This window comes from Polypterus senegalus, chromosome 8 (genome assembly GCF_016835505.1).
Source record: "Polypterus senegalus isolate Bchr_013 chromosome 8, ASM1683550v1, whole genome shotgun sequence".
Taxonomy (NCBI): domain Eukaryota; kingdom Metazoa; phylum Chordata; class Cladistia; order Polypteriformes; family Polypteridae; genus Polypterus; species Polypterus senegalus.
In genome coordinates this window covers 175,903,313-176,047,319 of record NC_053161.1, presented here as the reverse complement: position 1 = coordinate 176,047,319, position 144,007 = coordinate 175,903,313, and the positions used below count along the sequence as shown (strand labels likewise).

The following is a 144,007-nucleotide window of genomic DNA, read 5'->3' as shown; positions in this document are numbered from 1 at the left end:
CACTCTTGCTGAAAACCTATCTGTCACAAATTACTCCTGGCACTCTTATCCACCCATTCCACCCTGCCTGCACTCTCTTCTTCACCTCTCTTCCACAATCCCCATTACTCTGTACTGTTGATCCCAAGTATTTAAACTCATCCACTTTCACCAACTTACTCCTTGCATCCTCACCATTTCACTGACCTCCCTCACATTTACACACATGTATTCTGTCTTGTTCCTACTGATCTTCATTCCTTTCCTCTCTAGAGCAAAGCTCCACCTCTCCAGGGTCTCCTTGACCTGCTCCCTAATATCGTTACAGATCACAATGTCATCCGCAAACATCATAGTCCATAGGAACTCCTGTCTAATCTCATCTGTCAAAAATGTCCATCACCATTGCAAAAAAGAAAGGGCTTAGAGTCGATCCCTAATGTAATCCCATCTCCACGTTGAATGCATCCATCGCTCCTACCGCAGACCACACCACAGTCACACTTCCCTCGTACATATCCTGTAGAACTCTTACATACTTCTCTGCCACTCCTGACTTCCTCAAACAATACCACAGCTCCTCTCGAGGCACCCTGTCATATGTTTTCTCCAGGTCCACAAACACACAATGCAACTCCTTCTGGCCTTCTCTATACTTCTCCATCAACATCCTCAGAGCAAACATTGCATCTGTGGTGCTCTTTCTTGGCATGAAACCATCCTGCTGCTCACTAATTATCACCTTACTTCTTAACCTAGCTTCCACTACTCTTTCCCATAACTTCATGCTGTGGCTCATCAATTTTATTCCCCTGTAGTTACTGCAGTCCTGCACATCCCTCTTATTCTTAAATATCAACATCAGTACACTTCTTCTCCAGTCCTCAGGCATCCTGATTTTCCAAGATTCTATTAAACAATCTGATTAAAAACTCCACTGCCATCTCTCCTAAACACCTCCATGCTTCCACAGGTATGTCATCTGGACCAACAGCCTTTCCATTTTTCATCCTCTTCATAGCTGTCCTTACTTCCTCCTTGCTAATCTGTTGCACTTCCTGATTCATTATCTCCACATCATCCAACCTATTCTCTCTATCTCGTTCTCTTTATTCATCAGCCTCTCAAAGTACTCTTTCCATCTGCTTAACACACTCTCCTCACTTGTGAGTACGTTTCCATCTTTATTCTTTATCACCCTAACCTGCTGCACATCTTTCCCAGCTCGGTCCCTCTGTCTAGCCCACTGGTTCTTTTCTCCCATCTTAGTGACCCACCTCTCATACAACTCATCATATACCTTTTCTTTAGCCTGCGCCTTATCTCCTTGTACTCTTGTCTACTTTCTGTGTCTCTCTGACTATCCCACTTCTTCTTTGCCATCCTCTTCCTCTGTATACTCTCCTGTATTTCCTCATTCCACCACCAGGTTTCCCTTTTCCTCCTTCCTCTTTCCAGATGTCACACCAAGCACCCTTCTTGCTGTCACCTTTACTACATCTGCTGTAGTTTCCCAGCTGTCTGGTAACTCTTCACTGCCTCCCAGTGCCTGTCTCACCTCCTCCCTAAACTCAACCTTGCAGTCTTCCTTTTTCAACTTCCACCATTTGATCCTTGGCTCTGTCCTCACTCTCTTCCTACATAAACCTGTGCACATCAATAGTTACCAGATGGAACAGGGCGAGACTCCTCGACTGCCAGAAACGTGAAAGCTGATGTAAAAGACTTGACCCAAATATCAGGAAACACCAAACCAGGTATGTTGTGTAACTAAACAGCAATTGGACTTGTCTTCCTAGAAAGATCTGGCCTTGTTTAAACCTTTTTAGTGTTAACCTGGCAAAAATGAACCAAAAACAGTGATTTTTTTTTTCCACAAGAAAAAATTCTATTAACATTTAACTGAAACATGTAAGTTCCAAAACATCAACATAAATACAGTAGGAAAGGTCTGCCAAGTGTCCACTGTCCTGATGCAGATTTAATGGATTTCCTTAATGTGGCACATTTTGAGACCGTCACCAACGCACAGCCCAATGCTGCAAAATTGAAAATGTATGTGTGTTTATTTGAACACTTTTTATAAATATTTTTCAGTTTCTTCGATATGACAGGGTGGAATGTCAGTGCCTGAACTGCCAGTGTGTTATTGCTGGCCACCAAAGCACAAGGCTTAGTGACATATGCATTACCCCATATATGAGCAATGACAGTTGCTGCATTTAGAATGGTGCTTAGGAGGGTGACATCTTGCTTGTCCTTGCAATTTATGACAATTATTTTGCTTTTTTTGGTCACACAGCTACTATCACACCATGGTGAAGCTTCCTGCAACCTAATTCACAAGGCATATCATGGCAGTTCGGTCCTACAGTGCTGTGTCATGTATCACTTTCACAATCCTTGTCAACGTCTGATGAGCAATTCACATCGTCATCACTATTGTATGATTCAAGCAATGGTTCAGTTTCAGTTTGTTCTAAAACTGTCTTTATGGCATTTTGTTTGCCTTTTTTGCTGTTGAAGGCTCCACCCCACTTATGAATATTGATGAGTTACCATAAAGTGGGAGAAACCATAGAAATATTTGTGTTTTTTTTGGCAGCCTGATATCATTTTATCCACTAGATGGCAGTAGAATACCATCCCTTAACACTATAAAGCGGGGTTCCTCAATCCCAGTCCTGGAGGGGCCGCAGTGGCTGCAGGTTTTTGTTCTAACCCGGTTGCTTAATTAGAAGGCAATTGTTGCCAATAATTTCATTTCATGGCTTGTTAGTGCTTTAACGCTGCTATGTCAGGTCAGTCTCATATTTCTAAGTACAGCATCCAAATGATTTGAAGGCTAAAATGGAGGAGTAATTCTCAGGCATTCACTTTTTTCTCTTCACTTTCCTTCCAAGTATTTAATTTAAACCCATGATAAATACACAGAGGTGTAAATGGTAACAAGCAAAATGTAGAAATGCTGGTCTCCAACCCATATAACAAAGCTTGATTACATAATAAAAACATACATTTGATGCAAGTCTGTAACATCCTGTGTAAATTTATGGTGCTTGTAAAAGATGTTACTTTTCCTCGTGCACAGACATTCACATCAACATGTCATTTGAACAATTTTTTAAAAATTTTTTTATAAAGTTTTATTCCTAGATTCTTGAACAAAACTGAATTTGACCGATATTTATTCAGTTTTATTATTGGATTCCTGAATAAAAAAATAATTCAAACAACATGTTGATGTGAATATCCATGTGCAAGGAAAAGTAACATCCACCGTAGACACTGCAGTGTCTGTTTGCTCAACAAGATGCCAAGAAGAAACGATTGAGTTGTGATTGTGTATCTGCTTTTATCCCTTTTAACACTTACTTTTACAAATACCATAAGTTTACACCAGCTGGTACAAACTCAAATCAAATGTATGTTTTTATTATAGTAATAATAATAGTAGCAGCTCATTACTCAAAACAATAAATATGAGGAGGACCTGGGTTTGAACCCACAACCTCTTGATTATAAGACCGCAATTCTTACCTCTGCACCAGCCACGTGGATGTGTCTAAACTCATATCAATTGATAGCTGGGCTTCAGTTTTTACACATAGACAGCAACATGTAAATTGAACATGTAAAGTGAAAGGCACACTTGTCTTGTTATACTCTTTGTGAAGTGTTTATTTGATATTTAAACTTCAGCCTTCATGTCAACATTTTGTCATTATTACTACCGTAACATGCCAAAAGTTTCTGGTTTAGTTAGGTGTTCAGCATTTCTTGCCTTACATTTCCTGTCATCCTAGATTTACACAGATAATTGTAGAGAGAGAACACAAATGAAATGTATGTATTCCAAATAATAATATATTACTTACCCGGTACAATTTTAGGTACATCACACCCATAGACTTTGTGTCTAACTTGAGTTCAACTGCGTCAGTTGGGGATGAGATAGCAGGCTGCCTGCTGCTTGTACTGATTGATGCATTTGCAAAACAAAGATGCTGATGACGAGGCACAAGGATATTTAAGGTGGCCGGGCATTACGAATATTTTCGTAGGCTTCTGGGATTCTTGTGTTAAGGAGGAGTACTTCTTTTCAAGAGGCTGTTGCCATCTCTTTTATGTTCTTCCAACTATCTATGTGCTGTTTAGTGTCGCCTCGCACACCACATCCTGCAAGGCCTGAGACTTGTAGTTTGGGTTATTCTGTACTTATTCAACTTCTGTGGGCAGTTGCACTGAGACAGCACCTTCATTGTACTTTCAGACAACCAGCCAATTTTTTTCTTTTTAATTTCTGAAATATAAATCTACATTATCTATACTATAATAAAAGGCAAAGCCCTCACTCACCCACTCATCACTAACTCTCCAACTTCCCGTGTAGGTAGAAGGCTGAAATTTGGCAGGCTCGTTCCTTACAGCTTACTTACAAAAGTTGGGCAGGTTTCATTTCGAAATTCTACGCATAACAGTCATAACTGGAACCTACTAATGTACATATATAAGGCAATAGCCTGCAGCTCGGTTGCTGTATGAGGCGGAGTTGCGTCCCTCATCGTCACACCTCCCATGTTATTGAGTGCCTGCCCATATAAGGCCATCAGTCAGCAGCAATCCAATAGACACGCTGCCTCTAAATATTTGCGGGTGAATGGCTGTGCTTATGCAAATGAAGATGAGATGGTCAGGGATAGACTAATGTTTGGCACAAAGTCAACGAAAGTGCGAGAAAAACGTTTAAGTGCCAGGTCTTAGCTAACTTTAAATAAAGCCGTGGACATTGCAAGATCGCACAAGATAGCACAAGCACAGTTGAGATCCTCTGATGCATGTACTCCGAGCAGCTCACGTGAACTGACTGTGAACGCAGTACGCAGAGAACAAGCAAGACCTCCAAAGAGCACCATGACTTTTGATCACATCGAACATGTCTGCAAAAAGTGGTGTTTCCTGTCCTGCAAAAATACTATAAAAGTCGAGCAGCCGGTGCGCGCGTGCGTAGCTGTGCCAGTCTTTGAGTCGCTGACTGCGCTTCTGCCTTAAGTGAAAGTAAGCACTTTTAATTTTTTCTTCCTTCCCCTGAGCTATAGCCCAGATAACTGCAAACACAGGATCCCTTTTCTAGACCGCGGCAAACTAATATTAAGGCGCTTCGCACTTTCTTTTGCATGTATACGATTATGAGGCCGCGGAAGACATGCACAGGAGTGGAGGACCGACCGTGCAATCCCGGCCGGTTAATGGCAGGGCCATCTTTCCAGTCTACACGAGACCCGCTGCGACGCTCCCCAACAGGCGCTCATATCGTCAGCGAAGACGTCTCTCTACACTATATAAAAGAAAAAGGCAAGTTTCCTTTCTTTACACCTTTTTTCCTTTTATCCCAAACCAAAGCCTTTCTCTCTTAACACTGCAGAGGACACAAAACTAATTTTCTTTAAATGCCGGTAAGGCACATTACCACAGGCACAAATTTGAACGTTCACATAGAAAATGTAATTTCTATACCACAGCCGTCGTGTAGCGCCTTTCAAAAGGGATCAACTACCGAGAGATGATCCATATACATTTTAGCTGCTGTTAGTTACTTACCTGTTGTGTTACACAGTCTTTAAAATGTAGTTTACCCGCAACCACTCCAGTAGTGCTCAGTGTACCTGTACTTCTTAAAACGTTAATGTTTTACTGTTTAATAACTTATAGACTACATTTTATTTTTTCCCTTGCAATCAATGAGCGAAGCCAATTTATAATCAGCTATATATATATATATATATATATATATATATATATATATATACACACAGTATATATACAGTGAACCCTTGTTTATCACGGTTAATCTGTTTCAGACTCTACAGTGATAAATGAATTTTTGCGAAGTAGGATTCTTTATTTATAAATCGAATATTTTCACAGTTAGAGTATAGAAAACCTGTTTACGACCTTCTAAATACGTTTTTTAACATTATTAGAGCCCTCTAGACATGAAATAACACCCTTTAGTCACCATTACACTCATATTACCCAATATATTAGACAAAATAAGAGAAAATAAGACATATTAGACGTTACAAATATCATATTACTAGGCGCACTCGTCTTTTAAGGCGACCGACTTTTATCCTCAATTTGTGTTTGCCCCATGTGTACATCAGGCATGTAAGTGTAGGGAATGAGAACATCAAAGTGCCCATTCATAACATCTACCGAAAACCTACGTTTTTTTTTATCCCCTCAAGTGCCTGTCCAAAGTCGTACAATGTCAGCCCGAATCTGTACCACTAAAGACGGAGTTTCATGTACTAAATAAGCTATAGATGAGAATAAGCAAGCACCATCTCCCCTGATATTTACTACGCGGTGAGGCATTTGTACTCTATCAACATTAATTATTTCCAGAGACATAATTTTGTCTATTTTTCCAGCGCATCGCGCACAAAAGCAAGGGAACGAGGAGAGCACCAGAACTCTGCTCACATCGCGTCACTTCATACCTCAAGCCGCAAGTAGTAAGTCTGTGATAAGCGGAATACCGCTACGATTTGCACTCACAGGACGGAAGGACAATCCCGACCGCTTTTATATAGTAGATTATTGTACTGTACATTTAATTGCACACAACCACTAACCTATGAAGGCACGACCTCAGTAGGAGAGTCTCCAGAGGTGGTGCAGTATCTTCAGCAGGTGCGTTGTTGTCTTCTTCTGCTGAAGGAGTACTAGGAGTAGGCAGTGGGTGTCCGGGTGCGCGGCTGAAGAACATCTTGATAGGCAGTTGCTGGCGCTGACTTTTCATATGCATGAGGAGGCTTTTGTAGGGTATTGCCATCTTTGATCATATCCAAGAGTTTCACCTTCTCCTGGATAGTAAGCATCTTCCTCCGGCACTTAGTTTTATTGTCAGAAGGCTTAGAAAAAGCAGCACGTTTAGGAGCCATTGTAGGGCTTAGATAAAAGTTCTCAGAAAGCACATGCGTAGTGACGTAAGCGTGTATGAGAAAAAAAAATTGTGATAGAGTGAAGCCGCGAAAGTCGAAGCGTGATATAGCGAGGGATCACTATATATATACAAACCGGATTCCAAAAGAGTTGGGACACTGAATGCAATGATGTGGAGATGGCAAATGTCAATATTTTATTTGTAATAGAACGTAGATGACAGATCAAACGTTTAATCCGAGTAAATGTATCATTTCAAAGGAAAAATATGTTGATTCAAAATTTCACGGTGTCAACAAATCCCAAAAAAGTTGGGACAAGTAGCAATAAGAGGCTGGAAAAAGTAAATTTGAGCATATCGAAGAGCTGGAAGACCAATAAACACTAATTAGGTCAATTGGCAACATGATTGGGTATAAAAAGAGCTTCTCAGAGTGGCAGTGTCTCTCAGAAGCCAAGATGGGTAGAGGATCACCAATTCCCACAATGTTGCACAGAAAGATAGTGGAGCAATATCAGAAAGGTGTTACCCAGCGAAAAATTGCAAAGACTTTGCATCTATCATCATCAACTGTGCATAACATCATCCGAAGATTCAGAGAATCTGGAACAATCTCTGTGCGTAAGGGTCAAGGCCGTAAAACCATACTGGATGCCCGTGATCTCCGGGCCCTTAAACGACACTGCACCACAAACAGGAATGCTACTGTAAAGGAAATCACAGAATGGGCTCAGGAATACTTCCAGAAACCATTGTCAGTGAACACAATCCACCGTGCCATCCGCCGTTGCCAGCTGAAACTCTACAGTGCAAAGAAGAAGCCATTTCTAAGCAAGATCCACAAGCTCAGGCGTTGTCACTGGGCCAGGGATCATTTAAAATGGAGTGTGGCAAAATGGAAGACTGTTCTGTGGTCAGACGAGTCACGATTGGAAGTTCTTTTGGAAATCTGGGACGCCATGTCATCCGGACCAAAGAGGACAAGGACAACCCAAGTTGTTATCAACGCTCAGTTCAGAAGCCTGCATCTCTGATGGTATGGGGTTGCATGAGTGCGTGTGGCATGGGCAGCTTGCATGTCTGGAAAGGCACCATCAATGCAGAAAAATATATTCAGGTTCTAGAACAACATATGCTCCCATCCAGACGTCATCTCTTTCAGGGAAGACCCTGCATTTTTCAACAAGATAATGCCAGACCACATTCTGCATCAATCACAACATCATGGCTGCGTAGGAGAAGGATCCGGTACTGAAATGGCCAGTCTGCAGTCCAGATCTTTCACCTATAGAGAACATTTGGCGCATCATAAAGAGGAAGGTGCGACAAAGAAGGCCCAAGACGATTGAACAGTTAGAGGCCTGTATTAGACAAGAATGGGAGAGCATTCCTATTTCTAAACTTGAGAAACTGGTCTCCTCGGTCCCCAGACGTCTGTTGAGTGTTGTAAGAAGAAGGGGAGATGCCACACAGTGGTGAAAATGGCCTTGTCCCAACTTTTTGGGATTTGTTGACACCATGAAATTCTGAATCAACATATTTTTCCCTTAAAATGATACATTTTCTCAGTTTAAACTTTTGTTCCGTGATTTATGTTCTATTCTGAATAAAATATTAGAAGTTGGCACCTCCACATCATTGCATTCAGTTTTTATTCACGATTTGTATAGTGTCCCAACTTTTTGGAATCCGTTTTATATATATATATATATATATATATATATATATATATATATATATATATATATATATATATATATATATATATATATATATATATATATATATATATATATACATACTCTAATAAAAGGCACAGCCCTCACTGACTGACTCATCACTAATTCTCCAACTTCTCGTGTAGGTATAAGGCTGAAATTTGGCAGGCTCATTCCTTACAGCTTACTTACAAAAGTTAGGCAGGTTTCATTTCGAAATTCTACGCGTAACGGTCATAACTGGAACGTGCTTTCGTCCATATAGTGTATACGGCCATAGCCTGCAGCTCGGTCGCTGTGTGAGGCGGAGTTGTGTCTCACATCATCACACCTCCCACGTAATTGAGTGCCTGCCCCATATAAGGTAAATATTCGCAGGTGAAGGACCTAAAAAAATATCTGAATCACAAACTGATATTAATTATATATTGTTCATGAATACTTATTAAATAATTCCAAATAATCTGTCTGCTTCCTTTCATAGCTTTTCAGCCTATCATTTGTTGCCAGGCAGAGAGGCTTTCACAATCCGTTCTGCAGGCCCTCTAACACAGAATAAATGTCGATTAAACTGTTGCTTCAACCAGTCAGGTTTTGAGTTGGTGTCAGTAGGGCCCTCTAGCAGGAGTACGGTAACGTCACCGTATTCAGACCCATTGATTGGATAGAAGCCGATATGACGAACTCTACGAGGCCACTGAACGCACCGCAGGCGCTGCGAGCGCAAGATCCTCGCGTGCACTAAGGCCAACTCCATGGCAGGATTCTGGATAATATTATTTGCCAGACACAGACCAGATTTCAAGACCACAAAAAACTGATGTTTGTCACGCTCTTCCACCCCCAGAAGTTTTGGAAGACAAGAAAAATTTCCCGCATGCAGCCTTCTCCAGTTTAACACAGAGCCACGCAGCGGTTTTTGATCTGTCTCGGCTAAAAACAGAACTGACTGTAATGTATGCCATGGATGATTTTGCAGGAAAATCTCCCACTGATCTTGACTTCCTTTATCAGAAAAATCTGAATGAGAGCATGGGGCAGCTGTTCACATTGGTATATTTGGCGGTGAGTATTCCCGTGTCCACTGCTTCTGTCAAGCGGACATTTTCAGCCCTAAAGCGAATTTAAACTTATGCCAGAAATACGACAGGGAAGGTTCGATTTTCAGCGTTAGCTTCGATGGTGATAGAAAGGGAATTTTTGATGGAACTGAAGCACACGGATAATCCGTACGACAGAGTAATTGAACTGTTTATGAGGAAAGAGAGGAGGATGGATTTTGTTTACAAATAATCGAATTTTTGGTGAGTAAAATGTTGCGATTTTCCTAAATAATATTGCAAGTTTATGAGTTATTATTGATGTTTTTTATGTGTGTCGCGGCTGTAGCTGCAGTAGAAAGGAACTTGTTCACCCCTGGTTTGTCTATTCAATAAAGGCATTTATTGTGGCTACAGGAGTTATCTATCTGCGATGCAGTGGCTCTTTATACTGTATTTCTGCATATTAAGATGGTTTTTATAACCATAAATTAGTTTTTGAGGGGCGGGTTGATTCAGACGGAGCACTACTGAAGGCCTAGGTGTGAAATGAACGGTCCGCCACTGCACCAGATGATACGTAAATTTGATGAACATTACAACCCGAAAATAAACGAAACTGTAGAGAGATTCAGATTATACTTCTTCCAGTGCGTCTCTCTAAGTCCTTCATGCGGGAACATTATCATAAGGCTTAACAATCCTATTGTTACACCTTCTACATGCACCCAACTTTCCTTATTACGAAGTCTTCCTTGCTTTACCGCTGGCTGCTTCTTTCCATTCACCTTCCTAGCTCTTTATTTAAACACTTTTCCTTCTCCCTTCGTTCAAAATACGCGCCTCCTTGCCTTTTTACAGTCAGCTCCCGTTACATCACACCATGGTACGTTTAGCACAAGTTAATACCGGGAATGCCTGCTAAACATCTTACATTCACGAGTAGCGATTTGCGTGGTGAACACTTCAATGAATGAAACCTGTGATCTTTACAACGGTTGACAAACACGGAATGTAACTTCATAACAACACGTCCTCCAAATACGAACCTGATTGAAAGAAATAATCATAATCAAATCCTTGATGACAGCAACACTCATAACAGTCACAAAACAATTACATTAACAATCATCTTACGTTATTTTTAAAATGTTTCCTTTTCTTTTTCATAACTTCTTTAACACACTACTTCTCCTTCTCCGCTGCAAAGCGCGGGTATTTTGCTAGTATAAATATATAAGAAAATTAGCAAAATCATGCACTGTGATGTTTTCACGCTACACCCATGTTCTTCAGAACCATACGTCATATAGTATACGAGGTCTGTCTGGAAGAAGTCCAGCCATTGTTAACATAATGAAAATGGCTTGCGTAGCATCGAGAGCTGTCCAGCTGCAGACAGTTTTAGGCCTCAGACAGATCCAAGCACTTCAGACACTATGAGGTCCATAAATCGACGCCCCCTTCTGGAGCCCCTCCCCTGTTTCGCTGGTGAACTGACACCCCTGGGGCCTCATGTATAACGCCGTGCGTAGAACTCGCACTATAACATGGCGTAAGCACAAAAGCCGAAATGTGCGTACGCACAGAAAAATCCAGATGCAGGAATCTGTGCGTACTCCAACTTCCACGTTCTTCCGCTACATAAATCCCGATCAGCGTGAAAACTAACGCTCGTGAATGCGCATTATGTAACGCCCCAAATCCTCCCAGAATTACGCCTATTTGAATATGCAAATCAATATAAATCACCCTTAAGCGCAGCCTTCTGTGAAAAGACAATGGGAAAAGCACGGGGGGAAATATAAGAATTTCAGCGAATACCAAGTGGAGGCAAAGGAAAAACATACTATTTGTTCAAATAAACCGTGGTATAATCAACAAAAGGAAGTTGATCGAGTGACATAGCGTGTTGGAGAAACTTGAAAGCTCACATTCACAAAATCGCACAGTGCGGAAATAAAAAGAAGTCACATATCAAAGTTGCCGTGAAAAGAAGAGTTGTAAGCCCACTGTCTGAGTGTCACATGAAAGTTTATTAGGGTACAGAGAAAAAAGGCACACGGTAGGGAAAAAGCACGAAATGTCAACTTCAATCTCGAATTTTCCACTTTAATCACGTAGTTTATTTTGTCATTTAGTAGAACATTATAAACTTCATCTTAAAATCGTTTAATTAACCAGTTTCTCAAAATTACATCGTAATTAAAGTAGCACGTTAAATGCTTTGTTTTGTATTTGATCTTCTACTCGTATGTGCTCTATGTGTGTGAATCACTACTTGCTTCTTAAACTGGCTCTCTTCCTCCAACTGGACACAGAGTCCATTACATTTGTGATATTACAGCTCTCTGAATAACTAAAATACTGAGATGTATACGTGATGTCATTTTCATGATGATAGGAGCTAAAGCACATTATTAAACATGTGTTTCATGAGCCTCGTGCTCATGACAAGCATTTATCTTTTGTCGAAATTTGTCGCTGCGTTTTTAGCTGTGTTGTTATTTTCTCTTTCTGTTTTATATTCAATATATATTGGCGTGGCCGCCCAAAGAGTCCTTGCTTTTCTTTCCCCAAGTAACCGATCGCCACACAATCAGCTCTGTAATAGACGTTAAGCCATCTGTAAGCTTAGCGCCGATTCTTCAAAACATTGAAATATCTTCGTAGTACATGTTTAATTATTCTCTCCTTCACGACACTCCCAGTGAAGAATATAGATTATTTAAATGAAGTTAAAGTTTTATGTGTATAATTTAACAAACATATTTTGCTGCATTTCACCTTAAAATGATATCGTCATCATATGTAAATACGCTTTATAAAGTGGCCCAGGTTGTGAGATATTATAACTGTAGTGCAAGTTTACAGTGAGGTGATTGTACTTATAAGTACAAACAGTTCTACAAGGAGCAATTGATTGAATGCGTTTAAAGTTCTTGGGATTAAACTGTTTCTGAACCGCGAGGTCCGTACAGGAAAGGCTTTAAAACATTTTGCAGTGGCTGAGACAGCGTGTCCTTAAAGCTGTATAGCGATAATTCTCTTTCCGATCAGCTGCTGCTGTGATTCACACTCAGATACAGTGATATAAATACTCCGAGTGGTGCAGTGAGAGTAATATGGAAAAAGATGATCCGCTGTGGCAACTCCTAACGGGAGGAGCTGAAAGAAGAAGAAGTGAGAGTAACAACGCTAAAGCAGTTATGGTATTTGGAATACTATGGCTGTTCCCTGGACCATTATATTGTTACGAGTTAATTACAATCAGATGCATTACACTAATAAACAATATGCGGTTAGTTTCTGTGTATTTATAAAGCCGCGACATGAAAATAATGAGTAATCACACAAGAACAGTACCATTGCTTTGACGCTGGGTGCCGCCAGTTTGCAAAACCGAGCGGAGAACTTGCGTACGACAAGGCATGAGGTACCGTGGAAAAGTGCGTGGCTTTACGCCAAGTGTAGGTTTCATACATCGCGATTTGAACGTGGAAAAGTTCTTACGCAACATTTCTGTGCGTACGCACCGTTTATACATGAGGCCCCTGATGATTTCAATTCCCTTTAGTTCCTGCACTCAAATGTGTATTCAGCATTTATTAAACTTATAAACTATTGAGGTCTTTCAGTTCTGCATCCAAAGCAGCTGTTTTGGTGCCATATATTAGAAACAAATTGAACACAAATTTTGCATTTTCTAGTATATGTTCTATATCTGCGTTTGCCATGTCTCATTCATGAGACTGCACATTTTAACACATTAGTTATATGCTGCACTCAATGGAGTAGTGGCTCTGTGGCTACACTGATAATCAGAAGGCTGACCACATAGAAAAATGGGAGATGCTAAGGAAGAAGAATAAAATTATATGTTGCACTCCGCTACAATTAACAATAGATATTCTTATACACTGAATCAAATAAATCCTATAATTTATGTAAACAGTCAAAATATGTAATACTACTCGCCGGACGTTTAGAAGCTCTTTAGAGTATTGTCTGTGTTATATCATCAGTACTCTATTATTACTGGTGTACAAAATTTGAATATTTATATTAATGATGCATTAATTGTGGTGGAGTTTATGCTCCAGAGGAATGACACACTCGCCCTCAGAAGCACGAAGAGGTATAAAGTAGTCGTTTGAGTCGCCCAGCTAAGACCTTCTCTGTTAGCCAAACGGCTTTGCGTACCCATTAGGGATGCCTCGTGACCTCGCAGCAAGTACGAAGAGACATTTATTACATTAGCAAGACAGTTTATCCCAGTGAAGGTTTTTTTTTTTTAATCTATAATTTTATTTTTGCACACATGTTCAGTTTGTCACCATTACTAAAATAGTACATTTAGCACGAAAGAGTTCCACAAACAATGGAAAGTGGGTGGAGTTAAAAGAGATGCAGGTGACAGGGCCTCAGAATGTCTCAGGTCGCTGAATCTGCCCAAGGCCTAAATCTGTCCTGACTGCCCCTGGACTCTAGGCACAAGCAGCCACGGTCCTCACTACCTGACCCCCAATGTTAGCTGCCTCCAAGCGGCGCCAGCCAGACCGCTCTGGATCAGTTGTCCTCCTGTGTTCCTTCTCACACCCCTAGTGTACCTTGGATCCCCGTGTCAAGACTCCCTCTTGATTGCACCCACTCCTCACCAATTAGTCAATAGGGAATATCCAACCCTAAAGCGCGATCCTTCGCTCCATCGCGGAGACATCCACCGTGATGCCTTTACGCACCCTGGCTGGCTGGCACATCGTGCTTCTCCTCCCAATGCTGTTCTCCTTGTGGGCTGGTTGTCGGGCTCTCTCACGTATTGCGTGTTTTTTCCCTTCTCTTCTGTCCCATGCAGGCTCCTCTTATACTAGTGCTCCACACGGGACACAGTTGCGAACGCGCTGTGCCCTCCGAGGAATTAAAGAGGCCCCTGCATGTCGCGCTCACTTTCACGTGACTTCACAATCAGGCAGGCACCCCAGCCGTCCTCTGAGCGAAGCGCACACATGCGCGCACCCGATTACAGCCTGCATGCATGCGATCATTTATTTAAAATCAGCACAGTGCCACCGACCACTTATCACAGACTTCAGCAAGTAGATAATCTTTCATACGCATAGACGACAAACTCCAAGAGCGTTGCCTGTGTTGGAATATACCCATGGGCTGATGGCGAGCGAACCTGCCTCAAATTGTGCAAGTTGTGCTACCAAAACAGCTCTGATCCTTCAAGGCATGGACTCCAAAAGACTTCTGAAGGTGTCTTGCTGGGTGCCAAGACATTAAAGGTAGCAGATCAGTTATGTCCTGTAAGCTGCAAGATGGGGCCTCAATGGATCGGAATTGTTTTTTCAGCACATCCCACAAATACTTGATGGAATTGGGATCTGGGGAATTTGAAGGCCAAGACAACACCTTAAACTCTCTGTCAGGTTCTTTAACCCACTCCTGAAAATGTTTTACAGTGGGCAGGCAGGCGGTGCCCTAACCCGTGCGGCTGGGCTTTTCTTCTCTTTTATGATCTTCGCCCTAGATGATAGTCTAATTTGCCTAAAAGGTGGAGCTGGCCCTGGTGACGGGGCCGATTATCCTGCTGAAAGAGGACACGGCCATCAGGGAATGATGAACTCCCTGTTTATGACAAGAAGACCGGCTTTTATCAAAGGTCATCCATCACCAGACGGGGGTCTCGCACTCCTCGCTCTCTCTAGGTACACAATAATCTGTGCCAACTGCACTACGCATGCGTACGTTGTTGAAACTCCACAGCACCCTGTACCACGTGACCAGGCTGTGCCCATAATTAGTAAAGGTAGGTATACAGTTGTGTTCAGAATAACAGCAGTGTGTTTTAAAAAAAGCGAATAAAGCTCAAAATCCTTATAATAAGCTTTTATTTCCATACACGCAAATGCATCGGTAGCACTGCACATTCTACTCCAAATCAAAACATGAAGGAAAATGATCAAATCTGTGTTATTCCTTTACAGAAAGAGAAGAGAAGGGAATATTCGGCTATTCAAAAATAGCAATGTCTGCATTCTTCTTTACAAACTTAAACATTCACTGTATAAACTGAAAACGTTTCAAGATTTTGCTTTCCTTTCAATCGCTGAACTAATATTTCATTGTATAACCCGTTTCAGAGAACTGCTGCACATCTGTGTTGCATGGAGTCGGCCAACTTCTGGCACCTGTGAATAGGTACAATGATCTAGCCCAGGGTGATTGGACTCCATTCCACAGTTCTTCCATATTTCTTTGTTTTGCCTCAATGACAACATTTTTGATGTCACCCCACAAGTTTTCTGTTTTCTATTAAGGTCTGGGGATTGGGCTGGCCACTCCATAACATCAGTCTTGTTTACTGGTTTACATTTACTGGTGTGTTTGGGGTCCTTGTCTTATTAAAACACTCATTTAAAGGGCATAAGGCAACATGAGCTCTTCAAATATTATGAGGTATTCAAACTGATCCATGACCCCTGGTATTCGATAAGTAGGCCCGACACCATAGTATAAGAAACATCCCCATACCATGATGCTTGCACCACCACGCTTCACTGTATTCACAGTGTACTGTGGCTTGAAGTAAGTGTTTGGGGGTCAACTGACAAACCCTCTGCAGTTCCTAGACCCAAAAAGAACAATCTTGCTTTCATGTTAAAATGTTGCACCATTTCTCTTTAGGCCAGTCAACGTGTTCTTTGGAAAATTCTAACCGCTTCAGCACAGGTCTTTTTTTTTTTTTTTTTTTAAACAATGGGACTTTGTGGGGGCTTCTTGCCAATAGCTTGGCCTCATATAGGCGTCTTCTAATCGTAACAGGTCATTTTCTTTGTTTGATATTCCTGGAGCTGATCATTGGCTGAGTCTTTGCCATTTTGGCTATTCGAATGGTACTTTTCCATTTTCTTCCACGTCTTTCAGGTTTTGGTTGCGATTTTAAAGCATTTGTGATTATTTTAGCTGAGCATCCTATCAATTTCTGCACTTTTTTGTTTATACAGGGAGTGCAGAATTATTAGGCAAGTTGTATTTTTGAGGATTAATTTTAATATGGAACAAACACAGTGCTATCAGTCAATCCAAAATGTTAATAAACCTGAAACCTGAATGTTTCACAACGGAAATGTGAGTGTGAACATCATCAGGGGAATACATATGTGCGCACAATTATTAGGCAACTATTAGTGTGCAGATTTATTATGCAACTAAAGGAAAAATGAAAATTTTCCCATCTCACTTGTTTATTTTCATCTGTTATAGTGAGAATAATAAACAAACACCTCAAAATGTACAAATAAACATCTCTGACATTTCAAAAAATCAATCAATCAATCAATGACCAATATAGCCACCCTTCTTTCCAATAACAGTCATAAGCCTTTCCATTCATGGAGTCTGTCAGTTTCTTGATCTGTTGACGATCAGCTTTTTGTGGAGCAGTGACTACAGCCTCCCCAGACACTCTTCAGAGAGGTGTATTGTTTTTCTCCCCCGTAAATCTAGCGTTTAAGAAGTGCCCACGAGTTCTCGATAGGGTTTAGGTCAGATGAGGAAGGGGGGCCATGTCATTATTCCTTCATCTTTAAGGCCTTTACTGGCTGGCCACGCAGTGGAGAACTTCGATGCAAGTGATGGAGCATTGGCCTGCATAAAAATCATGGTCTTTTTCCTGTATCACTGTTTGAAGTAAGTGTCTTCAAAAAACTGGCAGTAGGTTTGGGAGTTGATTTTGAGTTCATCTTCAATGCAAAAAGGTCCAACTAGCTCATCTTTAAAAATACCAGCTCATACCAGTACCCCACCTCCACGTTGGAGTGGAGCTCTGTGCCCATTACTGATGCACAGGTCCATCCATCTGGTCCATCAAGAGTCACTCTCATCTCATCGGTCCATAAAACCTTTGAAAAAAAATCTGTCTTCAGATATTTCTTGGCCCAGTTTTGACGTTTCAACTTATGTTTCTTGTTCAGTGGTGGTTGGGTTTCAGCCCTCCTTACCTTGGCCATGTCTTTGAGCACTGAACACCTTGTACTTCTGGGCACTCCAGGTAGGTTGCAGCTCTGGAATATGAAAGTACTGGAGGATAATGGGTTCCTGGTAGCTTCACGTTATACAGCTTGGAGTTGGAATATACGCATTAAAAATGATGATATGGTCAAAATACTCACTTGCCTAATAATTGTGCACACAGTGTATATACGTTTTCCCCTCTCCAATCAACTTTTTAACCAAAGTATGCTGTTCTTCTGAACAACGTTTGGAACGACCCATTTTACTCAGATTTTCAGAGACAAATGCACTCTGACCCGCATGTACATTTGCTGCCTTCCTTCCTTAAAATAAGGGCCATAACTGACACATAATGAATGACCTCACTAATTGAACTCCACACTGCTATTATTTTGAGCACAAATTAATTAGTGATTCAATTACACAGAATCAGAAGCATACATGGTTGGTTTTCTATTACTCTACTACACCTACTAGTAATATTTGCCAGAAGCTTCTATCTGTGGCACCCCTGCAAGAGAACCACCTCTTTCAACCTTCACAAACATATGCAGTTTTTAATATCTGGAAAAAATTAGGAATTAACTTGCTTAGAGATCTTTATATAGACAACGTCTTTGCATCCTATGAACAATTACATTCCAAATTTAACATTCCAGCTACAAATTTCTTTCACTATCTTCAAATCAGGAACTTTGTTAAACAGAACCTTCCAGATTTTCCTCATCTTGCACCCTCATCCACGCTGGAAAAAATATTGCTAAATTTTAGGGAATTAGACTCCATCTCTACAATATATAAAATCATTTTACAATCCCTTCCTTTCAAAGATCCAAGAGGACACTGGGAAAAAGATCTCTCAATTAATATATCAGAAGAGGAGTGGAAAGTAGCAATGCAGAGAATTCACTCGAGCTCCATATGCGCAAAGCATACAATTATACAACTCAAAATTATATATCGAGCTCATCTGTCTCACCTAAAACTCTCCAAAATGTTTCCAGGACATGATCCATCCTGCGAACGTTGCAACCAAGTCCCAGTCTCACTAGGTCACATGTTCTGGGCCTGCACCAAATTAACATTATTCTGGACAAAAATTTTTAATTACCTCTCAGACAGTCTTGGACTCACAATCCCTCCTAACCCATTAACAGCTGTGTTTGGGGTTCTTCCAGAGGGTCTTAAAGTGGAGAAGGACAAACAAATTGTGATTGCATTCACTACACTGTTGGCACGCAGACTTATTCTGATAAACTGGAAGAACCCAAACTCTCCTCTTTTAAGTCAGTGGGAAACTGATGTGTTATACTATTTAAAATTGGAAAAAATCAAATACTCAGTTAGAGGATCCGTACAGACTTTTTTCAAAATATGGCAGGATCTAATCAGTAATATTTTAAAATAAGTTTATAAAGCACAGAGAATTTATTAATTTAGGTATTTTTACAAGCCTTAAATTTTACACCGTTTGGCTTGCTCTCTCTCTGAGGGGTGGGGATCGATCTGTTCTTAACATAATTCTTTTTTTTTGTAAAAACTTGATTGCTATGTATTGATTGTAATAAAATGAATAAAAAAAAAAAATAATAAATAAGTAATATTTGCCATGTAGAAATATATTCCTGATTGGTTCTTCAACTGGGCGGGTGTCCTCTATTCCATATTTGGTCTTTCATGGTGTCACTTCCTCCTCTAGCCTTTCAAGCTATACTATAATATTGGCCTAAAGCTAAACTTTTATTAAAAAGAAATATTGTATATGCTTTCATTTAATCATTGCTTGGCATACTTGATTTGGCTTGATTTCTACACTACAGCTAATTTCCAATTCCAATTCTTCTAATATTTTTGCTACATCCTGAATTTACCAAGATTTTCTCTTCTAGCATTACATCAGTATGACCTTGCTTACAGCAAAAGCCTTTTGTTGCCTCTCTGCTGATTCACCAATCCAGCTGGTTTCGCTACGTGACTTCCAGAACCATCTTCTCTGTTCTTGCTTCCTAAGCCTTGAATCACAGGTGTTCTCAACCTCTTATCCTGTTCTAAGCTCGTTTCTGTGCGTCAATTTTCTGTTCTTTTCTTACTCTCGAAATTGTACTGTAAGCTTAAAAAAATAATGCAATAACTGATTTTTAGTTAACTATTTGCTTGACCTATCTTATTTGGTTAACATTCTAATTTATGCTTAATCTAATGTTTTAGAAGCTTTTAATTACTTTTTATGGCTCTTTATGTTAATGTGCTATTCTCTATGCTAATATAAAAAATTTTCCTTCTACATTTGTAGCTGAAGAAGTCTTGCCCCCTCATAGAGCAGGTGAATCAGCTTCAGCTATAACAGGCAGAGCTGCTCGATGTTGGCATCAAACGAGGGTCTGGAAGCCAGACGCATTGGCTGGGGCCAAGGGCCAGCACAGCTGTGGGACAATGTGGGAACATATTTGAGCGCACCACCAGTGGCCTTTGTACCCTTGCTTTCTGGTGAGGCCGAGTGAGCCTATTAGAACTTGGAGGAGCAAATTATGTGTGTGTATATACACACATGCACCACAGTTCATGCATAAATGTAGTTTGATTTCAAGACAGGCTTCTTCATGAATGAGTAAGAAGGAGAGGCAGGTTTTCAAATTCACATTTCATGTTTCATATTCATACACTGCTTTCTGGAAGTATGTATTTAACAATGTTTTAGCAAAACGTGTATGTGTTTTGGACATTTTGAGCATACAACTGGATACCCGACATGTGGATTATATGACAGGAGTATCACAAGACTTTTTAAATTCATGTGGCACTTCAGCATTGAAGCACCTTGTGATCATAACTCTCCATGAACACAACATCAATTTTTTTCTTAGCCAACACACACAAAATAAGAACATGGGGTAAATAACAGATAAAAAATAAACATCATTTTCAGATGGATAGATACTTTATTAATCCCAAGGGGAAATTCACATAATCCAGCAGCAGGACAGTATACTGATACCAAAAAAAAAAATTAAAGAGTAATAAAAATGCATGTAAAAACAGACAATAACTTTGAATGATGTTAACATTTACTCCCCCGTGTGGAATTGAAGAATCACATAGTGTGTGTGTGTGTGTGTGTATGGTTGGGGGGAGGAATGATCTCCTCAGTCTGTCAGTGGAGCTGCTCCTGCTCCTGTTTCTGGAGATGATACTGTTAGGTGGATTCTCCATGATTGACAGGGGTCTGCTCAGTACCCGTCTCTCTGCCACAGATGTCAAACTGTCCAGCTCCGTGCCTACAATAGAGTCTGCCTTCTTAACAAGTTTGTCCAGGCGTGAGGCGTCCTTCATCTTTATGCTGCCTCCCCAGCACACCACCGTGTAGAAGAGGGCGCTCGCCACAACCGTCTGGTAGAACATCTGCAGCATCTTATTGCAGATGTTGAAGGACGCCAACCTTCTAAGGAAGTATAGTCGGCTCTGACCTTTCTTACATAGAGCATCAGTATTGGCAGTCCAGTCCAATTTATCATCCAGCTGCACTCACAGATATTTAAAGGTCTGCACCCTCTGCACACAGTCTCCTCTGTTGATCACGGGTCCATGAGGGGCCTGGGCCTCCTAAAATCCACCACCAGTTCCTTGGTCTTGCTGGTGTTCAGGTGTAAGTGGTTTGAGTCGCACCATTTAACAAAGTCCTTGATTAGCTTCCAATACTCCTCCTCCTCCTGCCCACTCCTGATGCAGCCCACAATAGAAGTGTCGTCAGCGAACTTTTGCATGTGGCAGGACTCCAAGTTGTATTGGAAGTGTGATGTATATAGGCTGAACAGGACCGGAGAAAGTACAGTCCCCTGCAGTGCTCCTGTGTTGCTGACCACAATGTCAGACCTGCAGTTCCCAAGACGCACATACTGAGGTCTGTCTGTAAGATAGTCCACAATCCATGCTACCAGGTATGAATCTACTTCCATCTCAGTCAGCTTGTACCTAAGGAGCAGATGTTGGATGATGTTGAAGGTGCTATAGAACTCCATAAACATAATTCTTACAGCACCACTGCCTCTGTCCAAGTGGGAGAGGGATCGGTGTAGCATATAGATGATGGCATCCTCCACTCCCACCTTCTCCTGGTATGCAAACTGCAGAGGGTCGAGGGTGTGGCGGACCTGTGGCCTCAGGTGGTGAAGCAGCAGCCGCTCCATGGTCTTCATCAGATGAGACGTCAAAGCAACAGGCCGGAAGTCGTTCAGCTCACTAGGACATGATACCTTTGGGACTGGGGTGATACAAGATGTTTTCCAAAGCCTCGGGACTCTCCTCTGTTCCAGGCTCAGGTTGAAGATGCACTGTAGAGGACTCCTCAGCTCCAACAAACAGGCCTTCAGCAGTTGTGGCAATACTCCATCTGGACCCGCTGCTTTGCTGGCACAAAGTCTCCTCAGCTCTCTGCTTACCTGGGCTGCTGTAATTGTGGGTGGGGATGTCTCTCTATGCTGGTATCAGCAGAAGGATGGGTGGAGGGTGCAGTACTCCGAGGTGAGAGTGGGTTAGGGTGGTCAAACCTGTTAAAGAAGTTGTTCATTTGGTTTGCTCTCTCCATGTCTTTCTCGATGGTGGCACCCGCTCGAGCTGCAGCCAGTGATGATCTTCATCCCATCCCACACTTCCTTCATGCTGTTATTCTGCAACTTCTGCTCCAGCTTTCTCCTGTACTGCTCCTTTGCCGCCCTGAGCTGGACTCGGAGTTCCTTCTGCACGCACTTGAGCTCATGCTGATCACCGCCTTTAAAAGCCCTTTTCTTCTGGTTCAAAAGGCCCTTGATGTCACTTGTAATCCATGGCTTGTTGTTAGCATAGCAGAATACTGTTCTTACTGGAACTACAATGTCCATACAGAAGTTGATGTAATCAGTTGTGCAGTCAACAGCCTCTTCAATGTTCTCACTATGTAACCCTTGCAGGATATCCCAGTCTGTAGTCTCTCAGAGCCTGCTCTGCCTCAGGGGACCACTTCCTGAATGAGCGTGTGGTTGTAGGTAGCGCCCTCACTCTTGGTTTCTCGTGAGGCTGAAGCAGAACCAGGTTATGATCTGCTTTCCCAAGCGCAGGCAGCAGGGTGGCGCTGTATGCGTCTTTAACGTTTGCATACAGTAGGTCGATAGTCCTGTTTCCCTGGGTGTTACAATCCACATACTGGGAGAAGGCAGGTAATGTTTTGTCCAGCGTCACTTGGTTAAAGTCTCCAGCGATTAGCACAAGTGCCTCAGGGTGCTGTATTTGTAATTTAGCAACTGCGGAATGAATGACGTCACTCGCTATCTCCACGTTCGCTCGAGGGGGGATGTAAACAATGACAACAATCACGTGTCCAAACTCTCTGGGCAAGTAATAAGGATGCAGACTTACGGCCAACAGTTCGATGTCACTGCAGCAAGTGGAGATTTTAACGTTTACATGTCCAGAGTTACACCACTTTGTATTGACATAGCTTTTTAAGTTTAAGCATTTTTAAGTTAAGTATTCCTTCAAAACCAGATCAAAACTCACTTTAGTTTTCTGTGCATTTTATCACAAATTCCTGTTGTATATATAAAATAACCCAGTATATAATTTTTTTTATAAAGGTACTTTAATAATTGGTAGACAAGAAATGCCCCTAAGCAATACCTTAGCCTATTAGCCTTGTGTTACATGCACACCCCATAATACTCACCCCTGGGAACCTCCACAGTGACAGGCTACACCCTTTGGGGGCTACGGCTTGCAGTCATTCACCTTTCCATTGGCTTCACCCAGTTTTACACCACGGTGAGGGCTGCACAAAGGCGTCCCATCCTTGGATTAGGCAGGAATGTAACCTGTAAAGCATCAGTGACTGCTAATGTCAGTAAACATGAGGTTGCTTCAGTAAGACAAGGTAGAAAAAAATTAACCTGTATATGTTTATATAACAGAGAATCCAGACATATGAAACTTAAACAAGTAAAATCAAACAACCTGAACATTTTTTATTAGTGTCCACACAGCAACATTTGAATCAGGTGGTTTACCTTGAGAATATGCAGAATGTGAATGCTGGAACGGCATTACAAGTGGCAGGCTTAACGACGACGTCAAGTTAAGCGCTCTAAAACATTTTCTTTTGTATTGGACCTCAACAATGTCATTCTTTTGTAAAATTACTGGTAAACATCTTGGCACGGAGAGTCACGTAGCTCACTAAAAGCAAGCACTGAATTAGCTAAAATCAGTAGTCATGTTATTGTCAATGAGACCGCTCAACATTCATTAAAATAATCTTGACAAAAATCAGGCCATTCAGCCCAAGAAAGCTCCCCAGTCCTATCCACTTAATTCTTCTAAAATATCAGTTTGAGTTTTGAAAGTCCTACTCCTACTCATATGTAGCTAAATGCAGCAATATGCTGGATAAATGGTCCCAATAACTTATTTTACATATATATACACATAAAAGCAAATCAACACAAAAACATGACAAAGAAAAACTATATTACAGAGGTTGGAAGGATTTTGGTTCAGTTCTTCATGTATTACAATATTGCAATCAAAGCTCTTTTGCATTCGCTCACATCTTTACACCAGCTAATCAAACAATGATAGCCTACCAAACTAACAGCTAAACCAGCATCATGCAAGGTTTGTCCTAGTAATTCATTTCACAGATGAGAGATTCTCCCTTGCCAATAAATAATGTTCTCAACAGCATTTGAGAAAACAGCAAGAGAGTTCGGTAAAAAAAAAAAAAAAAATCTATCCAGAACAATGTGAGTAAAACTCTCACCAGCCATTATCGAAAAACAGGCCCAGGGCCATGGGTAGTTCAAAGGAGCTACTGGAGTGCCAAACCATACAGTGGAGTGGCAGGCTTAACAGTGATGTCAAGTTCATCACTCTCAAGTATTTTATTTTATACTAGCCATGTGCGCCCAACTACGCTGCGCATGTTAAAGTTGTCTGTGAAGGGCTCCCTGTTTAAACCGCTGCCAGTCGTGAACTGGGCCCTTCGTCGCACAGCATTATGATTTTTTATAAGGGAAACAAAATTACAAAAGAAAACCCTTGGATATTGATTCAATAGGAACGGCCCACTCGGAATCACTTTCTGAATAGTAATTATGTGGTGGTGTAGGAGCATTTCTGCTTCTGTCCGTTTACAGTCCGTCTTGTTTTCAGGACACTGTCGTTTCCTCTCACGATGTCTTCTCAACCTTTCTCTAATCTCGCATGTTGCTTTGTGGCAATCCAAAGAGTAAGGCAATATACACGGAGCAATGGTTATAAAAGGGGGACACGTAGGTATCCAGACTCTTTAAAGCATAAATAGGGATCACTTCACTGACATGTGAGCAAGCCACGGTACAACTGTGAGACGCGCAGCACTCACCGGCTACATCGTAACAATAATAATTTCTGGAACGTGCGGTTACGTTGTCATTCATTTTACCCACTGTCTTTCTTTCATTCATATGTTACGTAGGCATGTACCTTTTATCTTCGGCAATCTCATTCTCTAACCAGGCCTCAGGAGCTAACCAGCGTAACACTGTCCACCACCCCTTTCGTTATTCCGGCACATTGTTGACATCCGTGAGTAACAACAACGTACTAAACTGGAAGGTGGTCTACGCATGCGTGGAATTCGCAGCCAAACAAAGATCAAGATCTAAATGAAGATCTCTTTAGTTAATTTAAAGCACAACAATTTGTTTAGTTGGAATGTCTGTGTTTTGAGGTGTGACTGGCGTACTACAGTCTTCAGTAGTATAAGCCTTGAGGAGATTCTGAATGCAATGCCTATGTTTTAGCTGTCTCTCTACTGCCATCTAGTGTTTCTTCTTCTAATTCATTTGCTGTCAAACAAAAATCAAGATCTAAATGAAGATCTTTTTAGTTAATTTAAAGCACAACAATTTGTTTAGTTTGAATGTCTGTGTTTTGAGGTGTGACTGGCGTACTACAGTCTTCAGTAGTATAAGCCTGGAGGAGATTCTTAATGCAATGCCTATGTTTTAGCGGTCTCTCTACTGCCATTTAGTGCTTCTTCTAATTCATTCGTGGACAAACAAAGATCAAGATACAAATGAAGATTATATATAGAGATGCTGTAGGACCTTGATGATATCATTCTTTTGGAAAATATCTGGTAAACATCATAGCACTAAATCACGCAGCTTACTAAAAAACAAGCATTGCAATAGCTAAAATCAGTAGTCCTCTTACTGGTCAGTGAGACCACTCTGATGATGCATTAGAAGAACTAGACGAGAACCACCCAACAAAGCTCACCAGTCCTATCCACGCAATTCTTTTAAAATAACATCAAGCGAAGTTAAGAAATTCCCTAAAGTCCCACTCCTACTCATATGTAGCTAAATGCTGTAATATGCTAGATAAAAGGTCCAAATCACTTATTCTTTTAATATTCAGATAAAAGAAATGAGAAATATGAGAAAGAACAACTGTAGGTTGGCAGTATTTTGGGTCAGTTGGCCATATTCTACAATACTGGGATCAAAGCTCTTTTGTTTTCACGCACATCTTTATACCAGCTAACCAAAAATTAATAGTCTACCAAACTACGCAGTAGCAAGACTAGGACTGGTTACACCAGCACCATGCCAGAATTGTCCCACTAATTCATTTTACCGACGATGGATTACCATTGTCATTGACCTTCTCAACAGCATTCAAGAAACCAACAAATGGTGTGAGTAACATTTTCACCACTCTTTAGCTAACATTAATTTTTTTTTTTTCCATTTTTATTACTATTTAATTTAATATTGTTTTTTGTATCAGTATACTGCTGCTGGATTATGTGAATTTCCCCTTGGGATTAATAAATTATCTATCTACCTATCTATCGAGAAACAGGCCCATGGTCTTGGGTAGTTGACTGTAACTACTAGAGTACCAAACCATACAGTGGAGAGGCAGGGCATGGGGAGATTATTTAGTTCAGATTTTTCATGGACATATCCTAATACAGAGATGTTAGGCGTTTTAACCAAACGTGGGGTAGAGCATCTGGACAAGGTGTCTTCCCATAAGCGGCAGTTCAATAGGAGTTTGGCTTCTAGTTTATAGGCCCATCGTTTGGGTTTTCTGTTCCAGTCTGTAGTTTGCTTGTCCATGTTACTTTATTGCTTTTGACCACCTAAACGTATTTTTCTCCAAAATGTTTGTTTCTTTGGATTGTCAGGTAGAGAGTTTACTTTCAATGTAACTTTCAATTTTACTCTTTTTCGATTTTCTTGAAGTAGTCTGTTCTGTTTTCTTTATATTTTAACTTTTAGCATCTAGCAGTATTTTGAGTTTGTTTGCCTTGGTAGCTCGTCATGGATTAATATGCAATTCTCTCATTTCACCTGTTGAATTGTTGCTAGGACTTTGTGATCTCACCCATTCCATACATGCTTTGAGTAAGGCCACCTCTTTGCATAGAACATCAGTTTTATTCTACAATTCCTTTCATCCAAGACGGAGTCTAATTTGGTTAATGTCTCCTTCCTTTGATTTTCTTCTCTGCTGTTACTTTAGAGGTGATGGGTTTAACTGCACAATAGCAGACTTCATGTACTGTTATCAAGTCCATCAGTCTATGCACTGCTGGATTTGCTTTCTCTCAGTTACAGCCTTTTCCAGCTTACTTGCAGTATTCCATCCAGTGAGGTTTACTGTTAATCACTTCTCTCTTTTTAACGACTGCTGTATATTTGTTCATTGATCAAATCCAGGATCTCTTCTTGAATTTCTTGGATGACTTTGTGTTTTTCATGAATATGTCATTTCTGCTTTTGAGGTGTTCTCTTACGTTGGTTTACTCTTTTTCTATCCGAGTCTTATTTTTTTCATATTGAACAAATGGGGTGGTGATCTTGTGATTGCTGGGTGGTAGCTGTTGAATGTAAACTTTTTTCTTACTTTCATTCTGCTGTACCTCCATCCCTTGCTTTACGTCTCAGTTTAACGTTAGCATTTCACTGTTTGAGAATTGGTTGCTTTTGAGGACATTCCACTTCTGGCTAACATTTCTCTGGTTGACTCTGTTCATATTTAAGTGTTTATTTCTGATTTTTCAATATGTAAATTTCATCTTTACATGTACTTTCACTGGTGATACATTTATGTTAGTGTATAAATGCTGGCTTTCTTTCCTGTGTTATTTCTTCTTTTGCTGTCCATCGTAAGTATTCTAATTTCTCTTCACTAATTAGTTCTTTCCTTAGGTACTCCACTTAAATATCCTAAATTTGAAAATGTTTTCTTATCCAATTTTCAAATTGAAATTACATTTTAGTACTGCAATTTGCACGAGACCTTCCAGGATGAGAGTTGAGAACTCAAGACTAGTTGTGTAGAAGGTGAGGTACATGGTCTCCTCTTTATCTTCTGTTGATCACTCATATGGTCCTGTCTGTTTCTTTGTGGTGTAGCAATGGTGAATTCTTTTATGGCTCTGAAGATTGATCTTTATTCTAAGAAGCAATAAGCCTTTCTCTGGGTTAATTTCTCCAAATTTTCTCGGCATGCTTAATATCAAAACATCAATTGATCCTACCCTTGAGTCAGGGTAGTCTAGGTGTCCTGCTGTATTTCTTACTTCTTTAAGTTTGCAGTGTTCTTAGAAACACTTCTTTCTGCAATTCATTTAGAGTTATGGTAATTGGTAGGATGTCAGGATGGGCCTGAAAGTTATGTTGATCCCAGCATATGTCTTCTTTTCTAGTCCCACAATAACATATCTCAGATTGCATTTCCTGGTATTTTATTTTTTGCCTCTCCTTTCTCACAAAAGTTTAGTCACTATGAACTGATACCTCTATCATCCAGGCTTTATAAGTGTAGTCCAGTATAAGACTTATGCTGTTTTACGCTGCAGTCTCCTGTGATGCAACTTCAGCTCAAAAGAAGCACGACGTCTGAAGAGACTTATTAGCAAAGCCTGTTCCATCACAGGGCAAACTTGGGACACAATGGAAGCTGTCGTGGAAAAGAGGATGAGGGAAAAATTGGGATGCCATCATGAAAAATCCCCTCCAGGAGGTGCTCTTTTGAAGCACTTTCTAGCCACGGGCTCATTCAAGTGCAGACTGCTAAGAACAGCCTCTCTGAGGGTGTTTTCTGACCACTGGATCAGGCAATTCAAAACTTCCTCCTGATGTACTTTAGTTCACTTTCAAAATACCTGCACAATATAGATTTATTTTTATTGATCAACAGATTGGCCTTATTATTTGTCCTGTGAGTCTATCCTTGATTTTTTATTTTTTAGGTTCTGCTACTGTAAGGATTTGACTTAAAGTTAATGCAATCCAATCTAAGATCTGGTTTTCTGGCATCTGTTTATCTATAAGTTGGTCTTGGTGTGTCCAAAGCGACTAACACCTCCTCATTTTCCACTACGCAGTATGGATTCTGATCCCAGTGCCTTTTTCTTGCTGGTAAAGGTGTACTTCTTGAAGAGTTTTCAAGAGTTTATAAATCTTCAGCCATCATTACTTCGCACCCAGCAATGAGACGTGTGGCTCTTTGCAACACTGGCAGAAGTGGCACTTACCAGTTATGCAATTTTTCTATTAATACCCTGAAACACCTAATTCTCAATCGGCTGTCTCTCTCCTGTGTGAATTCGTTGGTGCCGCTGAAGATGGTTCTTATGCGAAAATCGCTTCCCACATTCAGAACAGCAATAAGGCTTCTCTCCTGTGTGAATTCTTTGGTGGCTCTGAAGATGGTTCTTTTGCGAAAACTGTTTGCCACATTCAGAACAGCAATAAGGCTTTTCTTCCATGTGAATTCTTTGGTGGATCTCAAGAATGCTCTTCAACAGAAAATGCTTGCCACATTCAGAACAGCAGAAAAGCTTCTCTCCTGTGTGAATTTTTCTGTGGTTATGAAGACTGCCCTTTTGTGAAAATCGCTTGTCACATACAGAACAGCAATAAGGCTTTTCTCCTGTGTGAATTGTTCGGTGTCTCCGAAGGTAGATTTTTTGCGAAAACTGTTTGCCACATTCAGGACAGCAATAAGGCTTTTCTCCCGTGTGAATTCTTTTGTGCCTTGAAAGGGCCTTCTTGCTTATTAATTGTTTGTCACATTCAGGACAGCAATAAGACTTCTCCCCGGTGTGAATTTTTTTGTGCCTTGAAAGGTAACTTTTTCTGGAAAATTGTTTGCCACATTCACAACAGTAATAAGGCTTCTCTCCCGTGTGAATTGTTTTGTGCCTTGAAAGGTTACTCTTGGTTGATAATTGTTTGCCACATTCAGAACAGCAGTGAGGTCTGTCACCTGTATGAAGAGAAAAAAAAAAAAAAGCTTATTATCAATCTCCTTCCATATTCTTCACATTAAGTCACAACATTACATAAATTGTGGAGGAAATTACGAACAACTTTTATAAGCCTAAGGAGCTGTAAAAGAAAAGCCATTGAACATGGGGTAATTTGCCCTTCTGTATTACGACAACAAAAGAGCACAATCACTGGACACAAGAAGATGAAATAACTTAACTAAACAGATTGTGTGAGAGACCCAACTGACAAGATAATTAGATACATTTTGTTAACTATATTACAGATCTGCATCATCATTTTCTCTTCATACTCTGAAAATATGTTGGGGAGTCAAGCTAAAGTTAGAAAATGGAATGGACCTTAACAAAACTGATAAGGTCATTTCTCAACGTAGTCTCCACCCTTCTCAATGCACTTGCGCCACCTGCCTGGAAGTGCACTGCTTTCTTCTTGTCATCATCTGTCTTGAATTGACAACCACCCAGATGTTTTGTTTAGCGGTCCAAAAAGATGGAAATCACACAGTACCAAATCTGGCATTAAATAAGGAGGTTGTGGCAATACTTCAGACTTCAGTATCTCCAGACAAGCCTTGGTGTTCCTAGCAGTGTGTGTGTCATTATCTTGCAGCCAAAAGGAGTCCTTGAGACAGCAGGCCCGGCAGATTGGATCGAGTAACAGGCTTCACATTGGTCTCCAGCAAGTCACGGGAACTTGAACTAGTGACTGGAGTACTCTGCGGCATGGAGTGTTCGACAATAACTGAGGTGCACAAGTGGCTACAGAGACAGATCAAAACCTTTCATTCTGCTGGAATCCAGGTACTGCCAGACAGCTGGCGCAAGTGCATTGAGAAGGGTGGAGACGACATTGAGAAATGACATGATTAGTTTTGTGATGGTTCATTTCATTTTCTAACTTTAGCTTGACTCCTCCCTCGTACTATTTAAAATAATCTTGGTTTTAATTTTATTCGATTAGAAGTGGTGCAAAGTGATAATTTTCATTTATAAAAAAGAGCCCCAAGCCAAACATGTGAAATGCACCCTTCAAAATCAGAATGTGCCTTGAACTTTCCCCATACTTAGACCAAAGCCAAAATGTATATCAAAATGGCTCATTTACATCATCAAAGCAAAACAGAGGAATCAACAAAGTGTTGAATTAATGTACAATGGGAGAAAAAACTCAACATGAGAGACACTGGATTAGTGCAATTATTTGTGTCTGCACTGGACGTGGAGTGAACTGCTTTGCAACACACTGGTGACATTCCCGCTCTCAATTACAATGTAAGTGGATGCACAGCATCATAGTTTGTTTATGCAAATGACGCTGACCAGCCAGGATATCGGAGAAGCTCATTTGAAGATGAACTCAGTCTTTCATTATCCACGTGGATCATCCGCTCAAGTCAACTCTGCACCAAGTGGTGATCAGTTGACAGCTCAGCACATTTCTTTACCCATATGTCCAGAACTTTTGGCCTCAGAGAAGACCACACAACCACAGTTAATCACTGACCATTGGCCCAAGGTATTCTGGTACCAGGTATGCTCATGACAAACTTTGTGACTAAACATGTATTTCTTAGAGACAATCCATGACTAATGGTGCAACGGATCACTGTTGATCCGTGATCCGAACTGATTCATGTCCACGGTTCGGTACGCGCGTGATCCAAAGATCCGAGAAAAAAAAGTTCCCCTGTATTGTGTGCGTGTCTGTCGCGTACTCTCTCAACCTCTCTTGCGCTAACTTGGTAGCTCTCGTGCACTGAACTGCGATTAAACTTCTCTCACGCACTCCTCTCTCTAGTGCACTAACTTGAACCCTCTCGCGCATTTTCACTCGACTTTTTTCCGGTTTGCTGCTTTATACGCGTGGTCATGGCCAGCGGTAGAAGTTCAAGCAGAGGAGCTCGACAAACCTCCAGCATAATTTAAGTCTCATGTGTGGGAGCATTTTGGCTTCCCTGTTAAATATGTTGATGGGAAAAGGGTGGTGGATAAAAGCCCTATGTGACTGGCAACACGTTGGGCATGGGCACTCATTTAAAACGACACCACCCTGATGTGACAGGACTCAAGACGAAGGCTGCGCAACATCCAAAGATATCCGCGGCATTTAAGCAGCCCTTTGCTGCCCAATCAGACCGGGCTAAAGCTATTACAAAAGCTATTGGGGTGTTTGTTGCTGCAGACATGAGGCCATATTCCGTTGTGCAAAACAAGGGGTTTAAACATATGTTACATGGGCTTGAGCCATGCTAGGATTTTCCGTCGCGCACTCACTTCAGTGACAGTATCATCCCAAGTATGTATGAGCAGGAAAAGTCAAAAGTTATGGCTGAACTGTCCCAGGCATCTTCTGTGGCCCTAACTACAGACGGGAGGACCTCCAGGGCAACAGAAAGCTATGTGACCGTGACCGCTCATTACATCACAGCGGAGTGGGAGATACGAAGCCCTGTACTGCCACTTCAGTGCCTATCGAGAGGGTGCTCTCAACAGCAGGGGACATAGTTACAGAGATTCCCCAGAAAATGTGGACATCCTCATGTTTTTGAAAAAAAAAAAATTGAAATTATAAGCTCAGGTCTGCTTTGCTTTCTTTCTTCTTTTTTGATGATGTGGACATAAAGTTGTTTTTATTTCTCTCTCCATGTTCAAAGTAAGAAGCAATGATGCCTTAAATTGCATTTAAAGTTGTTTTTTTTATTGTGTCCACATTAAAGGAAATAGTTAGCATGCCTTATATTGCACCTTAATTTGTATTTATATAATTGAGTGGAATCAGTCTTGAGCTGAATGTTTTTAATGGGCAAAAAAAACTTAAACTAAATAAATAGAGAGTTAAATTTGTCGTCTTTTTTTTTTTTTTGGATGATGATCCGAAAATTGCACCAATCCGTGACTTAAAACTGTGATCCGATCCGAACCGTGAGTTTTTTTTGATCCGTTGCACCACTATCCATGACTACAGCAGAAGTCCAAAAACAATTCACCAGTTGTGCTCAAACTATGAACGTCATTCTTCTCAGTCACTCCATGTACATTGATTGTTTCCCACTAACTTTGCATCCTTCATATGGTTCTTATTCTGTACTGCTACAAAATAATTTGTGTAAATGGAAACATCCTGAATTGTCTTTGTTTTCTGTAGTTTATGTGGCAATGACTTAATGTTTAAAGTTTTAATTTATTTTAAGCAGTAAATGGTCTATTTTCCCATTACTGAACAGACAATGTCAATGAATGTATTTCATGCATGCATAAATCAAGATACGTTACGTATTCCATGATGATTATAACATTTTTAATAAACTCTATGCTGAAATACCTTCATCCGTTAAAAACATTTGAGAGAAAATTCCCTCCCTGTCACACAAGACATTCAAACACTGTACCTGCTACTCCAGTGTGCTGACTTCAACCATTTGACTTTGGAAGGAAGGACAACTCTGTTTCAGTTTGTGCTTTGTTCCACTCAAGGAACCAGCTCTACTCAAATGCTAAAGATGCCTTTAAATCTAAACTGTTGGCTCCTTTAGGTAGGTCTGATCATAACCCAATTCAGCTCATTCAAAGCTACATGCCTATTATTAGACAGCAACCTGTTACCACCAGGGTAGTGAGGAAGTGGAACCTGGAGTCTGAAATGGCTCTGAATGACTGCTTCCAAGTGACAGACTGGGAGATGATGTGCGCAAGGGGATGATACGGAGGGACTCTGCTACTGCATCACAACTACACAAACTTCTATGTTGACACTGTGTTACCCTGAAAGTCGGCGAGTTGCTTTCCAAACAACCAGCCCTGGATTACTAAGGAGCTACCGAATGGTCTACCGAATGAGAAAAAGAGGGTAGTCAAATCTGGTGACAAACAGACTGTAGAGAACGCACAGAGAGAACTCAAGAGAAAGAAGCTTACAAAGCTAAAGTAGAAAACAGACTCCCTTAGAATAAAGAGAACTATACCCAGTTCATTCCTGAAATAATTACTGAACTCAAGATATCCAAGGCTCAGATGAAATAAAGGCAATGTGGACAAGGCTAATGTCCTGAACCAATTTTTTTTTTTTTTTTTTAAAATAGATTTCCCTCTTACTTCCAATGACTAGTCTCCCCACACCTGACCTACACCTCCACCTCTGACCATCAGTGTGGATTGTCTATAACTGATAACTGAGTAAGGAGACAACTGAGGAAGCTACACACTGAAAAAGCTATGGGACCAGGTGTAGCCAGTCATTGAACCCTTAAGGCCTGTACTGACCAACTTTGTGGTCTCCTCTGTCACCTGTTCAGTCTTCAGAACCTCTGCAGAAAACATCCTGTATGGTTCCTGTTCTAAAGAAGGCGAGTGCCTCTTGACCTAATGGCTACAGACCAGTGGCACCTACTTCTCACATCATGAAGACCTTTGAGAGGCTGGTCCTTGTGGGAGACCACTTACACTTTGACTATCAGACAAAGATTGGAGTAGAAGATGCAATTATCTGTCTGCTCCACAAGGCTTACTGTCACCTGGACAAAGGTGGTAGCACATTTTGATTTCTCCAGTGCCTTTAATACCATCCAGCCATCCTAGAAAAGGTGTAAACACAGAGGTATGCAGGTAGATGAGCCTACAGAGTCCTGGATAATGGACTATCAGTCAGGCAGATTGTGAGACTCAAGGATTGTGTTTGTGATACGGTTGTTAGCAATACAAGGAACATTACAGTCTCCTTTTCTCTTCACGCCATACACCTCTGACGAAAAATAACACACCAAATCATGTTACTTGCAGAAATTCTCAGATGATTTTGCACTTATGGGGTGTGTCAATAAGGGAGATGAGACACAGGAGAGGATTGCGGTAGAGAACTTTGTTGGTGCAAAGGGAATTGTCTGCACCTTAATATTAGCTCAACCAAGGAACTGCTTACTGACGTTTGCCTCAACAAAGAGCCTCTATGTCTGGTCTCTATTGAAGGAGTGGATGTAGAGGTGGTCCACTCCTACAAGTACTTGGGAATCCACCTCAATGTCAGAACACCGAGTAACTATAGAAGAAAGAGCAGAGAAAACTCTTTTTTTTTTTTTATAGGAGACTATACTCCTTTAAGGTGACAAGTGACATCATTCACATCTTCTACATCTCTATGATGGCCAGTGGGATTTTCAATACTGTGGTGTGCTGAGCTGGTAACATCACTTCAAAAGTAGTCCGCTAAATTAACAAGCTAATTAAAAGACCATTTATAAGACATCCTTTGGACCCTCTGGAGCTCATACTGGAGGAGAGAAATAAAAATAAAAGTGAGTGTCATTATGAAAAATGCTGCACATCCTCCCTAAGACACACTAACACGGAGTACTTTCAGCTAATGAGTCATTCAGTAGAGGGGTGTCATGGAATGCTATGGGGGTTCCTTTATACCAACAGCAAAACACCTGCATAATGGAAGTCAAAGTCCCAGTAAGCCAAGTAAGAAACATTCTTTTTAAAGTTTCTTTCATTTTAGTCATTCTTGTCTGTGTTCAGACCACAGACTGTTTGAGTACATTTATCTGTCTATTCACGTATGTATTCATTTATTTAATCACAAGTTATGAGCCAGTAATTTGTTTGAAATTGAATTTGCAGAATAATCTAAGAGTTTCTTTTTAGTGAGTTTGTGTTTTGAAATTGTGAAATCACGTGTGAAATTAATTTTAGCATCAATTTCACAAAGACAATTTTATGATGTTTCTTTCGTCTCTAAAGAGCAGAGTTTCCCCAAATCCGACATTCTTAGTCAGGAGCACATATCTCCAGATATCACTCCGGCCACTAGGGAGAGGTAGCTTTCAAAATGTTTAATAATTTCAGTTTTTTGTGACAATTCCTACACCACATGCATACGTTCATCAGCCATAACAATGTATAGTATATAAATTATAAACAGAACAGAAAAGCTATGAAACGCTATTAAAACTGAAAGTACGTAGCTGACACTGTGATTTCAAAATGTGGCATGTCACATGGTGCTGGGGAAGAAGACTTGAGATAACACGAGGGAGAGTCGTTACGATGTGCACGACGTGCCACATGGCAGTAGTAGTAGTAGTAATAGTAGAGTAATAGGTAGGTGCTGGCATGCGCCATGTTCTTCTTTGTTTGGCCACTGATGGTTGATCAAGTGACAGATAATCGAGGTTTTACTGTATTTGGATTGTTTTCTCATATTAACCAAACAGAACTGAAAAATGAGACATCGGTACTTTAAAAAAATCATCAGGAAAAGAGAAAGCTTGTGTTTGCCTGTTTTTGTGACTTTCTTGAAGATCAGACCACATTGTTTGGAGGAATTCATGCAGAAATCCAGGGAATTCCAAAGTGCTCACAAACCTTTTCTTGCATTAGAACAGGCCATTCAGCCAAACAAAGCTTGTCAGTCCTACCCACTTAATTCTTCTAAAATAACCCCTAAAGTCATACTGTCTACCACACTACTTGGTCATTTGATCTGTGTAAAGCAAAAATTCCTAACGTTTGTAGGAAATTTACCTTCAACAAGTTCCCAACTATGTCCCCGTGTTCTTGATGAACTCATTTTAAAGTCACCGTCTCCATCCACTGGACTATTTCCCTTCATAATTTTAAACACTTCAGTCATGTCACCTCTTAATCTTCTTTTGCTTAAACTGTAAAAGGCTCATCTTTTTTTAGTCTTTCCTCGTAACTCATCTCGTGTAGCCCTGGAATCAGCCTAGTCGCTCTTCTTTAAACATTTTCTAGCACTGCTGTGTCCTTTTTGTAGCCTGAAGAACTGCAAAATTGCACTGCAGATGAGACCTCGCCAGTGTGTTATAAAGCTCAAGCATAAATGAATTGCAATACAATTCTATATTTGTACAGCACTCTTTAACGAGGGCAGGCTTACATTGCAAAAATGTACAACTGCAATGCATGAACAAAAAACTACTGAACTTTTAAACAACATAGATGGAAGTACATAAACACACAGTAAGCACATCAATTCATCTATTCATTTCTCTATTTCTGACAAAAAGCTCAAGAATTCCCTTTGAGGCTCATGACTCTCATCTCTAAAGATTAAACATACTTTTACTTCCTACTTACTTTGTATAAACGTCTTTGAAGGTGATGGCCCATCTTCCTGAATTTTAACAGATGAAACTTCCTCAGTCCTCTTTGTGTCAGACTGTAACGATTCAGAACTCACATCGATAAAAGGCTCATACGGTCTGTTTTGAGAAGAGTCAAACTCCGTTACCACTCCATCTTGACACCCATAAGAAAGTTTGTCTTCCTTGACACTCTCCATTCTTTCATTTTTGTGTATCTCAATGCTGACAGACGTCTCCTCATCCTCTTCTTTAATGGCCACTGACCCCAGTTCACAATCCTCATCCTTAATGCCCAGACTCTCCTGTTTTGGGTGGACCGGCTCCCATTCACAGTCCTCCTCCTTAATATTCACAGTCCTTTTCTCCAGGATATTTATGTCAACCTTACATTCCTCCTTTTTGACATCCATCTAGGCGTTGCAGTAAATGGCAGCTTTCTCTCTTCTCCCTGTGGAAAGAAAAGGATTTGATTCCAACAAAACTGCAGGTTAAAGACATTGGCACTGAATTTTACATCTTCTCAGTTAAAAGTTTAAACCAAGTAAGGCACTAAATAGCATGTACACTGTAAGTCATTGCTCTTCATATAAACTTATCAGGTGTAAACAGACTTGGGATTGCACTGAGGGTTCAATAGACAGGAAGATTACAACCAACTCCAACAGTTGTGACTCCGCAGTTTTCATTACTTGGATTAAACAGGTTTGCTAGCGTTGGCTGATGTGTAATTTATGATGCCTGCCTTACATTTTCAAATTGTAAGTTAGATAAACACTTTTGCCTACTGACTAATACCAAATATAAAAAATAATTAAAAACTCAATTTTTAAACTGCTGTGTTTTGTTGAATGGTGAACTTCACCTTTGCAGGAGTAAGCAGCTCATTGACTTGACAAGCTCCTCAGACATCCTTCAGTCCTCGGAAGTTCACTAATAGTGTTTAAAATTAAAAGCACTGTTAGGAGCACAAGCACATTTTCTTAACATAATTACTTTAACTTCAAGTACTTCAACTGATTTTCAGTGACAATTTACTGAAAATAAAGGACACAACAACTATCCTTTGTTATCCCAATATAAAATGTTCCAGAAAACATCTGGTAGCAAACATTCTCATAGAGGAAGCTTCCATTATAGTATTTTTTATGGAAGGAATAAAGATGCATTCCCAGCACATTCACACTCCCCCAACCTATTTGCCCAAATATCAATAAAAACATTTTAATCACTTATAGAACAGTCCACCAAGATTTCTTCCTAATGTAATTATTTAACAATTATTAACACTCTTTAGTGTGTCTGTTTGTGAACAGTACACAAGTACACTGAACAATGCTATACAGTACTGGATAACAATTATGTTTTCCTTCTACATGGGAATGAATGTGTACTTCAAATAAACAATTTACACCCTTCATGCATGCACGTAACATGTAGCAAAATAAAATACACCAAGAGTAAAAAAAAAGGAAAAGCACAGCACCTTTACAGGATGGCATCTGGACTATCCATAAACTGGACCGTTGGATCATTTAAATGGCTTTGCTGGTGGGCACTTAGCTTATCATCAGATGTAAACCCAGAAAAAGTTCTTAACTTGGAAAATACATTTTGGCTATCATATTTTCAAGGGCCGTAAGAACAAATTTACAGATAGAGAGATTACAAATAGCTGGGGACAACTATAATAGTAAAGGATGGTGTATGGTGTGACAATCTACCAGTCTTCATTCTAGATACATTCATTAAGATTAGAATCCCTGAAGCCTACAAAAAAACTTGCAATCCCGGGCCACCTTAAATTCCTTCACAACTCTCCATCAGCGTCTTGTTTTGCAAATGTGTCGATCAGCACAAGCAGCCTGCTATTATTATTACTATAATATAATAAAAACATACAATTGGTTTGTGTCTGTAACACCTGGTGTAAATTTTTGCTACAACTTGTTTTTTTTATTACTCAGTTTTATTCTCTCAGCGACGTTCACAATTAACAAAGTAAATGTGAAATTTTAATGGAACACGTATTCTTTTTCATGAAAAGAGCATCACAATTACTGCAACACTGATCATTTAACACACTGCCAATGAACTGTAAAAACATTTTTTAAAAACTACTGCAACAATCAATTATTATACGTACAAGGTGCAACTGCCTCCATTAATTAAATTCAGCAAATCACCGAGCCAACTGCGCTTTAACTGGCTGCACGCAAGCACACAGAGGTAAGCGCTGATGCTCTCAGGCTAGTCTAGTGCAGCTGCTGAATCCCAGGGACTATGATACTGCAGTTCTGCCGGGGCTGGCAATGGTCATGACCTGACTGCTCAACGAATATATGGCACTGACTGATCAACTCTGGTGTGCTGGCAAATTGCTCTGTGATGTAACTATAGCCGGTTGCAGCATTCTATGAATATACGTCTATGTTGTGGGGTACAAAATCTGTACATTTTGGTTTATATTTCCATTATATTTTGTTCAAGACAAGACAACAGATGAACTACATTCAGGACAAATCAAAGCATGTTTTCTTACCAGTTATATCTAACTTTTAAAACAGCTGTTCCATCAAAGAAAGGAAGACATGCTGGTGGCTCAATTACTTTATAACCTGAGAAAGGATGGATATCTAATTATTTTACAGCCTAGGAAACGAAGATCTGCTGATACCTTGGAAAACGGACACTGAATTAATTCTTCATAGTGACAGTCAGCCAATCAGAATATCTAACAATCACATCTTGCAAAAACACCCCAGTAGAATTTTAGAATAAATATGCTTCGTTTGAGGAGTGATATAGTGAGTAAGTGAGTAAGGAAGTATGAAAGGAGGGAGGAAGAAGAAGGGACGAAGACGTCACTGGTTGTCAGAAAAGCATCATGAACAGCTACGAGTGCTCGATCACAAGCCGCCTGCGATATTCATCCTTGTCATCTCTACATTTTTTCATAAGCTTTTTCAAGAGACTATATATATCTATATACTGTATATCTATCTATATATATATATCCAGACTTTTCTATCAGTCCTATTTTATATTATTCTTTGTTCCAGTATGAGTATTATTACTGTAATTAATACCACGCTGCTTTTGAGTGATTGAAGTAATAAGTTAGATTTCTTTGAGCACCTGGAGGTTTGCCATTACCTTTGTGTTGTGAGGTTTATTAAGGCTGCGAGTGAGAGCTTCACTCAATAGTAGGGAACAGTACTCAAAGTAAGACATTCTTGGCTGATAAATGGCCTATAGTCAAGGATGCTCAGCCTTTGTATGTCTGAATATATCCTTCTAGACCAAAAGTAATATTTAGGTCCGAGATATCTTTAAAATATTGTATGTTGTCTGTGCTGATAATAAGTAAGTCTCTTGAAGAGAGAGAATGACAGGCTGAGTTATTCATAAAGCACTTGTGTGGTTTAAAGTACTAGAGGTTAATCAGCTGTGCGAGTGTCATTCATCTAGGCACTGTTGTGGTTAGGGTCTGTGTGTATGTGTATAGCTATGTATGCGTGTATTAATCTTAAAGTGCAATAGTAGACGAACCCAATAACGAACTTGAAGAGTATACTTACCCTTGAAGAAAACAGGTAAAGGGTAAGTAGAAGGAAATACTACGATAATACAGTCACAGAATATATTCAGCCCCTGCGTGCTAGCAAATTGTACCGAAACACGACTATAGCCGGTTGCAGCATTCAATGAATATAAGTCGCCAATTATACTCAACTCCGGCGTGCTGGCAAATTGCACTGGGAAGCAACTTTAGCTGGTTGCAGAGTTCAATGAAAGTATGTTGCCGAATGTATGTCGTCGAATATACTCGGGTTCGACGTGCTGGCAAATTGCACTGGGAACCAACTATAGCCAGTTACGGTGGTTTAAGAGTTAATAAGGTTGTGTTTATGTTGCATGTGCCGATTAAAAGAAGTACATCAATTCAAAATTTACCTGTTTATATACTCATCAATTTTTACGACCGTAACAACAGACAGCTTCTTCACAGCGCTTTTGCTGGCTAATAGACTGCTGCACTCTGCTTGGCACTATAAAGTAAAATGGGACTTCCACCTGCAGCCCAAGTCTCTTCAATAAACGTGGAATTCTCCACGCTACTGTTTAGATCTGGCAGTGCCAGGCTGATGGTGAAGACTTTTGCGACGGACTCAGCTCTGTCGGTGGGGGAGGTGACAGCAGTTTGCTTTCTGCTTGTGCTGATCTAATCATTTGCAAAACAAAGATGCTGATGGAGCGGTACAAAGGAATTAAAGGTGGCCTTGGATTACGAGTTTTTTCGTAGGCTTCAGGGATTCTAGTGTAAAGAACAGGCACCATCTTAAGGTGCTTTACAGAAATCCCTTCGATATTATATACTAATAAATATACATTCCGACCATCCGGGGGGAACACTGCACACCATCGTGTAAAAGTAATAATGAATTGGGAGGAAGAACAAGATACTGACTAAACAGAGCAGAGTCAGTAATTTGGTTCCACTTCAAGAACTTCTTGCAGGCAGATACTGTGATGTCTCAGCGGTGAAGTGGCACATCTATAAGCCTCAGCATTTGTTTTTAGCACCAGCCAGTGTGAAGGTAAGTGGCCAGCAGATTTCAACCTATGCAAATTAAAACCACTGAATGAAACTGAGATATTAGTTGCAGGGAGCTGAGTGAATTAAGGACAGCCCTTTGCGGATCTCAATGCAAAATGATGAGCGTTAAAATGGGAGCTAGAGCAGGCTACAGGAATTGGGAGGGTCAATGAGTAATGAACGAGATGGAAAGGAGCCACAGTGCGCAAATCATGACAGCGAGCCAACGTGTTCGGGGCCAAATGAAACACCAGAGCAGCGGACAGGACATTTATCTATAGTCAGTGGCAGTCAGGAATGTAAAGAGTTAAAAGATAATCTCTTACTGTAGCATCGCTTAAAGATACTATTCTATTTTCAAAGTATGTACTGTAACCTTAAAGAAGAATAAACCTTTCTATATACTGTAAACCAAACACACATGCCAAGTTCATTTTTTTTTGGTTCACAAGATGTAAGAAACAGAATAACCGAAGGCATCGTGTCTGAGTGAGTAAAAGCAATTAGGAACGTCTAGTTTCCTGTCGGTAGACATTTATTATGATGAGGCAGAGAGTTTCTTGCCAATATGGCACTGTGGTTTGTAGCAATTTGAAATGAAATTGAAAGGAATCACCTTTGAATCATCATAATAACATTACTGAATACTGCTATGTGTGCTGAGCAGTGAGAAAACAAAACTACTGCATAATGAGCTAAAACGCCAGTGCAACACCACCACTGGCCTGGGTATGGTACATCTCTGATGTATTGAAATGATGATGTCACTGTTTAAGGCATCGTACAGCCCTAATTTCTACCTTTTTCAGAGTTTCACAAAGTAAATAAATAGAGGGCATCTTCTAAACTTCTTTAAGCCAATATTTTACGTGCATAGCTGCTCACATATGACTACATGAGGGTTTGCTACCACTAATGGAGCCTGACGTATCCCATAAGTAATCAGGTATGTGGTTAAGGAACGGAGTAGCCTGTATTTAACTGATCTGTTCAACAAACACTAAGAGGGTCTGGGGGTCCTGCCTCACTGAACTGTATTAAGGCATTTTTTTTTAATGGCTTCATAATAATAAAACCAATCTGTTTCTGAAGACTGCGCTGGGCTGGCACCCTGCCCAAGATTTGTTCCTGCCTTGCTCCAGCAGATTGGATTGGCTCCAGCAGACCCCCATGACCCTGTGTTATAATATAGCGGGTTGGATAATGACTGACTGCCTGCCTGCCTGTTTCTGAATATTTCCTCCATAAAACAAACTAAAATATACACTCACCAGCCACATTATTAGGTACACCTGTTCAACTGCTTAACAACACAAACATCTAATGAGCCAATGACATGGTAGCAACTCAGTGCATTTTGGCCTGCAGACTTTGTCAGGACAACCTGCTGAAGTTCAAGCCGAGTATCAGAATGAAGAAGAAAGGTGATTGCAGTGACTTTGAACGTAGCCTGGGTGTTAGTGTCAGACGGAATGGTCTGAGTATTTCATAAACTGCTGATCTACTGGGATTTTCACACACAACCATCTCTAGGGTTTACAGAGAATGGTCTGAAAAAAGGGGAACTGTTCAGTGAATGGCAGTACTCTGGGTGAAAATGCCTTGTTGCTGGCAGAGGTGAGAGGAGAATGACCAGACTGGTTTGAGCTAATAGAAAAGCAACAGTAACTCAAATACGCACTCGCAGAAGAGCATCTCTGAACACAGAACACGCCGAACCTTGAACAAGATGGGCTACAACAGCAGGACAGCACACTAGGTGCCACTCCTGTCAGCTAAGAACAGGCAACTGAGGGTACAATTTACACGGGCTAACCAAAATTGGACAACAGAAGATTGGAAAAATGTTGATTTCTGCTGCAACATTTGGATGGTAGGGCCAGAATTTGCCGTCGACAACATGAAAGCAGGGACCCATCCAGCCTCATATCAATAGTTCAGGCTGGTGGTGGTGTAATGGTGTCGGGGATATTATATTGGCACACTTTGGGCCCCTTAGCACCAACTGAGCATTGTTTAAAGGTCACAGCCTACCTGGGGATTGTTCTCTTTATGCCTTCCGTGTTTCCATCTTCTGATAGCTGCTTCCAGCAGGATAACGTGCCGTGTCACAAAGCCCAGATCATGTCAACATGACAATCAGTTCACTGGACTCAAATGGCCTCCACAGTCACCAGATCTCAATCCAGTAGAGCACCTTTGGGATGTGCTGGAACAGGAGATTCGCATCATGGATGTGCAGCCAACAAATCTGCATCAACTGTGTGAAGCTGCCATGTCAATATGGACCAAAACCGCTGAGGAATGTTTCCAGCACCTTGGTGAATCTATGCCCAGAAGAATTATGGCAGTTCTGAAGGCAAAATGGGGTCCAACCCCGTACTAGCAAGGTGGCTGGTGAGTGTACAATTTCGGTGAATGTGTGTAGCAAAGGACCCAGTAAATCGGTGTCATTGTGTACAAGGACTGTCAAATTAGCCAGAAAACAAGATTTAAATATCAAAATGAAAACTAGCTACATATTTGAAAATATGTAAACTTAGGTTAATGACTCTCAATGTTACATAAATGCTTGTACATTTTTCATGCTTTTCTATCATGGCAGCAGCCACAGCAATACTCAGGCAACTTTTATTTAAATATAACTGCCATCAAAATCCAGAGTAAGTCCACCCTATAAAAGAGAAGCATCAGCAAAACACTTCAGGTGCACAAGTTAGCCATAAAATCGGCCACAAAAAAGGAGCTTATGTCCTTACAAGCTACTTTACACTACACTTTTATTTAAGTGTTTTTAGCACTCTGTTGGTGTTCTGTGGTACAAATGGATTGTGATGTGCTTTACTGCTATGGTGGGATGGAAAGCAGGGACTGTGGCCCCAGGAGAAAGCACTTTTGGTGAGGGCATCTTTTCTAGGTAGAGTTGACTGACAGGGGATGAGGCATAATTAGCAATTCTTTCACAGAAAAGAATCAAAATGTTTTGAACTCAGGAGGAAAAGGGTTAGGTTAGTAAGATGTTTACTTCTCTTGCTATTCTCAGCCTGTATGGTAAGCCGAATTAACATTTAGAGATATCTCAAAATGGATTTTAAGATATCTGGAAATGCATTTTAGATATCTCAAATTGACTTACAGATATCTAAAAATGCATCTATTTTAAGATATCTAAAAAGCATTTTATGATATCTTAAATAGATTTCAAGATATCTTGAAATGATATGCTGTACATTTTGAAATATCTGAAATGCATTTTAAGATATCTTTAATGCAATTCGAGATATCTTGAAATACGTTCCTGTGCATTTTGAGATATCGCAAATACATTTCGAGATATCTTAAAATAACTTCCTGTGCATTTCAAGATATCTCAAATACATTTTGAGATATCTCAAAATCACTTCCTGTAACATTTCCTATTCTTTCAATGGGACTTCCTGTCTATTTCGAGATATCTCAAAATGAATTTGAGATACCTTGAAATACACAGGAAGTTATTTTAAGATATCTTGAAATGTATTTGAGATATCTTGAAATGTGCAGGAAGTCATTTTAAGATATCTGAAAATGCATTTCAGATATCTCAAAATGAATTTGGGATATCTTAAAATGAGAAGGAAGTTATTTTGAGATATCTCGAAATATAATTTAGATATCTTAAAAAGCATTCAGGATATCTTGAAATTCATTTTTTTTCAGATATCTGAAATACATTTTTAGATATCTAAAATTAATTTCATGATATCTTAAAATGGGTCTCTGCTCCATTTCAGATATCTAACAATGTATTTCAAGATATCTCAAATTGTATTTCAAGATATCTAAAATGCATTTTAAGATATCTTTAAAAGGACACTCAATTATTTCAAGATATCTCAATAGCATTTTCAGATATCTACAATACAATTTAAGATATCTCAAATACATTTTAAGATATCTTATAATAAACAAGTAGTCCCATTGAAATAATAGGCAATTTTACAGGAAATGATTTTGAGATATCTTGAAATGCATTTAAGATATCTTAAAATGCATGAAAGGTCAATTTAAGATATCTGAAAATTCATTTGAGATATCTTGAAATGCAGACACAATTATTTTGAGATATCTGAAACTGTATTTGAGATATCTTGAAATACATTTGAGATATCTCAAAATGTATTGCAGATATCTTAAAATGTAAAGGAAATTATTTTAAGATATCTCAAAGCGAGTTTCAGATATCTTAAAAAGTAAATTACATTTTAAGATATCCAAAATTCATTTTGAGATATCTCTAAATGTTAATTTGGCTTGCCATACAGCCTGTCAAAGAACAGGCAAGCAGGTGTAACCTCATGCAATGAAACAGTAAATGAACAGGTAGGATTTGCATTACATATTTAGTTATGTATTATTGATAATACAGTGGCATGCAAAAGTACTGACCGTGTTGGCTGTCCAAACTTATGCTTCTGGCCCTTTTCATTTTTTTGGTATTTTCTACCTGTTAATGATGGAAATACAACTATACATGTGTATGAATGAGATGGACATCAGTGGAATTGTGAGGATGCAAGGAGTAGAGTTGGTGAAGGTGGATGAGTTTAAATACTTGGGATCAACAGTACAGAGTAATGGGGATTGTGGAAGAGAATTGAAATAGAGAGTGCAGGCAGGGTGGAATGGGTGGAGAAGAGTGTCAGGAGTGGTTTGTGACAGACGGGTATCAGCAAGAGTGACAGGGAAGGTCTAGAGGACGGTAGTGAGACCAGCTACGTTATATGGGTTGGAGATGATGGCACTGACCAGAATGCAGGAGACAGAGCTGGACGTGGCAGAGTTAAAGATGCTAAGATTTGCATTGGGTGTGACGAAAACAGCCAGGATAAGAAATGAGGACATTAGAGGATCAGCTCAGGAGGGACGATTGGGAGACAAAGTCAGAGAGGCGAGATTGCGTTGGTTTGGACTTGTGGAGTGGAGAGATGCTGAGTATATTGGGAGAAGGATGTTAAAGATAGAGCTGCCAGGAAAAAGGAAAAGAGGAAGGCCAAAGAGAAGGTTTATGGATGTGGTGAGTGAGGACATGCAGGTGATGGGTGTAACAGAGCAAGATGAAGACAGGAAGATATGGAAAAAGACGATCTGCTGTGGCAACCCCTAATAGGAGCAGCTGAAAGAAGAAGAATGATGATGGAAATACAACTGCAATCTTGCTTAAAATATTAAAGAAATGTGTCATCTTTAACTTGATGCCTTGTGGTGATCAGTTCATCTCCTGTTCGCTTAACTCTTCACAGTAACAGACATTTTAAGCAAGGGGGCCCAAACTTTTACATGCCACGGTACATACCAAGAACCTACACTTTATGAGCATAAAACTTTTGCCATCCCTACTGAGAATTTAGATTAAGGATCAGTGTGCTTTGTTATTAGTTTTAGAGCCATTACCCGATAAAAGCTTATGCTTGAAGGCCACCATTTATTAGTATGTGGGCCACTGTCTTTTGAGCCCGGCCTGTCCTTTCAACAGTTAGGTTTTACACTTCAGTGAGTCAATGGCATGGTATTCTCTGAGGGAAGTGAGCACACTTTTGTTTTAGGAACACAGCTACTGAGGCTTCCAACTGAAAGAAGACTAAGCAAGCTTTTGCAAGCATTCACAGGTGTTTAATTTTAAGAAAACTTAGCAAGCTTTCACATTAGCACAAATACACAAACATTTTAGATGGCATTTAAATTTATATATTAAGGCTCATCAAGAAGTTAGGCAATCAAGTTAAAGCAAAACACATTATAGTGGCTAGTTTTGAGCTATACAAGAATTGATTATTATCGGCCTGTGTTTTTCCCTCTTTTAAGCCTGTTAGCTCAAGCCCACCTGCTTCCATTCCCAGCATCCCGGCCTCTGTGCTGGCAAGTCAGAGGTAGTGCGAGGCTGTCCGCTGTTGCCAAGTGGCACAGTTGCCTGCGATTTTACATTAAGGGATACTGGTGCGCAAAAAGTAATTATTAAAGGAGTGATCCAGTTTGAACATGTGGGTCCTCCTAATTCCAACTTAACAGTGAAAACTGATTAACTGAAAGGCCACCAGTTTTTAACTGCCCAAGATTAGGAATGTGAGAATTAATATAGAGGTGTTTCGGTGATGGTCACTTACAGGCAGCAAATACGTCTTTTGAGCCGAAGTGATTGTTATGAGAAACTTTGGATTGGGAAGGAGACTGTGAGAAAGTCTATGGGGCAAGGTAATTGTTATGAGAAAACGTGTACAGCAAGTGATGAGAAAATGTGTGCAGTGGGGATGTTTTTGAGAACAGAATTGTAATAAAATATGAGGCTCGCCCAAAGCAAATGGCTCACTTCACTGAAATGAGGCAGCTTTATATATTCTGCAAGGGTATTATTTGCTTTGCAATAAAGTATACTCTGACTGCCTACCCAGAAACTCTGCCTGTTTTTTTTTCTGAAGAGGGGATCTCCACAACATTCCTAACAGGTTTGGTATGTTCACGGACTTCAATTTCATTGTGATAGAATACCCTAGCTCCATAGTATACTTTCCTAACCTATTACCATCATGACTAGTCTCATTATTGTATGACTTGTTACTCACTTAAGCCCCTGTATCTTCTTTTTGTTGTCTCTTCAGTTCTTCTTTAGGTCTGTCTTGAGTCTCTCTTTTCTTTGCCTTTGTTCCACTCTGTGTGCGGGTCTGCGAAATGGAAGGTGACAAAACAGTTTCAGTCCCTCTCACCTTCTTGGATGTCGGCCTGGTGCCAACACTCAACATTTGCTTCTAGGCACTTGTAAGAACAGCTTGGCCACTAGTGCCACTCCTCTGTAATGCTTTAGTTGTAACCGGTCTATTGCATGTACTTCACTCTGTCTGCCACCCTCACTATTTCCTGCACCAACTCAAACCCAATAACAGAAGTAGCATTGTTGCAAAGGACCTTGCAAAAAAAAAATCAGAAATAACTATTTCTCTTTCCTGACTATCCTTCCACATTTCTTTCAATGCCTGTGTGCCCTTTTCCTTTTTTATGTTAAACTATGGACTGAAAATATGCACTCCAAAGTTCAAGTGCCAAATCCAGTGTCTTTTTCCTAAAGCAGAGTCACCTTGTTTCTCTCTCTTAATTGCATTTCTCTGACAAAGAGGTCTATTTCATACATTCTTTCAACTTGGCTATACCGTCCTCCACAGCATACACCTTTAGTCATGAAACAGTGCCCTTTTTCATTCAAACCAACTACCGAATCGATGCTTTTTCTAAAACTTTCACACACTCAAGCCACTCGCATTTCTTTCATTTCCACCGTCTCTTGTTTTAATTCCACATTTTCTTTACTCAATTTCTGGACTGTCAGCTGCTTAACCTTCCTTTTCTTTATCCTCAATCGAATTTCAGAGCACATGTTTCTGTCCAAGCAGTGGAGACTCAGCGATCAGTATGGCACATTTGAGAAATACTGAACGGACTCCTGAATCGCATAGTGAATGCAGTGCAGTGAAGAAGAATGGAAGGAAATGCTCCTTTTTCATCCTTTCATCCCTCATCTTTTGCTTACACTCTCTTTGCCACTTTGTTTTTATCTGCGCTCTCCTCAGTCTCAGGCGTGTCAGCCAACCATGTTTTAGGACTCCAGACAGATCCCATTACTATTGCCCTAGCTAGCTAGAGCCCTTTTCCTCCGCTTTCTGTTTAGCAGTGGTTGCTCTACATGTTAGCAACTGCCAACTGTTACATCTGTTCAGCACCAACTTTAAATATTCACACATCACCTTATTTTCACATTCTGCCTCATACTGTTCTTCCTTATTACCAATAATACAAACCAGAAAACCTGTTCTAACAGCAGCTGTCTTTTTCATACAAAATCTACTTTTAATACTTCCAGTTACCTTCCATTTTGTGGTACGCCTGAATCACCTTCTACTTTCTCTACTTGCACTGCAGGTTTCCATTTCCTAACTTTAGCCTGCTTACCTCTGTGACTCTGGTTGAAGATGGCCGCCTAAAATATGATTTCAAACATTTGAGTGCACAATGCTAATCTAATACTATTTGCGAAATTCGTTATGGGTGGGCCTACTTTTGCACATGTAAACTAACACCCACACACACCATTCCTATCCACAAAAGCACTTATCATGAGTGATGCCTATACTGTCAGCAACTCATTACTATTGTGCATAGCACTCATTAAGATACAGTACACACAGGCACATGTGGGTGATGCCTGCCACAGCCCATCACCCCACAATGGCCGCCTACACATACATAAACAGGGAGATCCCATTCAGACGAAGACTCGAGCAACGCCCAATTGCTGATCACCTCGCAATATTCCCCTACCCTTCAGTACAAAGAAGAGTGATGCCAAATGCCGGTCAGATTTAGTATTTCTACAGTATATACAATACGCACATGTACACAGTAACCAGAACAGTATTCACAATCAGAGTGTAAAACACTGTTACCCCAAAATCCTGCCTACTACGCCAAGTGTTTTGTCATGCAAGGTCCTATGGTGACTCATTTTTCCCTTTATATCATATATGCATATGCTTTCAGGGTGATGATTTTTATTACTCTTTTTATTTTAATTTATTGTAGAATCAATTCTCAGCAGCAGGGCAGCCATGTGGCACATGCATATAGGCGCCGTTCTCATCCTTACCACCGTCGCTGTTACTTCCTCTACCTCTTCATAGCTTAAATCATTCTTGAGGCAGATTGAACACTAAAGTGCCAGCTTAAGTGAAAAAATTAAGGAAAAACATACCAAGTAATTGCAACACAAAAACTGACTTAATCAGTTTTAACGCTAAAAGATGCAGACGGAAGAAGCAGCAAGAGCATCAACCTCTGAGTAAACGAATGCTAAAGGTACAGAGAAAGAGGGTGAAAACTAAAAGTCAAATGTATTCACTGCACGTTATCGTGCAGTACGCCGTTACTGGTACATTATATTATAACTAGGGGCATACAAACCAAGACCATTCAATCTGATAGTGCTAGATGGTGTGAAAGCCGGCCCGGGCACAGACAGACGGACATCATATTTCACCCAACACACTTTTTATTTACACTAATTATTTACAGTTGTAATGTGCACTCACAAACCCCTGTGCCTCCTGCACCGATTCCCCCAACTCCAGGCCACACAGTCCTACTGCCTTTCTCCTGGCCGCCTCCAGTCCTTCCTTTCGCTCCGTCCTCTTCCACCCGACTTCCACCCTAGACTGAAGGGAGGCGGCCCCTTATGTAGTGCTCCCGGATGAGCACCAGGTGTTCCCAGCACTCCCTCCTTGGCCACGCCCCAGCGTGGCAGAAGTGTCGGCTGTCCTCCCGGCAGCTCTCCGGGTGCCACATAAATTCTTCCCCCCAGCACTTCCTGGTGTGGCGGAAGTGCTGGGCTCCAGGGTTCCTCAGGCAACAGGGCGCTGCCTGGCGGTGGCCACGGGCCCCTACAGGGTTGGGCTTCCAAGCCCTCTACCCGTAGCCCCCAATACAACCAGGGCAATCGCCCCCTTGCGGTCTGGAGGAGGCACAAGCCCTCCTCTGGTCCTCCTAGGCGTCCCGGCCGGGCTCCTGCCCCGGCCGAGGACCACACGGGATAAACTGGCATCGGGGCGCCGCCTGGCGGTGGCCACGGGTCCCTACAGGGCTGGGCTTCCAAGTCCTCTACCCCAAGGCCCCCAACATAACCAGGACGGACGCCCCCTCGCGGTCTGGAGTTGGCACAAGCCCTCCTCTCGTCCTCCTGGGCGTCCCGGGGGGGGGGTAATTTCAGGTGGCACAATAACTTTTAGTCGCATTTTATTCTTCTTGGTCAGCTCATCTGCACAGGCCCAGGCAGCCTGCTATATTCAGGCCGTCATTTGGTCTGCTTTCATCACTATGAAATATGGCAGAGAAACAGCATGCCTTTGCAAGCCTCTCTTTTTATTGTCCCTGTACAGCTCCTGACACACACATACATACCATCCTGGGCCATTCACCAATGGAACAGCTCAGGCACCACTCCCTCGCCCACCCCACAAGTAATTTTGTACCTTGTCAGCATCCTTCAAACAAACCAAAAAGAAATGAAATGCAAGTCATTAAGCAAAAAAGATTGCCCTCTCCGTCACAAGTGGCCAGCAATTTAGCCATAAATTCAGCATTCCTAAATATTTGGGGGGAGAGGGTCCTTGCTCTTCAAATATTTCAACAAGTAAAACGGTAAATTCTACACACACACACACACACACACACAAAATAGACAACATACACATATTTATCAATGTATATGCAATATATCACTCCACCACATGGTCCACATAACTGTTCTGCTTTTTTCTTCCCTCCTTTACAGAGGCAGGGATATTTTAATAAAGGTGCCGGGAATAAAGTATCTTTTTCTAATTACACTTGATTATTTTAGAAGTTACTGTACGTATGAAGCTAGCAGACACACACGACAGAGACATGGCGTTTTGGCAAATACAGACAAAGCTCTTTAAAGTGAGGATTTTAAAACATTGTAACAAAAGGAAAATCTGAACTATGACAGTTATTTTCCATTTGCTTTGAGACTGTCTTGGCATTAAACAAATGTCAGGGTTCTCAGGTTTCGAGTGAATCAGAACAGGAAGAGGATGCAAAGCGATGTTTTTAGAGCACCAGAGAAGCATTTTGAAAGACTGCACTGAGTACATTCATAGATTAAATAGAGGAGCAACGGTACAGGTCGAGTCAAGTCAGGGAGTGTGCACTGGTACAGCGCATTGCCGCACCTACCTCACAACGAAACAGCTTGGGATCCTGGTTGGCAACCCCCCAGGGCAGACACACAGTCCAGTCCCACCCTCTGGAAATCTGCACACATGTGCCAGGTGTTTTACGTGGGCATCCCCTTGGCCTGGTCCAACCGCTTGAGCCGTCAACAATGAGGATCCTGCAAGCCAGATCACCCTCACAGAATCGTGCCACATAGCTGTAGTGCCATAACTAACGAAGTCAAACCAGTGGTATTCAAGGATTTTCCGGAGAGGCACGGTACCAAAGGAGTCCAGTCTTTGTGTCAGGTAACTGGACAGCGTCCAAGTCTCATAACCAGATAACAAGACAGAAAGCACCAGGACTCTAAAGGCTTGGACCTTCGTTCTTTTGCAGAGACATCGGGAGCACCACACATCCCTTTCCAGTGACCACATGACAAAACCCATGAACCCCCCCGCCGGGTGAAATGCTCTTCCAATCCGTCTACTGACTTCAAAGGAAGAGTCACCAGAGACATGAATGTCACTGCCAAGGTAAGTAAACCCCTCAACAAGGTCAACACTCTTTCCACAGACGGACACACTGCTGATGCCCAAGTGGTCATTAAAGGCTTGGCTGTTGGTTTTGATCCAGGACCCTCAGACCGCGAAGATCATAGCATCGTCAGCAAAGTCAAGATCAGTGAATCTTTCTTCATCAACAGATGCCCCACAGCAATCTTGCCCAACACCCAATCCATGCAAGCACTGAACAAAGCAGGAACAAGAACACACCCCTGACGAACATCAGAATCAATTGGGAAAAACGCAGAGGTCCTGCCTCCACTCACAGTACTAGTAACCACAATGCAGCCAGTTGTATCTCAGATATTCTAAGTCACTTTGGATAAAAGCATTGGCAAAATAAATGTACAAGGACCTGTGGTACACACATTAAGACTGACCAATTAGAAGTCTCTTTAATCAGACTAATTTTGGTACTTGTGTACTAAACGGACAGCAGTTCCTAACCATTCTAGTGTGGGAGACGCCCCAGTTGCTTAATTTTTGGAGTTTTAAATGATTAGACTGACCTACCCCAACCACAAATACTTACCTTAAAGTTAGTGGGGGTGGAGCATAGCTGCCTATAGGTCCCTAATGTTAATGTCCCCTTTGGGTGCCTAATGTTAAAAATGAAAATACAATTTGCGTCACGATAATAGAAAAGGGTACCAGTCGTCACACAAGTACCGGTCAGTCTAATAATTTAAACTCCAAAAATTAAGCAACCGGGGCACATCCCTCACAGAGCCCAACACTAGCATGGCTAGGAACTGCCATCCGTTTAGTACACAAGTACCCTCATTTTTATTTGCTGTGGCCTAATGGAGCGTCTGGTTTTGGTGGCAGCAGAAAAAAACGAATCTGTCTTAGGCAAAAGTTCAAATGTAGTTCGCTGGAACTGTGAGGCAGTAACATGAACTACAAATCTCTATTCACTTCTCTAATACTCATTAACAGACATTACTGGTTTGAGCTTTAGCAGCAAAAATGAAATAGCCTTGAAGTTGTTAATTTTGGGATTTTTTTCTATTTGACACAGTCAATAAATACATAAATATTCTGTTGAGCAATGCACGTAAATGTAAATGTAGTCTACTATTAGATTAAGCAGATTTCAGAATATTAAGCCATGTATTTAAATACACATATTGATGTTGGTGGTCAGCCTTTGCCAGTCATTAACATTCAATTTATACTTCCACGTGTACGTTAACAGAAGAACAGTACAATGTTCTCCCGCTATGTATGTAGATTATGCTGGATTATGTGAATTTCCCCTTGGGATTAATAAAGTATCTATCTATCTATGTACAGTGGTGTGAAAAACTATTTGCCCCCTTCCTGATTTCTGATTCTTTTGCATGTTTGTCACACCAAATGTTTCTGATCATCAAACACATTTAACCTTTAGTCAAATATAACACAAGTAAACACAAAATGCAGTTTTCAAATGATGGTTTTTATTATTTAGGGAGAAAAAAAATCCAAACCTACATAGCCCTGTGTGAAAAAGTAATTGCCCCCTTGTTAAAAAATAACCTAACTGTGGTGTATCACACCTGAGTTCAATTTCCGTAGCCACCCCCAGGCCTGATTACTGCCACACCTGTTTCAATCAAGAAATCACTTCAATAGGAGCTGCCTGACACAGAGAAGTAGACCAAAAGCACCTCAAAAGCTAGACATCATGCCAAGATCCAAAGAAATTCAGGAACAAATGAGAACAGAAGTAACTGAGATCTATCAGTCTGGTAAAGGTTATAAAGCCATTTCTAAAGCTTTGGGACTCCAGCGAACCACAGTGAGAGCCATTATCCACAAATGGCAAAAACATGGAACAGTGGTGAACCTTTCCAGGAGTGGCCGGCCGACCAAAATTACCCCAAGAGCGCAGAGACGACTCATCCGAGAGGTCACAAAAGACCCCAGGACAACGTCTAAAGAACTGCAGGCCTCACTTGCCTCAATTAAGGTCAGTGTTCACGACTCCACCATAACAAAGAGACTGGGCAAAAACGGCCTGCATGGCAGATTTCCAGGACGCAAATCACTGTTAAGCATAAAGAACATTAGGGCTCATCTCAATTTTGCTAAGAAACATCTCAAGGATTGCCAAGAATTTTGGGAAAATACCTTGTGGACTGATGAGACAAAAGTTGAACTTTTTGGAAGGCAACTGTCCCGTTACATCTGGCGTAAAAGGAACACAGCATTTCAGAAAAGAACATCATACCAACAGTAAAATATGGTGGTGGTAGTGTGATGGTCTGGGGTTGTTTTGCTGCTTCAGGACCTGGAAGGCTTGCTGTGATAGATGGAACCATGAATTCTACTGTCTACCAAAACATCCTGAAGGAGAATGTCCGGCCATCTGTTCGTCAACTCAAGCTGAAGCGATCTTGGGTGCTGCAACAGGACAATGACCCAAAACACACCAGCAAATCCATCTCTGAATGGCTGAAGAAAAACAAAATGAAGACTTTGGAGTGGCCTAGTCAAAGTCCTGACCTGAATCCAATTGAGATGCTATGGCATGACCTTAAAAAGGCGGTTCATGCTAGAAAACCCTCAAATAAAGCTGAATTACAACAATTCTGCAAAGATGAGTGGGCCAAAATTCCTCCAGAGCGCTGTAAAAGACTCATTGCAAGTTATCGCAAACGCTTGATTGCAGTTATTGCTGCTAAGGGTGGCCCAACTAGTTATTAGGTTCAGGGGGCAATTACTTTTTCACACAGGGCCATGTAGGTTTGGATTTTTTCTCCCTAAATAATAAAAACCATCATTTAAAAACTGCATTTTGTATTTACTTGTGTTATATTTGACTAATGGTTAAATGTGTTTGATGATCAGAAACATTTTGTGTGACAAACATGCAAAAGAATAAGAAATCAGGAAGGGGGCAAATAGTTTTTCACACCACTGTATATTCGTTCTCAATCCGACTCTTCTCTACCGTCACGGTCTCCAATTTGTTCAGTTCGTTTTTCTCTTTTACGAACCAGAAATATAATGCCCGACTGATAAAAGAAGAAAGGGAAGCAAAGATTAAAGAGCTGTGGTGGTGTGGAATCACCGCCCCTTTGAATTCGGCGATCCGAGAAGGCCAGAGTATGGCGTTATTTCAGTGCCACTATTCTGAGCGCACGTAAAAAAAGATTGCAAGTGCAAGTGTTGCATTTTGAAGAGAAATTTATTTTGAGCGTACAAAAGCTGAATTTGAGTGAACAAAATTCATTGCTGCGTGCAAAAAATGTATTTTAGTGTTTGCGCTTATCCATATACACACACACAATAGCACCCCCTCTCGCTCAGTTTTTTCATTTGCGCTTGCTCGCAATTTGCGGATAATATCTTTAATAATTTTAAAATAAAATAATTAAAGATATTATCCGCAAATTGGGGTTTAATTGAGTTTAGCTGGATTTAGCTACATTTCGGACTGTTTCCGGAATGCAGCAGCTAGCGAGCTGATTGGAGACCGTAAGAGCCAATCAGAATTTTTGAAACCAAGTCTGTGATTGGTTGGTTTTGTGGCACACTTATAACGGTGTACAGAGAGTTGAGCGCTCGCAGCAGAGAATGTTGTGAGCGCAAGCAACACATTGCGAGCAAGCGCAAATGAAAAAACTGAGCGAGAGGGGGTGCTATTGTGTGTGTGTATATGGATAAGCGCAAACACTAAAATACATTTTTTGCACGCAGCAATGAATTTTGTTCACTCAAATTCAGCTTTTGTACGCTCAAAATAAATTTCTCTTCAAAATGCAACACTTGCAATCTTTTTTTACGTGCGCTCAATATTTTTTTACGTGTGCTCAGAATAGTGGCACTGAAATAACGCCATACCAGAGGGGCTGAAAGAACAAACGAAAATGAACGAACAGAAGGAGGCGGCGATTTGAAGGAGAAATTTGAGGACCCACCGAAAACGCTGTCAAGATCATTTGCATGGAGCGCAGGGACTCACGGGTAGATGCTCGGATAGGATAGGGACTCATGCAATCGTCGTACAGTTGTACTGCTTTCAAGAGTGTATCTTTGACTCCGCTCTGTGTTACGGTAAGCGTTTCACTCTCATGATAAAGGGATCAAAGGCAGTTTCTCTAAATTGCAATATCCCCCAACTCAAATAATGCAGCGATCCCATGGAACACGGACAGTATATACGGCTAGGAATGTCACGGCGCTTTGAAAGTAGAATTTCGACTCGACAACACGAAGGGAGGCCACCCGAAAAACAGTAAAAGGCGAGTGCCGCGGGCACACTGAAATGCACTTGAGCAGAATCCATAACACTCCGCTTGCCTGTATTTCGGGTGGCGAGAACAGAAAAAAAGAATATCCACATCCTTAAAGTTTCTACCTGAATCTCGAAACACTTACGTTCTACCTCGGGGTGAAACGATACTTTTTGAAATTAGGCTCACTTAATAGCAAGGACCCACCGTCGCATTACCTTTCCTTATTACTTGTCACAAATGAGACGCACGCCAAATTTTGTTGTCGTCGCCATTGATGACGCCACAAGCGGGGTGCACTCTGGGTTCTCCGAACAAATGCGTCAATCAGGGCGACGGAAGCTGAAGTCACGCTGCTGGATCGCGTTGTGCTGTACATGAGACTGGAGGCGATTGTCAAGGTTTATAAACAACCCCATCACGAGAGCTAGAGGGTAAGCGCTGCTGGTGTGGGCAAGGCAGTGTGAGGTTACTGCAGTTACTGTTACTCAGTTATTACATCAGAGGCGAGCAGTGCGCTCTTATTAATCAACACGCCACTGACCTTTTGCACGAGTGAATACCCCAGTGGCTCGCGTGTATTTTCTATTCATTAGTGTGTCCGTCTCGCTTCACACGTTCGAGTACCGTTTCTACTTTATGTCGTCCAGAAACGCCGCCGCCCCCTCCTCCTCCTTTTCTAATCTCTTTCCGCATCTTCCCTCACTCGTGTCCTTCTGGAATCGACAGACTCGAGGGGGCGGTGATTCTACCCACGCAGCGCTTTGTTTTCCACTTTTATTTCACTTCTGTCACTCCGCGGTATTCAGTTCGATGTTGATGACCGGTTGGCACTTACAGGAGCAGCGAGGAGTCAGACGGTCTGATTAGAAGAGATAAAAGAGAAACTGAAACAAAGTCCTTGACCGCGGAGATGAGTCGAAGTTCACGCGGGTTGAGAACGAAAACAAAGGAATAGAATGAGAGAAAAGTGTGGTGCTATCGTGCCGGTATTCCTTGCCTGTAGAAGTCTAAATTGAATGTCCTTGACTCTTAAAGTCTGGCGTCTATAATCAGTATATGCGTATTAATATACACGGTCTAACATTCTGAAATCGTTTAGTCCAGTGTAGATAGCATATATTTATATGCATCGCTTGGAAGAATAATTTTATAAATGGTTATGCCCTTTTTTTAAAAAAAAACTATCGTATGTGAAAAAGCAAACTGTTTTGGTGCTAAAGCCCAAAACCAGTAATGCCTGTTGATGATTAATGGTGTTTATGCCGTACACTTCCACCAGAATTAATTTTTATAATCTGTATGCGGTTTCCATGTGTGTTCTGTATGTTGTTTTTAATTATTCTCCCCCACCATCCTATTTCTATAGATGCCCAGGTTTAGTGGAATTGCAAACCTAACTCATATTGTTATGGTTGTGGATATGAATTCAGATGTCTAATGATGGGTCATAGTCGGTTCTTGCACTGCACAGTTAACTCTGGTTTTCCTGCCAAATGCCAAAACTTCAGTTTTTGTCTGCATTGTCCTAGGCATGGTGGTGAGGTCAAGGTTGCCAGGTCTTTAAAAATATATAGTCCAAAGACAGCTTAAAAATGGCAAATTCACCCCCATAATAGCCCAATATCCGATGTAACTAACATGACACACCAAAAAGTGGAGGGCAGTGTCAGAGCAGTAGGGTTTGTTACATGCCATCAAAGTCCCCGGAGGGAAGGGGTCCATTCGGAGATAATTGAGAGTGAGAGAAAGGGTGTATACCATCACACAACAGTTTCCCCTTGGAGATTTTACAATGGTAAATAACATGCACAATTGCAAATACTAATGGAAGGGGTGTTTGATTAATGCAAATTATGGTAAAAATGACGCGGGGAGGTTTAAAAAAAATAGCCCAAAATACAGTTTTTTCTTATAAAAAAAATAGCATTGAAAACCACAATGTACAAAAGCTCATTTGTTCCCTATGGATGACGATTAAAAATTGCCAAGTTGGTCGAGAAAACTGTGGACCTGACAATACTAAAACATGCAAGTTAGGTGGATTGGCATTGCTAAATGTACCCCAGGGTGTTTGTGTGATCCAGTCTGTCATGAACTGGTGCCCTGTACAGTTGTTGTAACTGCCCTGCACTCGATAATTACTAGTATAGGCACCCGCTGCCATGCAATTCTGCCTTGGATATATGGGTTAAGAAAAAGGATAGATGGATGGAAGTTTCTGGAACGCTTTATATTGGCATAATAAGGGATAGGTGTGCTTTGTTTTCACTAAGTTGTCATAGATAGTCAATGGATATATCTTAAATTAAACCTATACAATTAGTAAATCCGACAGCCTTCTTCACTGTGCTTTTACTTTTAAACACTATTAATATCCATGCCCGTAATGGCGGTGCAATGAAGGATGTCATAGGGGCTCAGATCAGGATAAATTAGGAATTTACATCTGCAGTAGGGAAGTTTACTTATCATCTGAAAAGAAACAAAACACTTTAAAAATTATAATGACAACAAGTGGTTTAAAATCTGTTGCTACAGTCAAACCTAGTGATTAAAGGGTAGGTTTTAATCATTTACCCTGCAATTGTCTTTGTTTAACTTAGGACCAAAGATCAAAGGCACATGCCATTCTAAGCTGGGAGACCCACTATTTCTCCTATTAATTTTTTTTTCCCTGTCACAAGTGTATATTACAGCAATTTTATTTAATTTTTTATTATCACCTTTCTGACATCTCTCTCTATTATTAAAGAAAAGAAAAAAAAAAAAAATCTTGGGTCAAGATGATTTTCTTGGAGACACTTTAACGTCCCGCGAGAGAAGACAGTGAGACAAAAGGACAGCTGCTGTGCAGGCTTTTAAATGTTTGAAGCGCCGCATGACAAGCAGAACACGCAGCATGGCTCAAGCCAGCACCTGATCGAGCATAGAGGAGGTAAAAAACCTGTATTTGTTTCCCATTGTATCACCGTTTAAGAGGGGGTTTCAAAGAAGCAACCACATCTCCTTAACGTGCGTTCAGCCCCTCCCCCCTCACAATTTGAGAGGCAGATATGTGAAGTGGCTGGCGTGTAGCACACCCCCTGGGGGAAGGGGGTGCGCAAGCGAAGCAAGCGGGGGCAAAGCCCGCTAGTACAATATAATTCACTAGCCATGTGCGCCCAACTACGCTGCGCGTGTTAAAGTTGTCCGTGAAGGGCTCCCTGTTTAAACGCGGCTGCCAGTCGTGAACTGAACCCTTCGTCGCACAGCATTATGATTTTTTATAAGGGAAACAAAATTACAAAAGAAAACCCTTGGACATTGATTCGATAGGAACGACCTACTCAGAATCACTGTCCGAATAGTAATTATGTGGTGGTGTAGGAGCATTTCTGCTTCTGTCCGTTCACAGTCCATCTCGTTTTTACAACGCTATCGTTTCCTCTCACGATGTCTTCTCAACCTTTCTCCAATCTCGCAGGTTGCTTTGTGGAAATCCAAAGAGTAAGGCAATATACACGGAGCAATGGTTATAAAAGGGGGACACTGGCTCTTTAAAGCATAAATAGAGATCACTTCACTGACATGTGAGCAAGCCACGGTACAACTGTGAGACACGCAGCACTCGCCAGCTACAACGTAACAGTAATAATTTCCGAAACGTGCTGTTACGTTGTCATTCATTTTACCCACTGTCTTTCTCTCATCCATATGTTACGTAGGCACGTACCTTTTATCTTCGGCAATCTCATTCTCTAACCAGGCCTCAGGAGCTAATCAGCGTAACACTGTCCACCACCCCTTTCATTATTCCGGCACATTGTTGACATCCGTGAGTAACAACAACGTACTAAACTGGAAGATGGTCTACGCATGCGTGGAATTCGCGGACAAACAAAGATCAAGATCTAAATGAAGATCTCTTTAGTTAATTTAAAACACAACAATTTGTTTAGTTTGAATGTCTGTGTTTTGAGGTGTGACTGGAGTACTAGAGTCGTCACTAGTATAAGCCTGGAGGAGATTCTTAATGCAATGCCTATGTTTTAGCTGTCTCTCTACTGCCATCTAGTGCTTCTTCTTCTAATTCATTCGCGGACAAACAAAGATCAAGACCCAAATGAAGATTATATATAGAGATAACACTATTCTGGGACTCCAACAACATTGTTTATTTAGTCTTACCAGTGAATTCTACTAACCCACAACTTTACGAGATGGTTTTCTTCCAGCCTGTTGGTCCATCACTCCACTCCTGATGTTGTTTTACCCCTGACAAATTTCATACAATGAGAGATGACTTGCTGTCAAAGTGCTATGTACCTCTCTTAGTTAACGTACATTTTAACTGAGAGGGTGTTTTAAAATGACAAATGTATTTAGATCTGAATGATGCAGTGTTAATGAAATTAAATCCTGATTTCTTCCACACAGAGAAAGAAAAAGCTGCTCTTTAATGTAATGCTTAGATGGATATAAAAGAGGAGCCATTTGAGGCTGACATAAATATCATGGAGAAAAATACCTTAAATGTTAAGGAGGAGGACTGTGAATGGGAGTGTGTCCACCCTAAACAGGAGAGTCTGAGCATTAAAGATGAGGACTGTGAACTGGGGTCAATGGGCTTTAAAGAAGAGGCTGAAGGTAAGTGTGTCAACAGTGCAACTGCCGTCAAGGAAGAAGACCTTCATTATGGACATGGTGGTGATTCAGTGAACACTTTAACCTCTTGTCAAAGCAGACACACTTCTTCCTTGGAGCCTTCTATCAATATGAAGTCTGAATCATTACAGTCTGACACAGAGGAGAATGAAGAAAATTCATTTCTTAGAACTCAGCCGCTGCTTACAAAGAAGTCTAGAAAAAGTAAGTGAAAAGTAAGATGTCTGTTTTAGGGTTATGGGTCTGAAATGACAGTCTTGTGCTTTTTAAGAGAAGCCAAGAAATACAATGACGTTGTTGTGTTGTATTCTGTGTTTGATATAGTGTGAAAGTTCTTCTAAAGGTTTAGTGAATTGCCATTCTTCTACTACAGTTATAATGTTATACCAAAATTCGAAGCCTGTCCTTGATAAAGAGTACTACACAAAAGCAGAGTTGCAAGAAAGTATGTGAATCCTTTGGAATTCCCTGGAATTTCTGTGTTAATTCTTCCTAACAACGAGATCTGATTTTCTTTTTCCCCAAAATTCACACCAACACAATTGTCTTAAAGTTAAAACAAACTAACAATTTGACTACTACTTCTCAGTCCTCAAGACTTTGTGTGAACATTCACAGTCTAGTCTGTGACCCCCGTTTTACTAACTAGTTGACCGTCCTTTAGTAGCAATCACCTCCACCAAATATATCCTGCAACTGCTGATTTGAATTTTAGGGTTCACCGACAAAAGCGCGATAGACATATGCTCCCCGACAAATGAGCGCTGACAAACCTGCTAACTGGTTTTCGGCAAATGTGCATCGACAAAATCGCTAGAGAGGCCAAGAGAGTGGGACGCCCTTGCTGCAATTCTTACTACATATGCAAGGCGTGATCTTAAGGACTATCTGCGTGCCGTGCTGATGGCATGCCGCGTCTCATAATATTGACTTCTAAAATAAACATTATTATATATGCTTTAAACTAGTAATTCATATTTATTGCAACTTTTGCGATTTTTACGGCACGTTTTAATCAGCACTATTTTGTCGGCGCGCAAATGTCGGGTCACAGAATTTTAGCCCATCCATCCTTTCCAAAGTACTCTGATTTGGCCAATCCAGCGCAACAGTTTCCTTCTGATTACACCATCCTGTTGTTGATTTCTCCCTTTGTTTCAGCACATTATCTTGTTTCATCTCCCAATTTCTGCTAAGTTTCACTACTTCTGTCATATTTCTGGATAACATTTTGTATTCAGTGTTCTCTTAATGATAGCAAGCAATTGTGGAGTAATATGTTTTGCATCATTTAGTGTTGGTTTAAACGTATAAGTAACAAAGCCCTTGCAGTTTTGCCAAGATGGAAAGTAACAACAACAGCAATACATTGTGGTATATTTATCTCACTATTATAAAAAAAAAAAAAAATCTTGAAAGGAGATAAGAGGTGATTGTCTCAGAGACACTTTCACGTCCCAGGAGACGAGTCTTCATGCCAAGCGATATAACCACGCCTGGGGCCAGAAGCCCCGTGAGACAAAAGCTTATGCAAAAATATTTTGGAAAAGTTGTGTGTGGTTATATCAGAGACATTTCTTGTAGAGAGAAAGAAACGATATTCACTCACGGGCAGTTGTACGTTGCATTGTCACAATGTAATTCCAAAGACAGAATCAAAATTCAATGCGATATTCAGGCTGTGGAGTCGGAGACAATTTTGGGTACCTGGAGTCGGAGTCGGCAAAAAGTTAACCGACTCCGACTCCTCCTAAATTTAAATGGGAATTAAAAAAGTAAGTTGAAATGTCCTAATTCACAAACAGTCATAATGAACTACTTCTCTGCTGTAAGAATAAAGCCCAATGCATGCAGTGTATAATGTTACCACAAAACGAACATGTCAGGTAACCATGAAGCATGCTTTTCATTGACTGTATGCGTCACTATATGGGATGTAATGCACAGGTAAGGTGCGGCACCGCTTTCCATTGTGTCGTGTTCCACTGTTACAGGGAACTGTGAACCTAGCCTAAAGCCCCCCCATACATTTACAGATGCACTGCCGATTTTTTGGCCGTTCAACAAGTCATCACGCGTCAAACGCCTGAAAAATCATCTGGTGTGTTCTCAGCTCCGTCGGCTCCCCTTCGCTATGCGCTAATGAAGGGGCCGAAGGAGCCGAAACCAGATCCCTACCTGTCTCCAGCAGAGGCTCGTTCTGCTGATCAGCTGGCCGGTGATTGACACAATGCACTAAACTTCCGGCTGGCTGACAGAGGAGACAGCCACTGCAGCAGAGGCATCACATTACTTTGGATGGGGGCGGTGGTCGAGATTTTTGGCAAGCTGGATCTGCCCGTCCATCTGGACACCCGCAATCTGCGGCCGCCAATCAATTGTGTTTGTCTTTAATCTGGCATTATAGTAGAGTGTTGGCTTCCTAGCCAGTAGTGCTGTGGTGAAATGACATGTATGTTGCTTTCCTTTCCTTTAATGGATGTAGAAAATACATTAGCATAGTATATACATACAGAGGAGTCGGAAGATTTAGAAACTGAGGAGTCGGAGTCGGAGCATTTATCTACCGACTCCACAGCCCTGGCGATATTGATGAAAAGGTAAAAGCGAAAAGAGATCAAATATATGGACATAGGTGATATGATAGAAGTGTGTCATGTGAAATGCAGATTGAGCAAAGAGGAGGTAAAAAACAACTGTGTTTCCCATTGTATCACCATATAAGAGGGGGTGTCGGAGGAGCAATCATGTCTCCTTGGGGTGCGTTCAGCCCGCCCCTTTCACAATGCGAGCAGCAGAGACGCAAAGTGGTTGGCCCATAGCGCAGGTGGGAGGTGGGCGAGCGAAGCCCCCTAGTCATTTTAAATTTGAGTCCTCTATTGGTCCACTTGCAAGGTCAGGATGTACTTATTCTCCAGACTTATTTACCAAGATAGGAATGCTTTTTCACATTGTATGTTTACATCATGCATTTATTTATAATGAATATTTAAACTTAGTAATTATATTTTGGTATTACCTTCTATTATAAAAAACCCAGTAAAATACTCTCCAATAGGGCATATTTTCATTATCGTGGCATGTGCTCTCTGTATGCATAAAATAATTGTGATTTTTTTTTTCCCTCAACAGCTGGTTCAGTGAGCAGAGGGTCACACGTGACTACTCCGGAGCATTCTAAGGGAGGACGGTTGACCAAAAGACGTAAACGAGAAGGTGAGCTGAAAATGACTAATTTTTCTATTTCAAATATATAGCTCCTTATGCGAGTACTCTGACCACTGCTATGCCATGCCATTAAAAGTGAGTTAAGGATTTGTTGCTTTCTTGCACTGTTTATTATAGAATTGTATCACAGTTACCTGATCACATCTGCAGGATCTCTGGCAGACATGATGTACTTCAAATATGGGAGTAAAAAATAAATAAGTGGCACAAATAATTGTCAAAAACTAACAGAGGAAGGAAAGAAAATCACAGGGCAAAAAATCTGCATTTGTCATTAGAAAGGCCGTTGGACTGGCATAGATGAAATTATTTGAAGGAGAGATTAATGGAGGGTCAGGATAGAACATTACAACAATCTAGATGAGAACAGGCCATTCGGCTCATCTGTCCTATTCACTTAGCTCTTCCAAAATAGCCTCACATCTAGTTTTGAATGTCTCTAAATTCCTACTGTCTTCCACACTACTTAGTAATTTATTCCATTGTCTGTGGTCCATTCTGTGAAGAAAAATTTCCTAATGCCTGTGCAAAATTTAAAATGAAAATAAAAAAAATCAAATTTAAATATTTTCAAAATGTCAAATTTAGAAATAGTTGGACTTGCCAGTAAACACAGTACAGTATTCCCAAAATCCTTGATAAAGGGTGATCTCGCATGTCAGAGGTCTCAATCATGAATTAAAGAGAAAGAAATGGGTGGAGGGAGGGTTGGATTTTTGGTTTTGTTAAGTTTGATTTGATTGTATGGATTATTTGCTTTTAATTAAAATTATATAAAATGGAGGTGATCTCACATTTACTCTGACCTCAATAGAGTAACTACAGTTTCAGTTTCTTCAAGAACTGTAGAATTTCATCTCAATGAGGTTTCATAGAGGAGACGTTTCACAATTGTGTTTGTGTGGGCGTGCAAGACTACCGTCCAGAGTATTTGGTCTTTTCAGAAACGTTGGATTCTGTGCTGCAAAAGGGTACCGTCTACTGGCTGTGTAGACCAAATGGGAGACTTCAGCAGGCTTCTGGGCAATGATTGAGGTGCATGGAGAGACTGAGAGGAATGACCTGCATGGTTTGAGCACAGCTGGTCAATTGTTATGTTTGTCATGAGCAAAACTTGTACCAGAATACCTTGGGCTAATGGTCAGTGACTAACTGTGGTTGTGCTGTCTACTCTGAGGCCAAATGTTCTGGACATTTAGGTAAAGAGAGGTGCCGAGCTATCAACGGTTCACGAACACTTGGGGCATAGTTAACTAGGGTGCCATAGAAAGCCTTTATTGTCATTGTAAAAAAAAATTACAACAAAATTCCGAGCGAGCGCCGTTCCAGCTGGGTTTCTGAAAAGCAAACAACACTTTTTTTGCGGGGTTGGAAGTTGTACATTTAGCCCTGTTTATACGTAGCAGTCTTCTTGTATAATATGCTCCCGTGGCTGTCTGTTTGTCTGTCCAGGATTTTAAGTCACCTGTAGCTCACAAACTGTTTGACCGATTGACCTGAAATTTGCTACACACATATACTACGTGACGTCTACTATCCACTTTCAGGATGATAGTTTTTATTCCTCTTTTTATTTTAATTTCATTTTATTGTAGAATCAACTCTCAGTAGCGGCCTTACGGTGCATGCATACGGGCACCATTCTCATTGCTACCACCTTCACCATCACTACCCCTACCTCTTCATATCTTAAATCATTCTTGAGGCAGATGGAACACCTAATTTCCAGCTTAAGTGAAAAACTAAGGAAAACGTACTAAGTAATTGCAACACAAACACTGACTTAATCAGTTTTAACGTGAAAAGATTCTAACGAATGAAGAGAAGAAGTGGACCGCTGGGGTGGAGAAAAGAAGAGCTGTTCAGGAAGCAGCAAGCACATCACAACCTCTGAGCAAACAAATGATAAACGTACAGAGAAAGAGGATGAAAACTATGAGTCAAGTGTGTTCACGGCATGATATCGTGCAGTCTGCCGTTACTGGTGTATTATATGTAAAATACATACTTAAATATCGGGAGTGGTCTCCCCTCGACTTTTTCATATACTCGGATATAGGGATGGATATTTCAGGAGTAAACCGCAAGACAATGATTATATTTTTATATTATGTACATTAAAGAACCATTAACAACAAATCAAATTAATAATATATTGAACAAGTATTATAAAAGAAAAGTTGAATAAATCAGACTCTGCAGCTGCATGAATAAAAGGTAAAGTACCACTTCCTGTGAGCAGAAATAGCCCAAAAGTTGCTAGAAATCTATGTTTTGTACCTAATACTTGTATGCAAAATTTGGTTGACCGAAGTGAAAGTGTACTCAAGTTATCGTGTTTACATACACACACACACACACACATAGACATAATACCAAAAATTGTATTTTTGGACTTGGGGAAGTCTAAAACGTCGAGATTCATCAAAGTCTGGAAATGGAATTTTTGTAGGATTCCAATACTTCCCTATACTTTGTATACGAGAAAGTCAGGGAGGTCTAAAACATCGAGATTCATCAAAATCTCGACATTGACTCCTCGGATGATTACAATACTTTCTCTATACTTTGTATATGAAAAAGTCAAAAGTAATGAGATTGAAGATAAAACCAGTAGTAATACAATAATAATAAATAATGCCGTTTCACTGGGGAGTAGCTGCACAAGGGCAGCAGCAGTATGTACAGTGGTGTGAAAAACTATTTGCCCCCTTCCTGATTTCTTATTCTTTTGCATGTTTGTCACACAAAATGTTTCTGATCATCAAACACATTTAACCATTAGTCAAATATAACACAAGTAAACACAAAATGCAGTTTTTAAATGATGGTTTTTATTATTTAGGGAGAAAAAAAAATCCAAACCTACATGGCCCTGTGTGAAAAGGTAATTGCCCCCTTGTTAAAAATAACCTAACTGTGGTGTATCACACCTGAGTTCAATTTCCGTAGCCACCCCCAGGCCTGATTACTGCCACACCTGTTTCAATCAAGAAATCACTTAAATAGGAGCTGCCTGACATAGAGAAGTAGACCAAAAGCACCTCAAAAGCTAGACATCATGCCAAGATCCAAAGAAATTCAGGAACAAATGAGAACAGAAGTAATTGAGATCTATCAGTCTGGTAAAGGTTATAAAGTCATTTCTAAAGCTTTGGGACTCCAGCGAACCACAGTGAGAGCCATTATCCACAAATGGCAAAAACATGGAACAGTGGTGAACCTTCCCAGGAGTGGCCGGCCAAACAAAATTACCCCAAGAGCGCAGAGACGACTCATCCGAGAGGTCACAAAAGACCCCAGGACAACGTCTAAAGAACTGCAGGCCTCACTTGCCTCAATTAAGGTCAGTGTTCACGACTCCACCATAAGAAAGAGACTGGGCAAAAACGGCCTGCATGGCAGATTTCCAAGGCGCAAACCACTGTTAAGCAAAAAGAACATTAGGGCTTGTCTCAATTTTGCTAAGAAACATCTCAATGATTGCCAAGACTTTTGGGAAAATACCTTGTGGACTGATGAGACAAAAGATGAACTTTTTGGAAGGCAAATGTCCCGTTACATCTGGCGTAAAAGGAACACAGCATTTCAGAAAAAGAACATCATACCAACAGTAAAATATGGTGGTGGTAGTGTGATGGTCTGGGGTTGTTTTGCTGCTTCAGGACCTGGAAGGCGTGCTGTGATAGATGGAACCATGAATTCTACTGTCTACCAAAAAATCCTGAAGGAGAATGTCCGCCATCTGTTCGTCAACTCAAGCTGAAGCGATCTTGGGTGCTGCAACAGGACAATGACCCAAAACACACCAGCAAATGCACCTCTGAATGGCTGAAGAAAAACAAAATGAAGACTTTGGAGTGGCCTAGTCAAAGTCCTGACCTGAATCCAATTGAGATGCTATAGCATGACCTTAAAAAGGTGGTTCATGCTAGAAAATCCTCAAATAAAGCTGAATTACAACAATTCTGCAAAGATGAATGGGCCAAAATTCCTCCAGAGCTCTGTAAAAGACTCAATGCAAGTTATCGCAAACGCTTGATTGCAGTTATTGCTGCTAAGGGTGGCCCAACCAGTTATTAGGTTCAGGGGGCAATTACTTTTTCACACAGGGCCATGTAGGTTTGGATTTTTTTCTCCCTGAATAATAAAAACCATCATTTAAAAACTGCATTTTGTGTTTACTTGTGTTATATTTGACTAATGGTTAAATGTGTTTGATGATCAGAAACATTTTGTGTGACAAACATGCAAAAGAATAAGAAATCAGGAAGGGGGCAAATAGTTTTTCACACCACTGTATGAGTCTTATTTCCCAGCGCTGACCAAAAATTATTTTACCAGCCTTAATTTGCTTATTTTTGTTCAATGTGTTTAAGGCCATTGGAAATAATCCAGCTCTGAATCTGTTGGTCTGTGCTTTCAAAGATCTATAACGATGACCAGAGTGTAACAGTTCAAACAGGTGGTGACCTAGGTGTGAAGGATCCTTAATGATATTCGTGGCTCTGGTGAGATAGTAAGAGGAAGCAATGTCTACCAAGGAGGCAGACAGCAGCCTGTGATTTGATTTGATTTATTTATTTGGTGCTCAGTTTATGATTTTCTGGAGAGCCTTCTTGTCTGTTACCATGCATCCGGTGTACCATACTGTGATACAGTATTCCCGGATGCATTTAATGATTGAACGAAAAAAATCCAGCAGTGCTTTTTGCTCCATGTTGTTTTTCCTGAGCACTTTCAGAAAGTGCAGTCTTTGTTGAGCTTTTATGACCATTGCTGTGGTGTCCTCAGACCAGGAAAGGGTCTCTGAGAATTTGAAGGTCTGCACCCTTTCCACATAGTCTTCATTGAGGTAGAGAGGAAGCGGTTCTGTACTGTGCTTTCTGAAGTCTAGAATGAGTTTCTTGGTTTTTGTGGTGTTCAGTGTTGAGTTATTCACTGAACACCATTCTGTCAGTCTCTGGACCTCATCTCTGCAGGCAGATTCATCTCCTTCTGGTACAAGCCCAATTACAGTGGTGTCATCTGCAAACTTAATGATTGTATTTGTGGGATGGGTAGGGCTGCACTCATATGTGTACAAAGAGTAAAGTAGTGGGCTCAGCACACAACCTTGTGGAAATTCTGTGTTGAGCAGAAGGGAAGAGGAGAGATGAGGGCTGAGTTTAATCCTTTGTGGGTGGTTTATCAGAAAGTCCTTTATCCAGGTGGAAGAGGAGAGGCCTAAGCCTGTCGGCTTGCTTACCAATATGTCAGGTATTATTGTATTAAATGCTGAACTCTAGTTTACGAAGAGCAGTCTTGCATAGCTCCCTCTTTGATCTACATGGCTCAGCGCAGCATGTAGAGAGTTAGCAATGGTATCTTCTGTGGATCTGTTTGATCTGTAAGCAAACTGATGCTGGTCAAAAGTGGGTGGATGGCAGGATTTATTGTGCTGTAAGACCAATCTCTCGAAACACTTCATTACTACTGGTGTGAGAGTAACCGGTCTATAATCATTTAAGCTCTTGGTGGCTATTTTCCCAGGGACAGGGATGATGATTGATGGTTTTAGGCAGGGTGGAATAGTGGGTGATGCCAAAGAAAGATTAAAAATCTCTATGAAGACCCCGGCAAGCTGGCCAGTGCATGCTTTGAATATCTTCCCAGATACCATATCAGTGCCAGTGGCCTTCCTTGGGTTCATCGTCCTGAACACTCATTTCAACTCATGTTCTTGCAGAGTGAGTGAATGAGTGTGTGGGTGCTGGGGTCAGGTGTTTTCAGTGTGGTCATGTTGGACCTTCTCACCTAAAACCTGGCAAAGAAATGGTTCAGTTCCTCTGCCGGTGAGGCATTTGAGCCAACAGACCTGTGGTTGCTGCCCTTGTAATTTGTAATATGGATAACCCAAGTGAGTAGTGAAAGCTTCTGTCCAGAATGAGTTCATTTCCAGATGAGCTTCTCCTGTATCATGGCTGGTCACCATCATTGCCATCAATAAATTGTCACTGGGTATCCATTAACATTGGAATTGAGTGTATGAATGTCACCAGTGTGTTGCAAAGTTGTCCAATCATTCTTTGCACTGCCACTCCCCATCCAGGGCAGACACAAATAAGTGCACTAATCCAATGTCTCACTCCCACTGTACATTAATATCACACTTTGTTGATTCCTCTGTTTTGCTTTGATGATGTAAATAAACCATTTTGATATACATTTCGGCTTTGGCCTAAACATGGGGAAAGTTCAAGGCACATTCTGATTATTTTGCAAATGAAACTGAAGATGGATCTCTTTTCACCACTATTAATCAAAAAAATAGGAGCAGGATCATTTGGAATAATAATGATTCAGTTCTGTAATGTAATTAGAAAAAACGTAACTAAATATCCTGTCTTTTGTTTCTCTTACATATTATCTTTTTAGTTTGCTTATTTCGTCTTCTTGTCTCAAGTGATTGCGCTCATGTGCTGATTTGTTGTAATGCAGAAGGGGAAATTATCAAGTTGAATGGCTCTTCATTTGCAACCTAAGTTTGCTTATGCTTACAAAAGGTTGTTCATAATTTCATCCACAATTTATTTAATGTTGTGACAAATCTGAATCCTACTATGTGATATCATGTACTCTTGCATTTTGTTCTGTGCGTGTAATATTACTATTGTACTATTGTATTGTATTGTCGATTACTGTGTTCTGTTCTGTGTATTGTATTTACCCTCTTATTTTGACACCCACCCTACTTGGAAAGGAGTCACCCTCTAAATTGCCTTTCCCAAGATTTCTTTCTTTTTTTTTTTTTTCCCGAAGTTTTTTCTTGTCTTCTTAGGCTGGAGGGCTATCAAAAGGCAGACCCTGTTAAAGTTCATTGCGGCACTCCTTGTGTGATTTTTGGGCTATACAAAAATAAATTGTATTGTTTTTAATGTGAATAATATGGAAGATTTTTTTTCTGTTAAACTTCATACAGGAGACAAACCTCACTGCTGTCCTGAATGTGGCAAACAATTATCGAGCAAGAGCGTCCTTTCAAGACACAAAAGAATTCACATGGGAGAGAAGTCTTATTGCTGTCCTAAATGTGGCAAGTGTTTTTCACAAATTGATGTGGTTTACTGTGTGTTTAATGTTCTTCTGTGTTGTTGTAAGGTTTATTAATTTTCTGTTCTTGCATTTGTTCAATCACTGCAATCCTACCTTCAATAAAGAGTGGTGTACAAAAATAGAATTGCAAGAAAAACTGTGAGCTCTTGGGAATTCCCTGGATTTCTGTGAAATCATTTTATGTGCTGCCTTTGCAGCTACCCCTCTCTAGTAGCCATTGTGATATCTGGAGATTTGTGCTTCTGACTAGGGTCTCGTGTATAAACCGTGCATATGCCCAAAAAATGTTGCGTACATCTGTTTCCATGCTTACTTTGAGATGTATTAAAACTAAACTTGGCTTAGAAAAACCATGCACATTTTACGTCAGCCTAACACCATGCATACACACTTTTCTCCTCGTCTTTCCAAATGGGCGACACCCAACGTCAATGCAATGATACTGTTTCTGTTTTTTTTTTTAATTCACATCAGTGATGCAGCGTTTGTCAAATACACCAAAATTAATTGACATTTGATTATAATCATTCTGTAACAATGTAATGGTGCACAGAATGGCCAAACTATTGCAAGTACCACAGCTGCTTTAGCGTTGTTACTCTTGTGTACCACTCAGAGTATTTTAACTCACTGTATCTGTTTGTGGTATCACAACTGCACAGCAGCTGATCAGAAAGTTCTACAGCAGGTTGTGTCAAGAGCGCAGAAGATGATCAGAAAACAGCTTCCAGCCCTGGAGAACGTTTAAAGCACACACTGCCTCAAGAAAGACCACCAGCATCTGCATAAATTCCACACGCCCATGTGCACAGTCTATTTATTTATGAACCTTTTGCACTATCTGCACTATATTTACATGTACTTACCGTATATACTCACGTGTAAGTTGGGTCTTGAAACCTAAAAAATCAATCATAAAATCAGACCCTGACTTATATGCCTGTTCAAAAATGCGACACTTACATTTTTTTTTTTTTTGGCATCTTCTTGCCTCCTCCAATCTCGCATCAGTTTCTTAAACACATCGAATTTTGTTGCAGCAGCGCAGTTACCAATTTCTTTCGCTACTTCAGTGACGTTTAATTTAAAACCAGCTTCATATTTTCTTCTGATGGAATGCTCCATTGTAGATAAGGGATGCTGTTATGATAAAGGTGTATGAGGGTTTGAGATACAAAAAACACAAAACAGTGCAAACATCACTTTGGAATAGTTTGGGTATTACCGTGTGGTCACATAGGGACAATACATAGAAAACAAAGGCAGTGTATCTGTGGTTACTGTCTCAGGTGCGCGTTAGCATATCGCAATCTCTTGGACCAATAGTTTGAGTTTTCCACATTCGACTTATACAACCAACATTATAAAACACCAGATATTATACAGTAAAATCAAGTCCCAGCTTATCTTCGAGTGTGTATGTGTCTGTATGTATGTATGTATGTGTCTGTATGTATGTATGTATGTATGTATGTATGTATGTATGTATACTAGGCTTCGCCTGCATAGAAGTGAAACAGGACAGTGAGGAGGGCCCTGCCTGGCTCCCTACTCCTAACATCACGCTTCCTCCTTCCCTCGACCCGCAGCCTCTGTCACAGATGAGCGTGACTATATTGTTCCTGCAAGTGAACTATGATTCTTAGCACGATGAGAGAAGATTTATCTGTGTGAGATCTTAACCACGAGTATAGACGGAATGCTTTCGTATTTTATATGTTTTATTGTTTTTTTATCATATTTTTGTTTATTATTTTATAGGAAAATTAGCTTATGAAGAAGTTGCATATTGAATCCCATTGTACCATACAATGGCAATAAAGGAGTTCAGTTCAGTAGAAGAGAGTGTGTATTTACAGATAATGATGACTGGCTTCGAAGTCAGTTTAGACTTCCAAGAGCTATCCTCGTGGACATGTGTTCTGTTTGAATACTAGGATGTGTACTTAAAATCATTTTTATGATGAAATGCATTAAAGTATGTTTATGATATTTTACAGATAAATTGTTAACCTCATTTAAATGTGTACCGTTAATAGTTTAATGTGGGGGTACAGTAAATCCATACTGCAACACGCTGACATGAGCACGCAGGCAGTGATTGCCATCCAGTATACATTGTATTCATGACACTACAGCACCCAGAACATTTTAGAATGCTAAGATGTATAATTAATATCCTTTTCATGATGAAATGTATTAAACATGTGGGGGCATGTGACGATGTGGGTTCTGGCTCCACACTCCCTTTGATGTTGGAAGCACTTGAACCCAACACCGTCGATAATGTTGCCGAATGAGCTAGTCAATGGAGGCAAATTACTGAGCAAGGGGAAGGTAGAAAGTGCAAAAGTGCTTTTATTTAAAACAGTCAACAAAAACAAAGTTCATAAATAGTGCAGGTCTTCATATTCATTAAATAAATAATCCATAAAAAGAACGTGGAGTAAAACCAATAAATAGAAAAAAACAATCCTTAAAAACGAGAGGTTAAAATCTTTTTAGGAAGCAGTCTTAAAACCATCAACAAATACGGTGCTCTTCTGTTAGCGTCTCACCTGCTTATCCCGTATGGGCCAAGCAGCAGGCAAGACGCTCTCTACAGCTGCCCTCCTCAAACACACGCAAGACTGGAGACCTCCCGATCCCTGGCTTCGGTTTGGCTCTCATCCCAGCCTCGAGACTTGGACTCCTTGGTCTCCAGGACGCTCACACCAAGGACTGCCACTCCAAGCCTCCCGACTTCCGCTGCCTTTCTGCGGCCTTCTGCGGCTCGTCGCTTTCACCTTGGTCACTCCGCTACCTGCTCGCTCAGCGGGCGACATCAACACAAACACGTGGGTGTCGGCCTAACACCCAGCTTCCATGCAGCTGTCCACGCGCTCATTCGCCGCACGTCCGCCGCTCGCGGCTCTCTCCCTCTCACCGACCTGCTTCCTCTCCTGCTCCCGGTAACCTCCGTCCTCTCCTTTCCTTTCCTTTCTCCGATCGTTTCTTTCTCTCTGAACGTTTCTTTCTTCCCGATCGTTTCTTACACTACCCCACAACCGACTCGCTTCTTTTTAAAACGTGAGGGGCCATCACAGCTGCAGCATTAGCCACGGGAGCAATCACGAATGTGGGCAGTTCCTCACCTGTGCACACGGTGAGAAACGCCCACATCGGCGACGCCCAGCGGCTCGCTACAACAACGCCCCCCTCACGAAGCGCCTCGGGTGCGATGATTATTTAAAATCAATGGCCTTTTCTCCACGAGCTGTGGACCCATAACACCACAGGGCACAGTTGGCAGGGGTAGCGAATACAAAGGCGTTTATTGTGGAGCGATTGGTTACGTGGAAAACGAAAACTGAAAGTACAGGAATTGGGGGTTGATACTTTTGACAGAGACAATACTGCTAAAATAAAGAATAAAGAAAGTTCATCCAGATTAGCACCATTAAATTCCCATGACACCTTGCCGCAATATCTCTAAAAAGTGAGTGCAAAAGCAGCTGTGTGTTAAATGCAGAGAACATTCATGGCAGTTGTGACGAGGCTCTGAGAAGCTAGATGTATGAATAAGTATCCCACTGGTTTAATTGAAATAATGTGTAAATGTTGGATCCCTGAGCTGGGGGTCAGGGTTACAGACACAGAATTCAATGGATGTCTTCTGAACAGGCTTTCTTTGTTGCAGCCATGCTGTTTTTATCGAATGTCCCAAAGCCTGGTTCTTATTCTTTTGTTTTCTTTCCCCACATAACCAATCACCACACAATAAATGTCTACGTATTTGCTACCGCTACTCCACCGTGCCCTCATGTTTAATACATGCTTTAATGCATTTCATCATTAAAATATCAAGTATATATCTTAGTATTCTAAAATGATCAGAGAACTGTAATATCATGAATGTAATGTATTCTATGTGGCGATCACTGTCTGCACACTCCAGTCGGTGTAAGAGAAAGCCCATTTAAGAAGCATGGACTGATTAATGACTGGGTTGGAGAACACGTAGACTACAAAGCATTTAACATACTTCTCTAGTTATAATGGGGATTGAGAAACTCTAGTAAATTAAACATCGATTTTAAGATGAAGTTTACAATGTCTGCGGTGGGTTGGCACCCTGCCCGGGATTAGTTCCTGCCTTGTGCCCTGTGATGGCTGGGATTGGCTCCAGCAGACCCCCGTGACCCTGTGTTCGGATTCAGCGGGTTGGAAAATGGATGGATGGAGTTTACAATGTTCTACTTTAATGACAAAATAAACTACAAGATTACATTGGAAATTTTGAGATTAAAGCCACCAAATAGTAAATTGCCGACACTTCACTGAGCAGGACTTAAATTTCACATTCATTTAAATTCTTCTTTTACACATTCTTTTGCCGGTTTCTTCTAACATTTTTTCTTTAAACAACTGAACAGATGTGGCTATTTATACTGATGTGCATATTGAAATACGCAAGATTTTGGGAGGAGTCTGGGTGGGGCTGTAGGCTTATGCATGTGCGTTAAAATTCGAAAGTGCGTAGAACTTTGCTTACGCACAGTTTTATACATCTGAAATTCTTTGTGCTTCTGCACGATTTCAGTTTTATCCGTACACCATGTTTTAGTGTGAATTCTACAAACAACGTTCTAAATAAGTCCCTAGGACTATGGGATTTGGGAAAACTGTTACTTTTTAGAGATGAAAGAAACATTGTATCGTTTTGCAAAATCAATCCTAAAATTATTTTCACATGATTTCACATTCACAAAACACAAACTCACTATAAACATTATCCCGCAAATTCAATTTGAAGCAAATTACTGGCTTTTGACATATTTCCATCCATCCATTATCCAACCAGCTATATCTTAACTACAGGGTCCCGGGGGTCTGATGGAGCCAATCCCAGCCAGCACAGGCCACAAGGCAGGAAACAAACCCCGGGCAGGGTGCCAGCCCACCGCAGGGAACACACATACACAACACCAAGCACACACTAGGGACAATTTAGAATCGTGCAACATGCAAACTCCATGCACGGAGGACCCAGGAAGTGAACCTGAGTCTCATAACTGCGAAGCAGCAGCAGCACTACCCACTGCACCGCCGTGCCGCCCCCTTGTAATTATTTTCTGTTTTTAATTTCTCATACATTTTAAGGAATGAGATGAAATGATACAGTTGCCACATCTATTTATTTAAACAGCAGTATTTTAAAATTATTGTATTGCTACCTAGAACAATTTAGTAGTCCAATCTGAAAGGACTAATTACCATAACAAAAGCCCATAGGACGTTATACTGTGCATATGGCCCAACAGGATATTTAAATTAAATTAAATTATATAAGTTCCTTTCAGAAAATATGTGACTAACAAACGAAACAATGATATCTATATCAAATGTGTTTGCCATATATACTAGAAAGTGAGTAAATCTCTGAATTGAGGCAGCAAGAAATTTTTCACAAAGGCCCCTGACACTCTGACTTTATAACATCTTCTTATGAAAGCACTTTGGTGCAGGTTGTGTTCAGAGTTAGAAAATACCAATAAACTGCAATGCTGACCACCTCACAACAGACCAGGTAACAGGAGACATGTTGGTTTGTTTTTTATGGACAGCTCTACTGAGTATGTCTTTGACTTTTTTTTATTAAGTTACATGTTTATTAAGTATGCCCATAGAGGTGAAGGGCCATGCTATCTCCTGCACCACAATGCCTATTACATGTGTTAAACTGTTTTGAGTTTATGCAGCATAAAATGTGGGAATGTATTAACTCCTTTAAAGAATGATGGCTGCCTTCATGTTTTAAAGTTAGTGTTTTGAAACTTGAGAGAGTCTATGAACCTGTCAGGCACTGCAGTGACTGTGTGAGTGAGAAAGTAGCTTCCTTTTAATGTATTTTGGAACTATTTGTCCCCAGGTGGAAATTTGGCCTTTTAAAGAAGCTTTTTAAATGAATAACTAAATAATGAATAGATAAATAACACACACACAGAGACCTAAATGACTAAAATGAAAGTACAGTGGTGTGAAAAACTATTTGCCCCCTTCCTGATTTTTTATTCTTTTGCATGTTTGTCACACAAAATGTTTCTGATCATCAAACACATTTAACCATTAGTCAAATATAACACAAGTAAACACAAAATGCAGTTTTTAAATGATGGTTTTTATTATGTAGGAAGAAAAAAAAATCCAAACCTACATGGCCCTGTGTGAAAAAGTAATTGCCCCTTGTTAAAAAATAACCTAACTGTGGTGTATCACACCTGAGTTCAATTTCCGTAGCCACCCCCAGGCCTGATTACTGCCACACCTGTTTCAATCAAGAAATCACTTAAATAGGAGCTGCCTGACACAGAGAAGTAGACCAAAAGCACCTCAAAAGCTAGACATCTTGCCAAGATCCAAAGAAATTCAGGAACAAATGAGAACAGAAGTAATTGAGATCTATCAGTCTGGTAAAGGTTATAAAGCCATTTCTAAAGCTTTGGGGCTCCAGTGAACCACAGTGAGAGCCATTATCCACAAATGGCAAAAACATGGAACAGTGGTGAACCTTCCCAGGATTGGCCGGCCGACCAAAATTACCCCAAGAGCGCAAACACGACTCATCCGAGAGGTCACAAAAGACCCCAGGACAACGTCTAAAGAACTGCAGGCCTCACTTGCCTCAATTAAGGTCAGTGTTCACGACTCCACCATAAGAAAGAGACTGGGAAAAAACGGCCAGCATGGCAGATTTCCAAGACGCAAACCACTGTTAAGCAAAAAAGAACATTAGGGTTCGTCTCAATTTTGCTAAGAAACATCTCAATGATTGCCAAGACTTTTGTGAAAATACCTTGTGGACTGATGAGACAAAAGTTGAACATTTTGGAAGGCAAATGTCCCGTTACATCTGGCGTAAAAGGAACACAGCATTTCAGAAAAGAACATCATACCAACAGTAAAATATGGTGGTGGTAGTGTGATGGTCTGGGGTTGTTTTGCTGCTTCAGGACCTGGAAGGCTTGATGTGATAGATGGAACCATGAATTCTACTGTCTACCAAAAATCCTGAAGGAGAATGTCCGGCCATCTGTTCGTCAACTCAAGCTGAAGTGATCTTGGGTGCTGCAACAGGACAATGACCCAAAACACACCAGCAAATCCACCTCTGCATGGCTGAAGAAAAACAAAATGAAGACTTTGGAGTGGCCTAATCAAAGTCCTGACCTGAATCCAATTGAGATGCTATGGAATGACCTTAAAAAGGCGGTTCATGCTAGAAAACCCTCAAATAAAGCTGAATTACAACAATTCTGCAAAGACGAGTGGGCCAAAATTCCTCCAGCGCTGTAAAGACTCATTGCAAGTTATCGCAAACGCTTGATTGCAGTTATTGCTGCTAAGGGTGGCCCAACCAGTTATTAGGTTCAGGGAGCAATTACTTTTTCACACAGGGCCATGTAGGTTTGGATTTTTTTTTCTCCCTAAATAATAAAAACCATCATTTTAAAACTGCAGTTTGTGTTTACTTGTGTTATATTTGACTAATGGTTAAATGTGTTTGATGATCAGAAACATTTTGTGTGACAAACATGCAAAAGAATAAGAAATCAGGAAGGGGGCAAATAGTTTTTCACACCACTGTAAATGGGAAATCAATACTTAATGAATTCACTGTACGTGTTGTGCATGTGGGGATGACATATCTCACGATGGGGGTTTATGGGTATTTGTAAAATAGTTCAGTTATTGTCCATAATTAATGATTGATATGTTTGTTGTTCTTATTCTTCTTTCGGCTGCTTCCTTAAGGGGTTGCCACAGCGGATCATCTTCTTCCATATCTTTCTGTCCTCTACATCTTGTTCTGTTACACCCATCACCTGCATCCATAAACCTTCACTTAGTCCTTCCTCTTTTTCTGTTCCCTGGCAGCTCTATCCTTAGCATCCTTCTCCCAATATACTCGCCATCTCTCCTCTGCACATGTCCAAACCAACGGAATCTCGCCTCTCTGACTTTGTCTCCCAACCGTCCAACCTGAGCTGACCCTCTAATGTACTCATTTCTAATCCTGCCCATCCTTGTCACACCCAATGCATATCTTAGCATCTTTATCTCTGCCACCTCTAGCTCTGTCTCCTGCTTTCTGGTCAGTGCCACCACCTCCAACCCATATAACATAGCTGGTCTCACTAACATCCTGTAAACCTTCCCTTTCACTCTTGCTGATACCCGTCTGTCACAAATCACTCCTGAAACTCTTCTCCACCCATTCCACCCTGCCTGCACTCTCTTTTTCACTTCTCTTCCACAATCCCCATTACTCTGTACTGTTGATCCCAAGTATTTAAGCTTATCCTCCTTCACCAACTCTACTCCCTGCATCCTCACCATTTCACTGTCCTCCCTCTCATTTACACACATGTATTCTGTCTTGTTCCTACTGACCTTCATTCCTCTCCTCTCTAGAGCATATCTCCACCTCTCCAGGGTCTCTTCAACCTGCTCCCTACTATCTCTACAGATCACAATGTCATCCGCAAACATCACAGGGACTCCTGTCTAATCTCATCTGTCAACCTGTCCATCACCATTGCAAATAAGAAAGGGCTCAGTGCCGATCCCTGATGTAATCCCACTTCCACTTTGAATGCATCCGTCACTCCTACCGCAGACTGTCACACTTCCCACGTACATATCCTGTACAACTTTTACATACTTCTCTGCCACTCCTGACTTCCTCTCGAGGCACTCTGTCATATGCTTTCTCCAGGTCCACAAAGACACAGTGCAACTCCTTCTGGCATTCTCTAAACTTCTCCGTCAACATCCTCGGAGCAAACATTGCATCTGTGGTGTTCTTTCTTGGTATGAAACCATCCTGCTGCTCACTAATCATCACCTCACTTCTTAACCTATCTTCCACTACTCTTTCCCATAACTTCATTCTGTGGCTCATCAGTTTTATCCCCCCTGTAGTTACTACAGTCCTGCATAACCCCATTATTCTTAAATATCAGCATTAGTACACTCCACACCTCAGGCATGCTCTTACTTTCCAAGATTCCATTAAACAATCTGGTTAAAAACTCAACTGCCATCTCTCCTAAACACCTTCATGCTTCCAAAGGCTTTCCATTCTTCATCCTCTTTATAGCTGTCCTTACTTCCTCCTTGCTAATCCGTTGCACTTCTTGATTCACTATCTCCACATCATCCAACCTCTTCTCTCTCTCGTTCTCTTCATTCATGAGCCTCTCAAAGTACTCTTTCCATCTGCTCAACACACTCTCCTCACATGTGAGTACGTTTCCATCTTTATCCTTTATTACCCTAACCTGCTGCACATCTTTCCCAGCTTGGTCCCTCTGTCTAGCCAATCGGTACAGGTCCTTTTCTCCCTCCTTAGTGCCCGACCTCTCATGCAACTCATCATACACGTTTTCTTTAACCTTCACCACCTCTCTCTTCACCTTGTGCCTTATCTCCTTGTACTCTTGTTTACTTTCTGCATCTCTCTGACTATCCCACTTCTTCTCTGCCATCCTCTTCCTCTGTATACTCTCCTGTATTTCCTCATTCCACCACCAGGTTTTCTTTTCCTCCTTCCTCTGTCCAGATGTCACACCAAGCACCCTTCTTGCTGTCAGCCTTACTACATCTGCTGTAGTTTCCCAACTGTCTGGTAATTCTTCACTACCACCCAGTGCCTGCCCCACCTTCTCCCTAAACTCAACCTTTCAGTCTTCCTTTTTCAAATTCCACCATTTGATCATTGGCTCTGCCCTCACTCTCTTCCTCTTCTTGATCTCCAACATCATCCTGCAGACCACCATCCTATGCGGCTTAACTACACTTTCCCCTGCCACCACTTTACAGTCTTCAATCTCCTTCAGATTGACTGTTCTGCATAGGATGTAATCTACTTGTGTGTATCTTCCTCCACTCTTGTACGTCACCCTATGTTCCTCCCCTTCTTAAAATACATATTCACCACAGCCATGTCCATCCTTTTGGCAAAATCCACTATCCTCTGAACTTCTTCATTCCTCTCCTTGACACCATACCTACCCATCACCTCCTCGTCTCCTCTGTTTTCTTCACCAACATGTCCATTGAAATCCGCTCCAATCACCACTTTCTGTCCCTTGGGTACACTGTTCATCACTTCATCCAACTCACTCCAATAATCTTCTTTCTCACCCATTGCACACCCAACTTACGTTGTATATGCACTAACAACATTCATCATCATATCTCCAATTTCCAGCTTCATAATCATTACTCTGTTTGACACTCTTTTCACCTCTAAATCACTCTTGGCATGCTGTTCCTTCATAATAACCCCTACTCCATTTCTCCTCCCATCCACACCATGATAGAACAATTTGAATCCACCTCAGATCCACCTGGTCTTACTTCTTTTCCATTTAGTCTCTTGCATGCACCATATACCTTCCTTCTTTCCATCATATTGGCTAACTCTCTACCCTTACCAGTCATACTGCCAACATTCAAAGTTCCTACCCTCAGTTCCACTCTCTTTACCTTCCTCCTCTTCTCCTGCCTCCAGACACGTCTCCCCCTCCTTCTTCTTCTTTGGCCAACAGTAGCCCAATTTCCGCCAGCACCCTGTTGGCTACTACTACTACTTCTACTACTACTCGTGGCGGTCATTGTTTACCCAGGGCTCAACTGATCCTGTATGGAAATTTGTATTGTTGTTCGAATATTGATTTGGCAAAATCTTACACCGGATGCCCTTTCTGACGTAACCCTCCTCATTTATCCGTGCTTGGGACCAGCACAAAGAAACACACTGGTTTGTGCATCCCCTGTGGCTGGGTTATTGATATGTTTGTTAGTCATTTAAAAATATTTTTCAATCTAAAGGCTTTTCAAGTGCATTGTATAGGTGACATAATTTTCATTTATGTTTATTTTCCTCCCACTAATTGTTGCACTTACCCATAAGGCACTCAGTCCTCATTGTGATTTGGTTGGATTTAAGGTGTGCAGTGCAGATAGTCTTTTTTTAAAGTATACTGTAGGTTAATGGAAGGTGCAGCTCTTGAGATTTGAAAAGCAAGTTTAGTCAAAGTGCAACAGATTCCAAGTGAAACAGATTAATCCTACAGCTCTACTGCAGCTGAAGGATGAGGGATGAGTCCAATAACAGATAACTATGAGAAAGAGTGAGATGGATCCATGTATACTAGACCTTGGTGGTGAAAATTGATATCTGACCCCTGGAGCGTTGCTTCTGTAATGTGGGGTTTGAACTAGAGCTCATGGAGGAGATTGAAAATCCAGCCAAGAAAGAGTGGAACTCACCAGTAAACACAGTATTGACAACATTTTTGATCCAGGATGATCTCACATAAACCACAGGCACCCTGCTGAGGTCAGAGTTCGAGTTTCTTTGAGAAGATTAGAAAGTCATCTCATCACATTGCACATGTGTTTGATAAAAAAAAAAAAAACTCTTCAGAGTATTTCGCTTTTTAAGAGACTTTAGATTCTGTGCTGGTAAAGGGTACCGTCTACTGGCTGTGTAGACCAACTGCAGGGAATAATTGAGGTACATGGAGAGATTTGCAGCAATGACCTTCATGGTTTGAGCACAACCTGTGGATTGTTATTAGACTTCTCTTCTGGTCATGGATTGTCTGTAAGAAGTACATGTTTGATCTCAAAGTTTGTCATGAGTAAAACTAGTACCAGAATACCTTGGGCCAATGTTCAGTGATTGACTGTGGTCGTGTTGTCTACTGTGAGGCCAAATATTATGGACATTTGGGTAAAGAGAGGTGCTGAACTGTCAGATGATCACCCCTAGGGGCAGAGTTGAATTGGGTGGATGACCCAAGAGAGAGGTTAGGAGCACGCACTGATACAGCGCATTGCTGCGCCCACCACATGATAAATCAACTTAGGATCTCAGATTAAGACCCGAGTGCAGCCATGCAACGGGTGACACCACGGCACCACACTAGTTCTGATGGAATGGATCCAGTGTGAGGCATCTGTTCAGAATGAGTTCATCTCCTGATGAGCTTCTCCTGTATCATGGTTACTCAATGACATTTGCATAAATACATTTTGGAGCCGTGCATCCATTAACATTTTATTTGGGAGTATGAAAGTCACCAGTGAGTTGCAGAGCTGTCCAGTCCTTATTTCCACTGCCACACTCCATTCAGAGCAGCAACAAATAACTGCGGTAATCCAATGTCTCTCATCTTCAGATTTGCTCCCACTGTACATTAATATAACACTTTGTTGTTTCCTCTGTTTTGCTTTGATGATGTAAATCAATTGTTTTGATATATTTTTTGGCTTTGGTGCAAATATGGGGAAAGTTCAAGACATGTTCTGATTATGAAGGGTGCATTTTACATGGTTGACATGGTGGTCTGTTTTACAAATAAAACTGAAGATTATCACTTTACCACCATTAATCAAAAAATAGGAGCAAGATAATTTTGAATAATATTTTAAGAGTATAAAGAGAACATGATGATGCAGTTCTGTAATGTAGTAAACAAAATGTAAGTATCTATCTTGTCAACTGGGTCCCTCACAGATGATCTGTTTATTTTAGTTATTTCACCTTCTTGTGTACAGTGATTGTGCTCATGTGCTAAGTTGTCATAATACAGAAGGGGAAATTACCACGTTGAATTGCTTTTCTTTTGCAACCTAAGTTTTACAATTGCTTATTCTTACAAAAGGTTGTTCATAATTTCATCCAGTATTTATATAATGCAGTGACTTAATGTGAATGATACGGAAGTGGATTGAGAATAAGATTCTGTTTTTTCTTTTCTTTTAAACTTCATACAGGAGACAAATCTCACTGCTGTCCTGAATGTGGCAAACAGTTATCAAACAAGAGTTCCCTTTCAAGGCACAAAAAAATTCACACAGGAGAAAAGCCATATTGCTGTTCTGAATGTGGCAAGTGGTTTTCAGAAAAGAGCAGTCTTCAGGGCCACCAAATAATTCATACGGGCGAGAGGCCTCATTGCTGTCCTGACTGTGGCAAATCATTTTCACAAAAGAAGAATCTTCAGAGCCACCAACGAATTCACACAGGAGAGAAGCCTTATTGCTGTCCTGAATGTGGCAAGTGGTTTTCAGAAAAGAAGAATCTTCAGAGCCACCAACGAATTCACACAGGAGAGAAGCCATATTGCTGTTTGGAATGTGGCAAGAGTTTTTTATTAAAGAGCTATCTAAAGAGCCACCAAGGAATTCACACAGGAAAAAAGCCTTATTGCTGTTCTGAATGTGGTAAACAGTTTTCGCAAAAGAGGAATCTGCAGAGCCACCAAAGAATTCACACAGGAGAGAGACAGCAGCTGGCAAATTAGGTGTTTCAGGATATTGATAGAAAAAATGCATAACTATTAATTGCTGCTTGTGCCAGAACTAGAAAGAGTCGCACGTCTTGTTGTGAGGTGAGAGATATTGATGGCTGAAGTATTATACACTGAAAGACACAACAAAGTGGCCAGTCTAATTCACTGGAAACTCTGTAAGAAATAGAAGTTACCAGCAAGAGTAAGACACTAGGACCACAATCCAGACCATTTACTAGAAAATGAGCTGTTAGTCACTTGGGACACACCAAAGAAAAACAGATGCCAGAAAACCAGTGTTGGGCACATACACTGTGCACAGGAAGCTGGAAAAAAAAATAAAAACAGGTGGAGTGCCTTTTGATGGTTACTGAGTTTATTTCTGGTTTAACATTTTTGTTCAACTTTGCTTTATTGTGAGCATAGATGTACAAAAGAGAGATTATTTTTGTCATTATTGTTACTACTAGGTGGTGTGAGGTTTCGTTTGGTTTCAAGTTGCACAGGTTGTTTTCCCCTTTAGGGCATTCAGTTGTTTCTATCCAGCTGCAAGGTAGTCCAAGATGGCAATGGTATCGCCTTTAAAAGGGTAGAGACATCGTTCACTAGAGGTCGGTTAACCTGGCTTGATGAGGGAAGAGAATTTAAAAGGTGTATATAGAGTTTACTGTAAGGAGGTGCTGAGCCGTCGGTAATGAGAGAGTGGTTCAGTGACTGGCTGCATCAGTGGAGTGTAACTGACTCCTATTAGCCAGTGCAGGCTCCCGATTCCTCTGAAAGCTGACAAAGCTGGATTATTCAAGGCTGCATCAGAACCTCATTTTTACTTTCTCGTATACAAAGTATAGGGAAAGTTTTGTAATCGTCCGAAGAGTCAGTGTCGAGGTTTTGATTAATCTCAACATTTTAGACCTCCCTGACTTTCTTGTAAAGTGTAGAGAAAGTATTGGAATCATGCAAAAATTCTATTTCGAGATTTTGATGAATCTCGATGTTTTAGGCCTCCCTTTGTCCGAAAATGTCATTTTTTGGAATTGTGTGTGTGTATGCATGTAAACACGATAACTTGAGTACGCTTTCACTTGGGTCAACTAAATTTTGCGTACAGGTATTAGGTACAAAAGTAGATTTCTATCAACCTTTTGGCTATTTGCGTTAACTGGAAGTGGTACTTTACCATTTATTTAAATAGTGTTAAGTCATTTTGTTCATCCCAGGAATTAGAATATTTCCTTTGGGGTAAAGTCATATTTTTGACTATTGTTTTTTCCTTCTTCATGCTATTTTTGTACATAGAATGATTCATCAGCTTGAAGTATTTTTCTTTTATTTATTTCACTGTGTGCACTGTATATATTCCTGCAGATTTTTTTTTTCTTTTCTTCAAGGGTCTTTTGTAATAAAACGTGTTTTTCTTTTAACCATCTACCATCTTGATGATTTGTTTTGACTCTACCTGCATCAACTCCTGGTCCAAAACTACTAGCAGCTTGTTAATGATCTGAAGGCAGTCTTAAGTTTGCCAGCGAACACCCGGGCCTATACATGTGCCTTCTTGAGCAGGGGGACCTTGCGTGTTCACCGACAAAAGCGCGACAGACAAATGAGCTCCGACAAACTCGCTAACTGGTTTTCGACAAATGCGCACCGACAGAATCGCCACAACAAAATCGCGAGAGAGGCCAAGAGAGTGGGACGCGTACGTGCGCATTATGTACACATTATGTGCTAGGTTATAACTGTATTCAAAGATGCTAATTGCACTTAGTTTCGTTCCTCCGGAAGATGTTGGGTCCGCTTTCGATGAAGTTAGCGAGAGTAGACCCGACCATCTCCAGAATGTTTATGATTACTGGAAACGGACAATTACGTTGGTCGATTGAGACGCAATCGTATACAAAGCGTAATTACCAGCAGTCAGGCAGCCAGCAAGTCTAAATACGCTCAACTATCAAGACGTCTTGCTGCAATTCTTCGTACATATGCAGGGCGTGATCTTAAAGACTATCTGTGTGCCGTGTCTCATAATATTGACTTCTAAAATAAACATTATTATACAGTATATGCTTTAAACTAGTAATTCATATTTAATGAAACTTTTGCAATTTTGTTGGCGCGATTTTGACGCCGCGTTTTAATGGCTGCTATTTTGTCGGCGCTCATATGTCTATCGCGCTAATGTCGGGTCACTACCTTGCGGACTATGCAAGATTTCAATCCATTGCAGCGTAGTGTGTTACCAATGATGTTGTTGGGGACTTCGGTTGACATCATTAACAAGCTCCTCCCGTGTAGTTTTGGGCTGATCCCTCACCTTTCTTATGTTCATCCTCACCCCATGAGGCAAGATCTTGCATGGAGGTCCACACCAAGGGCGATTGATGGTCATTATAATATTTCTTCCATTTCCGAATAATTACACAAACAGTTGTGGCCTTCTCACCAACCTTCTTGCTGATGGTCTTGTAGCCCATTCCAGTCTTGTCCCTGACGTCCTTTGACAGCTTTTCGGTGTTGCCCATGGTGGTGGAGAGGTTGGAATGGAAGAAATTGCTTCTGTGGACAGATGTGCTTTATACACATATGAAGCTGAGATCAGGAGTATCTGTAATTGATTAATTGATTGTAATCTGTGTGCCACATGGGCACACAGCCAATCTGTGAGTGCCAGAATTCCTGCTGGGTTGTAGGGGATCAAATACTTATTTCTCTCAATGACATGCAAATCAATTTATAACTTTTATCTAATGTGTTTTGTCTGTATTTTTGGTTGATATCCTGTCTCTCACCATTAAAAAGAAACTACCATATAAATTAGAGACTGTTCATTTCTTTGTAAGTGAGCAAACTTACAAATTCAGCAGGGGATCAAATAATTAATTCCCCCACTGTAAGCAACGAAGGGAAATTGATGGAGTGGCATAGCTCAACGGAGGCGCTCAAAAGTTCAAGTTCAGATAGTCGCATAGTGCTCAAAATAATAAAAAAAAAAAGTGGTCACATATCAAAGTCGTCACGAAAAGGTGCATCGTAATTCACCATCTGAATGTCAACACCACTTTGAGGAGGCAGCAGAATACATCATCGCTAGGGAAGGAGAGTTTAAATATTTTTTTTTTCGCTTACCATTATGCCTACTCCTCTAATTAATTTGCATTTTTAATAAGACAAACAAGCAGATACCAGATGCGGTATTACTGTTTATTACAAAAGGTGACCACTGTGCCAGGAACACAATTCCAGAGTATTCATTTCTTTGCAAGTGAGTAAACTTACAAATTCAGCAGGGGATCAAATACTTGTTCCCCCTACTGTACATATGAGTAGGAGTAAGACTTTAGGGACTTTCAAAACTTGATTTGATGTTATTTTAGGAGAAGTAAATGGATAGGACTGGCGAGGTTTGTTGGACAGAATGACCAGTTCTTGTCTAGTTGTTCTAATGTTTGAAAAGTGGTTTCACTGACAAGTAACAGGCCCACTGATTTTTAGCTTACTTTTAGTAAGCTATGCGACTCTCTGCACAATGATGTTTATCAGTAATTTTCCAAAAGAATTGCTCATTGTCGAGATCCTATATAAGAGAAAATGTTTTGAAAGCACTGAACTTGACATTGTCGTTAAGCCTGCCACTTGTAATGGCGTTCCAGCATTCACAAAGCCTCTCGACCAACTTCACAAGAAAAAACTGCAAATTTTGTATCTTCTCAAGGTAAAGAACCTGATGCAAAGGTTGCTGTGTGGAGAATAATAAAAACTTTTCAATTTTTTTTTTTTTTTTGTTTTGTTTAACCACTTGGGTTTCATATGTTTAACTCTTCTGAAAAATGAACATACGGGTTAATAACAAACTATTTATTTTTACCTTATCTTAGTGAAACAACCTCATGTTTACGGACATTAGCAGTCATGAAGGCATTACAGGTCACTTTCCTGCAGGAACACAACGGGACCTCTTCATCCAGTTTTTGTGGAAAACTTAGTGACGCCGATGGAAAGGTGAATGACTGCAAGCCGTAGCCCCCGAAGGTTGTAGCCTGTCACTGTGGAGGTTCCCAGGGGTGAGTATTGTGGGGTGTGCATGTAACACAAGGGTGTCGTTTAGGGGTATTTCTTGTCTACTAATTGTTGAAGAACCTGAGATGATATATAGTGCCTTCTATAAGCAATAATACACATTTTTATGTGCTCAACAGAAATTTGTGATATAACGCACACACAACTAAACTGAATTTTGATCTGGTTTTAAAGGAATACTTAAAAATAATTTTATTACTGTTGCTATTATTTAGTTATTTATATGCGTTACCCCAAGTTCTTTGTAGTGTTGGCTGAGAAAAACAATCTCATGCTTTCATGGATAACTATTCAGTGCATCGAGTCAGTGCTGAAGAGCCACAAATAATATTGAAATAAGAATTTTAAAATTCTAACAATACTTAGTCACATAGTGCACATGTCTTGTATCCACTCGTATGCTGAAAATTTCCAAAACACATGAATGTTTTGCTAAAATATTGTTCAGTGGATACTTTCAGAAATTCAGAGCAGTGCATGAGTGTGAATCGTATTAAAGTGGGATCAAGCCTTTCATTGAAACCCTGCTTCTCCTTCTCATTCAGACATGAAGAATCCTGTCTTCAAATCATATTACATGCCGTATGAACTATGGGCTGTGTGTGTATATGCTTGCTCCTTCAAGTCCTAATAGGCTTGCTGTGCCCCAATGGCATGAAAGGGCACAAGGAGGTGCACCCACTCATACTGAGGCCACCACTGTTCAGTGGCAGTACGCTCATATATGAGCAAATAAACCTCTACTTTGCCCTGAGTGTGCAATTGCAGGCCCTTGACCCCACACCATGTGTATGGCGCTTTTGCAGGCGCTTGGTGGGTGCCGGCATTAAGTGGCTCTGCCTGGTTTAGTTGGACCTGGTTCACCTGGTCTGCGAGGTGGGGAGACAGCTGCAGTCAGATCTACTTGATCGGCTATCCTGCCAACTACGCCACTTGTGATTGGATGAGGAAACGCAAATTCAAAGGAGCAATGTTGGATCACCAACCCAGTCTTCCCTATTTAATCAAAAGGCAAATTAATAATGAAAATATGTACTCTGCAGCACAAAATGCTTCCAAAATCAAAAACTGCTCATTAGGTTTGTAAATACTTTTGAGTTCAGTCGCCAAATTGGAGCCGTGTCCTGTGGTGTACTCTTTTTTTGTAAAGTGAGCCCTTCCTTCTCATGGCCATGGGATTTATAGCTGGGAAACTGGAAGGGGCAGAGTCAAATGTCCTCACTGGATTTCTTCTTGGTACTAAGTGAACAGCCTGAGTTCAACTTTCGTAAAGTAAGATGACTTCTTAATAATGTAAAAAAAACTAGGGGGCTTCACTCGCTACACGCTAGCCTCTTTGCGGTTCTGCTGCTACAGCGAGTAATTAACCATATTAAAAAAAGGGTAAAACGTAATAATTTGAAAGTAAATTATGTTTCATATATATATATATATATACACACACTCACCTAAAGGATTATTAGGAACACCATACTAATACGGTGTTTGACCCCCTTTCACCTTCAGAACTGCCTTAATCTACGTGGCATTGATTCAACAAGGTGCTGAAAGCATTCTTTAGAAATGTTGGCCCATATTGATAGGATAGCATCTTGCAGTTGATGGAGATTTGTGGGATGCACATCCAGGGCATGAAGTTCTCGTTCCACCACATCCCAAAGATGCTCTAATGGGTTGAGATCTGGTGACTGTGGGGACCATTTTAGTACAGTGAACTCATTGTCATGTTCAAGAAACCAATTTGAAATGATTCGAGCTTTGTGAAGTAGCCATCAGAGGATGGGTACATGGTGGTCATGAAAGGATGGACATGGTCAGAAACAATGCTCAGGTAGCCCGTGGCATTTAAACGATGCCCAATTGGCACTAAGGGGCCTAAAGTGTGCCAAGAAAACATCCCCCACACCATTACACCACCACCACCAGTGTGCACAGTGGTAACAAGGCATGATGGATCCATGTTCTCATTCTGTTTACGCCAAATTCTGACTCTACCATTTGAATGTCTCAACAGAAATCGAGACTCATCAGACCAGGCAACATTTTTCCAGTCTTCAACTGCCCAATTTTGGTGAGCTTGTAGCCTCTTTTTCTTATTTTTAGTGGAGATGAGTTGTACCCGGTGGGGTCTTCTGCTGTTGTAGCCCATCCGCCTCAAGGTTGTGCGTGTTGTGGCTTCACAAATGCTTTGCTGCATACCTCGGTTGTAACGAGTGGTTATTTCAGTCAAAGTTGCTCTTCTATCAGCTTGAATCAGTCGGCCCATTCTCCTCTGACCTCTAGCATCAACAAAGCATTTTCGCCCACAGGACTGCCGCATACTGGATGTTTTTCCCTTTTCACACCATTCTTTGTAAACCCTAGAAATGGTTGTGCGTGAAAATCCCAGTAACTGAGCAGATTGTGAAATACTCAGACCGGCCCGTCTGGCACCAACAACCATGCCACGCTCAAAATTGCTTAAATCACCTTTCTTTCCCATTCTGACATTCAGTTTGGAGTTCAGGAGATTGTCTTGACCAGGACCACACCCCTAAATGCATTGAAGCAACTGCCATGTGATTGGTTGATTAGATAATTGCAGTAATGAGAAATTGAACAGGTGTTCCTAATAATCCTTTAGGTGAGTGTGTGTATATATATATATATATATATATATATATATATATATATATATATATATATATATATATATATATATATATATATACACAGTGGAGTGAAAACTATTTGCCCCCTTCCTGATTTCTTATTCTTTTGCATGTTTGTCACACAAAATGTTTCTGATCATCAAACACATTTAACCATTAGTCAAATATAACACAAGTAAACACAAAATGCAGTTTTTAAATGATGGTTTTATTATTTAGGGAGAAAAAATCCAAACCTACATGGCCCTGTGTGAAAAAGTAATTGCCCCCTGAACCTAATAACTGGTTGGGCCACCCTTAGCAGCAATAAAATAAAAAAAACATCATTTAAAAACTGCATTTTGTGTTTACTTGTGTTATATTTGACTAATGGTTAAATGTGTTTGTGTTTGTGTGACAAACATGCAAAAGAATAAGAAATCAGGAAGGGGGGAAATAGTTTTTCACACCACTGTATATATATATTATATACTGTGTGTATATATAAACTGCTCAAAACAATTAAAGGAACACTTTGAAAACACATCAGATCTTTAATGGGAAAAAGAAATCCTCCTGGATATCTATACTGATATAGACTGGGTAATGTGTGGAACGAAAGGATGCCACATCGTTTGATGGAAATGAAAATGAAAAACCTACAGAGCCCTGAATTCAAAGACGCCCCAAAAATCAGAGTGAAAAAATTATGTGGCAGGCTAGTCCATTTTGCCAAAATTGAATTGCAGCAACTCAAAATTGTACGCAGCACTTTGTATGGCCCCTGTGTTCTTGTATACATGCCTGACAACATCGGTGCATGCTTCTAATGAGATGACAGATGGTGTTGTGGGGGATCTCCTCCCAGATCTGGACCAGGGCATCACTGAGCTCCTGGACAGTCTGAGGTGCAACCTGGTGGCATTGGATGGACCAAAACATAATGTCCCAGAGGTGTTCTATTGGATTTAGGTGAGGAAAGTGTGGTGGCCAGTCAATGGTATCAATTCCTTCATCCTCCAGGAACTGCCTGCATACTCTAACCACATGAGGCCAGGAATTGTCGTGCACCAGGAGCCACTGTACCAGCATAGGGTCTGACAATGGGTCCAAGGATTTCATCCTGATACCTAATGGCAGCCAAGGTGCCTTTGTCAAGCCTGTAGCGGTCTGTGTGACCCTCCATGGAGATGCCTCCCCAGACAATCATTAACCCACCACCAAACTGCTCATGCTGAATGATGTTACAGGCAGCATAATGTTCTCCATGGCTTCTCCAGACCCTTTCACTTCTGTCACGTGCTCAGGGTGAACCTGCTCTCATCTGTAAAAAGCACAGGGCACCAGTGGTGCATCTGCCAATTCTGGTATTCTATGGCGAATGCCAATCGAGCTGCATGCTGCTGGGTAGTGAGCTCAGGGCCCATTAGAGGACATGGTGCCCTTGGGTCACCCTCATGAAGTCTTTCTGGTTGTTTGGTCAGAGACATTCACACCAGTGGCCTGCTGGAGGTCATTTTGTAGGGCTCTGGCAGTGCTCATCCTGTTCCTCGTTGCCCAAAGGAGCAGATACTGGTCCTGCTGATGGGTTATGGACCTTCTACGGCCCTCTCCAGCTCTCCTAGAGTAACTGCTTGTCTCCTAGAATCTCCTCCATGCCCTTGAGACTGTGCAGGGAGACACAGCAAACCTTCTGGCAATGACACGTGTTGATGTGCCATCCTGGAGAAGTTGGACTACCTGTGCAACCTCTGTAGGGTCCAGGTATCGCCTCATGCTACCAGTAGTGACACTGACTGTAGCCAAATGCAAAACTAGTGAAGAAACAGTCAGAAAAGATGAGAAGGGAAAAATGTCAGTGGCCTCCACCTGCTAAACCATTCCTGTTTTGGGGTCATCTCATTGTTGCCCCTCTAGTGCATCTGTTGTTAATTTCATTAACACCACAGCAGCTGAAACTGATTAACAACCCCCTCTACTACTTAACTGACCAGATTAATATCCCATAAGTTTCATTGACTTTATGCTATACTCTGATTAAAAAGTGTTCCTTTAATTCTTTTTAGCAGTGTATATATATATATATATATATATATATATATATATATATATATATATATATATATATACACTTGTGTGTATATGTGTATATATATATACTTTTGGGGTTGAATGTTATTTTATCTATATATATATATATATATATATATATGTATATGTATATGTATATATGTATATGTATATATATGTATATGTATATGTGTATATATATGTATATGTATATGTATATATATGTATATGTATATATATATATATATATATATATATATATATATATATATATATAAAATAACATTCAACCCCAAAAGTGTCCAGTGGAAAGTAATAATAAAATGTGCAGCACGACGTTAATATACAATACAAAGCCTCCCTTGACCCCACACTGTACACGAACTCAATAAGATGCACAGAAAGCATGAAACACACATAAAAGTCCAGATGATTAAGCGGAAAATAAATAATGTTTGTGAACTTTATTCAGCTGGAAAAAGTGTCTGATGGCAGTTATATACAGATGAAAATGATGGCTTGCTCTTCTCCCCAAACAACAAGAAACAGTCTCACCGTGGTTATCCTCGGTACGTGGCGTAATCCACAACCCTGGGGGTTTTGCAGTACAAATATGATGCTGACAGGCATTGAAAGTGGCAGCTAAACAAAGGTGTGAATGATTTGGATCGCTGCTTTCTCCTGTCTCTGTAGTGAATTGGTGGTCTAGTAGAACGGGATGTTTTTTTTTTTTTTTCTTCTTTCTGTCCTTCTGTTTAAATAGTGAATGACTGGATGCAGGTGATGGGATTGACAGGACCAATTATCACGAGGGAACACGGTTCCACAGTGTTATCCTTCCCCTTTTATTTCCAGGGGAGTATATTTACAAACACACAGACCATGTAAGGACAACGTGACAAAAGACTGGACTCAGCACAAAATACATTTACGACAACATTAATCATGTATTCTAGAGTGTAGTCAAACATCCAGTAACATGGTGCCATTGTGAACTCTTATTTCATGAACACAATGTTCTCTACCCGTATAATATGAACTTCTGCTTTACACCGCAGTATCAGACATTTTGACCCCATTGCTTTATGACTCATGGAGAGTCACGTACAACAGAGGCATTAGACATTTGCAGGTTTACAAAGAAATCTGTCTGAGAAAAATGCTTAATGATGGAGGACAGCAGCTCAGTGGTATGAGTCTTAATGATCGTTTGCAGATATTACTTTAAAGCAGAGCTTCAGCTCAGTTGTCAACAACTCAATATAAGGTTTACCAATTTAATTTTGTGGAGCTAAATGTTTACACACACACACAGAAAAATATTGATTTAATATTTAAAACAGCTATGCACACCTCTTTAATACTGACGCCTACAAAAATGTGATAAGCTGGTTGATCTGTTGTGTCAAATATAATTCTTACAGTATACTTAAAACAAAAGCTAATGCTGTATGCTGAAAATTAGCAGTTATGGCCACTAGGGGCGTCATCGAGCCCCAAATGCCTGACACAATTCAGTCAAACAGAGACTCAAGGTCCACAGTTATCTATTTTACAAAATCACTTTAAGAGTGTTAAAGCCAATCCAGCACCTTATAATGTTCAAAATAACACATCCAACTCCTTCTACTCCTCCTCTGCAAGTGTTGTTCTCTGTCTCCTTACTGTGACTCCATGAGGTAAATGGGATGCCATTTATTGTGCCAGACCCGGGAGTATTTCTGAGGTCAAAGCACTGCAGATCAGAAGCACTTCCAGGCCAGGAGGAAGTCCCCTAAAGTTACGGATAGTGTTCCCCTGGTAGCACCTATGTACCTCAACAGGGCTGGCTTTCAGGACTACAGCTCCCAAAATGCCTTGTGGTGTTACAAATGGGAGTTCCACCAGAGGGATGCTGCCACCCTGTGTACAAGGGGAATAAATGCCCCTGGGAAGCAGCCTCCCTCTGTCCGTCTATTATGGCATCCCAGCTGGGAAAGGTTCCCACAATCAATCCAGCCAGGATGGGTGTACATTCACATCCTTCCATTATAGAATCCAGACAAGAAATCACCATCCATCACCGTTGGGATGCCAGTCCCTCCATTATGGCATTCACACAGTAAATTTACAAACACACCGATTATAAAAACACAATAACGGAATACAAAAAGAAGCAGGAAATGAATGTGTTAGTGTCTTATAGCTGACATCTGTGTGAATAAACTGTGTAATGACACAGTCTCCCCCTTTTGGAATATTACCCAGAATACTGTGGGCAGAGCATCAAGCCTGACTGGTCAGTCTAATAAATCAGACAGGTTTCACGATGTGTGGGTGTGAAGCCAGTCGCCTGAAACAGGGTGGAAGGAAAGACAAAGTGGCATCTTGGCAGAGGCATGAATGGGTAAGAAGCTAAAGTGCCGTCTGTTTATCCAGGAGAGGTGAATACCTGCTGATGAAACCATCTAAATGGCAGATTCTTTGAGAGGTTTTCAACAGGTTAGTGGAGTGCACACATACACAATTAATAATTAATACTTTGTCAAAAAAAGTAAAAGTTCCAATCTGAGAAAGTATATACAGTTACTTTATACTGGTATATACCAAAGCTGTCTGCATTGTTCATTGTACTGTGGCTTGGATTTTTGGCCATAGTGTCTATTTCAGCTTTCCAGGATTGCAACCTTGATGTGATGGAGGATTTGTGTGACTCAATAATCCTTAGATCTCCATTGTCCCTTGTTTTAATTTGGGAAAATGGTTCAAGAGATTAAAGAGTAAGTAGGCAAGAATCAGAGAGAGAAGGTCCGATATTTTAGTAAAATTTACTTATTCAGTTATAGCAACATTCAAATACTTATTCAATTATAGCAACATTCAAATACATATAATGCAGTGACAATGGACATACAGAAACAAGATTATGCTTACAATAATATCAAAAGACCCAGAGCCATCATCCTAGACCAGTAGACTGAGGGAGCCCACTTGTCAGTCTCGTCAGAGGATCAATTCATTAGCCTAGTCAAAGTACCGGGCGGTGTGCACATTCCCCACGGTTGAGCTTCCGAAGAAACTGAGGGTGGAACCTTCCCTTATATACTAATTAGGTGTCCTTGCCCAAAAGCAGCCTACGTGGAAGCAGTGTATGCAGAAGTGATCAGTTTCAGCACACACACTTTCCCACGAGACACGGTATTGTTTTTCCTCTACTTGGCCCTGACTGAGGCAGTGCCTAGTACTAGAAGACACACAATAATATGCTTACATGTGAAAAAAGCCTCTCAAAGTGAAAAACAACTCCTTACATAGCCTTGGCTGTATCTTTAGAACATTCCCGGCTGTTTTTCCCAAAACATTAGTCTTTGCAGCTGGCTTTGCACTGAAGCGACCAACGCCCATCTGCTCTCCTGATTCCCTTCCTCTCTTTATTTTACCTTTGCTTTTTACAGAGAAAAATCCTTCCATTACATCCCTCCTCATAGAGTTACTCACAGTAAACTGATCAATGGAGAAGAGCCGAACACAGAAAAATCATAATTGACCCCCATGAATGCTCTGATTAAATTAAAGAAAACTAGGTCTGAGATTGGTGTTTGCTGGAAAGTGCATGTTGGTGAGATTAAGCCCTCCAAATGAAACCAGAAAGCTGCGGGGAGCCGTCATATGGGATCATCACTCACATGCTGGAGGGCAACAGTGAGGGTCAGGTTTAACAGCAGTCAGTTGACAGATATAAGAGGGATGGGTCAGGTGTATCAGTGTTTGACCATGGACACTGGCTCTTGGGATGCAGAACTTAAATTCTCTGAGGGGGAACTCGTATAGAAGGTTGAAACATACTTGCTAGATATAGTCTGACTGGCACTTCAGAACATAAGAAATTTGACAAATGATAGATGACCATTCAGTCCATCAAGCCAGTTTGCTGAGCTCTCATAGCTAAGCTGTCCCAATATCTCATCCTGATTTTTCTTCAAGGTTGTCAAGGTTTCTCTTTCAACTATTTGTGTCTGCTCATTGCAAAAAAAAAAAAAAATACACTTGAATTTTTTTCAAGTAGTAACATTCAATTTGGCAGCACTAATTTAAACCTTGGGCTGCAAGGTGGCGCAGTGGTAGTTCTGCTGCCTCGCAGTTAGGAGACCTGAGATTGCTTCCTGGGTCCTTCCTGCGTGGAGTTTGCATGTTCTCCCCGTGTCTGCGTGGGTTTCCTCCCACAGTCCAAAGACATGCAGGTTAGGTGCACTGCCGATTGATTCTACATTGTCCCTAGTGTGTGCTTGGTGTGTGGATGTGTGCCCTGCAGTGGGCTGGTGCCCTGCCTGGGGTTTGTTTCCTACCTTGCGCCCTGTGTGGGCTGGGATTGGCTCCAGCAGACCCCCGTGACCCTGTAGTTAGGATATAGCGGATTGGATAATGGATGGGTAGTGTAAACCTTGACTCCTTTCTGATCTTTTAGTGGACGCCAAAAGCACAGCCGTTTTCGCACAAGAAACCAATGACTGTATGGAGAAAGAAATATGGAAGTCATAAAATGTCAGCAGTACATTTTTATTGCACAAGTTTCAACACTGTGAAAAGTAATATTCCTAATTCTTCTCACCTTCCACAAACTTACTATTCCTAAAGAAACACTGCACAGTTTTGATGTAGACTTGCATAGTATGTCAGTTATCACAAATTGTTAAGGAACTCATGCTCAGAAGGTCTCACAGGATGATGAGAAAAGAATCTTTCAATTCGAATTTAAGAGGAGGAATGGGACTCCGCTATCCACAAAATAAACTCCCCAATTTGTGCAAAGCTTACTAAAATTTGAACGTGAGGCAATGTCTCCTTGACACCCAGGAAAATGTCCAGATTTAAATGTACTCTTTTAGTATAAAAAATGAATGCTACCAATATTTAATTCGCTGAATCTGAAGCTGTACACTTGTCTGTGTTCTGCGCTGTCTCTCTCATGATCTATAAATGGAGTTAAAATATCAGGCAAGAGTTGTAATAACTGAATATTGCACTTGTTAAATTATAACACTGTCCCACCAGTGATATGTCAGTGGCCAAGACAACAAAGGAAATACCATACTCCATCTGTACCTTATCAGAAACAAAATGAGACAACTGCCGTCTACATTATGGCACCGATACTAACCAATTAATAAAACACTATGCTAGATTCTTGTCACAAAAGATGCTTGTATGTTTTGTAAAGGGGCTGAACATTTTATTCTACAGATTTATTTTTAATTGAATATTTGTCAGCTACTTCTGAAGAGGTCAGTCATTGAGAAAGAATAAAATAATTGTAGTCAAGTCCCTTCTTCAAAGCTGCTATATACTATTACATTTTCTTAATACCTCCATTAACTCTGATAAGCACTACATAAATTAATTATAATACAAGGTGCACGTTATACATGTAAGAGATGGATACCATCATTTACATTTACTGTTTTAATAGATTTGAGGAAACACACGGTGGCTTACATTGGCTACTTCATCGCATTTGCCATTCCGTCTTAAATCGTGGAAACACGTCTGTTTTTTCGCCAAATGTTCTCACGGTGTTAGGAAAACAAGTGTGTGTGTGTGTGTGTGTGTTCTCTTTATTTGATTTGGAATGTAATGGCCGGGCGTGCGGACATAATGACATCACGAGTATATCTTTGACTTAACTGTGTGTTACAGTGATTTTAATTATCTCTATTGTGTTATATATATATATATTTTATATATATATATATATATATATATATATATATATATATATATATATATATATATATATATATATAAAAGGATGTGACGAGTGGAACCAGAGTTGGGGTGGCGCTCCTCCCTAGACAGAACCGAGTGACAGGGGTCAGGGTTAATTATGCGTTCGGGCGAAAGGGTTGCTGCGTAGGTGGCAAAGAGAAGCATTGGAGTTGGTAGGAAGGCAGCATCAGGGTGAGAAGGGAGCGAATAGTTAAGGGGCAGGCAAGAGACAGACAGGACCAAAGCGAATTGTTTTTATTATTTTGGAGGTGTCTCCGTGACCCGGTTGGCGTTAGGGCACTGTTTTTATATCGCGACATATCAAAGAAAAAGTCAGTTAGCATTTGGAAAACTCCCCTAGGCAGTGGTAAGCAACTCATGGGAGTTTTATTCGACTGGTTGTCACTGTATATAGAAATCAAAGGCAGTTTCTCTAAACTGCAATCTCCTGAAATTCAGCGATCCGTGCACGAAACACTGACATACGATGCGGCTAGGAATGCCGCATTTCAAAAATACATTTAACACTCGACAACACGAAGTGAGGCCACCCAGTCGAGTAGAATCCTTAGCGCTCTTCTTGCCTGCGATTCCAGTGACGTGCTAATACTGACTGAAACGAAAAAAGAATATGAATATCCGTAAAATACATATATGGGCGCGCACAAATTTGTTTTTCGTCGCCATTGATGACGTCGAGGTTTGTCGAGTTTTTCTTGCGGTTTACATGCACGCGCGTTTGTTTACACAGATTTCTGCAAACAGTTACGTCATTCAGGGCGACGGAAACTGAGGCCATGCTGTTGTCTCGCATTGTGCAGCATAACTAGACAGGAGTCGAGTCTATACGGAATCATTTTAAAAAGAACCCCATTACTGAAAGACACGGGGTAAGTATTCGTGTGCGGGGCACTCCACTTTATGTTTGTGTGAGATTTTTATCCGCTCCACTCAGTTACTGCATCAGAGACGAACAACTCGTTCTCGTCAATCAGCAAGCCACCGACATTTGCTCGAGTGAATTCCCTGCTGGCTCGCGTGTCTTTTGCTATTCTTTGGTGTCTCCGACTTCACATTTTCGAGTGCCATTTCTACTTTGCGTACTTCGCCCCCTCACACACGCACCGCAGCCTGCTCGTATTAATTTCTTTCCGTATCTTCCTTCAGTTGCGTACCTCTATAATCGCCTCACTCGAGGGGCCGACGATTCCACCGACACAGCGCTTTGTTTTCGAATTTTCACTGGTGCCCTGTGCTTTTTACAGATGAGAGCAGGTTCACCCTGACCACGTGACAGAAGTGAAAGGGTCTGGAGAAGCCATGGAGAACATTATACTGCCTGTAACATCATTCAGCATGAGCAGTTTGGTGGTGGGTTAATGATTGTCTGGGGAGGCATATCCATGGAGGGTCACACAGACCGCTGCAGGCTTGACAAAGGCACCTTGGCTGCCATTAGGTATCAGGATGAAATCCTTGGACCCATTGTCAGACCCTATGCTGGTACAGTGGCTCCTGGTGCACGACAATTCCTGGCCTCATGTGGTGAGAGTATGCAGACAGTTCCTGGAGGATGAAGGAATTGATACCATTGACTGGCCACCACACTTTCCTGACCTAAATCCAATAGAACACCTCTGGGACATTATGTTTTGGTCCATCCAATGCCACCAGGTTGCACCTCAGACTGTCCAGGAGCTCAGTGATGCCCTGGTCCAGATCTGGGAGGAGATCCCCACAACACCATCTGTCATCTCATTAGAAGCATGCACCGATGTTGTCAGGCATGTATACAAGAACACAGGGGCCATACAAAGTGCTGCGTACAATTTTGAGTTGCTGCAATTCAATTTTGGCAAAATGGACTAGCCTGCCACATAATTTTTTCACTCTGATTTTTGGGGCGTCTTTGAATTCAGGGCTCTGTAGGTTGATCATTTTCATTTCCATCAAACGATGTGGCATCCTTTCGTTCCTAACACATTACCCAGTCTATATCAGTATAGATATCCAGGAGGATTTCTTTTTCCCATTGAGATCTGATGCGTTTTCAAAGTGTTCCTTTAATTTTTTTGAGCAGTTTAGATATAAAATGGCGGTATCCCTCCCTGGTGGTAATATTAAATAAATCATGTTGGAGAAATACACTTGGCTTTGTTTAATGTTGGCTTACACTGCAAAAAAATTACTTGAAGGAAGCTTTTGGCAAAACCTGGTCCTGGAGTGGGAGCCCAAGAAATGGAGTTTATCAACTTCGGCCTTGAGGAAGGCATTCTGAGAAACGGATGGCAATGTCATCCACCCCCTGGAGATCAGCTTCAAAAGTTCAGGGCAATTGCCAGAGCTTTTTATATAGTTTGTACAATTCAGAGGTCCCAAACGATGATCAGGTCACAACCAAACGTAAAAACAATCATGTACTGACATAGCGCGAGTAACAATTAGCACCCAGTTGCTGTAAAATGTAAAGTGACCATTTAGACCACTGGACACACCTGTTGTCCTTTAATAGATTACCATTTGAATTCCCACTTGTCCTTTTTCATTTCTTAATTCAGTTGATATTTACGACAGTATGAGTTTCTCTCTGTGTCAGGTGGATTACATAGTTTGGATGGTTTCTGCTATACCAGTGCATAGTTCTGAGTAAAATCGGGTCTCATGAGATGAACTTCACAATGACATATTTTATTTTACCTTTTCAATGACTTGCCAAATGCCTGCACGCAAATCCCTTTAAATTGCCCGACAGTCCACAGGTTGAAGTGGCAGCACAGTTTGAGCTCGGCTCTTCACATCATGGCGTCTCATCCTCTCGTTGCTAAATAGTGCTGTGATTTTGTTTGTTTTTTATCTGTCACCATATTTATTGTAGTGCAACACACACACACTCTGTCTAATTTAACTCATACCAGCTTAGTTCATTCAGGGCCTGGGGATGCCCAAATCATAAAATAGACTCCTGTCACGGGTACTTTCTATTGCTAAGAATTGGTTTAAAACTTCATAAGAAAGCCTGAACCACCATGTGTTCAGAGTTGCTATGGTCAGGTTTATAGTAAGTAAAAAATAAACAAGAACAATCAAACTACACATGATTTAATAAACAACAAGAACATTTATTTATATAGCACAGTTTCATACAAAAAAAATGTAGCTCAAAGTGCTTTACAAAATGAAGAATAGAAAAATAGAAGACACAATAAAAAATAAAAATAAGTCAACATTAATTAACATAGAATAAGTCAGGTCAGATGGCCAGGGTGGACAGAAAAAACAAAAAAAAAACTCCAGAGGCTGGAGAAAAAAAATAAAATCTGTAGGGAGTCCAGACCACGAGACCGCCCAGTCCCCTCTGAAAAGGTAACTTAGTATACATTCTCAAAGGAAATGTTTGCTTTGATGTGAATTACAAATTTAAAAGCCACCAAAAATATACAGGTAAAAAACCCTGAAGGACCATCCACCCCAAATTAAAGCTCAGATAACATCGGTTATAAAGATCGTGGTGAAATAAAACTCCACCCTAGTGTAAAAGCTGATAAATTCAAAACTAATGAAACAGCCACTGGTAAAAATAAAAAGAAAAGGGACTGCATGAAGTGGGTTTTAGCCTCACCTGGGGAGGCAAAAAGGGAGGGTGGGGGGTTAAGGGGGGAAGAGAAAGAGAGCAGGCTTGATCTATATCTAATCTATCATCTCAATCTTTATAATTATAACTATCAACGTAATAATAAGCTGCATGGCAACAACTCTTGGGGGAATAGGAAATTAAGACCTAAACTATTTCACTTCCAGTTAAGACTATAATATGACACCAAAAACTCAGAATCAGTGTCTCCATGATGGGACAGTTAACTTCGTAAGCTGGAATGTTAAAGGCCTGAATCACGAATTAAAGAGAAAGAAAGTACTTTCTCACCTAACAGGTCTAAATGCTAAAATAGTATTTTTACAGGAAACCCACTTACTAAGTAAGGATCAGTTCCGGCTGCAAAAAGACTGGACTGGCCAAATGTTCCATTCTAGTTTTACAAAGAAAACTAGAGGGGTGGGAATTCTCATACATAGAACAGTACCATTTGTAGCATCAGATGTAGTATTGGATCCTGAAGGGAGATATGTGATGGTCATGGGAGACTTATCTAACTGTAAAATGATTTTGATAAATGTTTATGCACCTAATGTTGATGATAAGGAATTTATACAAAATTTATTTGCATCCATTCCCAATCTGAACACTCATAAACTTATAATGGCTGGGGACTTTAATTGTGTTCTAAATCCACTTTTAGATAAGACTTCCTCCACAGGGGGAACGGCAACTAACACCGCAAAGATAATTACAAAGTTTATAACTGATCACAACTTATCAGATCCCTGGAGGTTTTAAACCCAAATTCAAGAACATATTCTTTCTACTCACCAGTACATCATTGCTACTCAAGGATTGATTACTTCTTTATAGATAATAACTTCTTGCCTAAGATTAAATCTTGTAAATACGATGCTATTGTTATTTCAGACCATGCTCCGATGATCTTGGAGCTGAAATTACTAAGCCCCATACACTCACCCCAGATGGCGTCTCAATCCGCTTCTATTAGCTGACGAGAATTGTACTGAATTTATATCCAAACAAATTGAATTCTTTCTAGAGACAAATACATCCCCTGAGATCTCTGCAGGAATACTCTGGGAAACTCTTAAGGCCTTCTTAAGAGGACAGATTATCTCATATCTTTCCCACAGAAATAAATCCGAGCGAAGAAAGTAGCAGAGATAAAAGCGAAATTACTAAAATAGATGAAGAACATGCCAGACTACCAAGCGAGACTCTACATAAGAGGAGGCAGGCTCTACATTCAGAATTAAACCTCTTGACAACTAAAGAAACCGAACAACTAATTTACAAATCCAGACATCATTATTATGAACATGGAGAAAGCTAATAAGCTTTTAGCGCAACAAATTCACAAGCAAGATGTGCATAGCGCAATCTCGGTAATTACTAACACGAACGGAGATAAAATCATGAACACAAAAATATAATGTACACTTTTAGAGACTACTATAAATCCCTATATACTACTGAGTTTAAAGAAGACAATATACAATCTAATGCATTTCTGGATAAATTACAGATACCACAAATTGACGCTATTAGTGTGGAGGAGCTCGATAAACCTCTGTCATTATCAGAATTACTGGATGCTATAAAGTCACTCCAAGGTGGAAAAGCAGCAGGCCCTGACGGCTACCCTGCAGAGTTTTACAAGAAATTCTCCGCTCAGCTAGCTCCTCTCCTATTAGCAACATTTACAGAAGCCAGAGATAACCAATCTCTTCCACAAACCTTTCGCCAAGCACTAATCACTGTCTTTCCAAAACAAAATAAGGACTTATTACAATGTGCATCATACAGACCAATTTCACTTCTGAATAACGACGTTAAAATACTCTCTAAAATCATAGCTAGAAGGATGGAGAAAGTGCTCCCCTCAGTAATATCACAAGACCAAACTGGATTTATTAGGGGCCGACACTTATCTTCAAATCTTGACGCCTGTTTAATGTAATATACTCACCAACTAAATCAAACACCCCAGAAATATTATTATCATTGGATGCAGAAAAAGCATTCGACATGATTGAATGGAAATACCTTTTACTATTTTGGAGAAGTTTGGGTTTGGCCGAACATTTGTGCATGGATTAAATTACTGTATACTAACCCAGAAGCTTCAGTTTGCATCAATAACATTTGCTCAGACTACTTTAAACTAGAGCGTGGCACAAGACAAGGATGCCCTTTGTCACCACTGCTGTTTGCAATTGCCATTGAACCACTGGCAATACATTGTCGAAATACTGATCAGATAAAGGGGATTAGCAGAGAAGGACTGGAACAGAAAATCTCATTATATGCAGATGACATGGTACTGTATATATCGGACCCAGAAAATTCTGTGCCTGCAGTCTTAGCAGCACTCACAGAATTTCAAAAGCTCTCTGGTCTCAGAATTAATCTGAATAAAAGTGTACTCTTTCGGTGAATTCGCAAGCATATAATATTAGATTAGACACCCTTCCTTTTATCATTGCAGAACAGTTTAAATACCTCGGGGTAAACATCACAAGTAAACATAAAGCTCTTTATCAACAAAATTTAGTCGTCTGTATGGAAAAAATTAAACAAGACTTGCATAGATGGTCAACCCTTCATCTCACACTAGCTGGAAGAATTAACACTGTTAAGATGAATATTCTTCCTAAGCTCCTTTTTATTTCAAAACATACCAATATACATTAATAAATCGTTCTTTAAGCAATTAGATTCAACAATAACCTCATTTATTTGGAATTCTAAACATCCACGCATCAAAGAGCGACCCTACAAAGACAAAAGGCAGAAGGTGGCATGGCTCTACCTAACTTCCAGTTTTATTACTGGGGCAAATATACAGTCGATAAGAACCTGGACACAAATAGAAGAACATACACAGGCATGGACCGCAATAGAAGTAAAATCCTGCAGTACTTCTTTGTATTCCTTGCTTTGTGCTCCAATAAACACACGTTATCGGCAATACACTAATAACCCAATTGTGCTCCACTCACTTAGAATCTGGAACCAATGTAGAAAGCATTTTAAGACGGAGAAGCTTCTTTCTGTGGCACCCTGCAAAAGAACCACCTCTTTCAACCCTCACAAACATATGCAGTTTTAATATCTGGAAAAATTTGGAATTAACTTGCTTAGAGATCTTTATATAGACAACGTCTTTGCATCCTATGAACAATTACATTCCAAATTTAACATTCCAGCTACAAATTTCTTTCACTATCTTCAAATCAGGAACTTTGTTAAACAGAACCTTCCAGATTTTCCTCATCTTGCACCCTCATCCACGCTGGAAAAATTATTGCTCAATTTCAAGGAGTTAGACTCCATCTCTACAATATATAAAATCCTTTTACAATCCCTTCCTTTCAAAGATCCAAGAGGACACTGGGAAAATGACCTCTCAATTAATATATCAGAAAAGGAGTGGAAAGTAGCAATGCAGAGAATTCACTCAAGCTCCATATGCAAAGCATACAATTATACAACTCAAAATTATATATCGAGCACATCTGTCTCGACTAAAACTCTCAAAATGTTTCCAGGACATGATCCAACCTGCGAGCGTTGCAACCAAGCCCCAGCCTCACTAGGTCACATGTTCTGGGCCTGCTCCAAATTAACATTATTCTGGACAAAAATTTTTAATTACCTCTCAGACAGTCTTGGACTCACAATCCCTCCTAACCCATTAACAGCTGTGTTTGGGGTTCTTCCAGAGGGTCTTAAAGTGGAGAAAGACAAACAAATTGTGATTGCATTCACTACACTGTTGGCACGCAGACTTATTCTGATAAACTGGAAGAACCCAAACTCTCCTCTTTAAGTCAGTGGGAAACTGATGTGTTATATTATTTAAAATTGGAAAAAATCAAATACTCAGTTAGAGGATCTGTGCAGACTTTTTTCAAAACATGGCAGGATCTAATCAGTAATATTTTGAAATGATTTTATAAAGCACAGAGAATTTGTTGATTTAGGTATTTTTAAAAGCCTTAAATTTTACACCGTTTGGCTTGCTCTCTCTCTCAAGGGTGGGGATCGATCTGTTCTTAGCATAATTCTTTTTTTTTGTAAAAACTTGATTGCTATGTATTGATTGTAATAAAATTAATAAATAAATAAAAAAAATAAATAAATAAAATAAAAAAAAAAAAGAAAAAGAAAACATGCTACTGGTTGATAAAGTGCTTGTGGATGAAAAATCAGATAAGGATATGATTTACTACTCCAATGTTTGCCAAATCATTAATCCCAATTAACAAGACTCCCTTACTAATACAAAGTAAAACCAATTCCATAAAATCTATTTAGAAACACAGTCAGATCGAAGGGTTAACAGTTCTGTCATTATATGCGGCACCTCAGCTCAACGCTTTCATCCGTGCCCCCTGCCTAATCAACAAGCAGACCAGCACCTCACTAGCTCAGGTGACACAAGTGCCATATCAGAAACTCGCACTTCTGAAGCTGAACCCAAAAGAAATTCAAAATCACCAAAGCTTTTTTAAATTTCAGCCCAGTGATAGGAAGAAGATCAAAACCACGGTCATTTTCCAACTCTTTGTGGGATGATGTCTTGTGCTTTTTCAGTTGTGAAAGAGGACAAAGACAAGGATGAAGGTTTGGGGCGCCACCAGAACCCCATATAGTGTGAATTCTTTCAGCAAAAAGACGTCTCCATAGACTCTAGTGTGAAAGTAGACTATCCAAGATGGTGACGCTTCTGGTTAAATATGGGCTAGGAAGGGGAAGGTTTAGACAGAGAAGAGGCATTAGGAAATGGCGCCACCCTGTGCATCGGCAAGGAGTTACCACCACCAGAGCCTTTCATTTTCCCCCAATATAAATGTGCATCACACTGTTTAAGGATGATCTGCTATTTCACTTTGAATGTACTTTATTTTTCTACTAGTAATCTATCTGCATTGATGGAGAATTTCCGTTTATTTAAATTATTGTAATTTTAATCCAGTACCATATACTGTAGTATCACTGCATTTACTTGTATACTGCACACAGACTATACACACCAGTGACGTACAGTATTTTGCATGTTCTATAACTCTGTGATGGCCACTGTGATTTTCTACACTTTGGTGTGATGGGCTGTTAACATCACTTTGAGAGAGACTCCCTCGACTTAACAAGCTAATTAAAAGTGCAAGGTCAGTTATGGAAGACCCACTGAACCACCGCGGAGGACGTAATGCAAGAGAGTACAAAGATGGTGCTAAGAGGCGTCATGAACAGTGCGGCACATCCTTTTTGTGACAGAGCAGCATTCAGGACTTTGAGCCAATAAACTGTTCAGAAGTGAGTCGAGAGAAGTTACTGGGGCTTCTTTACACCAGCAGCAATACGGCTTTTTGATACCTCCGTGGCATTTTGACTGCTCTCTTATACAATACAGTACCATACAATTTATTTTTGTGCAGCCCAAAATCACACAAGACGTGCCACAGTGGGCTTTAACACGCCCTGACTTTTGACAGCCCCCCAACCCCACCAATAAAAACACTAGTAGGGGGAAAAAATGGAAGAAACCTTGGGAAAGGCAGTTCAAAGAGAGACCCCTTTCCAGGTAGGTTTGGCGTGCACACAATACAATGCACAGAACAAAGCAAGTAATCCTCGATACAATATAAAAATATTATAAATACAGAGCAGAATTTAACACTAGATGATATCATATAATACAGTTTGGATTTTATCTTTTAGCAAAGTCAAAAGTGTGTGTTTTTGGGTTTTTTTTTTTGTAATTCTGTGTTTCTTTAAGGGTATGATTTGGTGTTTGTTATAATATTATTGTTTTGTTATGAAGTATCTTAAGCTTCAATATAAAGCTAAATTTCCCCTTGGGACAAACGTCTATCTGACTCATCTGAATGTTAAATGTTAAATAATAATTAGTGTTTTGAATGCTTTATTTTATTCAGAAAGTCTTAGAGGAATGTTCTCTTACTGACTAAGAGTGTTTTAGTCAACCTTGGCAGATTGATCAGAGGAATTTGGACGTGCTGGGATCGCATGGTTAATTTTCCCTTTTGAGTACAATAGAATGTTGGCTTCCTCTATCTGGAAATATGCTTTGTGGTGCTTTCTGAAGCCTGCATGGAGTGTGGATGTTCTCTCTCTCTCTCTCTCTCTCTCTGTCCACCTCCACACGTTTCCTCCCAGCAGTCCAAAGATGTGCAAGTTAGGTGGATTGGCATTGCTAAATTGGCTCGATTGTGTGTTCGCCCTGTGATGCACTGGCACCCTGTTCAGTTGTTGTTCCTGCCTTGCACTTGATGATTGCTGATATTGACTTCAGCTACAGTGCAATTCTGCCTTGGATATGTGGGTTAAACAAATGGATGGATGGAAGTTTTCTGGAACAGCTCATCTTAGGATAACAAGGGATAGCTGCACTTTATTATCACTAAGTTGCCAGAGATTCGATGGATGTCTTTTAAGTTATACTAATACATTAAGCAAATCTGGCAGCCTTCTTGACACCACTTTTACACATGTAGCATTCGGCCTGGGCCCTTGCCCACCCGGGATTCCTCCACTTTGGGCGGACCGGTGGAGCAAGCGTGGCCAGAGTGTTATCTCCACCGAGATGCTAGATGGCAACCCCCTAGAATGCAGCAGTGCCTCGGGCTTCATGGGAGTTGGGGTTTGGTGCTGCCCCGTTGGGACCCACAGGCGCTGGCAAGGGGTGCTGCAGCAGCAGCTGCTGAGCCCTTATGGGCAGTTCTTCCACCACACCCAGAAGTGCTGCGGGAATAAGTAATCAAGCCCCTGGAGTACTTCTGGGTGCCTTTATAAAAGGAGCCAGTAGCCACTACTCAGGGAGCCAGAGTTGGGAGGAGGAGGACGAAGCTTGACCAGAGTAGTAAAAAGGAAAAGTAAAGGAGAAAAGGAAAAGTATTGTGTTTGTGCTGTGTTTTGGACTGTGTCGTACCTGTGGGAAACGGGGAAGGCATTTCCCACGAGGAAAAAAAATAAAAATAAAACGTGTGCCTTGAACTTGTGTCCCACGCTTGTCTGTGTTGGGTTCAGATGGCATTGCCATCCTGGGTGGACCACAAACACTATTATCATCCATCCCAGTAATGTCTGTGCAGAGAAGGATGTCAAAAGAGCTTGAATCCGGTCAATTAGAAATTTACGTCTGCAGTTGGGCAGTTCACAGTTCAACTGAAAAAAAAGCCCTTTGAAACTGGGAACAAGGGGTTTATAAAATCTGTTACAATAATCAAACATAGTGATTGGATCACCAGGTGAAAGCAATTTTATAATTGGTTTTAATCATTTACTTGGCAAATGCCTAACGTAGCACCAAAAATCAAAGTTGTCCATCATCAGTGACACATGTCATCCTAAGCTCGCAAATCCTTAATTTCTCCTGTTCATTTTTTCCTTTCACCAGCCATTTATTCCAGCAAGTGAAGCTCCTCTTTCATCTGCAACCTTCTGGTATGCATGTGTTTCTTAACACAATCGTGAGGCCTTGCTTGTGTAAACATTTTTCATAACACAATTTTGGGACTCCAACATTGTTTATTTAATGCAAGTACTGAATCCTGCTAACCCACAACCTTACGAGATGCTCTTCTTCCATCCTGGTGAGACCTTCACTCCACTTCTGATTTTGTTTTGTTTCTGACAATTTGATATGAAGAGTGATGGATTGCTGTCAAAGTGCTATGAACTGTCTGACTTGACATAAACTTAGAGGGTGTTATAAAATGAAAATCAAATGTCTTTGGATCTAAATGTTGAAGTTTTGATGGAATTAAGTCCTGATTTTTTTTTCCACAGATGGAAAGAAAAAGCTGCTATTTAATGTAACGTTTAGATGGATATTAAAGAGGAGGTGTGCAAGGCTGACATAAATATCATGGAGAAAAGGACCCCACATGTTAAGTTGGAGGAATATGAATGGGAGTGTGTCCACCCTAAACAGGAGAGTCTGGGCATTAAGGATGAGGACTGTGAACTGGGGTCAGTGGACATTAAAGAAGAGGCTGAAGAGAACTCTGTCAGCAGTGCAACTGACATACATACAAATGTGGAGAGTGTCAAGGAAGATCGCCTTCTTTATGGACATCAAGATGATGCAGTGACCGTGTTAGCCTCTTGTGAAAGCACACACTCTTCATCTCTGGCATCTTCTGACAATGTAAAGTCTGAATCATTACAGTCCGACACAGAGGAGGATGAAGAAAATTCATCTCTTAGAACTCCGAAAGATCAGCCACTGCTTACAAAGAAGTCTAGAAAAAGTAAGTGGAAAATAATGTGCATGTTTTAGGGTTAAGGGTTATGATCCTGAAGTGACAGTCTTGTGCTTGTTAAGAGAAACCTACAAATGTAGTGAAACTGATGTTTTATTGTGTGTAGTATTGTAGTAATGTAGTGAGAAATTATGAAGTTTTAGCAATTTTGCTGGTCTTCCATTATAGCTGTAATGTTATGCAAACACTCTACATCTGTCCTTGATGAAGAGTGCTAAACGAAAGTACAGTTGCAAGAAAGTTTGTGAAGTCTTTAGAATTCGATTGATTTCTGTGTTAACTCATCCTAACAATGCGGCCTGATCTTTACTTAAGTCCCAGAAAAACAGACAAACACAATTGTGTTTAAACTTGAAACAATTAGACTACTTCTCCGTCCTGAACACTTTCTTTAAACATTCACAGTCTAGTCTGTGACCCCCATCTTTACTAACTTGTTCACTCTCATTTAGCAGCAATCACCTTCACCAAACATATCCTGCAGCTGCTGATCAGCTTTGAATTTTAGCCTATTAATCTTCACCAAAGGACTCTGATTTGGCCATTCCAGAGCACCAGTTTCCTTCCGTTTACGCCATCCTTTTGTTGATTTCTTCCTTTGTTTCAACTCTTTGTCTTGTTTCATCTCCCAGTGTCTTCTAAGGTTCACTACCCTGACATTCTTCCGTCCTATTTCTTGATAACATTTTGTATTTAGTGTTTCCTTAATTACAGCAAGCAATTGTGGAGTAATATACCGTATATACTCACGTTTAAGTTCTCCCACGGATAAGTCGGGGCTTGATTTTACTGTATAATTTCTGGTATTTTATAATGTCGGTCGTATAAGTTGCGATTGTGATATGCTAATGCCAACCTGAGAGACTAACCATGGAGCACGCTGCCCTTTTTTTTTTCTATGTATTGCACCTACATGACCACACAGTAATACCGAAATTACTCCGAGGAGACGGTTGAACTGTTTTGTGTTTTTCGTATCTCACACCCTCATACACCTTTATCATAAGAGCATCCCTTATCTACGATGGAGCATTTGATCAGAAGAAAATATGAAGCTGATTTTAAATTAAAAGTCGTTGAAGTGGCGAAAGAAATTGGTAACTGCACTGCTGCAATAAAATTCAGTGTCTGAGAAACTGATGTGAGATTGTAGGCGGCAAGAAGATGTAAAAAAAAAAAAAAAGTAAGTGTCGCATTTTTGAATGGGTGTGTAAGTTGGGGTCTGATTTTATGATGGATTTTTTGGATTTTCAAGACCCGACTTATACACAAGTGTATACGGTATGTTGTATTATTTAGTATTAGTTTAAACTTATAAGGAAGAAAGGCCTGGCAGGTTTTCCAAGAAGAAAAGTAACAATAGCAATACAATATGGTATAATTGTTGTTTTTAAATTTGAGTCATCTGCTTGTCCACTTGTAAGGTCAGTATGCACTTATTCTCCATACTTATTTACCAAGACATGAATGCTCTTTTACATGATATGTTTACATCATGCATGTGTTTGTATTGAAAGTTAAAGCCTTGCAATTATATTTTGGTATTGCCGCCTTCTGTTAGAACAAGCCAACTTTTAAAATGCTCTCGGATAGGGCATACTTTTGCTATGGTGCCATGTGTTCTCCGTATGCATAAAATAATTGTGGTTTTCCTCAACAGCTGGCTCAGTGAGCAGGGGGTCACACATAACTACTCCGGAGGATTCAAAGGGTGGACGGCTGACTGAAAGAAGTAAAAGAGAAGGTGTGTTGAAAATGACTCATTTTTCTGTTTTAATCCTGTAACGCCATATAGGTGTACTCTGGACCACCACTGTGGCATTCCGTTGCAAGTGACTTGATGGTTTGTTGTTTTCATGGACTGTTTATTCTAAAATAGTGTCACGGTTACCTGATCCTCGTCTACAGGCTCTCTGGCAGAAATGATGTACTTCAAATAGGGAAGTAAAAAAATAAATAAGTGGCAAACATAATTGTCATAAACTAACAGAGGAAGGAGCAAATCATAGGGCTAAGAATTTGTAGCACTCATTAGGTTTGTTTGACAGGGAACTTTCAAGAAAGTTGACAGTGTCGATGGTGAAATTCCGAATTCACCAGCAACTTTTTGCCAGAATTGGGAGCTGCAAAAATTTCAAGTTTTTTTTCTTTCTAATGTGAACTGTTGTCGTTTTTTCGTGTCTGCCATTTCTATAGGAGAATGAGTTAAATTCCAGTGGATGTTTTTCAGATGTTGACGAGCAATAAGCAAAAAGGTATTACTGAAAACCACCGAAAACAAACATAGCAAAAAAAAACAATACGGGGAAAGTTCAAAGAAAGAGAAAAATTTGCAATGTTCCTGTTTGGAGATCGTTGTGCACAACTGAGCTGCGACCACAGAACTAACTGCTCTGTGGATGATTCATTCAGGCATTTCAAGGTCTTTTGGGCACTTCGTTGTAATGAAAGTATCTGCTGAATGTACTTCATAGTGACAAGATTTCTATAGACTTGTGTCATATGGGGACACTGTTGGGACCATAAAAATACTCCGTTGTAAGGAAAATTTTGTTGTAAAGCTATTTGTTGTAACGGAATTTTACCTGTATAATTATTATTATGAAGTTGAATGGCTTTTCTTTTTTGTAACCTAAGTTATAAAGTTACTTATGCTTATAAAAGGTTGTGCATAATGTCATACAGTATTTTTAATGTTGTGACTTAATTTGAATAATATGTGAGTGGATTGAGAATAAGCTTTTATTCTCCTCTTTTAAACTTCATACAGGGGACAAACTTCACTGCTGCTCCGAATGTGGCAAACAACTATCCAGCAAGACTTCCCTTTTAAGGCACAAAAAAATTCACACAAGAGAGAAGCCTTTTTGCTGTCCTGAATGTGGCAAATGGTTTTCTGAAAAGAGCAGTCTTCAGGGCCACCAAATAATTCACACAGGAGAGAAGCCTTATTGCTGTCCAGAATGCGGCAAATGGTTTTCGCAAAACAAGAATCTTCAGAGCCACCGAAGAATTCACACAGGTGTAAAGCCTCATTGCTGTCCTGAGTGTGGCAAGCATTTTACAGGAAAGAGGAATCTTCAGAGCCACCAAACAATTCACACAGGAGTCAAGCCGTATTGCTGTTGTGAATGTGGCAAACATTTCACAGTGAAGCGCTATCTTCATAGCCACCAAAGCATTCACACAGGGGAAAAACCTCATAGCTGTTCTGAATGTGGTAAGAGGTTTTCAAAAAAGAGCGATCTTCTGAGACACCAAAGAACTCACACAGGAGAGAACCCATATTGTTGTTATGTATGTGGCAAGAAGTTTTCACAAAAGAGTAATTTTAAGAAGCACCAAAGAATTCACGCAGGAGAGAGACAGCAGCTTGTGAATTAGATTTTTCGGGCATCGATTCAACGAACTTGAATGGCCGATATGTGCCTCTTCTGCCAAACAGAGCTAGAAGCAGTCACACATCTCATAGCTGGGTGGGAGGTACTGATGGCTGAATAATTATGAACTGAAAGACGGAACAAAGTGGCCGGGCCAATTCACTGGAAACTCCTTAGGAAATGCTACCTACCAGCAAGAGAAAGACCATGGGGCCACAATCCAGACCGCATAATGAAAAAGGAGTTGTTAGTCACTTGGGACACACCATAGAAAAACAGATGCCAGAAAACCAGAGATTAGATTGGATAAACTTCATTAATCTGAAGGGGAAATTCAGATTCTTACAGCGGCAGAAACATAAAAAAACAAGGATACAGACTCACAGGACAAATAATGCAGCCAACCAATCATTCAGTTCATAAATAAATGAAAGTAAATAAATGTTTATTGTTCAGGTATTTCAAAAAAAACTTAAGTATATCAGGAGGAAGTTCTCAATTGCCTTATAGCAGTGGGCATAATAAAGAGAGACACTTCTTAGCACTCTGTGGTGGAATGAGCTTATGGCTGAATATGCTTCTGGAGGAGGGGATTTTTCCTGATGGCATCCAATTTTTCCATCATCCTCTTTTTCCATAACAGCTTCCAGTGTGTCCAGGGTTTGTCCTGTGATGGAGCAGGCTTTCCTGGTAAGTTTATTCAGTTATTGTGATCCTTTTGAGCTTATGTTGCTTTGCAAGGAAGCTGCAGCGTAGAACAATAGTTGCCAAGGAGAAACAAAAGTACTAGTTCCTAGTGACTACTCAGTTCTGAGAATGGAGAGGCAATAAAAAAGTATGAAGGAATGCATTCAGAAATAATCCAAATGTGGGACAAAACAGGACTAATAAACAGAAACTTTCAGACCAACCTTGACATCTTACCAAACACCATAACTCCATATACATTTCAGAAATACAGGTGTGGTGCTGAGCCCTCACTGAAGTGCACATAGACATCCCTGAATAAAGTGTGGGGTTCATTTCTCTTTTGAAAGTAAGCACACCAAGAACATTTGGAGAATTTAACCCAGAGAGAAGCCTTATTGCTTCTTAGAATAAAGATTAATCTTCAGAGCCATGAAAGAACTCACAATTGCTACACCACAAAGGAACAGACAGGACAACACAAGCGTACAAGACGCAGTCCAGTGATCAACTGAAGATAAAGAGAAGACCATGTACTGCAACATTTACACAACTGGTCCTGAGTTCTCAACTCTTTCCTGGGAGGTCTTGTGCAAATTGCAGTACCGAAATGTAATTTCCATTTCCAAGATAGATAAGAAGGTTTTTGAAAATTTAGGATATTTAAGTGGAATACCCAAGGAAAGAATACAAATTAGTGAAGAGAAATTTGAATACTTACGATGAACAGCAAAAGAAGAAATAACGCAGGAAAGAAACTTAAAAGTATAAGCAGTGAGAGTACATATAAAGATGAAATTTACATGTTGGAAAATCAGAAATAAACACTCACATATGAACAGAGCCAACCAGAGAAATATTAGTCAGAAGTGGAATGTCCTCGAAAGCAACCGATTCTCAAAAAGTGAAAAGCTAACAATAAAGTGAGACGTAAAGCAAGGGATGGAGGTACAGCAAAGTGAAGGTAAGAACAAAGTTTACATTCACCAGAAATTGCCCAATAGTCACGAGTAAAGATCACCCCAATGATTCAATGAGGGAAAAAAACGTTTTCACATCGAGAAAAGGAGTAAACCAGCACAAAAGAACACCACCAAAGCAGAAATGACACATTAATGAAAAGCAGAAAGTCACCCAAGAAATTCAAGAAGAGATCTAGAAATTAATGAACAAATATGCAGAAATCAATAAAACAGAAGAGATCAACAATAACAATAAACCATACTGGATGGAATACTACAAGTAAGGTGGAAAAGGCTGTAACTGAGAGAAAGCAAAGCCAGCCGTGTACAGACTGATGGACTTCACAACCCTACATGGGATCTGCTAGTGTGCAGTAAAACTCATCATCTAAAGTAACAGCACAGAAGAAAATCAAAGCAAGGAGACATGAACAAAGTTGGGCTCATCCTGGATGGAATGAATTGTAGAACAGAATAAAGATTCAAAGCATGCATGGAATGGGTGAGTTCACAAAGTCCTAGCAATAATTCAACAGGTGAAATCAGAGAATTTCATATTAAAACAAGACTTACCGTGTCAAACAATAAACTGAAAATGCTGCCAGCTGCTAAAAGTTAGGATATAAACAAACACACACACACTCAAAAAGAACAGACTACTGTAAGAGAATCTGAAAAAGTTTGAAAGAATGTAATGTGGGGGTGCCCTGAAAGTAAACTCACCCACCACCTGACATAAAAGTCACAAACATTTTGGAGAGAAATACATGAAGATGCTTAAAAAAAAAAAAAAAGTAACTCGGACAAGCAAACTACAGACAGGAATAGAAAACACAGAAGATGAAAGTAATATAATGGCGTGAAGTAGCAGCCTATGAACTACAAGCTAAACTCATATTGAACTGCTGCTTTATGGGAAGACACCTGGTCCAGACGCTTTGCCCCACTTTTGGTTAACGCACCTAACATCTCTGTATCAGGATATGTCTATGAAGTGTCGGAACTAACCCATCTCCCCATGGCCTGCCTCTCTGCACTATGGTTTGCCACTCCAGTAGTTCCTTTGAAGTACACAAGACCCTGGGCCTGTTTCTCGAGTGTTTTACTCGCACTGTTCTCAATAGATTTCTCAAAAAACTCTTTTGTTGGTTTCTCAAATGCTGCTGAGAAGATCAATGACAAAGGAGAATGTCTTATCTGTGAAACAAATTAGTGAGGCAAATACTGGTGTGGTGCTGGTGTAGCCTATCCTAGCTTTGTTACTGCATAGATTGGTAGACTATCATTTTTAGGTTAGCAGGTGTAAACACAAGAGTGAATACAAAAGAGCTTTGATCCTAATATTGCAAAATATGGCCAACTCAATTAAAATACTGCCAACTAACAGTTTTTTTCTTATGTTTTCCTCATTTGCTTTTATCTGTGTGTGTGTATATATAAACATCCATCCATCCATCCTCTTCCGCTTATCTGGGGTCGGGTCGCGGGGGCAGCAGCTTAAGCAGAGAGGCCCAGACTTCCCTCACCCCGGCCACTTCTTCCCGCTTTTCCGGGAGAATCCCAAGGCGTTTCCAGGCCAGACGGGAGACATAGTCCCTCCAGCGTGTCCTGGGTCATCCCCGGGGCCTCCTCCCGGTTGGACATGCCTGGAACACCTCACCAGGGAGGTGTCCAGGAGGCATCCTGATCAGATGCCCGAGCCACCTCATCTGACTCCTCTCGATGCGGAGGAGCAGCGGCTCTACTCTGAGCCCCTCCCGGATGACTGCGCTTCTCACCCTATCTTTAAGGGAAAGCCCAGACACCCTGCGGAGGAAACTCATTTCAGCCGCTTGTATTCGTGATCTCGTTCTTTCGGTCACTACCCATAGCTCATGACCATAGGTGAGGGTAGGAATGTAGATCAACTGGTAAATTGAGAGCTTTGGCTTACGGCTCAGCTCCTTTTTCACCACGACAGACCGATGCAGAGCCCGCATCACTGCGGATGCCAAACCGATCCGCCTGTCGATCTCACGCTCCATTCTTCCCTCACTCATGAACAAGACCCCGAGATACTTAAACTCCTCCACTTGGGGCAGGATCTCGCCCCCAACCCTGTGAGGGCACTCCACCCTTTTCCGGCTGAGGACCATGGTCTTGGATTTGGAGGTGCTGATTCTCATCCCAGCCACTTCACACTCGGCTGCGAACCGTTCCAGAGAGAGCTGAAGATCACGGCCTGATGAAGCAAACAGGACAACATCATCTTGAAAAAGCAGTGACCTAATCCTGAGTCCACCATATATATATATATATATATTTGTGGCAGTCTGAATCACAGTCTGATTGTATGGGTGGTTACCTACCAGGTAACACTTCTGGTTGGTCTGCAAGTCGGCAAACATCCACCACGGTGCCCTCTTTCAGTTGCGAGAAGCAGTTCATAGAATGGTTGAATAGTTTACTGTCAAATTATGTAAAGAGTAAGTGACACGTGTTTCACCCTAATTCTGGGCTCATCTGGCGTACACACTCACTGCACCCCCTCTCGGGGATCGAACCTCAGGCGTCAGAGGCAAAGCCTCTTTACATTGCGCCATGGCGTATAGTTTATTTATTTGACAGCATGTAGATTGGGGTAATTACATTCATGGCATTCGTAGTCTGAATCACAATCTGATTGTATGTCTACTAGGTAGGTACGCTTGTGGTAATAAATAAAATAAGTGACTGGGATCTTTAATCGAGCATGTAACATTAGAACTTTAGGGACTTTAAAACTCGGCGTGATGTTATTTTAGAAGAGCTAATTGGATAGGACTGGCGAGCTTTGTTAGGCTGAATGACCTGACCTGATCTAGATGGTTTCAATAAATGATGTGGTTGCACTGACAAGTAACAGGACCACCGATTTTGCCTAATGCAATGCTTGGTTTTAGTAAAGTACATAACTCTCTAGTCATGATGTTTACCAGTAATTTTCCAAAAGAATGATATCCTCAAGGTCCTGTATAAAAGAAAATGTTTGAAAGTGCTGAACTTGACATTGTTGTTAAGCCTGCCACTTGTAATGGCGTTCCAGCATTCACAAGAAAAGCCTGCAAATTCTGTATCTTCTCTAGGTAAACCACCTGATGTTCAGGTTGTTTGATGTTATTTGTTTAACCCCTTGGGTTTCCTATGTTTGATTCTCTGTAAAATAAATACAGGTTAATAAAGTTTTAATTATTATCATTATTTTAACCTTATCTTACTAAAACAACCTTGTGTTTACTTACATTAGTAGTTGCTGATGCTTTACAGGTCACTTTCCTGCCTAAGCCAAGTCCTGCAAGAACACAAGGGGGCGCCACTGTGCAGCCCTCACAGTTGTGGAAAACTGAAGTCAATGGAAAGGTGAATGACTACAAGCTGTAGCCCCCCAAAGGGTGTAGCCTGTCACTGTGAAAGTTCCCAGGGGTAAGTATTGTGGGGTGTGCATGTAACACAGGGCTAATAGGCTAAGGTATTGTTTAGGGGCCTTTCTTGTCTACCAATTGTTAAAGAACCTTTGTATAAAAAAAAAAACTGGGTTATTTTATATATTAAACAGGAAGTCATGCTAAAATGCAAACAAAACTAAAGTGTTTCGATCTGGTTTTGAAGGAGAATACTCCCTTTAAAAATGATAGATTTTTAATCTGTTACTTACCCCATGTTCGTTTTTTAGGGTGCTTTCACACCTATAGTTCGATTGCTTTAGTCCGCACCAGTCAGAAAAATGTTACAACGTAGTAAACAGACGTGGGTACGGTTTGCTTTCACATATGCCAAGTTCTAAATGAACCAAAATAGACCGCGAAGCCCATCGGCACCCAGGAAACTTGTCTTTCTCTTTTCCAGAACTTCCCGTCTTGCTAAGTGCATCACGCACTTCTATATACTTCGCCCGAAGTTTTTTTGTCTTAATACGGCATTGTTCAACTGTCCGAGGATAGCCTTTCTCCCTTAGCTGCTTACTGAACAGCGCGTAAATGCAGCTGTTTTTATGTGTCGTGGACAGTTGCTTTTGGATATGCTCATCCGACCATATACAGTGGAACCTCGGTTTACGAGTAACTTGGTTTACGAGTGTTTTGCAAAACGAGCAAAATTTTTTAATAAATTTTGACTTGATAAACGAGCGATGTCTTGCAATACGAGCGGTATGGATACACTTTGTCTGCTGAGTGTCAAGTGATCACAACTGAGCTGATGGTTCTTCTCTCTCTCTCTCTCTCTCTCTCTCTTATCTCTCTCGCTCGCACTTTTCGCCTCTCTCTCTCTCTCCTTATCTCGCTCGCTCGCACTCGCCTCTCTCTCTCTCTCCTTATCTCGCTCGCTCTCCTTATCTCTCTTGCTCCCGCACAGTGCGTCTCAGTGTTCTCTTGAGGGCAATTGTCTCCTATTCTCCGTCTGAGTCTGTTTGCCTCACTCATATAGTCATCATCCGTACGAGCGTATACTGTTTACTACAGCATTGTGACTGTGTGTGTGTGTGCGCGCTGTGAAGTGCGAGTCCCCATCTTGCGCCACAAAACACGAAGCTGAGTCTCAGTACTTTAACAACACCAGCCGCCTTCAGCTTGAAACAGCAACAGCGCTGTTATTTATTGCAGCGGGATGTTTATAATGTTCCTTGTATCGCCCATTGACGGCAGGCGCTTATAGCATGTCTGTGATCTTTTTAAATGTGTTTATACGGCGAACTGCTACAGCGCTGGGAGACTGCGATTGCTTTGGGACGCTATTCCGCGTGTCGCCCCGTTGGGTGGAATCCCGCATGAGTTTAGAAACTCACACCAGCCATGATTCTTTTTAAAGGTAAAAGTGCAGGTTAATTTGTATTATGTATTTTACTTTATATTTTGTCTTAATCATTTTTATATGAATAGTTTTGGGTTGTGGAACGAATCATCTGAGTTTCCATTATTTCTTATGGGGAAATTCGCTTTGATATACGAGTGCTTTGGATTGCGAGCACGTTTCTGGAATGAATTATGCTCGCAAACCAAGGTTCCACTGTATCTATGAGGCACTTAATTAATTTATTCGACACTCCACGTTTCTCCGCGGTTTGATTTCATCGCGAGTCGATAGCTTGAAAAATTTAATGGAGTCAACAGGAAGTGAAAAGAATTTTACCCACAACTCCGTATCTCTTATACCCAAAGTGCATTAAACTATACCATTTCTTCAGATTTGGTTTGGTTGCTTTCACACCAGACGAACCGTACCAAAGTAGAGCGGACATAGCGGTCCGAGACCACCCCTTCAGGCTGGTCTCGGATCGATTGATTTGGTGCGAACCAAAGTACCGAGATTGCATTCACATCAACGCAAACGAACTGAACCAAGGGACCAAACACGTTTGGTGCGCACCAAATGCTGTAGGTGTGAAAGCACCCTTAGTGTTGGCTGAGAAAAATGAATGTGTTCAATGAGAACTACGATCACAAGGTGTTTCAGTGTGGACAGCAAGAGGTTAATGCTTAAGTGCCACAAATAATTTTGAAATATGAATTGAAAATGTTTCACAATACCCCTGTCACATAATCCACATGTCCGGTATCCAGTTGTATGCTCATAATGTGCAATATTTTGCTAAAATATTGTTAAATACATTCCAGAAATTAGGAGTTGTGCATGAATGTGAAGCATGTTCAGATTCGATCAACCTTTTAATTGAAAGACTTTTCCTTCTCATTCATTCCTGAAGAATCCTGTCTTCAAAACATATTACATGCTGAAGTATAGGCTATGTGTGCTTGTGTTGTAAGATTGATGATATATAGTGCCTGACCCGACACGGGAAGCACGTGTAAAATAAAACAAATACTTTTATCTGTCTTCGTCTGTGGGCTACACCTTCCCCGTGCCCACAGACACAACACAGTCCCAAGCACACAAGTAACACAAGGCACTTTCTCTTCCTCCTTGGCACCAGCACTCCACCCAGGCCACCTTGTCCTCCGCTGCCCGACTCTGGCCACTGAGTGGTGATTGCTCCAGGTGCTTGATCCCCGAGTTCCAGCTGCACTTCCGGGTGTGAGGAATATGTTGCCCATATGGGCTCAGGAGTCCCAAACACAGCGCCCCCTGGCGGTGCCTGCGGGATCCAACAGGGCTGCACCCAATTCCAATTCCCAGGATGCCCTGCGGGAACCTGAGGCACTGCCCCACCCAAGGGAGGCAGCCATCTAGCATCCAGGGGGAGGTACTGCAGTGTCCAGGGCTGCTTCCCCTGAATATCGTGTGCAGGGGCGTCCCGTCTGGGTATGGATGCCAGCCGCCTGTCACAGTGTATTTGCTGCATGTGTATGTGTATGTGTATGCTTGCTCCTCAAAGTCCTAATTGCCTTTCTGAGCCCCCCTAGAAAGAAAGAGCATAAGGAGGTGTGCCTACTCCTGCTGAGGCCACCAATGGCTACTGACAGTGTGCTCAAATACGAGTATGAGCAAGTACAGTGAGTGCCCACGTTGTCCTAAACGTGCATCAAAACGAGCAACTGTGCGGGTGTTTGGCTTCTGCAGCCTTGTGATAGGTGCCAGCATCGAGCAGCTCCGCCTCCTGTAGTTGGAGCGAATTCACCTGGGGCCTCATGCATAACGCCGTGTGCAGAATTCGCACTATAACGTGATGTAAGCACAAAAGCCGAAATGTGCTTACACACAAAAAATTCCAGATGCAGGAATCTGTGTGTTCACCAGCTTCCACGTTCTTCCACTTCATAAATCCCAGTCAGCGTGAAAAATATCGCTTGTGCACACACCTGCTGTCCCGCCCCAACTCCTCCCAGAATTACGCCTCTTTTGAATATGCAAATCAGTATAAATAGCCCTTAAGCTCAGCGTTCTGTGAAAAGGTAATGGGAAAAGCAAGAGGGAAATAAAAGAATTTCAGTGAATACCAAGTGGAGGCAAAGAAAAATGTACTATTTGTTGGTTTAAACAGTGAAATAAACAACAAAAGGAAGTTGATCGAGTGACAGAGTGTTGGAGAAACTCGAAAGCTCAAGTTCACAAAGTCGCACAGGGCCCTAAATAAAAAAGAAGTTGTCACATATCAAAGTTGCCGTGAAAAGGCGAGTCGTAGCCCACCTGCTGAGTCTCATATGAAAGTTTATTTGGGTATAGAGGAAAAAAAAAAAGGCACACAGTGGGGGGAAAAAGCACGAAATGTCAACTTTAATCTTGAAATTTCTACTTTAATCACGTAATTTATTTTGTCATTAAAGCAGAACATCATAAATTTCATCTTAAAATTATTTACTAGTTTCTCAAATCCCATCATAACTAAAGTAGCAAGTTTGCTTTGTTTTGTATGTGATCTTCAATGTGCTCTGTGTGTGTGAATCACAACGGGCTTCTCTTCTCTTCCTCCGACAGGACACAGAATTCATTACATTCGTGATATTACAGCTCTCTGAATAATTAAATCATTTTCATGATGATAGGTGATAAATCATGTTATTAAACATGGGAACACGGGGGCACAGTGATTGTTCATGTCTCAGATGCTTACTGCGCCATGTGCGACCTTCGATGAAATACTTTATTGTAGGAGTACTGTCTCTCTCAAACATACTAACCCCTGATTCCTGTCCTTACTTTTCTTTCTCCAAATACCCAATCGCCACACAATCAGCTCTATAACAGACGTTAAGCCATCTGTAAGATTACAAGGACGATTCTCCAAAACTGGAACATTGAAATATTTTCGTAGTACGTGTTTAATTTTTCATTCCTTCTATCCTTCCAGTGTCACGCCAGTCCCAGTAAGAATACAGTGTGAGGCAGGAACAATCAGTGAACGGAGCGCCAGCTAATAGCTGCTACTGCGGCACCGTGTCCTGGCATGTTTAATTATTGACAATATAGATTATTTAAATGAAGTTAAAGTTTTATCTGTATAATATAATCAACATATTTTGCTGCATTTCATCTTACAAATGATATCGTCATCATATGTAAATACGCGCTTTTTAAAGTGGCTCAGGTTTTGTAATATTATAACTGTAGTGCAAGTTTACAGTGGGGTGATTGTACTTATAAGTACAAACAGTTCTACAAGGAGCAATTGATTGAGTGCATTTAAAGTTCTTGGGATTAAACTGTTTCTGAACCGCGAGGTACGTACAGGAAAGGCTTTGAAACGTTTTGCTGTGGCTGAGGTAGAGTGTGCTTGTTTCTGTATCCCGATAATTCTCTTTCCGATCAGCTGCTGCTGTGATTCACACTCAGATACAGTGATATAAATACTCCGAGTGGTGCATAGAGAGTAATATGGAAAAAGATGATCAACTGTGGCAACTCCTAACTGGAGCAGCTGAAAGAAGAAGAAGAAGGTGCAGTGAAAGTAACAACGCTAAAGCAGCTATGGTATTTAGAATCGTTTGACCAATCCGTGGACCATTATTGTTACAGGTTAATTACAGATATCAGATGCATTAAACTAATAAACAATATGTGGTTAATTTCAGTGTATTTATAATGCCATGTCAGGGATGTTGATCTAAAAAAGAAAGGATAACCACACAGGAACAGTAGCACTGCTTTGACGCTGGGTGCCGCCAGTCTGCAAAACCGAGCACAGAACTTGCGTACGACAGGGTATGAGTTACCGTGGAAATGTGTGTGGCTTTACGCCAAGTTTAGGTTTTATACATCACGATTTGAACGTGGAAACGTTCTTACGCAACATTTCTGTGCGTACGCACCATTTATACATGAGGCCCCAGGTCTGCAAGGCGGTGGACCGTTGCAGCCAGATTTGCTTGTTCGGCTATTCTGCTGACTATGCCACTTGTGAGAATTAATGAGGAGCTGTGTGTCCAAAGGAGAAATGTTGGAGCACCAACTCAGTTATACTAATTTAATCAACAGGCAAATTAATAAACAAGGTATGTACTGTGCGATGCAAAATGAAACAAAATGCTTCCAAGATCAAAAGCTGCCATTTAGGCTTGGGATGGCTTTCTTGTTCAGTCAGCAAGTGGGAGCTGTGTCCCATGGTGCCCTCTTTTCACAGAGTCAGCCCCTCCTTCTGGTGGCCTTGGGGGTTATAGCTAGGGGACTGGAAGGAGCAGAGACAAATTTCCTCACTGGATGTCTTCTTGGCACTGCGGAGGGAACAGAAGATGACATAGTTGGCGTCGTCAGTTCCCCATTGTGACCTGGGGTTATAGTATACCATTAATGGTGCACTGCATGTTATACACTTGACTTGAGCATTCCTAGTTTTCATCCTTTTTCTGTACATTTGTTCGCTCAGAGGTTGATGTGCTTGCTGCTTCCTGAGCAGCTCTTGTTTTCTCCACCCTAGTGGCCTGCTTCTTTCGTCGGCACCTTTTTGCATTAATTCTGATTGTCTGCATTTGTGTTGCAATTACTTTGCATTTTTCATTGGCAATTAAGTGTTCAATCTGCCTCAAGAATGATTTAAGATATGAAGAGGTAGGGATGAGAACGGCTCCTGTACGCATGTGCCGCACGGCCGTCCTGCTGCCGAGAATTGATTCTACAATAAAATAAAATTAAAAGTAAAAAGAGAAATAACTTTGGAGGTCAATCATCACCCCGATAGCGGATAGTAGACGTCACGTATTATATGTGTACCAAATCTCGGGTCAAGAGGGCAAACGTTTTGCGAACTACAGGTGATTTAAAATCCTGGACAGACAAACAGCCACGGTAGCATATTATGTATAAAGATACATTAGATGAGACCATCCAATGTCGCACATACATGACACAGTCCGCTCCTTAGCTCAACCCTGAAGTGACGACCTGGTCAAGGGCCTGGAAGAGGGCACCGGCTTTGGTGTGGAAAGCCCCACACAGATGCGTAAGTGTAAACTTGTAAGGTTGCAGGCTAAAGAACCAGCAGGTGATCCTGGGGTTGGAGTGTTGCTGGAGTGCGGCATGGTCAGTTACCAGAGTGAACTCTCACCCCAGGAGATGGTACCGCTGCTGCTTGAAGGCCCATTTAACGGCGAGTGTCTCCCACTCAATGGCTGCATGCCTCATCTCCCAGTCCAACACTTTCCGACTGTAGTACATAATGGGGTGTTCGGCGCTGAGGCTGATGGCCACAGTTTCGGTCTGAAGATGAAAGGTCAAAGTTAGGAGCCAATAACACGGAAGCCGACACAAGTCCCACTTTTAAGTCGCAGATTCCAGCTTCAGTTTGTGTCTTTTTATGGCACCATGTTGGGAGCTTTCCTTGTTGTCAGTTTCATCAAAGGGGTGTCTCGTTAGGAAAAATGGGGGACAGACTGGCGGTAGTACTCTGCTAGACCTAAGAAAGCCTGTAACTGCACTTTAGTTTGCACCCAGGACCAGTTTTGAATGGCGGCACTCTTGAGTCATTGAAGTTTGAAGCCTCCTCCAACCACCATCACCACGTAGCCAAGGTATTTAGCCTCAGTCTACCTGAAATAAGTGATTTTTGGGGTTGATCCAGAGATCAATGTCGTAGATGGAGTGGTGGATGTTCTGGGGGCTCATGTATAAACAGTGCGTACATACAAAAATGTTGCGTACGAACGTTTCCATGCTCAAATCGCGATGTATAAAACCTAAACTTGGTGTAAAGCCACTCACATTTCCACGGTAGCCCAAACCCTGGCATACGAATGTTCTGCGCTTGGTTTTGCAGACTGGCGGCACCCAGCGTCAAAGCAGTACTACTGTTCCTGTGTGGTTTCCCTTTCATTTTTAAATCGACACCCCTGACGCGGCTGTATCATGTACACTGAAACTAACTGCATTATTGTTAATTAATTTAGGTCAACTTGTAACAATATGATTGTGCACAGAATGGCCAAACTATTCCATTGCCATGGCTGCTTTAGTGTTGTTAGAGGACATCGCAGATGGAAGGATTAGAAGAGAATGCGTATTCAGAGATCATACTGATTTATTGGCACATAATGATGACTGGCTTCTAAGTCAGAGCGATCCTCTTGGAGCTGTGTGCTGAACTGGTGCTGGCTTTGAGGACTTGTGCTCTACCTGCTCCTTTGTAAGTTCTGTCCACTCTTGCATTTTTAGCCACAGGAGCTTTTCAGCGTAAACTGACTGACCGATCCGGTATTACTCAGTCTTCGCTGACTCGTGCCATGCCAGCTGTATGGGATGCTATTATCCGCTTGTCAAGCAGATATATCAGATTTCCATACACTGTGGTTGAACAGGCAAACATCAAAGCGCAATTTGCAGCAATGTCCGGTTTTCCAAATGTAATCGGATCGGTCGACTGCACACACATTGCTATAAAGGCACCGTCACAGAATGAAGGTTTATGTGAATAGAAAGCATTTTCACTCTATTAATGTGCAAATCATCAGTGATGTGAAAATGCGCCTCACTAATGTTGTTGCGAGACGGCCTGGCTCAACTCGTGATTCATTCATCCTGAAAAATGGTAGTGTGGGTAACAAACTTGAAAATGGTGCGGTGCGTGATGGCTGGCTTCTTGGTAAGTAAGATAAGACATTTATTACCTTTATATCACAGTCGTACGTTATCTGTACGGTGTAACCATATAACATGACTACTTAGGTGACAGTGGGCACCCGCTGAAGATGTGGCTCCTCACCCCTCTCGCCAACCCATGTAGAAGGAAAATTTTTATATTAGCATAGAGAATAGCAAATTAACATAAAGAGTCATAGAAAGTAATTAAAAGCTTCTAAAGCATTAGATTAAGCATAAATTAGTTAAGCAAATAAGATAGGTCAGACAAATAGTTAACTAAAAAAATCAGTTATATTGCATTATTTTTTAAGCTTACAGCAAAATTTCTAGTCTGTGAAAGAACAGAAATTGACGTATAGAAACCATCTTAGAACAGGATAAGGAGACTGAGAAGACCTGTGTTCAAGGCTGAGAAGCTAAAAGAACAATACCACAGATAGAAGATGGCTCTGGTGGGCACGTAACAAAACCAGCTGGACTGGGAAATCAACAGAAAGGAAACGAAAGGCTTTTGCAGTAAGCAAGGTCACACTGTAATGCATGAAGAGAAAATCTTAAATTCAGGCATTTGCAAAAATACTAGAAGAATATATTAGAAATTAGCTTTAGTGTAGAAATTAAGATAAATCAAATATGCCAAGCAATGATTAAATGAAAGCATATACTATATTTCTTTTTAATAAAAGTTTAGCTTTAGGCCACTATTATAGTATAGCTTGAAAGGCTAGAGGGGGAAGTGACACCATGAAAGACCAAATATGGAACAGAGGACATCCGCCCAGTTGAAGAACCAATCGGGAATAAGAAAAACAGAAACTGGAATAAACAATAGACATTATGGCCAGGTGCAGAATGAGCTCATTGAACAAGGTTAAAGTGATAAGAAATTGTTATAAAAACTTCTATTATGGCAATGTTCAGCGCTCAATCTCATTCAGCCGAATTGGGTTCAGTCCGTGTTGTTGGTTTATTGTAATAAAGCCTTAAAACTCTGTCTGTCTATCTCGAGTCCTAATAGCCTTTATTTTTAGGTAAAAAGCCTTCTGGTGACAAATTTTTCGCCACGACACCCACTGACTGAACAAGAGCAACGTTATACTGACCTCCACTCTCGGGCTCGGGCGGTGGTAGAATGTACTATAGAGCGGCTGCCTGGATAAGACTGGTGGAGTGCTGCTCTTTAGTCCACAGAAAGTGTGTCGCATCGTGCAAGCATGTAGCATTCTACATAATATGGCACTCATTCGTAGCTTGCCCGTACCTGAAGAGATGCAGTATGATGAACCTGACCCTGGACCACCAAATGATCAGCCACACCGGACAGCATTACAGTGTCGAATGAATCTAATTAACAGAATGTAAAAACAGGTAAGCAGATGCATCATTCATTTATTCACAAATTCATTTAATTTCTGATTTATATCACACAATACTGCCTTTATATTTCGTAGTTCATTGGCTACATATTCATTGGCTTTGCATATTCAAAGAGGCGTAATTTTGGAAGGAGTTGGGGTGGGGCAGCAGGCGCGTGCACATGCTTTACTTTTCAAGCTGATCGGGATTTATATAGCAGAAGAACGTGGAAGTTGGCGAACGCACAGATTTATGCATCTGGATTTTTCTGTGCCTACGCACATTCCCGCTTTTGTGCTTACGCCATGTCCTAGTGTGAGTTCTACGCACGGCGTTATGCACGAGGCCCCAGATGTTTCCTCCAGGTACTGGAATATATGACATCATCATCTAGATAAGGCAGCACTATAGGCATTATGGGGTTTGAGCACTCTGTCCATCACATCACTAGACCCCCGTGTAGCCAAAATGGAAAGACACAATACTCCCAGTGGCTTCTAGGGATGCCGAATGTGGTCTTTTTTTTTGTCACATTCATCGGGGCAATCTGCCAATAGTGCTTGGACATATTAAAGGCAGACAGGTACTGGGAGCTCCCAGGCAACTCAGGAAGTTGTCAACCGTTGGCATGGGGTAGGCATCCACATGGGAGACTTGATTGAGGTGACAGAAGTCATTACAGAAGCACCAAATAACATTGGACTTGGGGCCTGAGACAATAGGGCTGGACCATGGGTCTTGGCTTGCCTTAATATTGTACTTGTATCTCTATTTTAGCTTGTTTGGCCTCCAGGAGGTGATACTGGCATTCTCTGACTACGATCCCTGGTTCAGTAATCGGTGTTGCCACAGCTTAGGCTTTATAATTCTGGTATGGAGGAAATCATCACTTCCAACTCCTTCCTTTGTGGTGTAATAAGGGTGTCCCTAAAATTCAGCTGTTTGGCATAGGGGGAAAAAAACAATGTGTTAGTGGGAGCAGCCAAGTTTTCTGTCTGTTTATGTCATGGCTTTAGTAGGCTTGCATAGTAGACACATTCTCTCCGATGCTGGCTGGGCTGGTGTATGAAGTAGTCGACAACCCCTTCCACTCTCGCACCTCAAAGGGACCCTGCCAGTGCACTAGGAGTTTGGAGTGGGATGTTGGGATGAGGACGATAACCCGGAACCCCCAGAAAAAAACTCAACAGTGGTGAGAGCTGCGATTCTAATGCTGGGCCAGTATGCCCTTGAGATGATGGGTGTTCACAAAAAGTTAAAGCTGAGCAAAGTGGTCACTTAACTTCACAACATATTCATTAATGTTGTGGGAGGAGGGCATTGCTTCCCTCCTAGAATGGATCAAGCTTCTCTGGATTAATTTCTAGCAGATCTCTTGGTGTGCTTACTGTCAGACAGGAGTGAGACTCACTCTTGGATTGTCACGTAATGTGATATGATGCTTATTCTGTGAAATTATAAGTGAGGACTTAGAGCGGCACCTGCACTGTTCTAATAATGCCTACTTCTGTAACTTTAAAAGAGATGATTGGTAGGAAATTTAAGAAACAGTTTGAAAACCCATCAGATCTCAATGGGAGAAAAAAAGTCCTGCTGGCTATCTCTACTGTTTTGAACTGATATGGTGATGTGTCAGGAACGAAAGGATGGCAGCCACATTGTTTGATGGAAATGAAAATGATCAACCTACAGAGGGCTGAATTCACAGACACTGGGAAAATCAAAGGGAAAAAAATGATGTCAAGTGAGTCCATTTTGCCAAAATTTAATTGCAGCAACTCCAAATCATACTCAGAACTTTGTATGCCGCCCCCTGCCACCCACTTGTATGCATGCCTGACAACATCCTAATGAGAAGATGGATGGTATCCTGTGGGATCTCCTCCCAGATCTGGACCAGGGCATCACTGAGCTCCTGAACATGCAGATGCGTTGGATGGACCGAGACAAAATGCCCCACCTTTGGTGTTCTACTGGATTGAGGTCAGGCGAGGGAGTGTGGGGGCCAGTCAATGGTATCAATTCCTTCATCCTCCAGGAACTCCCAAACACATGAGGCTGGGCATTGTCATGCACCAGGAGGAACCCAGGAGCCACTGCACCAGCATAGGGTCCTTGGATAAAGGGTCCAAGGATTTCACCCCAATACCTAATGTTAGTCAAGGTGGCGTTGTCTAGCCTGTAGAGGTCTGTGCGTCCCTCCATGGATATGCCTCCCCTGATATACAATCATTGACCCACCACCAAAGCTCTCATGCTCAACAATGTTACAGGCAGCATAACGTTCTCCATGGCTTCTACAGACCCTTTCACGTCTGTCACATGCGCTCAGGGTGAACCTGCTCTCATCTGTGAAAAGCACAGGGCGCCATTGGTGGACCTGCCAATTCTGGTATTATATGGCAAATGCCAATCGAGCTCCATGGTGCCCACTAGAGGACATCGGCTCTTATGCCACCCTCATGAAGTCTGTTTCTGATTGTTTGGTCAGAGACATTCACACCAGTGTTCTGCCTGCCTGCTGGAGGTCATTTTGTAGGCTGTGGCAGTGCTCATCCTGTTCTTCATTACCCAAAGGAGCAGATACCAGTGGGTCCTGCTGATGGGTTAAGGACCTACTATGAAGGGCCCTGGCCAGCTGTCCTAGAGTCTCCTGGAATCTCCTCCATGCCCTTGAGACTGTGCTGGGAGACACAGCAAACCTTCTAGCACTTGGTAATGATGTACCTGTGCCAAGACTGGAGGGTCCAGATATGGCCTCATGCTACCAGTAATGACACTGACCGTAGCCAAATGCAAACCGAGTTACAAAACAAATAAGGAGGGAAAATGTCAGTGGCCTCCCTCCACCTGTTAAACCATTCATTCCTGTTTTGGGGGTCGTCTCATTGTTGCCCCTCTAGTGTACCTGTTGTTCCTTTTATTAACACCAAAGCAGCTGAAACTGATTAACAACCCCCTCTACGACTTCACTGACCAGATCAATAGCCCAGATGTTCACTGACTTGATGCTATACTCTCATTAAAAAGTGGTCTTTTATTTTTTTGTGCAGTTTATATATATATATATATATATATATATATATATATATATATATATATATATATATATATATATATATATATAGAGATAGACAGATATAGATAATCTGAGAGATTAAAATCTCTCTCTATATATATATATAGAGAGAGAGAGAGAGAGAGAGAGAGAGAGAGAGAGAGATTGCCTTTCAAAGGAGAGGATGATCATAAACCCCTGGTTATTAGTGTATAAATGACACTTGTTTTCAAAAAATTTTATTAAAACAGCAACAAGAAGTATACAAAACTATTAAAAATGATGTGCCTAAAAAGGTGAGTCAACACAAACATAAGACATCTACAATTCAATTCTGAAATCACAAAAGACAGTGAAAAATCAAACAATAAAATCCAATGATACTCCCTAATGCTCTAAACACCACAAGTCACAATGCAGTTCAGATGCCTTGAATAAATAGGCACAGGGTGGCCTTCCAGTTGAATGTTATGGTGGCCCAAACCTCTGATTCCGCCATTTCAGCTTTTACCAATGCATCCAGTTTCTTGTCATCATTCTGCGATGGCAAGTTTCTTGGCACAGCTAATGCGGATGCAACAGACCGACGCATTGCAATTCCAAGTTGCTGTTCACAGCTGTTGTCTGAGAGACGTCAATGAAGTCTGCCCCATCCCGGCATTCGTGAGCTGCAGAGTGTGCTCAGTCTTAGTGGGAGCCGGGAGACTGACTGCTGCTGGTCTGTTGTTGACTGCATTAAATCGGCAACACACCACACCGTGGGCCTAAAAACCGTGGCACTTAATTATTTTCAACTATAACTATTTCTTGATCGATTTTTACACGCTATATATGCGAGCTTGGCCATTCCCAGTTTCCTGGGAAGTGCGGCAGTTTCATTCTCAGGAATGCGGGAATGAAAAATGTCCGGGAATGGATTTCTTAGTTCCTAATTGATCTTCTTGCTTCCTTTGCCATTACCTCAAGCTAATTAACTTCTTTCATTTTCTTTTTTCTGTCTGTGTTTTATTTTTTTTATCCATGTTGCTTCTCTATGGTGTGCTTGGGCATCCTCATCTTTTCTTCAAACTATTTCAGCTTCTCTTGCCTGGTTGGTGAAGTTCCTTCCAGGGTGCGGTCACTGAACCTCCTACAGCACTTTTTGGGATTCCCCCAGAGTGGTCTGTTCTGTAGGCTTTGTTTGTACCTTCTTAACTTCTGCGCTTCTGCCTGAACTCTTCATTTTTCCATGGTGAAGTTCAACTGCTCGTGTGTTTATATCCTGTTTTGTAATTTCCTCTGTTGTATTTCTGCTTTGTGATCTCACTTCTTCTATGTATGCTTTTCTCAATGCCACACAGCTCCATGCAGAGTGATTAAAGGGCGACTTTCAATTTCGTTGTTGGTCACGTTCCAAACAGCAATGTGCTCCTCTCCGATTAACTTCTTTGGTGTGCTTACTATTAAGACAGGAGGGAACCCTCACTCTTGGGTCAGGACAGTTCAGTTGTACTGCTTTATTTCTTACTTCCATAAGTTTACAGTAAGCATTGTGTGCAGGTCACCATCTTGTGTGGACAGGATTAGATGTTCACTTTTAGTCATAGTTAACCCCTTAAGAACATTCCACCTGGGCCTGTTCAAGAAAATTGCAGCATCTTTAACTCAATATTTACGGTCTTGTCAATTTTTTCTTCTCTTCCAGTGGTTTAATTTTTTTTTAAATTCTTGTTCCTAAGATGTAGCATCCATCTGTGCACAAAACTGGTGGAGTTTCTGTCATTCATTTTGCCAAAGCAGAGGAGTAAATTTGAATATGGAAGTTCTCTTGGGTTTTCTTGATTTGTGGTTAAACACTTTTTCTACATTTGGTTCTTTAGAGTTCACTAGGTAATTCTGTAGTCCAGTTTGCTAGTCAACTTCAGTGAGGCCCAAAGCTCTTTCTGTTATTGGGATATAATCCCTCGAAATACCCCAGTTCTGGTAAAATTGTAATTCGGCGAGCAGCAGTTTTCTCACCTTGCTGTCTACTTTATAAAGATCATTTTTCAGCCAGTTGGTTATTCCAAAACCGTTGGAGAAGATAGAAACTGCAAATTGATTTTTAGCTTGGACTTTGTTACAAGCAGTGAGGGTGTCCTGGTGTGAATTCTGTTGTGTTTCCGAAGATCACTACTGTAACGGAATTGTTTGTCACATTCTGAACAAAGATATGGCTTTTCGCCAGTGTGAATTCTTGTGTGTTTCTGAAGATGACTATTGCTACGGAATCGTTTGTCACATTCTGAACAGCAAAATGGCTTCTCTCCCGTGTGAATCCTTGTGTGTTTCTTAAGAGAACTGCTGTCAGAGAATTGTTTGTCGCATTCCGAACAGCAAAATGGCTTCTCTCCAGTATGAATTCTTGTATGGGTGTGAAGATTGCCGAGATGCGAGAATTGTTTGCCACAATCCGAACAGCAGTATGGCTTCTCTCCACTGTGAATTCTAGTATGGGTCTGAAGATTGCTCCTTTTCAGAAACTGTTTGCCACATTCAGAACAACAGTATGGCTTCTCTCCAGTGTGTGTTTTGGTGTGCTTCCGAAGATCACTACTGCTACAGAATCGTTTGTCACATTCCAAACAGCGATATGGCTTTTCCCCAGTGTGAATCCTTGTGTGGATCTGAAGATTACACTTTTTTGAAAATTGTTTGCCACATTCAAAACAGCAGTGACGTTTGACTCCTGTATGAAGTTTAAAATGAAAAACAAAAGATTATTTCTCAATCCCCAGCCTCAATATTGACATTAAGACACAAAATGTAATAACTGCTGGTTGAAATTTTGAACAAGTTCTTCCTAGAATCCACAATTAAAATGCACTCAACTTGATCATTTTTGCCTATTTTGATAATTAGGGCATCAGCAGAATGACCGTTGTCAAAACGTTTCAGTAGCAAAAGAAGCTGATCACGTGTGATTGACCCAACTGACGAGGTTATTTGGTCACATTTTGATAGCTATATTAATGAACTGCACCATCATAGTCTTAATATGTAAAATTATAGGAGACTCGTTTATCTACTTCAGGAGAAATGTTATATCTAATTATAATGATATTGATCAACAGTGTGCCATACCAAGCATGTAAAATGCATCTTTAACCTCCTTAAATCTCATCTTTCTACTGTAAAACATACAAAAAACTAAAACGTACAAAGTCAGAAATGTAGATATCATTATTATTATTATTGTTATGCTAACACCATATATGCTGTCAAAATGTGTCATTTATATGGTATATCTTGAAGCGCGATGAAATACACAATCCAACGTCAGTCAGGGTAGTAGTATCGCGATTCATTGCAGATTTTCTTTCCAGACTGATCACTTTTGAACAGCACACTGCACAGGTGCGAGTGTCACTTTCAGATTCATCAGAATCACTTTTGATTCCATTGTCCGTTTCAGTTTCACTACCTGAAGACAGACTCGCCTCATTATCATTGCCAAGAGCGTGCAACACCTGGGCCGCTGAAAAACCATTTCTTAGGAGACACCATTATGAGGCCAGGAGAAGACGTGTCTAAACTGTTGCCTGGGTAACACAAGACACGCCTATATCGTTTTCTCAGCAACGCTCGGCACTAATGTTGTTGGTACGCTTACAGCCCGAGTGACGCTCTGGTCTAACGCTGAGGAGGTTAATAACCAGAATGTACACCAACATTTCCCAACATTTTCGAATAAAGTCACTGAAACCCAAAATGAAAAAAGCTTATTTAATCACCAGAGCAAAATAAAAAAAAGGACAGCATGGCATATTAATTAATTGTTGTGATGTGAGATTTTGCATAGAACTTGATAAATGTTTTGTATGTTTTTATTTATAATTTAGAGGTATTCCTGTTTGCCCCCCCTTTTACGACTGTCTCTTTGTAATTTTATGACAGGATTTTGGGGGGGATGTGTCTTAAACCAGTCTGATGAGTATTTCTCTGCTAAAGTCTTTGAACCCCCTGAAAGGATGCCAGGATGTTTAACATATGGTTTTGGGGCAGGAGATAAGAAGATCTATTCCACCTATTGGTCAGAGATATGGCTGTCTGGATTGGCTGGAGGGGTTGGACAGAAAACCTATAAATTTGCTTGCTCAACCACATTCTCTCTCTCTAACCAACATATGATGAAGAAGCATCTCTCTTGCTAACCTGTGATGATGAAGACAACACATTGAAGAGCACAGCTCAGCAGCCATATTGAACAGACATGTGGCTGAAAGCTGAGCACCAATGATGCCTTAACTAGAGACATTACAAGTAACTACAAGTCTGTGTGCCACCTGAATTACACACCACCATTTTATCAGGTTGTATGGTTGCCAATATTCAAATGTACTTTGCATTTTGTTATTATTTATGAATATTATCAGTAATACATTATTTTATGTGTAACTTAACTCCTGCTTGTCTTTTTACTGCATCCAATTGCCTGATGTTATAGATATAGAAGGGAAGGTGGGGATAAGTTATATACAGTGGTAAGTGTGTGAGATTAGGCATTCTAAGGCTACATGTTAATAATACAATAGGGGTAAGTAGAGCAATACTTGTATTACTCTACCAAGATAAAACATTAATGTACAGGCAAAGATCTGGGAGAGGAATAAGAGGAAGATAAACACAGGATCTCCGCAATCTTTCAATTAATCTTTTTCGTGTACTGCTTCGGTTAAATGTGGTGTTCCTCAGGGATCCGTTTTCTGTCTTATTTTATTTTCTATTTAACTTCATCCTAAAGGAGGTACTTTTAGGAAGTTTGATGTTTCTTTTCATTATTATGTTGATGACACACAGGTTTATTTTCCTGTGTGCAACTCTGCAATAAATCAGTTGCTGGAGAAAGCATATGACAGAGTGCCTCGAGAGGAGTTGTGGCATTGTATAAGGAAGTCAGGAGTGGCAGAATGTAAGGGTGGTGCAGGATATGTACGAGGGAAGTGTGACATTGGTGAGGCCTGCGGTAGGAGTGACGGATGCATTCAAGGAAGCCCTTATTTAATAATGATACATTTTATTTATATAGCACTTTTCCCATGCTCAATGGTAATGGACAGGTTGACAGATGAGATAAGACAGGAGTCCCCGTGGACTATGTGATGTTTGCTGATGACTTTGTGATCTGTAGTGAGAAGGTTGAAGAGACCCTGGAGAGGTGGAAATATGCTCTGGAGAGGAGAGGAATGAAGGTCAGTAGGACCACCAAGATAGAATACATGTGCGTAAATGAGAGGACTGTCAGTGGAATGCTGAGGATGAAGGGAGTAGAGATGGCGAAGGTGGATGAGTTTAAATACTTGGGATCAACAGTACAGAGTAATGGGGATTGTGGAAGAGAAGTGAAAAAGAGTGCAGGCAGGGTGGAGTGGAGTGTCAGGAGTGATTTGTGATAGATGGGTATCAGCAAGAGTGAAAGGGAAGGTCTACAGGATGCTAGAGAGATCAGCTATGTTATATGGGTTGGAGACGGTGGCATTGACCAGAAAGCAGGAGACAGAGCTGGAGGTGGCAGAGTTAAAGATGTTAAGATGTGCACTGGGTGTGACGAGGATGGACAGGATTAGAAATGAGGACATTAGAGGGTCAGCTCAAGCTGGATGGTTGGGAGACAAAGTCAGAGAGGTGAGACTGCGTTGGTTTGGACAGGTGCAGAGGAGAGATGCTGGGTATATTGGGAGAAGGATGTTAAAGATAGAGCTGCCAAGGAAGAGGAAAAGAGGCAGGCCTAAGAGAAGGTTTATGGATGTGGTGAGAGAGGACATGCAGGTGATGGGTGTAACAGAACAAGATGCAGAGGACAAAAAGATGATCCACTGTCGCAACCCCTAACGGGAGCTGCCGAAAGAAGAAGATGACCAATACAGATTGATAATGAACAACACTTTGCCGTGAAAGTGCGCAAGTTTCTTGATGAACAGTTACCCAACAGGTGGATACGTCGACGATGGCCAGTGGAATGGCCAGCACGGTCACCAAGCCTCACTTCGATGGATTTCTTTTTTTGTAGGTGTTCTCAAAGATAACGTCTTTTCATGACAACCACATACTATGGATGAAATGATTGGCTTACATAACAGAAGCGTTTCAAGAAATTGATGACAATAGAGAACTCTGTGCCAAAATGTGGTTGGGTGTAGCAAGTAGACTACAAGAATGTGTAAATAAAGAGGGCCAACAATTGGAGCACTTACGAGATTGCCATTGTGACATTCTTTTGAGTTAACAAAGTTAATAAAACTATTGCGTTAATAAAGCTATTAGAATAATCATAACCTGCATGTCTTTTTCCATACAAACAATTGTAAACCTACTTTTGCCCACCCCCATATGTGTGTGTATATATCTCCAGAATTTACTATCTTATTTCCTACTATTCTTTGCTCTATTTAGTATTATTTTTCTCTCTGTATTATAAAAAAAAATATCTTGGAAGGAGACGAGATGCGATTTTTTCGGAGACACTTTAACGTCCTGCAAGACAAGGCAGCGAGACAAAAGGACAGCTGCTGTACAGGCTTTTAAAATGTTCGAAGCGTTGAAGCTCGGCATGCTGATCCAGCAAAGAGGAGGTTTAAAAAAAATTGTTTCCCATTATATTACTATTTAAGAGGGGGTTTCGGAGGAGCGTTCGCGTATCCTTGGGTTGTGTTCTGCCCCATTCATCACAACGCTAGAAGCAGAGACACAAAGTGGCTGGCATGTAGTGCGCCCCGGGGAGGGGGAATAACTCATTCACTACAGCTTTATTACTGGCAAATATCAAGGAAACAAAAAATAAATGAAAATGAATGAAATTAAAATAACAATCTCTTTAAATTGTATATCCGATTAACCAAACCCGGGGGTGGGCGACCGAAGCGAGCAGGGATCGGAGCCCCCTAGTTGTTGTTATTATTTTTATTAGTATTAATATAATAAAATACCACATTGCTTTATAGGTTCTATACTTTGTCTTTAGAGGGATTGAAGTAATAAAGTAGATATTTTAAGAGCGCCTGGAGTAGCCAGCGGAGGGTGAGAGCCCTACCCAATAGTAGTGAACAGTACGTAAAGTAACACATCTTTGGTTGAATAAGTGACCTATAACCGAGGATGCTGAGCCTTTGTATGTTTAAATGTATTCCTAGAGAGCAATGCAATATTTTAGGTCGGAGGTATATTTAAGACATCGTATTTTGTTTGGGCCAACAATAAGCAAGTCTCTTAAAGTGCTGAGAGAGGGACAGGTTGTGTTATTCCTAAAGCACTTGTGTGGTTTAAAGTGCTAGAGATTAACCAGCTGTGTGTGTCATTCATAGGGCACTGTTGTGCTTCTCATATTATATATATATATTTTATTATAAATAAATAAATAAATAAATGTACGTGTGTGTGTGTGTGTGTGTGTGTGTGTGTGTGTTACTCTTTAAGGTGCAACAGTAGACTTTTTGTATCAGTATACTGCTGCTGGATTATGTGAATTTCCCCTTGGGATTAATAAAGTATCTATCTAGACCAACCTGGTAGCGAACCTGTTAGGTTTACATATCCCTGGAGAAAATAAGGGGAATAACACGATAATACAAAGGCCAAAGAGAAGGTGTACAATTGTGGTAAGGTAAGAAATGCGGGTGGAGGGTGTGACAGAGCAAGATGCAGGGGACAGGAAGATCTCTCTCTATTATATAAAAAAATTCTGCGGCAAGACATTTTTGAAGTCCCGCAAGACGAGACTTTGACCATGAGATTTTTTCAAGACCCGCCCTCCTCTCCACCATTTTCAAACACGCCCACGGCCCTCTCATTCGTATGAACGCTTTTGTCAGACACAGTTCCTGCTCTCTCAGCTCTTATACATTTTAACGTTTTCCTCACTTTAAGTTCGCAATTAAAGAAGATGTATTATGTTCAAATGTTATTGAAGAATTTCATCCCGAAGGGTTAACAACAGAAAAAAAAACGAGTACACGGGCCATCCTAGTCAAACAAATTAAATGCTAAAAATGTCGATCAGTTACACGGCAAATTGTTTAAATGCGTATCAATAGAGTATGCTGAAACATTGGACGGTGATCATGCAGAAGATGAAAACGTCAACTTCCAATATCACAAACAATACCTACAACCATTAACACCGAACAGAATTACTGTTGAAAGAAGGATGTATCCAAGAAAGGAAATGTAGTACATCTTCAGAGGATAATAGACAACAAAGGAGATCTTGATATGACATTCGTATTAAAACGTGTACAGTTTTCCGTTAGAATAGCTTTTGCAAAGACAATTAACAAATCACAGAGACAAACATTCGAAAAAGTCTGTTTCTTTAACAGAGAGAGAAAGAAACGATATTCACTCACGGGCAATTGTGTTGTCACGATGAAAATCCAAACACAGAATCAAAATTCAATGCGATATTGAAGAAAGGTTAATTCTAAATATTGTTTTTACTATAGCTTTTGCAGTAAAAGTGTAAGTTTAAAAAGTATTTGCATGTTAATTTCAAATGCAAACAGAACAAAAACAAAATAAAACATAATCTACTTTCAATCTTTTACATTTTACTATTTTTTAATATGGTTAATTACTCGCTGTAATGTAAAATAGTTCTATTATGCATATGTAACAATTCCCATGAAATTAACAATCTGTTTGAATTGTACATCTGTGAACAGCAGACCCACAAAGAGGCTAGTGTGTAGCGCAGGCCCGGGGTTGGCGAATGAAGTGAGCAGGGGGCAGAGCCATCCTAGTGTAAACAGATGATCTGCTGTGGCATCCACTAACAGGAGCAGCTGAAAGAAGAAGTACTATGTTCTATGTAAAACACTTTGGCCACAGCATTGCTGATGTTGTTTTAAATGTGTTCTATAAATAAACTGACATTGATCACCAAATAGCCTACAACACATTTATGGGCAAAGAAAATCAAGGTTCAAAAAAGCACAAGAGAGAACAAACTGTAATGTGAAAACAAGTTAATTTGTTCACTGAAACTGATACAACAATGAAAATATACAAGGAAACAAAAGAGTGCTTAATAAAGAGAGGTGGAGAGCAGTGTGCCAAAAATGATCGCTTGTGTCCTCTGAACATGGCTGATAGTTTTAAACATTTAGTTCTCAAACATCTTAACCATACTAGTGCTGGGCGATATACCGGTTCATACCAAAAACCATTTTTTATTTTTGTTACGATATGGATTTGTCTTATACAGCAACACCAGTTTAAATAGACTAAACAACGTTCGGAATGTGGCGCAGCAGGAAACTGTTTAAGGGGGGACCTTTTTCACTGCTACACTGCTAAACACGTATGCAACGGAGCACATGCAGTAGTGGAGGTATTGAGCGGTGAAAACGGACAGAAAACATTCCGAAACCGAAGCTGTAGCTGACGATAAAGTTGAACATGATGACGCAGAAGAACTCTTGCTGAAAAAAAAACCCAAAAAAACGAGTCTGTTGCCTGGAGATACTTTGGTTTTAAAAGGTCTGATGTGGACCATTATGTTCAAATGTGTGAATACGGTGTCTATACTACTGGATAATACTGCAAGTCAAGTTGTACTTATTTGTTTTCAATACAGTGTAATGTACCTGGGTACTGTGTAATAGTGCGACGACATGCTGACTTTATTCTCGACATTAATGTTGACTTTATTCTCGTAATTTGCCATTAAAGTAGAACATCGTAAACTAAACTTCATCTTAAAATGAATATTTAATTTACTAGATTTTCTCAAACCCTGTCATAAGTTATGTAACACATTAAAATTCTTTGTGTTGTGTTCCCCGAGCCAAGTTAATCGCGATGTGCTTCTTAAACTGACCTCCTCAAGCACTAAGAGGAGGTGCAGGCAGCACACAGAATACATTGATTTCATGCTGTTCCTGCTCCATGAACATTTACAATGCTAAGATAAATACTTGATATAATTTTCATGATGAAATGCACTAAAGCAGGTATTAATCATGTGGGGGGCACAGTGGCGTGGAGGTTGCACTGCTGCCTCACAGCAAGGGGGTCCCGGGTGTACCCTGCCTTGAGTTTGCATGTTTTTCTGGTGGGTTTACTCGGCGGGCTTCAGTTTCCTTTCAAAGTCATGTAGGATGTGGGGTTTTGTTCTGCTATATTGACCTTTGGGTAGGCGTGTACCCGCATTCACCATGCAATGAGCTGGCAACATGTTAAGGATTTGCTCCTGCCTCGCACATGATGCTTGCCTGGATGGGCGCAACCCTGAATGGATGGCATAATCAAACATGTATAACGAAGATATTTGTAAAGTTCTGAACACTCTGTGGTCTAAGTTTATCACTAATTTTAATTTCACAAAGACGTTTATCGTGTGGTGATTGGTTATGTGGAGAAAGAAAAAGGAAGGATAGGAACTGGGGGTTTGATACGTCAGACAGCACACATGCAATAAAGAAAGCCCGCTCAGAAGAACATCCATTGAATTCTGTGTTCGTGTCTCCGACCACCAGATCACGCACACACCATTTACACCATATTTAAGTTAAACCTGTGCGATACCCATTCATATATCTAGTTTTTTGAAGCCTCGTCACGCCTGCCATAAAGTTCTCTACACTGAACGTACACCTGGAGACCCCTTAGCGTGAGGGAGCAGCAGTACTGCCAGACTACCGTGCAGGTTTAATACCTGCTTTAATGCATTTCAAATGATATCAAATATTTATCTTAGCATTCTAAATGTTCAGAGTGCAGGAATATCATGAAGTGAATGTGTTCTGTGCGGCGATAGCTGCCAGCGCCTCCTCAGTACAAGAGGAAGTCAGTTTAAGAAGCGTAGTGATTTAAAAGTGGGTCAGGGAACACAACACAAAACATTTAATGTGCTACATAACTAATGACGGGGTTTGAGAAAATCTAGTAAATGAAACATTAAAGTAAAATGTCGTAAACTAAACTTCATCTTAAAATCAATGACAACATAAACTATGAGAACAAAGTGGAATGTCGACTTTAATCTCGACATAAGCGCCAAGATTAAAGTGTAAATGTCGAGAATAAAGTCAACATATCGACTTT

The 144,007-nt window shown here is 40.8% G+C and overlaps 3 protein-coding genes across 8 annotated transcripts in view; 1 reads left to right on the top strand and 2 right to left on the bottom strand.

Moving 5' to 3' along the window:
• Nucleotides 1-26,507: 26,507 nt before the first annotated feature.
• LOC120533445 (zinc finger protein 239-like) lies at nt 26,508-57,975 on the bottom strand. 6 transcript variants are annotated; one of them, XM_039760349.1, is made up of 4 exons: nt 57,902-57,975; nt 48,330-48,428; nt 37,126-37,581; nt 26,508-30,005 (listed from the first exon to the last, which is right to left on the bottom strand). In XM_039760349.1, the coding sequence occupies exons 3-4, from the start codon at nt 37,541-37,543 to the stop codon at nt 29,308-29,310; spliced, it is 1,116 nt and encodes a 371-aa protein (XP_039616283.1). In that variant the 5' UTR covers nt 37,544-37,581; nt 48,330-48,428; nt 57,902-57,975; the 3' UTR covers nt 26,508-29,307. The 6 variants fall into 6 exon arrangements, with proteins under 6 accessions (XP_039616283.1, XP_039616281.1, XP_039616280.1 ...); XM_039760347.1 differs by lacking the exon at nt 57,902-57,975 and adding an exon at nt 57,482-57,594; XM_039760346.1 differs by lacking the exon at nt 57,902-57,975 and adding an exon at nt 57,493-57,594.
• LOC120534722 (zinc finger protein 665-like) lies at nt 57,617-117,852 on the top strand. The gene is made up of 8 exons (XM_039762306.1): nt 57,617-57,708; nt 61,694-62,125; nt 65,054-65,137; nt 72,111-72,224; nt 85,076-85,602; nt 111,587-112,013; nt 113,686-113,769; nt 114,796-117,852. Exons 2-8 carry the CDS (start codon nt 61,729-61,731, stop codon nt 115,407-115,409), a joined length of 2,247 nt encoding a protein of 748 aa, XP_039618240.1. The 5' UTR covers nt 57,617-57,708; nt 61,694-61,728; the 3' UTR covers nt 115,410-117,852.
• A 15,342-nt stretch (nt 117,853-133,194) lies between these two features.
• The window catches only part of LOC120533456 (gastrula zinc finger protein XlCGF7.1-like), a 21,489-nt gene continuing 10,676 nt past the window's right edge, over nt 133,195-144,007 (bottom strand). The window contains exon 3 of the mRNA XM_039760367.1: nt 133,195-135,656. Within this exon, the coding sequence (XP_039616301.1) occupies nt 134,989-135,656 (668 nt within the window). The 3' untranslated portion in view covers nt 133,195-134,988. The remainder of the gene's footprint in view (nt 135,657-144,007) is intronic.

Coding starts and splice junctions, on each gene's coding strand:
- LOC120533445 (XM_039760349.1), bottom strand. CDS start 37,543: ATGGATGTCAAAAAGGAGGAATGTAAGGTTGACATAAATATCCTGGAG. Junction 30,006..37,125: donor TTCAAAGACGTTTATACAAA/GTAAGTAGGAAG, acceptor CTCTTCATACAG/GTGACAGACCTCACTGCTGT.
- LOC120534722 (XM_039762306.1), top strand. CDS start 61,729: ATGGATATAAAAGAGGAGCCATTTGAGGCTGACATAAATATCATGGAG. Junction 62,126..65,053: donor TACAAAGAAGTCTAGAAAAA/GTAAGTGAAAAG, acceptor TTCCCTCAACAG/CTGGTTCAGTGAGCAGAGGG. Junction 72,225..85,075: donor TTATTGCTGTCCTAAATGTG/GCAAGTGTTTTT, acceptor AACTTCATACAG/GAGACAAATCTCACTGCTGT.